Source organism: Borostomias antarcticus (assembly GCF_949987555.1).
Source record: "Borostomias antarcticus genome assembly, chromosome: 22".
In the NCBI taxonomy this organism is placed as follows: domain Eukaryota; kingdom Metazoa; phylum Chordata; class Actinopteri; order Stomiiformes; family Stomiidae; genus Borostomias; species Borostomias antarcticus.
Genome location: NC_140255.1, coordinates 1,615,059 through 1,759,237, shown reverse-complemented (window position 1 = coordinate 1,759,237; position 144,179 = coordinate 1,615,059). Strand labels below are relative to the sequence as shown.

The 144,179-nt window shown below is 44.5% G+C and overlaps 3 protein-coding genes and 1 pseudogene across 4 annotated transcripts; 1 reads left to right on the top strand and 3 right to left on the bottom strand.

Moving 5' to 3' along the window:
• Positions 1–5,297: 5,297 nt before the first annotated feature.
• On the top strand, positions 5,298–16,257 carry ube2d2l (ubiquitin-conjugating enzyme E2D 2, like). The gene is made up of 7 exons (XM_084456388.1): positions 5,298–5,764; positions 10,761–10,824; positions 11,035–11,066; positions 11,290–11,367; positions 11,512–11,617; positions 12,207–12,300; positions 15,266–16,257. Exons 1-7 carry the CDS (start codon positions 5,741–5,743, stop codon positions 15,309–15,311), a joined length of 444 nt encoding a protein of 147 aa, XP_084312514.1. The 5' UTR covers positions 5,298–5,740; the 3' UTR covers positions 15,312–16,257.
• Positions 16,258–38,139: 21,882 nt separating this feature from the next.
• On the bottom strand, positions 38,140–61,725 carry nfkb1 (nuclear factor of kappa light polypeptide gene enhancer in B-cells 1). Its single transcript, XM_084455822.1, has 24 exons — positions 61,595–61,725; positions 60,273–60,298; positions 59,979–60,069; positions 56,577–56,617; positions 56,353–56,451; positions 53,672–53,820; positions 51,580–51,743; positions 51,313–51,471; positions 49,442–49,546; positions 48,290–48,381; positions 48,022–48,160; positions 46,645–46,788; positions 46,374–46,475; positions 46,049–46,228; positions 45,210–45,351; positions 44,892–45,006; positions 42,395–42,596; positions 41,701–41,870; positions 41,340–41,442; positions 41,061–41,194; positions 40,778–40,847; positions 40,500–40,666; positions 39,673–39,808; positions 38,140–39,554 (listed from the first exon to the last, which is right to left on the bottom strand). The coding sequence occupies exons 2-24, from the start codon at positions 60,291–60,293 to the stop codon at positions 39,460–39,462; spliced, it is 2,820 nt and encodes a 939-aa protein (XP_084311948.1). The 5' UTR covers positions 60,294–60,298; positions 61,595–61,725; the 3' UTR covers positions 38,140–39,459.
• A 4,967-nt stretch (positions 61,726–66,692) lies between these two features.
• dgkq (diacylglycerol kinase theta) lies at positions 66,693–119,424 on the bottom strand. The gene is made up of 22 exons (XM_084456715.1): positions 119,345–119,424; positions 119,019–119,118; positions 118,368–118,453; positions 111,241–111,366; positions 110,454–110,607; positions 109,534–109,608; positions 109,298–109,398; positions 108,482–108,723; positions 107,952–108,042; positions 107,740–107,794; positions 107,526–107,587; positions 107,211–107,361; positions 107,010–107,048; positions 106,291–106,406; positions 105,850–106,001; positions 105,031–105,179; positions 104,516–104,694; positions 104,201–104,301; positions 77,513–77,659; positions 67,598–67,709; positions 67,204–67,356; positions 66,693–66,833 (listed from the first exon to the last, which is right to left on the bottom strand). Exons 1-22 carry the CDS (start codon positions 119,411–119,413, stop codon positions 66,732–66,734), a joined length of 2,562 nt encoding a protein of 853 aa, XP_084312841.1. The 5' UTR covers positions 119,414–119,424; the 3' UTR covers positions 66,693–66,731.
• A 22,698-nt stretch (positions 119,425–142,122) lies between these two features.
• On the bottom strand, positions 142,123–143,038 carry LOC311324155 (cholesterol 25-hydroxylase-like protein; annotated as a pseudogene). The gene is made up of 2 exons: positions 143,030–143,038; positions 142,123–142,905 (listed from the first exon to the last, which is right to left on the bottom strand). The product of its transcript is annotated as a cholesterol 25-hydroxylase-like protein (transcript).
• Positions 143,039–144,179: the final 1,141 nt, after the last annotated feature.

Sequence of the window (144,179 nt, the reverse complement as noted above, 5' to 3'; positions counted from 1 at the left end):
AAACATGGGGCACCCCCTCCTGGACGGCGGCCACATAGTCGTGTGCCTCGGCGTCTCCTAGGGTGACTCCTGCTGTGGTGATAGAGTTGCTGAAATAGATGCTGTTAACCCTGCCTGTGCCTAGCTTGGGACCTGCTCCATCTACATCCCTTACCCATTCTTTAACTTCCTCTTTGCTTGCTGTAACCTGCATCGTAACATGTGGTGTTTGTACTGTGCAAATAGGTGGATCTACAGTCATGTCCTCCCTAAAACTATTAACCATATGTGCCAGTAAGTCCCCGTCCTCCTCTGCTAACTCCAGGACAAGGGCAAACCGGTCCTGTTCATCTAGAATGAGCCTGAACTCTGTGTCTGTGTCTGGGTGTGGTATGTGTGCTTTGACTCCGGCATCTGTAACTACTAAATTTAGGTTGAGTTTACACATGATGTCCCTGGCCAGCAAATTCATGGGACACCCTTTGCTAAAGATAAATGAATGCTCAAAATCAATTGATGCTGAATCAGTGTGAAACGTGCATTTTATTGGTAGAGTGAGTGGTTCAGTTGTGGAGGCCCCAGACGCGCTTCTAGTGGTTCTGGTATCTCCCGACAGTGTAGGTCTGAAATTACATTGGTTAGCACATAACACAGAAGTGGTAGCACCGGAGTCAACAAGAAACATTATGTCCTGACCTTCGATTGTCAAAAGAACAGTGGGCAATCGTCTGTGTGCTCCCTCAATCATAATGTATACTTCCTCATTGTGTGTGTCAGTGCTAGATGTACCTTCAGCCTTATCGGAAAAGGGAGGGACGGTCGAGTCGTGCCAATCATCAAAGACTCCCTCCCTGGCCTCCTCGCCCCATCATGCGAGGTCATTGCGGTTGGCTGGTTTCCAGGTGCCTCCTGATCCTCCGGTTCCTTGGTTCTGCTTTGGACGGTCCTGTTTGTACTGTAAAATATCGTTATGAACCTGAAACGGCCCTCTCCCTGCTCTACCTGTGTCTCCTTCGCGGTTCTGGTGCCTCCTCCTCCACTCCCTCTGCTGCTCCGTCTCTGGATATGGACAGTCCCGAATCATGTGGCCCTCCTCCTTACAGTTAAAGCACCTCATTGGTCCGTACGGGCCTCTCGGTGGCCCGCTCCTGGTCCGCTCCTTCCCCTGCACCGTTGGCTGCTGGCGTGGCCCCCTGGGCGGGTCGTGGAGCCTGGCGTGAGCATCAGACATAACCATAGTTAGTGCAGTGTTCAGACTTGCCTTGTTTTTGGCCTCCTTCTTTTTCTCCTGCTCAACAGCCTCGGCATCCTTCGCGTTCTGCTGCTTCTCGGCGTGTCTGGCGTGGATGATGAGGTCGTTGGCGGTGGGGTTGTCATCATAACCAATCCAGGTCTGGGTCACCCGCTGTGAGAGGGCGGGCTTCATCCCCTTTAGGGCCATGCCCATGAGCGTGGATCCATACCCCTCCATTTGGTCGTTCATACGGAAGTGATCAGCGATGCTCTTCTTCAGCCTCTCTAGCCTCTCTATGTAGGTCGTCACCGGCTCCTCGGCTTCCTGTACACAATTTGTTACCTTTGTTGGGTCTCGGCTGACGGGCCAGATGAGAACCAGGCTCTGGCGGAGGTTCCTCAGGAGCAGGTGCATCTGGTGGTTGGCCGCACTGCTTCCTGGGGCTTCGACCCAATTGGTGCCTGGCTGTACGACCCGGAACACCCGGCGGTGCAGCCGGTCCCACAGCTCCCCTGGTCCAGCGGTTTTGTAGATGATGCGCACGAGGTCCTGGATAGTGAGGAGGCAATCACTAGAAAGTCTGGTTAGTTGTCTGGCATATCCTTCAGAATCTATCTTTAGTGGGGGTAGTTGCAGTATCATATCATGAATGTCACTGGGAGACATAGCACGGTGGACCAAACTCATTGTTCCGTTAGCATTTGGTAGCTCGATCATCGGGTACTGGCCCTCCTCTGCCTCCTCCTCCTCCTCCTCCACGGCTGACACGGATGCTCCGAACCCGGTGTCGGAGTCTTCAGGGCCGCCGCAGGCACCCCCTGAGTGGGGTGTGGACGCAGCCTGTGGGGCCCTTGGGGCGGGTGTCTGTGGCGCTCATTGGTGGATATTGAGGGCGGCCCTGATTGTAGCGGTTCCCCGGCCTGGTACGACCCCTGCTGGTAGGCGGGTGGAGATGACTGTTGCGGAGCTGCTGGCTGCAGCGGGGCTGGTGCCTGAACGGAGAGAGAGAGATTGGGGTAGAGAGGGGGCACTGGTGTGCGGTTGGCTGGTGGAGGTGGCTGCAGCGGAGCTGGCTGCAGCGGGGCTGGGGCGGCGAACGGACTATATTCATCGTCTCTGCGAGCCTGATCAGTTTGAAACGACGGAACCGTATCTCCCCCCTGGCTGGAAAAAAGTGTTAACTCACATCCCTTTTGACGGCACTCAGCCTCTTTTTCCCAGAGACCGAGAACCGCACAAACATCGCTCTCTAACTTAAATTTTTTCCTTTCCTCCTCTGTCATCTGTTCCACTTTATCCTTCACTCCTCTTATCACACACATTGCAAATGTGCCGTTAGCGGGCCAGCCTACCTTGTCGAGATTGTGGAGGCCGATCACGCTACGGGCGCCTTTCGTATCCCTCATATATTCATAGCATTTACTCTGGGAGCAGAGATCACCGAGTGTTTTGCCTACATGTGCACCCATATTTCAAGCACCTTAGGTCTCTGCTGCACACAACACAACAGTCACTTCAATCACACTTCTTTAACAAGTACTAAGTAATAGTAGTATAACAGTAGTAGTAAAATAGTAACAGAATGGTACCTTAGTCAGAACAGGAACGTACTTTAAATGTGGAACAGCAACACTGTTTAATATCGGAGTCGTTATGGTTCTATTTCGCACCGCTCCGATACAACACTTCACACAGTCAATGAATTGAAAACCCCAACCAAAAGAATAATTCTTCAACAACTAAAATGTTAAACACAGGCGCAGCACTTCTCTGTGAGCCTATAACCAATGTTTAGGTATGGGAAATCTTGGTCTATGGACGGACTATGTAGTTATAATGTAGCTATTATTACAACCTCACCGTGGCAACCATGTATATGTGTGGACCTCTTTAATCTCTCTATATCCTAGCCTTACGTCAAGCGCAGCCCCAGGTATATACTCTCATCAAATTTTTTTTTTTAACTCTATGAACAATTGGTGTACGTTTGAAACTTACTTAAATGTCAGAAAAGCAAAATCCTCTGGCTGTGGTGGTTTGCGCCGTCCTATCATGGATTGCAGGCGTCTCTGTCCGGTCTGAGCGAACCTGCGTCCGCCCTCCGACCTCGTCCGTCGACGGCTTAAAAGTGGATGCGTGAAAGGGTGATCAATCCAACGGAGGCTCACTCAGACGGGCAGATCAGCTGGAATCCCACTTCTGGACACCAGTGAAATGTGGTGGCTCGATTCGGTTGACCTGTGATGTTTGGACTCACAAAAGACTATCGTCACACTTCAGATTGAAATTCACCAGTAGCCTACCACAGGGTTCTCCACGTAGGAGCCAACACAACCACACAACCTTGTCAAATGAGGACGAGAAATACAACAGAATAGAATAAAAGAACTTACTTTTAATATCTTACAATTGCAGCAAAGGGACGGTTACACAGAGACAAAGGTGTGTCTGAGCAAGCGTAGTGCGCCGAGTGTCGGGATAGCATATATATACTAGGCTAGGCTATGGCTATGCTATTCCACACCGCGTGACTACATGTAGAGTACCTGATTGGTTGAAACCTGGTTGGTCATATGAGCTCAGTACTGTCGTCTTCTCACAGGCCGAGGTTGATAAGGTGTTCTGTTATGTTACGATTTAAACAGGCTTTTCATTGTGATGTGTCCTTGGCATTCAACTTATCTGCTACTAGAACATAGATAATAACAACTGTTCATGCATACTGTATTCTGGAAAAGTACCGACTGCTGACATTCAGTATTGAAGCTTAACTAGGCCTAAAAAAGCAGGCCTTATATTAAACAACTATAATAGCACTTAATCAAAAATACCTTTCACAGGGTATGTTTGTTTCTAGAGTGATTACTATCATTAAAGGTATAATATGTTGTATGTGGATTATTTCCCCCATCTAGTGTCTAAAGATAAGAACTGCAACAACACAACATATTGGTTGCCAAAAATGCAAGAGAATGCACCGTTTCAGTCATACTGTGATAAGATCTTCACTCCGAGAGGAACATAACGTTACACTTATCAGTAATCACAATCAAGTATTTCAGAGTGCCATGTAATAAATTACGTTAGATGCTGTAGTGTGGATACAACGTTAGGTCTGGCTATGCAGATTCCAAGAAAGATAATGATAGCTAGTTAGCTAGCTTACCGGTCTAGTAGAAAAGTAGCCATGTCACCATGCGACTTTATCCCATGAAACTCCATAAACTCCGTCCAACGAGTAAAGACTGGCTCGATATTTATTTGACTTTTGCTCCTTCTTTGGTCACTGAGCTTTGGGGATTCGTATCGCACGGTTCGCCGGGGCTCAGGCGGAGGAGCAGGACGACGAAACTCGGCCATTTTACCAAACGTTTAGCTGAAAAGAGTGAGCGGAAGTGGACGGAAAAGCTGCCGTTCAGTCGCACACACACTAACCAACATCTATAATAATAATTGGCTGGTATGATATCAACAGAGTGTCATTGTCGGGCCGTCAAAATTTCATAATGTAATAATTTCAGACAAAATATCATTTTTTATGGAAAAGCAATAGGCCTAATTTTACTCTGCAGCCTTCGCAAAGCCCTATGGATGTGTTATTTTTGAAAAAATGTTTATTTTAATCCACATATAACATATTATACCTTTAAGCTACTAGATAAGCAGAGTTATCATACCAAAATATAAACTCTACATGTATACGATACATAGCCTTTAGGAAGACAAAAAATATCACAATTGTTTGTTTGATCACCTTGGGTGGTACCAATTTCTGAAAATATCAGTATTGGACCTGGACTAAATGTCTTGAAGCAAATAGGATAGCCTACAGGACATCACAACAAAAGTTGGAGTTTGCATATGTTCTCCTACTGGCTCCTACTTTTGAGGCGTATGACATTGGTTGATAGCTGATTATTTGGAAATGTCACAAAAAAGAGTAGCCTAACAAACATTGCTCAACAGAAATGCAATATGTCCTATTATAACTTCTAACGTCAGTCCAACACGTAGCCTACGCACTCCCATGCAGATCCCGGGTATATAGGGCCCGATGCGCGGGGGTGTGTGGAGCCGAGGGGTAGTTCAGGAGCACAGGGGTAGTTCAGGAGCACTGGGGTAGTTCAGGAGCACAGGGGACATTTTGAGCAGCTCGTTCGCTTGACAGTAACGCTGACAGGACGCAGACACTGCAGTTAGGAAGTGAGGGCCCAGGAAAGTAAACGCATCGTCTAACCAGTCAGCATTTGCTTAAAAAAAACAGACTTAGACTTTAGAAAAGAAATATATAGAGATAGAAATCATTTGATCAAGCGCGACCATCGAAGGTATTCAATTCAGAGACGCTTTCTAGCTAGTGTGAACAAGCTAGCTCCCAGCCTCAGAGCTCACTGCTAGATGGTAGTGAGTTAGCATCGCTAGCGCTAGCGGGCCTCTTCCTCCTCACCGGGCCCTCCTCACCGGGCCGGTACTGGGCCTCTGCTCTCCTCCTCACCCGGGCCCTCCTCACCGGGCCGGACTGGCAGGATGGCTCTGAAACGGATCCACAAGGTAACCGTGTTGATGGACGCTAACCTCCCATTCTCCTGTAGATTAGCTAGCTAACGGTAAGCAGGTGTTTTACTGTGTCCATGTCTGAAAGGCCTGGCTAACATGCTCGCTACCACTGAGGAACTAGTTATACTAGCGTGAGCTTTCCATCACGGGCAGGTCTTATTCCTGGAAGAGCCATCTAACTAGACATGAAGACAAGCATGCTAGCTAGCTAGCCATCTAACTAGACATGAAGCCAAGCATGCTAGCTAGCTAGCCATCTAACTAGACATGAAGACAAGCATGCTAGCTAGCTAGCCATCTAACTAGACATGAACCAAGCATGCTAGCTAGCTAGCCATCTAACCAGACATGAAGACAAGCATGCTAGCTAGCTAGCCATCTAACCAGACATGAAGACAAGCATGCTAGCTAGCTAGCCATCTAACTAGACATGAACCAAGCATGCTAGCTAGCTAGCCATCTAACTAGACATGAACCAAGCATGCTAGCGAGCTAGCCATCTAACTAGACACTAACCAAGCATGCTAGCTAGCTAGCCATCTAACTAGACATGAACCAAGCATGCTAGCTAGCTAGCCATCTAACCAGACATGAAGACAAGCATGCTAGCTAGCTAGCCATCTAACTAGACATGAACCAAGCATGCTAGCTAGCTAGCCATCTAACTAGACATGAACCAAGAATGCTAGCGAGCTAGCCATCTAACTAGACATGAACCAAGCATGCTAGCGAGCTAGCCATCTAACTAGACATGAACCAAGCATGCTAGCTAGCTAGCCATCTAACTAGACATGAAGACAAGCATGCTAGCTAGCTAGCCATCTAACCAGACATGAAGACAAGCATGCTAGCTAGCCATGTAGCTCAGAGGCGGTGGCTAGTTAGCCAGACAGCTAACAGACTTTAATTGTTACTTTTCTGGTGTAACTTAACTGGTGTGTTTACTCTAAATTAACTATCTAGCTAACTATCTGGCCAAGTTACACACAAGTAACGTGATTACAATGATACCTCATTGTTACGAATAGGCGTGTAGTAACTTGCTATGCTTCTGCTAACTAGCTATCAAACAACACCAGATGGTCGTTTCCAGCCGTATAATCGTAGGAGTCAGTGATCATGTTCAGCTAGCTGAGCTGGTCTGCTTCCTAAGATGTGAGCATAGTACGATAACGTTACAACGATAGTGTGTTTGGCAGATTAAGAATATGGTAACGTTAGCTAACATGAGCTAGCTCGCTAGCTGCTAGCCCTGTCCAGAACACGGGTTCATGAGCTAGCTCGCTAGCTGCTAGCCCTGTCCAGAACACGGGTTCATGAGCTAGCTGCTAGCTGCTAGCCCTGTCCAGAACACGGGTTCATGAGCTAGCTGCTAGCTGCTAGCCCTGTCCAGAACATGGCTCACTCCCAGTCTAGTAGGACACGTTTTCACCCTCGTAGTTTCTGTATTGTCAGGCTGGGTCAGTGTCATACAGCTAGCTGGGTATGGCGGGGGAGGTTTCTCTTACAGCAGCTGACATGAGAAATGGACACAGCTAGCTATGTGCACTGTTAAAAACAAAATAAAACACACTTATGCATACAGTTAGCCTGCCAGCTATTATAAGCTTTCAGTCACATACTTGGTAAACTAGATCTTGGTGAGCACTATTGGTCAGCTGGCTAACGTTAGAGCTACAATATACTGATCACGTTTTAGTTAATCGTCCAGAGTTGCCCTTAATTACTTAAATGTCCTCTTGCTTTGCCTCTAACTTGCATTCCACATCAGTAAGATGAGCTTGACTGAAAGGCTGTAGCATGCCAGCGAGTAGCATGCCAGCGAGGGGCAGGTTTTGGTTTGGAGTTCCCTGTTGGAAATGCAAACCCTGTTGTGTAAGCCAAGTGTGTTCTGGTGTGGATGTTTTCTGCCCTCGACCCAATCCAGAAAACTCCAGCATAAAAATAGACAGACTGCTGCTGTGGCTGGTACTGCTCACCTACTATAATGGTCTGGAATCGCTGTTTGTGTCCAAGCTCAGTTTTATAACACCCATTCTAAACTTGCCAATGCATATGATTTTGCTGCCATTATGTAGGCCAACTAGGACATGGGAATTAATGCTTTTTCTTCCATTGGTAACTCTCATGAGAGGTGGCCTGAGTGTGGATCCAGAGGATGGTGAAGGGTTGGGAGGATGGTGAAGGGTTGGGAGGGTGGTGGAGGGTTGGGAGGATGGTGAAGGGTTGGGAGGGTGGTGGAGGGTTGGGAGGATGGTGGAGGGTTGGGAGGAGGGTGAAGGGTTGAAGGGTTGGGAGGAGGGTGAAGGGTTGGGAGGAGGGTGAAGGGTTGAAGGGTTGGGAGGAGGGTGAAGGGTTGGGAGGAGGGTGAAGGGTTGACGGGTTGGGAGGGTGGTGAAGGGTTGGGAGGAGGGTGGAGGGTTGGGAGGAGGGTGAAGGGTTGGGAGGAGGGTGAAGGGTTGAAGGGTTGGGAGGAGGGTGAAGGGTTGGGAGGAGGGTGAAGGGTTGGGAGGAGGGTGAAGGGTTGGGAGGGTGGTGGAGGGTTGGGAGGGTGGTGGAGGGTTGGGAGGAGGGTGAAGGGTTGGGAGGAGGGTGAAGGGTTGGGAGGGTGGTGAAGGGTTGGGAGGAGGGTGGAGGGTTGGGAGGAGGGTGAAGGGTTGGGAGGAGGGTGAAGGGTTGAAGGGTTGGGAGGGTTGGGAGGAGGGTGAAGGGTTGGGAGGGTGGTGAAGGGTTGGGAGGAGGGTGGAGGGTTGGGAGGAGGGTGAAGGGTTGGGAGGAGGGTGAAGGGTTGGGAGGAGGGTGAAGGGTTGGGAGGAGGGTGAAGGGTTGGGAGGGTGGTGGAGGGTTGGGAGGATGGTGAAGGGTTGGGAGGATGGTGAAGGGTTGGGAGGGTGGTGAAGGGTTGGGAGGGTGGTGGAGGGTTGGGAGGGTGGTGGAGGGTTGGGAGGATGGTGAAGGGTTGGGAGGATGGTGAAGGGTTGGGAGGGTGGTGGAGGGTTGGGAGGGTGGTGGAGGGTTGGGAGGATGGTGAAGGGTTGGGAGGATGGTGAAGGGTTGGGAGGGTGGTGGAGGGTTGGGAGGAGGGTGAAGGGTTGGGAGGGTGGTGGAGGGTTGGGAGGAGGGTGAAGGGTTGGGAGGGTGGTGGAGGGTTGGGAGGATGGTGAAGGGTTGGGGATACCTGCTACACAAGGCTAAATTCTTAGGTCCAAGTGTTTTATCTCTAAGAGGAAATCATTGTTGCAAATGCCACACATCTTTCAGATGATAAACTGGATAGGTGACATAGTTAGGAGAGCTCATTAGCCAAGTCTGTTAAGTCTACATTTGTCACAGTAAAGGAGGGTTTAGGTAATGCTAAGGATATCATTGCATTTTTCACACGCCGTAGCCAAGTTGATTGACAGCTGTGTGGGGTCTCTCTCGCTTCACACTTCGCTATATCACCTGGTTCTGTAGGAAATGCAGCTCACACCATGCCCTCGTTTCTCAGGTCTCTTGTTTGGTGCCAGTCATCATCTGGGCCTCATATCCCTCCCACTCAGACCAACACTGTGAAACCTGTTAAAGCAGTTAACAGCTATTCTAGAAATAACTTTGAACTTGGAAGGCTTTTGATTTTACGTCTCGTTAGGTTTAGAGACTAGTTCAGGCAAATCCTGTTTACTGGTGCCCAAGAATACAATTCTATTGTTGCTGTAGTGTTCAGTTAGCCAGGTTATTTATCAGCAGTATCAGTCTCTCTAGAAATGTGCCCAGCTTAATTTGTTTTTCTCTACCGTATGCTTGCCCATCTAAATTCAGGCTACTGCTTTCAGGTCTGCAGTCATGTTTCCATTCACAGCTCTATCATCGTCATTTTTTGACAGAAATCACCAGATGTTTTTGCTGAAATGAATTCCTTGTTTTGATCACCTCCTTGTCAAACTTGTCTAACTAGTCAAACAACTTACTCTATGGCTTGTTTTGACTTTTGCAGCACCTGTTACACAAGTAATAGCGTTTTACATAAGTAGGCCTAATGGTGTTCTTCAGAGTAAAACGTTCTATTGTGGGTTCAGGGTTTCCCCTAGGATCTTTTTCCAGAGGGGGTGGTAGAGAGGTAGGCCCCCCAAACTACTAGTGTGGTCGCAGGACAGTCATGTCACAAATACATGGTATTGACAGTAAGGCGTTTGCTAGCATATATCCATGTTTGTTATGAGTGCATTTTTCTACACTGAGCTGAGATGAAACAAGTGCTTAGGTAAATTAATATTATCAATATTTATTTACAACACATAAAAACATCACTAGAAAAAAAAACATTTCCTACAGAAAATGTGTGTGAATGCTGAACAGAGAAATCGTAAAAGCTTTGCTGAAAATGCATAGTCTAAATGGGGGAAAATGTAAACTAACTTGAATGCATATTTAGTCTACAACAGACTACTTAATGTTAGCATACATAATTACTAACATCAGAAGACATGCACTAAACTGTGGTTACATTACTTATATTACCAGCTACAGCAACAGAACATATTCTATCATCTCTCCCAGTCAGAAAATGTCCGCTAGCCGCCATGCTAACCTTCACTATGTTAAACTCCATTGACGTTTACAAAAAATTTAGCGATCTATAAGTCTGCTATTTTTGACTTTTTGGGTCTTTCAGGAGGGGTGGGAGGTCCTGTTGGGGGGGGGGGGGGGGGGGGGTTAATGGTAGGGGAAACACTGGGGTTCATTTTCACTTTTATTATCCCACCTGCCTCTCTGTGACATTTTGGAACGAGGAACCTTCCTCTCTGCTGTGTGGTCTATTGTGCTCAGATGCAAAATATCAGTCTCATTTCCCCACTCTAGTCTCCCTCAACTGTATCTGCCCCCTTGAATGGTGTGTGGTGATGTGGTGTGCTAATGTGTGTGTGTGTGTGTGTGTGTGTGTGTGTGTGTGTGTGTGTGTGTGTGTGTGTGGTTGGTTGGTTGGTTGGTTCCTGGTTCCTCTCATTAGGAGCTGGTGGACTTTGGAAGGGACCCCCCTGCACAGTGCTCTGCAGGGCCAGTCGGAGATGACAGTAGGTCCACTTTTCATATTGTAAACAAACAGTTGCCAAGCACTCAAGCTCCAATGCTAAATATGTCTTTTATTTAGGCTACACAAGTCCCCTTGTACCTTACTGGCAGTTCTGTTGTTTACAGTGTTGATCCACAATATAGAACTACAGTGTCTGTGCAAGCTCATTCAAAAGGCTAATCCTCCTATTTCTTTTCTTTTTTTTTTGCAGTGTTTCATTGGCAAGCTACTATTATGGGGCCTGTAAGTGTGATGAAAGGCTGGAGTTGAGTCTGACTGTGTCACGAGTGTCATAAACCTCCTCCATGCAAAAAAGTCTAGCTAAAGTTTTCCAGGTTTACCTTGTTTGTCAGGTTCCATAGTGGCAATAGTGCATGTATGCCCTGTCTACTATCATAGTATGATACAATGGAAAAGGTGGCCTGCTCCTATGATAATATCCTTGTGTGTGCTCTCTATCTTCCAGAATGACAGTCCATACCAAGGAGGTGTATTTTTTCTGACCATTCATTTCCCCACAGATTATCCATTCAAGCCTCCTAAGGTAAAGGATTTCATCCATTTTACCCACTGATTCCCCTACTTGATAAATCAATAAGTGAACAGTAGCTAAGGTTATACAGTTTCAAATTGTATTTGTGAAATATTTCCTACAGGTTCCTTGACATTTTTTTCCATTACCTCTCAGGTTGCCTTCACTACAAGAATCTATCACCCAAATATTAACAGTAATGGAAGCATCTGCTTGGATATATTGAGATCACAGTGGTCTCCAGCATTAACTATCTCTAAAGGTAGGGTGCATGTTTGTGTAAGACATGATGGTCTCTAGGTCCAACAAACACTGGTAGGTTGAGCTGTACGGCTTGCTGGCTGAATTTGGTTACTCAAGCAATGTGAATATGCAAATCCTTTGGTAGCTCATTGCCTTTTCTCTTATGTAAATCATGCCCTCATTGGACACTGTAACCTAGCTACATTTTATAAATATTAAAGGAGTCAACTGATTAACTTATTTTTTTTACCTGTTCTTGGGCCAAACTGTAGTTAAGTTCAGCAGTACAGCGTCATATCAATAGAAACATTGTTTACTTGCTCTAGTGTTGTTATTGAATCGCCTCTTACTTGACTATCTTTGACATTACATTCATGGATAAGCCACTCAAACATTTAATTTTAAAAACATCTATCAATACCAGAATAATACAGCGATGCATAGTGTGTAAACTACATTACTGCATGTTCCTCTCAAGAAAATCATGTAAATGTTAGGGATTTAATATATTGGAGACTACATTGTTCATCTTAACACGTCCCACACCACCCCTGATCAAAAGGTTTTCAGGTTTAACTTAACACACTCCTTTTGGGTTTCTTCTGCAGTACTGTTGTCCATTTGTTCACTCTTATGTGATCCCAACCCTGATGACCCGCTAGTGCCAGAGATCGCACGCATCTACAAAACAGATCCGCCTAAGTGAGTATGCTTCCAAAACATTGAGATTAATTTCCTTTCTGAACTCGGGTGTTTTACATGGCGTTTTAGAATTACATACGGCACCTTTCAACACTTAAAGTAGAAGCATTGTATTAACTAGGGCTGACTCGAGTAAATCGAGTATTCCACTATTCATTGGGTAGGTTGGTATTCGGAGCTTTGTTTTTTTGTCCCGATACTGATACTAACGTTGTTAGAACTGTTACACTGAGTGACTCGCGAAAGAGCAACTGAATAGAAGTGGATTTCATGCTTGTGTTTTCTCCCTCAAAACACTCTCTGGTTACTACTGTCAACTTAGGCATTTTCACCTCTGTCTCCTCCACTCCAGTGCTGCCAGACACACACACACACACACGCACGCTTGTGGCAGCACTGGAACGGAGGAGAGACAGAGCCTACAATGCTTCTTAAATTGATAATCCTAACCTAGCTACTATTTAGCTAGCATATATTATTTTTCCTTTGTTAACGCGACACAAGCACATTGATGGGTGAGTTGCAGTGAGCAAAACTAAACTAGGATGACGTAGCCTACGTTTGGTAACTAAACTAGGATGACGTAGCCTACGTTTGGTAACTAAACTAGGATGACGTAGCCTACGTTTGGTAACTAAACTAGGATGACGTCGCCTACGTTTGGTAACTAAACTAGGAGGACGTAGCCTACGTTTGGTAACTAAACTAGGAGGACGTAGCCTACGTTTGGTAACTAAGCTAGGATGACGTCGCCTACGTTTGGTAACTAAGCTAGGATGACGTCGCCTACGTTTGGTAACTAAACTAGGATGACGTCGCCTACGTTTGGTAACTAAGCTAGGATGACGTTGCCTACGTTTGGTAACTAAGCTAGGATGACGTCGCCTACGTTTGGTAACTAAACTAGGATGACGTCGCCTACGTTTGGTAACTAAACTAGGATGACGTCGCCTACGTTTGGTAACTAAGCTAGGATGACGTCGCCTACGTTTGGTAACTAAACTAGGATGACGTCGCCTACGTTTGGTAACTAAACTAGGATGACGTAGCCTACGTTTGGTAACTAAACTAGGATGACGTAGCCTACGTTTGGTAACTAAGCTAGGATGACGTAGCCTACGTTTGGTAACTAAGCTAGGATGACGTAGCCTACGTTTGGTAACTAAGCTAGGATGACGTAGCCTACGTTTGGTAACTAAGCTAGGATGACGTCGCCTACGTTTGGTAACTAAACTAGGATGACGTCGCCTACGTTTGGTAACTAAACTAGGATGACGTAGCCTGCGTTTGGTAACTAAGCTAGGATGACGTAGCCTGCGTTTGGTAACTAAACTAGGAGGACGTAGCCTACGTTTGGTAACTAAACTAGGAGGACGTAGCCTACGTTTGGTAACTAAGCTAGGATGACGTAGCCTGCGTTTGGTAACTAAACTAGGAGGACGTAGCCTACGTTTGGTAACTAAACTAGGATGACGTAGCCTACGTTTGGTAACTAAACTAGGATGACGTAGCCTACGTTTGGTAGCAAACAGCCAAAAAACGAGAGAACAAATAGTATTCGGTATTCGTTTGTTCACCAAAGAGTATTCCAAGCCTGTAAATGGTGTTTGGGACAGCCCTGGGACAGCCCTGGGACAGCCCTGGGACAGCCCTGGGACAGCCCTAGGACAGCCCTGGGACAGCCCTGGGACAGCCCTAGTATTAACGTAGAATTGTCACAGTGCTGGCGTTCTGTGTTTTGGGTATTTAAGCTGTACCACACATTTTTGTCTTTTGTAAAGCTTGGCATCAAAGGAAATTCTGTCAATATAAGATCTGGGTGGAAGTACAGAAATGCAGCTCCTGCGAACCTGATATGATGACAGTTTGAATAATCAACCTTGTCACCTGTGCCAAGATGAGAACAGGAGTACACTATGGACAGGCAATGTAGATGTATTTTGTCATTGACTGCAGCGTTTCCCCCACATTAGGTACAGTAGACTAGCTAGGGAGTGGACAGAGAAGTATGCGATGCTTTAGGGGTAAGAGATAATTGCATCTTGGAGGGAACGATGACCTGTCGCTTTTATTGATACCGCAGGACTTGGACTAACTCAATAAAGCTTGTCAAAGTGTGCTGCATTGAATTGATGAATCTGCTTTCAAACATGCCTTGCCGTATAGCTGGTTTGCACTGTGTTCAGTAGTTCGCTTTTACTTGATTATAAATCATTAGGGTATTGGAAGTAGGGGCACTCGGCGTGTGGATTTCTAAGCTATATTTTGGGTGATGAGGTGAATGCTATTAGGCATGCAAGTTTCACTTTGAGGTACATGTATACAGTTTATGGGCATGTATGCAAGTTTAGGCAGGTACTGGAAACGCAACCGGTCTCTTGCAAAATAATATATGGACAGTGTTGAGTGTTGTGTGAGACCGTCTTCGTGAATCAAAATATTTGTAATGGTTCTGATCTGGATTTGGGGGCTTTGTGTGTGTGAGCAACCTGGACAGCGTAGGACCGTAAGCTACTTGGTGCTAAATATGGCATCCATGGTATCTTTGTTACTTTGCAAATTCAGTTTTGTGTGTGCAAGTTCAAGAGATTTTATTGCCATATTTGTAAATAGTCGGGTACATTGGATTTCTTGGTCCTGCTCTTTAGTTTCCCATCAGTTCCTAACTAAACAATGTAACATAAATGTGAGTAATGCAATATATTAATCTAGACATAAAAGTGAAGTTTATTATGAATATTAATATACTGCAATTGAATCATGTGTTAACCTAGATTTATATAACCTATTAGAACAAATAAAATAGACAGTTGTACATGTGCAAAGTAAAGTGCAGCCAGAGTGAAGTGTTGGGTGCCGGCAGGCTTGGGTGCTGATGGTTGTTGAGCATGCCTGGAGGAAGGAGCTGTTATGGAACATGTCATGTATTTCTGTTTGATTGCTTTCTGTTTATTCATCTCTACAGATACGAGAAAACAGCCAAGGAATGGACTCAGAAGTACGCCATGTGATACCTGGTCCAGGAATCTACCTTCATAATAGCTGGAACTTTCAACCCTTTTTTTTGCCCATTTGGTCACAAGCCCTCATCAGTCAATAACAGTAATATCTCTTCAGGTTTTTTACCCTCTAAATTGATTCACATGCGTTGTTTAACATTGTTTTCTTTCCATGGTTTATTTCCATGGTGGAGAGGCTTCCCTCTCCATGGAGATGCACTTGTGTGAAACCTCCCAGACACTCTGGGTAGAGTTCTAGAGAGACGAGTTCCACAGCAGGACTACCTATGTGGATAATCCTGACAAAAATCACAATAGATCTGGATCTTTCTAAAGTTAAAAATGAAGGCTCAAATATACATTGTTTTCTTTATCAACAAACAAACAGACAAACTTCCAAATGGCTAACTCTTTGATCCTCCTACTTAGTGGAACATCACCCCATAGTATCCTCTCACTGGAAGGTGCCAACTACAAAACTAAATCTGAGTTCTCATGTTACCAGTTCTGTTGAGACTCAACTCGGTGCAATCATGCTTTCCTTAGCTTTTTCCAGTAGCATTAGGGAACTGAGGTCTGGTATTCTACATCTACTCTTAAACTGACTTTGAATGGGAAATTGCTTAAGTTATATCTGCAGGCAAATAAAAAGAAACACATTTTATGCATGTTGATAAAAGTAATAATTGGTTTCTGTGCTGCTGAGATTGAATTGAGGGATAGTCAAGGAGAGCAAATATGTCCACTTTTTAAAGTTTGATCCTTTTTGTTACTCCTTTACCTTTTTTTCAGGGTTGGTTTTAGAACAGGGAGCCATTAGTTAATCCATCATCCACAACACTGTTCTCTCTCTTTTGCACTGAATACATTATTCACAGCTACCAATGGCTGATTGATCAACTAATAGCTCTGCTATTTAATGGTTTCTTTATTTCTTTTTTCTCAATAAAGTTGAACAAATATCCATCTGCTGTCCTCTAGTTTGTTGCACACATGGGGCTGTTGTCGTACTGTAGCTCTGGCAACTCGACAAGTGGCAAATGATATGTCTGAGAATGCAGAGGACCCCTTAACAACTGCGGCTCTATTTATAGACAGCCTCATATTGCGGCCCTCCCAATCAAGTTATAGACCTGGCTGTAGTGTCAATGGTTCAGGGCAGATCTTACTCCTTGAAGAATTTTCGGGTTTTGAACCGTGTAATGGTCCATGATATCCTGTCCCTGGATATTTCCATGATTCTGTGTTTAGCCAGTCAGTTGACTTTGCACACATTTTGGGGAAAACAAAATCCCATAACACCCTTAACATTACACAAAAAGGACAACCATGTAAAGACAGCTTTCTTTATGACATGTTCAAACAAACTGTAGGAGAAGCTGTCTCCAATACAGTATATTGCATATTCAATTAATGTTTGCAAAACACAGCTGGAGGATATTACATTTCTCTGGCTTGTATTAATAAAGCAAATAAAATATTTCCCCCCTGTATAGTTAGGGCATTTTAGAAAAATGTCTAACCGTACGTGAAAAAATTGCTTACCAATAACTTTCTTCACCAATGTGTTCATATAGGTGTTTACCAACACCTCTCAATTTATTCCAACCCAAGTCCACTGAGAAAATTCTGGGGAGCTGGGCCTGCATGGGCACCAAAAAAGTGGCAATATTAGCTTGTGGGATGTCTAACTAGGGGGTTTTGGGGCTGCTGAATCTATTCCAACCATTCGTTTTGAGTAAAATCCCGCCTACTTTTCACGTGTGCAGAATAGTGGTATTTTTTATACGGATGTCAAAGGCGAGCTGTTGTTTCCACTGATACTGCTTGAGATGTTTCTATAACTTAATTGGAGTCCACCTGTGGTAAATTCAATTGATTGGACATTATTGGGAATTGCTAACACCTGCCTATATAAGGTCCCACAGTTGACAGTGCATGTCAGCAAACTCCAAGCCATGGGGTCAAAGGAATTATCTACAGACCTCAGAAACAGGATTGTGTCAAGGCATAAGATCTGGAGAAGAGTATGGAAACATTTCTGCAGCTTTACAGGTCCCAAAGAGCACAATGGCCACCATAATTCGTAAATGGAAGAAGTTTGGACCCAAACTTCTTCCACCTTCTTAGACCTGGGCGTCCGGCCAAACTGAGCAATCGGGGAAGATGGGCCTTGGCCAGGGAGGTGAGCAGAAAGAGCTCCAGTGTATCCTTGTGGAGATGGGAGAACCTTTACTTTCAGAAGATCAACCATCTAGGCAGCACTCCACCAATCAGGCCTTTATGGTAGAGTGGCCAGATGGAAGCCACTCCCTAGTAAAAGGCACATGACAGACCACTTGGAGTTTGCCAAAAGGCACCAAGAAGACTCTCAAACCATGAGAATCAAGATTCTCTAGTCTGATCATGGGCGTCGAAAGGGAAATGAAAGTGGGTGGGACACCAAAAGGGGGGGTCTGGGGGGTCCCAAAAAATCTTGAAGCAAAGAGATGCCAATTCCTGTATTCTAGAGCATTTTTACCGGTGGTTCGATACTTTTATCTGGCTATGACGAGGAGAAATATCAAATAATGTTGTGTGTATATATATATAGATATTTCCTGCACAAATTTAACATACTAAATAGCATTTCCCTTACATGTTTCTGTTCTTCAACTGCTGTCTTTGTTCAGTAAGCTTTCATCCTATATCCTAGTACAGAGAAAGAGAGCTGGCAGGCTTTCATAATGTTGCCAACAAAAGTCTAATTTACCTGTGACTGCCTCCCTGTCTGTTCCTGAACTGGCGGTGTGTCAATTGTCTGCTCTGCTGCCTAATGACATAACATTTCCATATTAGTGTTTCCACATTTCACATAATTTCACATTTCTTGTGAACATTAACCAGTTATTCTTTTAGATAGTATTTTATTGCATAATATTCTTACTTTGCGTTTTGGTGCAAAAAAAAAGTTAGGTCCATTTTTCTTTTTTCTGCCATGATGGCTGGCTGGCTGGCTACGCACACACACACACACACACACACACACAGTTTGCAGGTTAGTTATTCTCCAAGTAATGTGAACATTAGAGCCAGGCATTAGCATTTGTTAGTTTACACAAATATTCTTATACCAGCAACAGCTAGGCTACAAGCTGTGCACAACCTGCATTTGCTTGACTGCAAGCTGTGAGCAGAGCACTGAAACTTTAGGCTATGCTCTGCAGTCATATGATTCTTTGTGCTTTAATTCATAGAAAAACGTCAATAATGACGAGTCGTCTTAGAGATTTACAAATGCAAACCAACAGATGGCGCCAAAGGAGTGAGACATAATAGACTATGGGGCATCATTTGTTGGCACGAGTCGGATGACAAATTCAGCCGGAACACAGAGACCCACTCGGAAAACGTGCTTCCAACCATCTCACTCAGAAAGACCAGCTGAGAATGTAGCTACATCACAGTGCTGCTCAAAGTAAGGGACAGATCCAGCCATGGTTAACTCGGACCATGGCAGAGCTGGGCTACTGGTCCAGTCATGGTTAACTCGGACCATGGCAGAGCTAGGCTACTGGTCCAGTCATGGTTAACTCGGACCATGGCAGAGCTAGGCTACTGGTCCAGTCATGGTTAACTCGGACCATGGCAGAGCTAGGCTACTGGTCCAGTCATGGTTAACTCGGACCATGGCAGAGCTGGGCTACTGGTCCAGTCATGGTTAACTCGGACCATGGCAGAGCTGGGCTACTGGTCCAGTCATGGTTAACTCGGACCATGGCAGAGCTAGGCTACTGGTCCAGTCATGGTTAACTCGGACCATGGCAGAGCTAGGCTACTGGTCCAGTCACGTGATCCCTAGCCTACAGCCATTGGCGATTTTATAGGGGGGGCAAGTGCCCCCCCTGATTGGACAGCCCAACTCTGCTCAGATTCTTAAAAAAAAAACAAAAAAACTTTTTTTTACTTTTTTTTTTTACTAATTAACACAATTATTAAATACATAATTGTGGTTTGTACCAGTTTGTGTTACATCATTAATTTTAAAAGTGTATTTATTACTTAAACTAGGCTACCTTTAAATATATATATATATTCATAATCCACTAATGGCACAACTCGTCCGTCGAAAAAAAATAGATCTGACTGTACTGCTCAGTGCTCAACAAGCTACAACTAGCCAACCTGCTCACAATGGCAAAAAGAGCTATTAAAACAATTTACCACTTCATGAAATAAAATAAAATGTGGCAATGCTAATGAAGAAGCTACCACTGGAAATGACAGCGCAGCAGGTGCAATCAAATGCAGAAGTGCTCCAGAGGCTATCGGAGCTAGCACACTAGCACTAACACCAGCACTAGAACTAACACTAGCACTAACACTAACACTAGCACTAGCACTAGCACTAGCACCAACACTAACACTAGCACCAGCACCAACACTAACACTAGCACTAGCACCAGCACTAGCACTAACACTAACACCAGCACTAGCACTAACACTAGCACTAGCACTAACACCAGCACTAACACTAGCACTAGCACTATCACTAACACTATCACTATCACTAACACTAGCACTAGCACTAGCACTAGCACTAACACTAACACTATCACTAGCACTAGGACTAGCACTAACACTAGCACCAACACTAGCACTAACACTAGCACTAACACTAGCACTAACACTAACACTAGCACTAACACCAACACTAGCACTAGCACTAACACTAACACTAGCACTAGCACCAGCACTAACACTAGCACTAACACTAGCACTAGCACTAACACTAACACTAGCACTAACACTAGCACTAACACTAACACTAACACTAGCACTAACACTAACACTAGCACTAACACTAGCACCAGCACTAACACTAGCACTAACACTAACACTAGCACTAGGACTAGCACTAGCACCAACACTAACACTAGCACCAACACTAACACTAACACTAGCACTAACACTATCACTAACACTAACACTAGCACTAACACTAGCACTAACACTAGCACTAACACTAGCACACACTAGCACTAACACTAGCACTAACACTAACACTAGCACTAACACTAGCACTAACACTAACACTAGCACTAACACTAGCACTAACACTATCACTAACACTAGCACTAACACTAGCACTAACACTAACACTAACACTAACACTAGCACTAACACTAGCACTAGCACTAACACTAACACTAGCACTAACACTAGCACTAGGACTAGCACTAGCACTAACACTAACACTAACACTAGCACTAACACTAGCACTAACACTAGCACTATCACTAGCACTAACACCAGCACTATCACTAACACTAGCACTAGCACTATCACTATCACTAGCACTAACACTAGCACTAACACTAGCACTATCACTAGCACTAACACTAGCACTATCACTAACACTAGCACTAACACTAGCACTATCACTAACACTAGCACTAGCACTAACACTAGGACTATCACTAGCACTAACACTAACACTAGCACTAGGACTAACACTAGCACTAACACTAGCACTAGCACTAACACTAACACTAACACTAGCACTAGCACTAGCACTAACACTAACACTAGCACTAACACTAACACTAGCACTAGCACCAGCACTAGCACCAGCACTAGCACCAGCACTAACACTAGCACTAACACTAACACTAACACTAGCACTAACACTAACACTAGCACTAGGACTATCACTAGGACTATCACTAACACTAGCACCAACACTAACACTAGCACTAACACTAGCACTACACTAACACTAACACTAACACTAGCACTATCACTAACACTAACACTAACACTAGCACTAGGACTATCACTGGGACTATCACTAACACTAACACTAGCACTAACACTAGCACTAGCACTAGCACTAACACTAGCACTAACACTAACACTAGCACTAACACTAGCACTAACACTAGGACTAACACTAGCACTAACACCAGCACTAGCACTAACACTAACACTAACACTAACACTAGCACTAACACTAACACTAACACTAACACTAACACTAGCACTAACACTAACACTAACACTAACACTAACACTAGCACTAACACTAACACTAACACTAACACTAACACTAACACTAACACTAGCACTAACACTAGCACTAACACTAACACTAACACTAACACTAACACTAACACTAACACTAGCACTAACACTAACACTAGCACTAACACTAACACTAGCACTAACACTAACACTAGCACTAACACTAGCACTAACACTAACACTAGCACTAACACTAACACTAGCACTAACACTAACACTAACACTAACACTAGCACTAACACTAGCACTAACACTAGCACTAACACTAGCACTAACACTAACACTAACACTAACACTAACACTAACACTAGCACTAACACTAACACTAACACTAGCACTAACACTAACACTAACACTAGCACTAACACTAGCACTAACACTAACACTAGCACTAACACTAGCACTAACACTAACACTAGCACTAACACTAACACTAGCACTAACACTATCACTAACACTATCACTAGCCACATCACCATCGGAGAGGAAGCTAGCACCAGCAGGCAGTGTCAGTTTGATGTTGTGATGTTGGGTATAATGGCCTAGTGCTCGGTCATAAAGTCATATTGACATGCTCGTGGTGTCTAGATGAAGTTTGATGCGTTGTACATAATGAATTGTCATACAGATTTATTATTAGCATACTGTTCACAACTGGTATTCTTTGTAAATAGATGGGACGAGACGGCAGAACAGTTGTTTTTTTTCTCACGTCAAAATGTTGCCCCCCCCTACTCTCAGAGGGTAAAATCGCCTATGCCTACAGCATTATCTGGCACTAAGGTTAGCTAGCTAACAGGTAGCTATGAAGGTACGCTCCATCAATCATGGAGGTATAATATAACTGGAGACGGCATTGAAAATGGCTGCCTATTCATTTCAATGAAAGTTGCTCACCGGCGCATGAAGCCATTTGACGTAGTGGCCAAAGCCCGGTATTGCAAGTCACGTCACGGCATGCGGCCCAAGAACCTTATTTCCCATGTTAGTGGATGATGATAGATAGGGCTAGAAAAGGAAAACAAAATTTTTCTGGGTATCATTCAGCATCAGAGACCAATCTAATCAATATAAACTTTTAATTCAATGGGGTTTTGTTTGTTTTTGAAGCCACCAATACCTGTATCGAGCCATTTGAAACATGTGCTGTGCACGAGCCTCGGGGACGCTGGTCGCGCGTTCGTGAGTCCTGCGAGCTCGGCGGAAAACACGTCACCATAGGAAGACCCGCCCTACTCTGCCTCTGATTGGATAGGAAGTCATGTAATGACGTCGGCTAACATGCTAAGCTTTTAGCAATGAAGCTGCTACGATGATGCTAATCATAGATATGAACGTATGTCTATGATGCAAATGATCATGACATGTGGTTACTTTAGGACATCGTTGGAAAAGATCTAGAGGGTAAGTGGGTCAATGTTGAATAACTTAGCTAACATTATCTAATGTTACATTTCTTTATATTAACATCAACTATATTGATAGGCTAGCTATGCTAACAGTAGCTAATGCTAACGGCTTAGGGTTAACGTTAGTTAATGCTAACGTTACGTTCGGAGGTCTCATGTATTTCAATTTTAACATAATGTTGAGCATGATCAATGTGACATTGTTCATACATTGATTACAGTCCGTAATCTTGTCTGGCATTATTTAGCTATAGTGGGCTGATGCTACTATAGCATTTGCCACATTATACATCAAATTAATCAAGCATAGTTAGTGTTATTACCTGAAGGCATTATTACCATTGCAAGTAAGCATGCCATATGCCATGCCTGGAAATCAAATTAATAGTGTAATTCTTCCCCATCATAGCTCATTGTACACTGATATAATCATTCTCCTTGCCTTTGCTAATACTCATCTCTTTTATCAAACTTTGTGCTAGGAAAGAAATCTGGCTGTGATTCGGCGCTAGTGCTCATCCAGGCTGTTGTCATCTCCCGCCTGGACTCCTGCAACTCCCTACTTGCTGCCATCCTGCAGCGTTGGCCATCAGACTCCTGGAGAAAGCTGCTGCTGACCTGGTGTTCAACAGCCCCATGCTCTTCCACAAAACTTCCCTACTCCGTTCTCTGCACTGGCTCCCTGCGCTGTCCCATCCAGTTTAGGACTGTGGTGCAAGCCTACAGGGCAAATGAACAGCTCCCTCCGACCTCCAGGCTGTGGTCAAGCTCTGCTGCCTTGAGGTGATTGGTTCCCCAGTTGCTCCAAGCCCCCCTACGGCAGATTGGCGTGGCCATGGCTCTTTTCTGTCCTGGCCTCACAGTGGTGGAATGAACTGTGCACTGATGTCAGAACAGAGCCAATAATACACACTGTTCATAGTGAGCCTAGTTATTATTGATTAACTTGTACTGTTTCCTCTCTCCTTGTCAGTCATTAAAATATGTTCATTGTTTCACAATACTGATGTATAACATTTCATTATTTTGTCTCAGACCATTTCTGAAACAATCAGTGTCAGTATACATTTCCCTCCAATGTTATTGCTTGCCTATTTTTAACCATTTAACTACCAGACTGTACAAACGAATTGCACACCTATAGTATTTTGGATGAGATGCAAAGGCAAGGAGAATGATTATATCAGTGTACAATGAGCTATGATGGGGAAGAATTACACTATTAATTTGATTTCCAGGCATGGCATATACATGGCATGCTTACTTGCAATGGTAATAATGCCTTCAGGTAATAACACTAACTATGCTTGATTAATTTGATGTATAATGTGGCAAATGCTATAGTAGCATCAGCCCACTATAGCTAAATAATGCCAGACAAGATTACGGACTGTAATCAATGTATGAACAATGTCACATTGATCATGCTCAACATTATGTTAAAATTGAAATACATGAGACCTCCGAACGTAACGTTAGCATTAACTAACGTTAACCCTAAGCCGTTAGCATTAGCTACCGTTAGCATAGCTAGCCTATCAATATAGTTGATGTTAATATAAAGAAATGTAACATTAGATAATGTTAGCTAAGTTATTCAACATTGACCCACTTACCCTCTAGATCTTTTCCAACGATGTCCTAAAGTAACCACATGTCATGATCATTTGCATCATAGACATACGTTCATATCTATGATTAGCATCATCGTAGCAGCTTCATTGCTAAAAGCTTAGCATGTTAGCCGACGTCATTACATGACTTCCTATCCAATCAGAGGCAGAGTAGGGCGGGTCTTCCTATGGTGACGTGTTTTCCGCCGAGCTCGCAGGACTCACGAACGCGCGACCAGCGTCCCCGAGGCTCGTGCACAGCACATGTTTCAAATGGCTCGATACAGGTATTGGTGGCTTCAAAAACAAACAAAACCCCATTGAATTAAAAGTTTATATTGATTAGATTGGTCTCTGATGCTGAATGATACTGAGAAAAATTTTGTTTTCCTTTTCTAGCCCTATCTATCATCATCCACTAACATGGGAAATAAGGTTCTTGGGCCGCATGCCGTGACGTGACTTGCAATACCGGGCTTGGCCTGAAAGCCCATGGTGGCTTCAATGCGCCAAGCTGATCCTGGGGGCTTGCCATCAATGCATAATGGTGCAGTAAATGGCAGGGTACCCTACTAACACAGGCTGAATCCCAAATCGCGCACTTAGGCGAAAGTGCAGAGCACTCGCGGCCTTGTGGCCTTACATGCGCGTTCCCGCTAAGTCCACAAGGGCTCAGGGTAGTTCCAAAACGGAATTGCTAGGTCCACAAGTGCGCCACGCCGCCATTTTGCGCACTTTAACCGCACTTACCGAAAGTCCGCAATTTCACGGACTTAGGAGCAGAAAATACCCACAGCCCACCGCGTCTCATGTGACAGTGCTTGAGTGCATCCGAGTCATGATCCGAGTGCATCACACATAAATGATGACATTTGCAGATAACACAACATTTATCTTGAAATCCACATGCTGCAAAACATATCCCACCCAACCTAATTTTTTTATTATTATTAAATTAAAACAGACGTCAATCGGTCAATTTGCAGAGCTGAAGGGAGCGTCAGAGCAGCCTCTGCGTCGGAGGAACGCGGCAGCCAATGAAAACGAAGTGGGAGGGGTATTGAGCGAAACTGGAGTGCTGTCCCATTTAATTCACGGCCCTGCACCCTCTGGCCCTTCCAGCTGACGTCAATTAAGTGCTCAGGCCTCAGGCCACAAGTGCGAGGGGCCGCAAGTGCGGTTTGCGCACTCAGATTGGGATTCAGCTACAGTACGTAAAGCCGACGAGATACATTGGCGACGGCACCAACAGCGGACCTAACGGACACGTGCCTATACAGTCGCAAAATAACCAAAACTAGTGCTGCGAGCAGCAGTGAGCGGGCCCTCGCACCCCACGCGGGGTGTGGCGCCGTTAAAGGGTGTGCTATTTCGGTGTCCAGTACTGACAGAAACTTCCTGTCACCAGTAGGTGGCGCTCTAAGCGTGACTCAATACCGACGCATAGATGTGTTCAGGACAGTACCTTGATAAAGCGTGAGAAATCTTGTGTAAATCGGACAAAGTATGTAGGAGTTATAAGGACTTCCTGTAAGCAGTAGGTGGCGCTGTAGGTATGACGCAATACTGACCTACAGATGTGTTCAAGATGCGACCTTCATCAAGCATGAGCAATTTGGAGTAAATCGGATAATGTATGTAGGAGTTATGAGTACTTCCTGTTTCACCAGTAGGTGGCGCTGTAAGTGTAACTCAATACCGACGCATAGATGTGTTCAGAATGCGACCTTCATGAATCGTCAGCAATTTGGTGCAACTAGGTTAATGTATGTAGGAGTTATGGGGACTTCCTGTTTCACCAATAGGTGGCGCTATAAGTATGATGCAATACTGACACATAGATGTGTTCAGGACAGAACCGTCATGAAGCGTGAGATATATCGGACAAATTGGATAATGTATGTAGGAGTTATGAGGACTTCCTGTTTCACCAATAGGTGGCGCAATAAGTATGATGCAATACTGACACAAAGATGTGTTCAGGACAGAACCGTCATGAAGCGTGAGATATATCGGACAAATTGGATAATGTATGGAGGAGTTATGAGGACTTCCTGTTTCACCAATAGGTGGCGCTATAAGTATGACGCAATACTGACACATAGATGTGTTCAGGACAGAACCGTCATGAAGCGTGAGATATATCGGACAAATTGGATAATGTATGGAGGAGTTATGAGGACTTCCTGTTTCACCAATAGGTGGCGCTATAAGTATGACGCAATACTGACACATAGATGTGTTCAGGACAGAACCGTCATGAAGCGTGAGATAAATCGGACAAATCGGATAATGTATGGAGGAGTTATGAGGACTTCCTGTTTCACCAATAGGTGGCGCTATAAGTATGACGCAATACTGACACATAGATGTGTTCAGGACAGAACCCTCATGAAGCGTGAGATATATCGGACAAATCGGATAATGTATGGAGGAGTTATGAGGACTTCCTGTTTTACCAATAGGTGGCGCTATAAGTATGACGCAATACTGACACATAGATGTGTTCAGGACAGAACCTTCATGAAGCGTGAGATATATCGGACGAATCGGATCATGTATGGAGGAGTTATGAGGACGTACTGTTTCACCAATAGGTGGCGCTATAAGTATGATGCAATACTGACACATAGATGTGTTCACGACAGAACCGTCATGAAGCGTGAGATATATCGGACAAATTGGATAATGTATGGAGAAGTTATGAGGACTTCGTGTTTTATGGCGAAATGTCAAACTTTGGCGGGGCGCCGCGGCAAGGGTGTTTGGTGAAAACTCAATTTTTTTGATAACTTTTGATCACAAAGGTCTTAAGATGAAGCTGACCGGATATGAAGTTGATCGGATGAAATCTGTAGGAGGAGTTCGTTGAAGTACGAGGCATGGAAATGGTCAAAACACGGACAAAATGGCACATTAAGAGCAAAATGGCGGACTTCCTGTTGCATGTTGGGTATAGCTCTAAGAGACATTTTAGTGTGTCTCGATGAACTACATATGCCCACCGAATTTCGTTCGCCTACATCAAACTGGAAGGTGGGGCTCGCCATTTTAAATTTTCCAGGGGGCGCTCTTGAGCCGTTTTGCCACGCCCATTTCCGTCACCCATGAATTATCAAATTTTTCACCGGGACTGACGTATCTGCAAAGTTTCATCCGTTTTCATCGATGTTTAGGCCGCCAAAAAGGCATTTGTTTTGGAAGAAGAAGGAGAAGAAGGAGAAGGAGAATAATCCTTCGAAATACAATAGGGCCTCGCACCGCCAGTGTGCTCGGGCCCTAATAACCGACCTCAGGGAGACTGTAAGGGAACGTAGCCCTCACTGCTGCTGAAATCCGTAACTACGATGTGATTAAATAACGTGACAATGCTGTTACATTACAGTCCCAATCTGACTTTATTGGAAATGTACATTTGTCACAGTGGGTCAGAACATTTGTAAATTACTTAGGTTTTAAAATGAATTTTGAAGTCATAGTTACAGAATTGTAATAATGAGGAGAAATCCTGCATGTCTGTTTTGTGTGTAATTTCTAATTGACAGTTAATATTAACACTAAAGATTTGCAGTGTAGGCCTAATAAAAATAATGACAAAAATATGCCTACGAATAAAGTCCTAATTTTGCAACCTAAATGTATATTGGAACATTTTGACAGAATTAGATTATTGAATAGAGAATAGAGAATATTATTTTATAAAGAAAAGGGCAGGAGTTCTGGGGAGCCTAGACCTGCATTACATCTCAAATGGTGTTGAGAGACTCGCTTTGAGGTATCTGATTAGCGGGAGAACATTTACGCTGAATTATTAACTATGGCAAATGTTTAAAGTTAAAACAAGTAAATAAAACAAGTAAATAATGTAATGTAATGCATCATCCCCAACATGGGCGGCAGCAGTGAGTAGGCTAAACAAAGCAGAGAGCGCCGAATCGCCGGTAGAAGAAGACAGTCAATGCACTGTGGATATTAGCCATTGAAGTGTACAAATGTGCCTTTTATTTGAAAGGTGGGGGACTACAAACTGTAGCGCTTTAGGAGAAAAGGCTTTCATCTTCCCAACGATGTGTTTACTTTGGTGATTAACGAAACGGTTTTGTCTGTAGACTCGGACGAGCGGGGAAGCGCATTCACGGGTAAATTGCATTGAGAGTAACGCGTTATCTGTAGGATATCGCCTGGACCAGGTCTATGGGGAGCCTACCTACGCCCTAGCAGCACATCTCAATAAAGACTTTTTAACTTTTGGCAGTTGCTTTATTTTAAACGAGAGAATATTATTATAATATCAACGCCAAATCCAGGATACTCGTGAAGGCGCCTGCGTTGTTATGAAGGGAACGCTGCTAGGCTGCTAGAATCGGCTGCTAGAATAAGACAGCTAATTTATGGAAAGCCTTTGAGATATGCCGCTATAGCGTGGGTGGGCTCCCCAGCTCAGTCTTGTTGTTCCGACCACGGTTTAATTTGCAATAGCACCTTCATCACACCTGTCTGAAAGTGCCAATCAAGTGATTTACAGTGATTTTAGAACTCTATGACGCACACAAAGTGGTTTTGTCAAAAGAGCCTTGCAAACCGTGACGTCACAGAGCGCCCTTGTGACGTGGGCCAGGAGGAGTATAAAAGCCAGAGAGCGACAGAGGAAGAGCAGCCAGAGAGAGAGAGAGGGGGGCGTCTCCCTCTCCCTCCCTGGATCTCTCTCGTGGGCTAGAGAGAGAGAGAGAGAGGAGGAGATATCATCTTGACATCTCCTCCTCCTCCCCCCCCCTTTCAGGTTCTGAGCCAGAGAGGGGGGGGGTGGAGATGTCTAGATGGTATCTCCTTCTCCTCTCTCTCTCTCTCTGGACCACTGAGAGAGAGTCAGAGAGAGAGATGTCCTCTTCTCTCTCTCTCCTCTTCCATGGCTCGGAGGAGAGAGAGATTAATATTATTAATAATAAAAACTGATTCTGATTCTAATTGTAAGCTATAGTGATAAGATAAGATATCCATGTTAGCATATAGGAGTACTGTTACTATAGTTACTGTTAGCACTTCAGACTTCCACTGTCATCAGCTGCTGGCCCCTCTTCGCAGAGCAACCGACGCATTTTCAACCGGAGGTTTCGCGTCGCCCTGATTCAACCAGGTGTTACGCGGAATTCTGTGACCATCAGATCCAGATCAGATCCGGTGGTCACTGATTTCCGTATGTTAATACACCGACATCTGTGATCACATTCACACATCTGTGGTCTCACATTCCGGTGCGTTAATACACAGAATACAAAGTGTTAATACAGAGAACTTCAAGAACCAGCCAACTTTTAGTGGGCGGATTCGAACGTCTGGACCAGCAATTAATATTTTTTTGTCCAAAAAAAGTGGAATCATACTATACTAGCCTTCCTAAAAGCCCCAGTGATAGCCTACAATGCGTTTTAATGCTATTTTTACCGTTTTATGGCAAAACTAGCTATGATGTAGCTGTATTGTTGAATGTACCTTTTCTCAGGTCTCCCCTCTGCTCTGCTCTGCTCGGGTATACCATGGAGGTATAAGGGGTAGACGTGTCTAGATGAAAACGCCCGCGCAGTATTGCAGGTGGAGCAAACCAAGTGTAGGCTACTACCAGGGGGTCCACGTGAAATAGTGACAAAAAAAATGGTCACTCAATATTTCAGTACATAAAATCTATGTAGTGAATTTGAGTAGATAAGTGCAGAAAACAATGGTAAAAGTGGGTGGGTCTAATATCATTCGACCTAAAAAGTGAGTGGGACTTGTCCCACTCACTTATAATGGTTCCGACGCCCATGAGTCTGATGAAACCAAAACTGAACTTTTTGAACTGAATCCCAAGCGTCTGGGGGTGGCATATAGAGCGGCTGGCTGGGGATCACAAGGTCCCTGGTTCGATCCCAGCTTCCGGAGTGTGCCGAAGTGTCCTTGAGCAAGACACTGAGCCCCCAAAATCGCTCACATGCAGCACGGTGGCGTAGTACCTAGTACTCTAGTACCTAGTACTCTCTCCTAGGTACTAGTACCTAGTAGAGAGTAGATACTAGTAGCATACCTAGTACTCTCGCCTCACAGCAATACGTTTGCATGTTCTCAAGGTGTTCGCAAGGGTTTCCTAAAAACTCAATGTGAAATGCAGAGGAACTGACCGCTAACGCTGCTGTCCGTCCCTGACGGAAGACTGACAGGAGCACTTGGCTGGTCTGGTCCCTGTTGCACGTACCCTGCACGCTGCCTACTGTCTGCTGCCGGGACAGGTTAAGGAGAGGAGAATTTTGTGTGTGTGTGTGTGTGTGCGCTCATTGATGCCCATTACTATGTGCTGTGTGCAACCACTATAACAATAAAATGTGTTTGTTTTATTGTTGGAGGAAACCAGGCACTGCTCATCACCGGCTAATACCATCTCTACAGTGAAGCATGGCGGTGGCAGCATCAGGATGTGGGGATGTTTTTCAGCAGCGGGAACAGGGCGACTAGTCCTGATAGACGGAAAGATGAATGCAGCCAAGTACACCGAGATCCTTGAAGAAAACCTGCTCTAGAGTGTTTTGGACCTCAGACTGGGGCGAAGGTTCACCTTCCAAAAGGACCAAAATGACCGTAAGTACACAGCCAAGATAACAATGGAGTGGCTTCGGGAGTGACCCAGCCAGAGCCCAGACTTGAACCCGGATGAACATCTCTGGATAGACCTGAAAAGGGCTGTACACCGACGCTCCCCATCCACCTTGATGGAGCTTGAGAGGATCTGTAGAGAAGAATGGGAGAAACTGTCCAAAAATGGGTGTGCCAAGCTTGTAGCGTCATACCCAAGAAGACTTGTGGCTGTAATTGCTGCCAAAGGTGCTTCAAAAAGTACTGAGTAAATTGTGTGAATACATATGTACATGTGATATTTCAGTGTTTTATTTTTAATACATAAAAATTCTAAAAGATCTTTCCCACATTGTCATTATGGGATGTTGTGTGTAGATTGAAAAAGGATTTAATCAATTTTGGAATAAGGCTATAACATCAAAATGTGGAAAAAGTGAAGGGCTGTGCAGACTTTTCAGCTTGACTGTATGCTTTTCTACTTGGCCTACATGTATGGTGTTATGAGTGTTATAAGTTAACATGCTCTGATGACCTGATGCTGGCGAAGTGCAGTTTTTTGTTTTGCTTGAGAACTACCATTTGTTCCCCCCTATCAGCTGATTATTAGGCAGATTATTAGGTGGGCTAGCTTGCAGAAGCTAGCCCAACTTGTGATATTCCCACTATTTCTTTCTTTCTTTCTTTCTTATTATTATTCTCCCCGCTTTTTTGAACCTTAACTAGTTCTTCATACTTTGTGCTAGAAACTTCATTCAAACTTTTAAATGTTCATGACGTTCAGCTCTTGAATGGATCCATTCAGATTTTTGATATTTTTTATAGTTTTTAAGAAATTTAACTTTTAAAACATTTTTTTGTCCTATTGAAACTGCTTGAAATGCTTTTGGAATGTTCAGAAATTTTATGTTTTTAGAGTGGTGGCAGCAGTTGCTTTGAAAATATTCACACATTTTGTAAACTGCTGGCACTCCTACAGTTTTGAAAGCTCACACACATATTATACATCAAAATGTTCACACAACTGTGCTGATTCGTACAATGTAAGTATCTAAGCCGTATGACTTATAGTTTTCGCTGTATGACGATTTGTTCGGCAACTGCGCTCCTCATTGAAACGTATGGCAACACACTCTAGCTTTTGAGCTGCTAATTTTGCATTTTTACTCTTTTTCTAACTTGTCGCAATGCCTACAGTTTTTAAGCTACACGGACATATAATAGCCTAAAATGTTCAGCATCTTCTCAGGATTCATACGGTGTCAAAATCTAGGCTGTGACCTTTATACTTTTTGAGAGAGAGCTGTCTGAAGCCAACATGCCTTTCCATTGAAGTGAATGAGAGGATGCTCAGTGTCAGTTGGGATTTGAATTTGGGGACACGTGCAGGCTCTCTGTACAGGCACCCTTTTATGACTACTGTGGTAGCATTCATATTCATTCCTTCCTTCCTTCCTTCCTTCTTTCCTTCCTTCCATCCTTCCTTCCATCCTTCCTTCCCTTCCTTCTTTCTTTCCTTCCTTCCATCCTTCCTTCCTTCCTTCCTTCCATCCTTCCTTCCTTCCTTCCATCCTTCCCTTCCTTCCATCCTTCCTTCTTTCCTTCCTTCCTTCCATCCTTCCTTCCTTCCTTCCATCCTTCCTTCCTTCCTTCCTTCCATCCTTCCCTTCCTTCCATCCTTCCTTCTTTCTTTCCTTCCTTCCTTCCATCCATCCATCCATCCATCCTTCCTTCCTTCCTTCCTTCCATCCATCCTTCCTTCCTTCCTTCCTTCCTTCCTTCCTTCCTTCCCTTCCTTCCATCCTTCTTTCTTTCCTTCCTTCCATCCTTCCTTCCTCCTTTCTTTCCTTCCTTCCTCCTTTCTTTCCTTCCTTCCTTCCATCCATCCTTCCATCCATCCTTCCTTCCTTCCCTTACTTCCTTCCTTCTTTCTTTCTTTCTTTCTTTCCTTCCTTCCTTCCATCCTTCCTTTCTTTCCTTCCTTCCATCCTTCCTTCCTTCCTTCCATCCTTCCCTTCCTTCCTTCTTTCTTTCTTTCCTTCCTTCCTTCCTTCCATCCTTCCTTCCTTCCCTTCCTTCTTTCCTTCCTTCCTTCCTTCCTTCCTTCCATCCTTCCTTCCTTCCTTCCATCCTTCCCTTCCTTCCATCCTTCCTTCTTTCCTTCCTTCCTTCCTTCCTTCCATCCTTTCTTCCATCCTTCCTTCCATCCTTCCCTTCCTTCCATCCTTCCTTCCTTCCTTCCTTCCTTCCTTCCTTCCATCCTTCCATCCTTCCTTCCTTCCATCCATCCTTCCCTTCCTTCCATCCTTCTTTCTTTCCTTCCTTCCATCCTTCCTTCCTCCTTTCTTTCCTTCCTTCCTCCTTTCTTTCCTTCCTTCCATCCATCCATCCATCCTTCCTTCCTTCCTTCCCTTCCTTCTTTCTTCCTTTCCTTCGATCCTTCCTTCCTTTCCTTTCCTTCCTTCCATCCTTCCTTCCATCCTTTCTTCCCTTCCTTCCATCCTTCCTTCTTTCTTTCCTTCCTTCCTTCCTTCCATCCTTCCTTCCTTTCCTTCCTTTCCTTCCTTCCTTCCTTCCTTCCATCCTTCCTTCCTTCCTTCCTTCCTTCCATCCTTCCTTCCTTCCTTCCTTCCATCCCTTCCTTCCTTCCTTCCTTCCTTCCTTCCTTCCTTCTTTCTTTCTTTCTTTCCATCCTTCCTTCTTTCCTTCCTTCCATCTTTCCTTCCTTTCCTTCCTTCCTTCCTTCCTTCTTTCCTTCTTTCCTTCCTTCCATCCTTCCATCCTTCCTTCCTTCCATCCTTCCATCCTTCCTTCCATTCCTTCCTTCCTTCTTGCTTTCTTTCTTTCTTTACTTGCTTTCCTTCCTTCCATCCTTCCCTTCCTTCTTTCTTTCTTTCTTTCCTTCCTTCCTTCCCTTCCCTTCCCTTCCCTTCCCTTCCATCGTTCCTTCCTTCCATCCCTTCCTTCCATCCTTCTTTCCTTCCATCCTTCCTTCTTTCTTTCCTTCCTTCCATCCTTCCTTCCATCCATCCTTCCTTCCCTTCCTTCCATCCTTCCATCCTTCCATCCTTCTTTCTTTCCTTCCTTCCTTCCATCCTTCCTTCCTCCTTTCTTTCCTTCCTTCAATCCTTCCTTCCTCCTTTCTTTCCTTCCTTCCATCCTTCCTTCCTTCCTTCCATCCTTCCTTCCCTTCCTTCTTTCTTTCTTTCCTTCGATCCTTCATTCATTTCCTTTTCTTCCTTCCTTCCATCCTTCCTTCCTTCCATCCTTCCTTCCTTCCTTCCTTCTTTCTTTCCTTCCTTTCATCCTTCCTTCCTTCCTTTCCTTCCTTTCTTCCTTCCTTCCATCCTTCCTTTACTTTCTTCCTTCCATCCTTCCTTCCTTCCTTCCATCCTCCCTTCCATCCTTCCTTCCCTCCCGTCCTTCCATCCTTCCTTCTTTCTTTCCTTCCATCTTTCCTTCCTTTCCTTTCTTCCTTCCATCCTTCCTTCCATCCTTCCTTCCCTCCCGTCCTTCCATCCTTCCTTCTTTCTTTCCTTCCATCCTTCCTTTCCTTCCTTCCTTCCATCTTTCCATCTTTCCTTCCTTTCCTTCCTTCCTTCCCTTACTTCCATCCTTCCTTCTTTCTTTCTTTCTTTCTTTCTTTCCTTCCTTCCTTCCTTCCTTCCTTCCTTCTTCTTTCTTTCTTTCTTTCTTTCTTTCTTTCTTTCTTTCTTTCTTTCTTTCTTTCCTTCCTTCCTTCCTTCCTTCCTTCCTTCCTTCCTTCCTTCCTTCCTTCCTTCCTTCCTTCCTTCCTTCCTTCCTTTCCTTCCTTTCCTCCTTCCTTCCATTCCTTCCTTCCTTTCTTGCTTTCTTTCCTTGCTTTCCTTCCATCCTTCCCTTCCTTCTTTCTTTCTTTCCTTCCTTCCCTCCTTCCATCGTTCCTTCCTTTATCCCTTCCTTCTTTCCTTCCTTCCTTCCATCCTTCCTTCCACCCATCCTTCCTTCCATCCTTCTTTCTTTCCTTCCTTCCTTCCTTCCTTCCATCCTTCCTTCCTCCTTTCTTTCCTTTTCTTCCATCCATCCTTCCTTCCCTTCCTTCTTTCTTTCTTTCCTTCGATCCTTCATTCATTTCCTTTCCTTCCTTCCTTCCTTCTTTCCTTCCTTCCTTCCTTCCTTCCTTCCTTCCTTCCATCCTTCCTTCTTTCTTTCTTTCTTTCTTTCCTTCCTTCTGCCCGGAGGTCTTCATGGTGGAGTCAGGTAGGTGGCCCGGAGAGGGGTACACTGTCCCTGACTGGCTCTGACCTGAGGGGGCGGAGTCTCACCCCCACGCCACTATCCACGCCATGGCCCCACAACTCAGCCCCTGAGTGGGCTAGAGACACATGGTCTTCACCGGTGCGGGCGGGTAGGTGGCCCGGAGAGGGGTGCACTGTCCTCGACCAGCTCTGACCTGAGGGGGCGGAGTCTCACCACCATGCCACTGTCCACGCCACAGACCCCACAACTCAGCCCCTGAGTGGGCTAGAGACGCACGGTCTTCGCTGGTGGGTGCATGGAGATTGCCTGGTCCATAGTAGTTTTAGCAGTAGCTGTTACATACAGCTGCAGCAGCTAGCCCACCTCACATTTTCTCCAGGAAATGTACTTTCTAGTTACTTGTGATATTCCCACTCTTTCTTTCTTTCTTTCTTTCCTTCCTTCCTTCCTTCCTTCCTTCCTTTTCTCTTCCTTCCTTCCTTATAATACTTATATTATATATAAGTATTCAGAATGACACTCTTTTTCAGGCTGCAAACTCAATATCTTTTCTCCTCTTTCAGATATTGAACTCAATAAAACTATGAGTTATGATGATCGCCCTGGTAATCAGAGGGCCCTATACTGTAGTAGGAGCCCTGGTAGTCAGAGGGCCCTATACTGTAGTAGGAGCCCTGGTAGTCAGAGGGCCCTATAGTAGGAGTGCTGGTAGTCAGAGGGCCCTATAGTAGGAGCGCTGGTAGTCAGAGGGCCCTATAGTAGGAGCCCTGGTAGTCAAAGGGCCAAATCAGAATCTTTACAGTGTCTGTAAAGATTCTGATGTCCAAATGTATGCCGACGACACAGTAGTCTATCTCAATGCAAAAAACAAAGAACAAGCTGCTGCTAAACTTACATCAGTGATGACCCATGTCACACAATGGCTCAACACCTCCTGTCTCCTGAATGTAAAGAAAACAGTTTGTATGTTCTTTACAATGACCCAGACAGACAATACAATCCCTGCAGTCTTTATTTCTGGAGAAAAGTTGACTGTGGTGACTGATTTTAAATATCTTGGTGTCACAATTGACTCTCATCTCTCCTTCAAAAAACAAGTCCAGACAGTAACAAATATAGTCAAGTCTAATCGTTCTAATTTCCGTCACATCAGAGACTGCCTAACCATTAAGGCAGCAACACTGTATTTCAATGCCATGATCATGTCACACTTATCTTACTGTCAAACTACCTGGACTCAAGCCTCCTCCACAACTCTCAAACTGATACAGTCAGTGTACCACCAGGCCCTTAAGGTCTTAGACAGAAAGCTAAACAGTTACCACCATTGCCACTGCCTAAAAAACCAAGGCAGACTAAACTGGGATAATCACACCAAATTCTCAGATGTCTGTCTGGTCTATAAGATCCTACATGGCCTGGTCCCTCCCCCTCTCAGTGCGTTTATAAAGCAGAAAACAGCAGTAAACAGAGTCAGACACACTAGATCTGTAGAGAGAGGGGACTGTCTAATATCTTTTCGGAGGTCCACCTTTGGACAGTCAGCTTTTTTAGTGAGGGCAGCACACACGTGGAATAGTCCACCTTTATCAATCCGAGACAGTGAAACATATCGCTCTTTTAAAATAAGCATTAAATCATGGCTAAGAGATAATCAGTCATGCGACCATATCCACTGATATCCTGATCCTCTGAGCAACTTTTAGGTTCTTATTGACGATTGTTGTATTGTTTGTCTTGTACTGTCTACTATGTATGGTCCTGCTGTCTAGAATGTCGTATTGTTGTATGGGACTGTCCACTAGGGCTGCACAATTAATCGTGAATTAATCGAAATCGCGATTATGACCTCCGCGATTAACTTAATCGCAAAAGGCCGCAATTAATGTGATTAATAATTTTGCTTTGAATTGAGTGTGCTAGGACTACACGGACGAATCACAGGCGCTTATGCTGTCTGACCAATCACATGCGTTCCCGCTGAGTGCGCAGCAATTTCACTGAGAAGACAGAAAGCAGTGGGTCAAGACAAGTGACACAAGACAAGAGAACCTGCAGCCGTGAGTAGTGAGAAAATGAGCGAAAACGAGGTCAGTGAGTTAGTAGCAAGAAAGGGATCAACTTCCGTGATTTGGGAGCATTTTGGTTACAAAAAAGATGATGTTGCTCAAGCCCAGCAGGTCATATGCAAAATGTGCAGAGCTAAAGCTATTACTTTGACATTTTAATCGCAATTACCAATTTCGAAGCAAATAATCGCAATTATCTTTTGTCATAATCGTGCAGCTCTACTGTCCACCATGTATTGTATTGTACACTGAATGTTTGTTGTATTTTTTTTCATATGCCTCATTCCTTTTCAGAGTTGCAAGAATATCTGCCCAGGGACTGTAGTTGAAAACTAACCACACTCGCTAACACTGGCACATTTACAGAAATGTCAATTAATGTGCACTGTCCCTGTAATTTTAAACCAAATAAAGTAAAGTAAAGTAAAAGTAAACTATAGTAGGACCGCAGGTAGTCAGAGGGCCCCATATTAGGAGCACTGGTAGTTGAAGCATCAAGGGCCTTTGTAGTCAGAGGGTCCTATAACCATGCATAGGCTTAGGGGCCCAAATATTCAAGCATTATCTGTCTATATACATTTTGTTTTCACAGTAGATTGCTTCACGAACTGCCCTGGGCCTCGGGCCCTGCTCCCCAGCCATGGCCATACTAGAATAGAAGAAAAAAAAAAGTCAAAACACACGATTAACCGTTTTATTAAAAAAAGGTATTACAATAAAATCAATGGAAGCAAACTTACTCACTGTACAAACCTGTTTCACAGGGTACACATATAAATATTTCGGCGTTAGCCCCACACAGTGATGCAGTGCCTATCAAACCTTTAGTTTGGGGTAGAATATGTCTGACAAGAAAGCATCAACAATTTTGAACCCAAGTCGTGTTTTCATGCCCCACACTTCCCCTGCAATGGAGCACACTTTCACTGATGTATGAGGTACTCTATGAGCACTTACTGATGTATGAGGTACTCTATGAGCACTTAACCCTAACCCTAAAGCTAAGAGAGATGAGATGGGATTAAAAGCACCTTTTGTTGAATCTCTTAACCTTAGTTTTATAGGACTATGCCAGTTTGTCTTGATGCACGATAACCTGAATGTGATATGAAGAAATGATTGACAAAAACACACACACAATACCAATTCATTTTCAGTATACAGATACATGTTAATAAATGCAAATAAAAAAGAAAGAATAGGCCTCCAAAATGAGGTTTGCCCCTTAAACCCAATAAAGAACCCAAATGGATAACCTCACACCAATAATGAAGAGCAGAACATATGCCACTATCTGAACCTGGTTGCTGTGCATGTCAGAGGCTGGACACTAAGCCCTTTCAACTGCTTTAGTTTCCCACACGCTTGAATAGTGGAGACAGGTTTGCTCATCACTGTTACCTCCACTACTCATCTCCGTCATTTACACATTTCTAACACCACTTTCATCTCAGGAATACTTTGATGTTGCGCATTTCATTTTACATGGTAACTGTATCTTGTACAAATAAACATCCTTGGATCCTTGATGTTGGTAAATGTTTCAGGGAGAGGTGAATTCCATGACATTTAAAATGTTAACCACAAGTAAGATTTCCAATGCTAACAATCACTTCAATAGCATGTTAGATTGTATTATCTATCTGATGGACAACAGTTTCTTCAGTTTGTAATAGATTAGCAAATAATTATCCACATTCTGAAATGGACTGTAGTGTGGAGAGGAAATGGTTATGGTAAATCTAAATTCAACAACCTACATACACTTACTGTAAGGTTCTGTTTTTCACAGAATACAAATTAATTGTATTAATGTCTTCCTTGTTGTCCACGTCTCCTCTGAATAGCACTCCTACACGATGTTTTTATTAACATCTAATTCATTCACTCACTTTCATCAAATTTCCAGCAGTCTCATTGAATGCAACCATTACAAACATTCAGCATGTTCTTTACTAATCATTAAAAAATGTAACAATGTGTACATAAAAAACATCCTAAAAAACATCCTAAAAACATTTGTACATGATATATGAGGAGTGCTTGTGTGGATAGTCTCTTTCAATCAGTTCTGACGGTGTTCAGCTTGCTGGTAAGAGACACACAAAGCTGGAGGAATCCTGAGAAGGGTGGTGCCATGGTGTGAAGTGAGTCAGTCCGCTGGTCACGCTGTGGAAAGTTCCACCCCACTGTCACACACGTCTCCCCCGATCACTCCTTCCAGCTTCACATCCTGTATCTGCACAGGGAGGCGTCCATCTACAGAGACGGAGAGTTAGAACTAGACAGTGCACAGGAGACCTGCTTTTTACACTATCATGTTTTTTGGGGTTAAATTAAGTTAAGTACGCAAATAAACAAATTGGAAAACTCTTACCAAAGAGCTCTGTGGTACCAAGGGGAGCTCGGACCTCCTCCGGTTCACACACTGCCCTCTCTAGGACTGACAGAGCATGGCAATTTCCCACAGTCCTCAAGCCTTCCAGCAAGTCCTTGACGGTTCCCCCAGACACCTGCAGATGTTAACACCGTCAATCAGAGCTCACGCATCTGAGAAGACCCTAACCCTAACCCTAACCCTGTCCCAGACATCATCCAGACCTACTTGTACAGTACACTAAAACAATGGGATTGCAATGTGCACAGTTCTTCTTTTTCAACACCAACCATCGTTAATACACGGTGATAGGGGTTAATTATATCAATATACCAATATATGAAATAATCTTTCTGAATTTACTCAATTAAAAAACCCTGACATATGATGACCAGGTGAGGAACCCCTGACAAAGAAATGACAAAGTGTGAAAGTGAAATCTCTCTTTGCTTCGGCGCCTTCTGTTTTTGTGTGAATCATGACACTTAAATTCCCCCCTTGAATATGGAACTTATAATTGAAACCCAGGGGAAATCACAGGGGAGATCCTAGAGAAACTCTAGCTTTTCGAAGAAATATGTGTCTGCGTGTCATACAGTGTGGTTGTCAAGGAGTCAGAATGTGTGTGGGCGCATGCGTACCTCATAGCTGTCCAAATGTAGCTGTCCAGCAGTGTGTGTGTGTGTGTGTGTGTGTGTGTACCTCATAGCTGTCCAGCAGTGTGTGTGTGTGTACCTCATAGCTGTCCAGCAGTGTGTGTGTGTGTGTGTGTACCTCATAGCTGTCCAGCAGTGTGTGTGTGTGTGTGTGTGTGTGTGTGTGTGTACCTCATAGCTGTCCAGCAGTGTGCTGGCAGGTGAGGGGCTGAGTCTGAAGGCGCTGTTGAGGATGCCCAGGCCCAGGGTGTGTGACAGGCTCTCCCACCCGCCCTCCGGGCCCTCGAGGGCCTGGCATAGTGCCTGCTTGGTGTCTGACCCCAAGGTCACCATGTCCCCTGAACAACAAACATGAGTTAGCCACACACCACAGATGAACAGATGACCATGAATTGCAGAAGCCCAGGACTTGTGAAAGTCTGAAACAAACAAAACAAACAACAACCAACCTTGAGAGGGAAGGAAGATGGGGCCGGGGCTTTCTGGTTCGTATTCTTTGCCATTCAGAATTTCCAATATCTGACAGTATGAGTTACAGAGGATATTACAACTGATCAGCATTCAACCCCATATCACTTATGAATTCATATTTAAAGTTATCAGATGTGAAAATGGGGGGGGGGGGGGTTCCAACTGGCAAAGGAGAGAGGTAATATTACCCAGTGCGCAGGGAAAGACGTTATTGATAAGATGAGGTATAAAATGTCTACCAGTGGTACCCATGTGACCCACCTCGGGTGTGGCGGCCATGTTGAGTGGCGTTGTCCCTGGAATGTAGCCTTCGTCGTCCTCTTCGTCCTCATCCCCCAAACAATCCTCCTCTCTGAAGTAGAGTGGCTCAAAGTTCTCCTGGTGAGGATCAGCGCCTGTTCACAGATACTTGGGTTATTTTTGAATGAGATACGGAAATATGTAATATATATTTGGAAACATTACAGAACGTAAATAGAGCCAAACTGTGAGGAAAGGGCGGTGATTTTTATGCATGTAGGAGGTGAAGTGGATGCTAACCAGCAGCCATGAGGAGGGCAGTGAGTTTGACAGAGCCCCTCCCTGCCGCTATGTGGAGCGGGGTAGAGCCGTTGTAGGTACGGCTGTCCACCATGGCGTTACCCTGTAGATCGGGAGAGTTAACAGCAGTTGTTTTTTGTTTTTTTCCCATTGCTGTGTTTGTTTTCTATTCTTTTCTCTTTTTGTGTATTTAGTTGTTTCATAACTTTGTTTATTTCATGTCATTCTTGAGGGCATAAAAAAAAAAAAAAAGAAACGGAGGTCTTAAGTTCCCGTGTGTAAATACAGGATGAATATAAATTGTATCTTCCTTTACAGACTGAGACTGGGTCAGTGGGTCAGGGCCTGCCTGCAGACGTACCTCCAGGAGCAGACACCCAGCCAGGGAGACGTTGTCCATCTCTGTGGCCAGATGGAGGGCTGTGCGACCACAGCTCCGCTCCTTTACCTCCGCGCTGCCGCGGCTGTCCAGGAGCTCCCTGAGGGAGCGAAGGCTGTTGGCCTGCACTGCCAGGTGGACAGCACACAGTCCTGGGGGGCAGAGGAGGCTGTGTGTCCAGACCGTTCTGTCTATGCTTAAAGATTCAGTATGGAACTTCTGCCACGTGAGCCTGCTATGAGCTATCTACCAGGGAAAGATTCAATGCTTCAATCTCACGGTTTTGTGGGTTTGGGTACCCAGGAGACCATATTGTAGGATTTTTTTAATGTTCTGTTTTCGACTGGACACCAAATTAGCAGAGCCAAACAGCAGTCTACAAAAACACAGTTTTCACAGAGAGCTCAATCACTTTTCCCTCTCGATTTATCATAGCAATATAGCAATGCTTACATTTTTATATTAAAAAAATATATAAAATTGTATAAAATAGCACATACTGCAGCTTTAAAACCTTGTGTCTAGAAATTCTTGTCCAAACTTGGTGTCTACAACTTTGTGTACAACTATATTGAGGTATGAACTGTGGTAAAATGGTAGCTTGTTTATAAGGTCATAGAGAATTCAGTCATGTATATATCCATAACCTGTCTTGTTTGTTTGTTTGTGTGTGTACCTGCTGCGTTGGGGAGGTCCACTAACTCAGTCACTTCTTTGTGTTGCAGCAGAAAGCCCACCATTCCTCCCTCCTTCTGCTGGGCAGCCAGGTGAAGAGCTGTGTTTCCATGACGATCTGTCAGGGTGACATCGGCCCCGGCCAATAGCAGGGCCTCGGTGGCTTCCTTCTGCTGGGTGATCACAGCCAGGTGCAAAGGAGTCTGGGATAGGTACAGTATGCACAAAAATGACATAATGGTGTAATTTGCTAGTCTTTTCTGGACTATTGCAACAGGTGGACACAAACACGTATTTGACTCGAGTTTGCCTATTTATGTGCAATTTTGCGAAAAGTGTGAGTCAGACCTGGGTTGAAATACTATTCGAAATACTTTTCTGTGCACAATGGCTCATATCTGGCACAATGAAACCAATGGGCTTTTCCCAAATATGTAAATTCCAGTCACTTGACACTCCAGGGAGACTCTAGCAAACACAAAAGTGAATGAAAGTATTCAGAATAGTAGGATCCAGGTGTGAAATTAGTGAATTAATTACGAGTGTGTGTATTGATTGAAACCTTTATTTATACTCAGGTGAGCTCTGAGGTGAGGCCACCTCATTTGCAGAGCTGCTGAGTGTACAACAACATAAAACAACAAAACAATGTACAGTGCACTTAGTTAAAAACTGTTACAGCATGAATCATAAAGAAATGAAATCTGGCATTTAAATTCCGTAAGGGGAGGAAGAACTTCCAACTTTAACTTGGACTGAATGTCATTCCAGGACTTTGGGGCTGCATAAGTAAATGCTGTCCTGCCAAGTCCTGTACTAGTCCTGTACTAGTCCTGTACTAGTCCTGTACTAGTCCATGGAACGTTAAGTGTGATCCAGTCACTAGAACGTGTTTGATGGGCTGGAGCATTCCTGTCCAACAGGGCAGCTATATACGGTGGCTGTTTGCCGGTCAACGCCTTGAAAATGAACAAGAGCCAATGATAGTCTCGCCGAGCTGCCAGGGATGGCCAGCCAACCTTACTGTAAAGGAGACAATGGTGTGTGTCATACCCATCCCCAGTAATGAATCTAAGTGCAGAGTGGTACACAGAGTCCAAGGGTTTCAGGGTGGAAGCTGAAGCGTGACGGTAAATGACATCTCCATAATCAAGAACAGATAAAAATATTGACTCAACAACTTTTTTCTGACAGAATTGAGGGAATCTTGAGCGATTTCTGTACAGAAAGCCAACCTTTTGGCGCAGCTTTAAGCAAGTTTCTCAATATGAGATTTAAAGATTAACTTTTCATCTATCCACAAGCCCAGATATTTATATTCAGTGACTCTGCTAATTTGTGTACCATTTAGTGATGCTATCTGTAAACTATTGTAATCCACATTTTTTGCCCTGGAAAATATCATGAATTTTGTTTTACAGTAGGACCCCACTCATCCGAACTTCAGAGGTCCGAACCTCCCGGTCTACTGGACAGGCTTAAAATTTTTTTTTTTTTTTTTTTTGCCTGCTATCTGGTTACTGGTGGGATTTTCATTACAGTACTGTATCCTACTGTGAATAACAACAGAACTGTATGTAGACCTACATGTTGCCTGTAGGCTGTAGCCTACTGTCACATTTAATTTCTTTGTTAATGTCGAGCGCAAAACGCAAACGAGTCTGCTGCGTGAGCTGCATTCCTTGGTAGCCAGAAAGCGCGTCAGCAACCTGAAGCAGAGGAGCAACGAGTCATTTTTCATTCCCAATTAATGGACTTCAGGAACACAGATGTGTTGTGAGCATGTAGATTAGCCTACAGTATACTAGACCTACTGTATTTGTTAAATAATAGCCTACAGCCTAGGCCACGTTAGCCTACATCGGTTGTTTTAGAGACTTTCTTTTAGGCTACAATAGCCTAAGACACGACAACTTGTCTGTCATTTCATTTATTTATTTATTGATTATCATTTGCTCTAATTGTTCTAATGTTGGGTTGTTTTTAGGCTATACCATTTTGTTCTGCGAATAGAGTAGCCTATCGATGCAGCGTACGCCTCATTTGAGAATAAAGTAATGTATTTAATCAAAGCACGCACTCAAGTGGAAATTCGGTTATTTTATTATAGGCTACTGTAGGTCTATTATAGGCTAGGCTATATGAGTTTAGTTGGCTATTTGATTGCAATTTTGATGCATTTTCACAAGTAATTAAGGGTATTTATTGGTCTATTATGAGTCTATATGAAACAAGTATACCACTTATTGAATTTGGTGCATTTTAACATATGTTTCAGTCATTCTGACATTTCAGAGATACGAACGACCTTCGGTCGCGTTGGGTTCAGATAAGTGGGGTCCTACTGTATTAGAATTGAGAAAAAGCTTAAGTTGATGTAGGGCATCTTGCAGAGCAATAAAAGAGAGCTGCAAGTTTTCAGTAGCTAACTGCACAGAATCCATGAACATATGTGCATGTATGTAAATAATAAGTCTCTCTTGTGTGAACTAGAGTACCTGGTAGAGGTCATTCCTCATGTTGAGCACCTCCTCTCCAGGGAGCACAGAGATGACCTGGGCCAGACTTCTGAGAGCCTCTGGCTGGCTGTGGATCACACCGAGATGGAGAGTCCTGGAGATGCAGCACAGGAAAAACCTTACTGCTAACGTCAATAATACTGAAGCAACAAGTCACAAGACTGGACGGTATATCATGAATGACCAATGGATGTAACCAATAGCACACATTGAAGGTTGGACAAAGAGTGGTGAAATATTCCCAGGAGTTCCGACTGTGTGTGTGTGTGTGTGTGTGTGTGTAGAAAAAGGACCTACGTGTCTCCATTCTCATCCTGAGTGGTCATGAGGTGGCGCTGTGGAGCTATTAGATAGCGTGCGTCTCCACTGACAGCGTACTGGAAGAGGGCTGCTGCCTGCCTCTCTGCCACCTCCACCAATCTGCCTTCCAACACGCACACTAGAGAAATACACACCGTCACGATACACACACTAGAGAAATACACACACCGTCACGATACACACACTAGAGAAATACACACACTGTCACGATACACACACTAGAGAAATACACACACCGTCACGATACACACACTAGAGAAATACACACACCGTCACGATACACACACTAGAGAAATACACACACTGTCACGATACACACACTAGAGAAATACACACTGTCACGATACACACACTAGAGAAATACACACTGTCACGATACACACACTAGAGAAATACACACTGTCACGATACACACACTAGAGAAATACACACTGTCACGATACACACACTAGAGAAATACACACTGTCACGATACACACACTAGAGAAATACACACTGTCACGATACACACACTAGAGAAATACACACAATGTCACGACGCATACGCTAGAGAAATACACACACTGTCACGATACATGCTAGAGAAATACACACAATGTTATCACACGCACACTAGAGAAATACACACACTGTCAAAACACACAGAGTCATGTAACTCAGTATGGAACACACAAGCCCCAGGCCCACAACAGAGAGACAGAGAGAGAGAGAGAGAAAGAGAGAGAGAGAAAGAGAGAGACACACACTTACACCCACAATCTCTGAAAACTGATTCTGGAGATATTAATTTCCATCTCATGCCCTGGCAAGCTCACCTCTGTCAGACTCCCCGGCACTACACTCTGATTCTGGCCCCATGTCAGGCCCTCTCTCTTCCCTGGTCTCCCCAGCGGCGGTGCACCCTGCCTGGGCTCTGACTCGCAGCACGGCTCCAGAGGCTGCGTCATCGTCCTTGTCACTGTCGTCACCGCTGTCCGCCGCTCCACTCTGGGTGGCTGTGGCATCAAAAAAAAAAGAGATGGGGTTTGATTTACCCCCGGCGGAGTCCATTTCTCTTACCATGACATGTTATCAGTTGCGGTGAGAACATGACGAGTGCCGAAACAAAAACGCCAAGTAGTAGCACACGTTCAGGCTCACTTTGGCCATGCTTGATGCCTGCCCCACCCCCACTCATTCCAGGCGAGAATCCGGTGCCATAGCCAGCTCCGTAGTTATTGTAGGTATAGCCCTGGTAGTAACCTAAAAGATAAACACAAGACTTGATTAGGTTACAGTCTATCAACATGAATGTCATCAATGAACATGGTCCCATTTCTTTTTGCGCCAATAAACATACATGTGATGTGTTATATTATTAGTGTAAGAATATTAATTTTCCAGGATTATTAATGAGAAGCAGGTGCTGTACCTCCCCCTCCGGAACCGGGACCTCCCCCTGTGGCCGACCCGCCCCCCCCTCCTCCGTACATGCCCCCTCCTCCTCCCCCATGGCCGCTGAAGTCCTGGAAGTTGGGTAGCGTCTTCTGCCTCTTCCTCTGCACTTCCTCCTTGTCTGGTGACAGGCAGGGTTTGAATGAGTGGACGGGCAAAGATACAACTGACTTGACTGAACAGCATTTCTCAGTGTTGGTCCTAAGCGGAACTGAGGAGCCCTACTTTCTAAGTAAGTAAGTAAGTACATGTTTATTTATATAGCACCCTTCATAGCTCAAGTGCACAGAGTGCTTTACAGTAGAAACATTAAAAACATCAGAGTCAAATCAGTTACATATGTGCATGTGTATCTGAATACATTAAAGAAAAAATACACAAACACAGTGACATACAGTAAGAGGCCTAGCACTCGAAGGCTTGTCTGTAGAGGTGCGTCTTTAGCACTCTTCTTCCACAAGTCTGATAAAAAGATGAGGCAGTCTCTCTCTCTTTCGTGTCTTTGAAGCTGGTTGGTTATATGACAGTTTCCCATGTCTTTACACAGTCCTTTGCATTTTTATTGAACACTGCGAGGTCCTTTGAGCTGCACTGGTTGGGTAGTAGAGGGCAGACGAGGCAGTGCTGCATTGTCTGCTCCTCTTGTCCACATTCACAGATGGTTTGGCCAGTTTCATAGCCCCATCTGGCCATGGCAGCTTTGGATCGCCCTGTTCCTGTTCTCAGGCGGTTTAGCGTCTTCCACTGGACCCATGGTGCTTCTGAGCCTGGAGGGAGGGCTTCAGATGGAGGGATACCCATTTCAATGGGAGGGGGGTTGTCCTCAAGCCTTTTAGTCCATAGTTGGAGTCTGGTTTCTTCCCGTGATGTTGTTAGGGGCTGGACATGGCTGAGAAAGCTTCTCCTGGACTTCAGCCGTTGGGCCGGGGGTACGCGTCCGTAGAGGACACTTTGAAGCCGAGCTAAGATGAGGCAGTTACAATTGACAACAGTGTGTGTGTGTGTGTGTGAACAACAGTGTGTGTGATCCAAGGCGAGATCCCAACCAGTCAGGTTTTCAAGTCCCCTGCAGGATTATAGTCGTTGCATAGTCACCGAACCATCTCTGTGGCTTGTGCTTCAGGTATTCCATCAAGGAATTAGACTAACATATTAAGAAAACAAACCAGTTGGAATACAAACAAGGGTAGTCAATGGGCTTCCAGGACCAGGTTTGACATACCTATGATCTGTGGGTGGTATGTGAAGGACATACCTATGATCTGTGGGTGGTATGTGAAGGACATACCTATGATCTGTGGGTGGTATGTGAAGGACATACCTATGATCTGTGGGTGGTATGTGAAGGACATACCTATGATCTGTGGGTGGTATGTGAAGGGCTTGGGCTCGCTGGTCTCGTTGTCCGACTTGCGCTTCAGCTGCACAAACACCGAGGTGGGCTTCTGAAGACTCAGGTCCCTGTACTTGGGGGTCTTGAAGACTATGGCGAACTGGTTGGAAATGAAATAAGAGTTAAAATGTTACTCATGTTGATGACCAGAACACTGTATCTGATATCACAGCCCAATGAAAAGCCCTTTCCACTGGGTGTCGGGGTGTGTGTTGGCGTGCTCACCCACCTGTCGGTGGACATCCGTGGGGGAGAAGTCTCCTAGGGCCTCCCACGTCACCCCCGAATCGTCCTCCTCGTAGAAACGCACCTGGATGTCATCTGTCACATGTAATTGAAAAGTAAATTAGTGACCGAAATACATACGGTCACTGTCTTGTGGGTACTTTGATGACTTACTCGTTCACAATAAAGGTTAGGCACATCCTTTGAGTGCTGGTGCAGGACAAAAAATTAAGTTCAAGAATAGGAAAGTCCGCACAACAGCTGACGAAGACCAACTCTGACCGAAACGTTCTGTTTTTAGCACAATAAAACTTGGTGGAGCAGTAGCTGTTGTGCGGACCTTCCTATACTTGTACTTTGATGACTTAATATCTAATTTTCCCCCTACTCAACAACCTAAGAAACAAAGCACATAGTGCAACTGAAAATCCCCTTACTACTGATCAAAACCTTGTGAGGGAACTGTCATGTCCAGGGCTGTTTACAGTCTCCTGACTGACCGACAGAACAAACACAGAGACAGGGCAATACAATTCACTCACAACTCTCTTCCTCCTTAGGAATATTTGCATAACAGACAGGGAATTCCCTGAGGTTGGGAAAGCAGGCCGGAGGAGTACCCACTGTGATGATGTCACATGAACCAGTGTACTGATTGTGAGAAGCACGTCGGTCATGAATTGGTGACGCATTTAAAATGCTTGAAATCCGAACTTATCCTAGCAGGTTTTCACATGACCATTGACTTTACAAAGCTACTCAAGACACTTGCCATGTTGAAGACAAAAACACTACAGTACATCCTCCAATTTGAGATAAGACGTTGTGATAAGGATGATTAACGAGGGTATGTACAGACAACTATTGGACTATATCCTGCCATTTACTACAGTGGAAAAGAGAACAACAATATCGCCAGTTGCACTTCTGGTTCATGTTGTAATTACAAAGTTTCACCTCAATCGGACACTAGTGTCTGGACACCCGAGCCCATCTCGGCTTACATTGTGAAATAAGAATAAAAGGAGGAATAATTGAAAGTGAGTGAAAATGTAAACACAAAACCAACATGAATATAAAGTCAAAGCATTTGAGCATTCAGAGCTATGGAAGCCAGCAGGACAAAGTGGGGTATTGCTGGATTCACTTGGCCTACCTTTCTGGACCTTATCACACAAGAGATAGACCTCCTCTCCTCCAGTCACACATCCGGCTGTTCTGTCCATCCTCACTATCTTCAGGTTGGAGGCATTAGGGGCCTCTATAGATTAGACAGAAGGATGAGAAAGACAGTCAGAAGTAAATGGGCCGCTCTGAACCACTGTTTTAATGGTGCCACAGCAAAACAAAACCACCAATCAGCATTGCCCATATATCTACACCAGAATCCAATAAATGAAACAGGCAGAGGTTTCGTATTACATTTTCATGTGACAGTCAAATCTAGCTCATAAGTTAGCTTATTTTCTGTGAAGTTGTATTCACTTCACAATCAATTTGGGATTTCTAAGCTAACTAACTACCTTGTTGCAAACAAGTTGTTGCACTTCAGTTCACTTCAAAACTCGCCTGTTCAATTATTTCCTTCTCCAGTGTTGACTCCTCATAAGTCAACTGTCAAACTGGATGCATTGACACAGGGGTTGGTGGAGGGAGGGGTCTTGGTGGAGAGGAAGTGGAGCGAGCACTGTGAGGTGGCGGAAGCTACAGACACAGAGCTAGGGAAATGAAACCGGGCCAGGCTTCTGTGGTCTCATTTGAATACAGGACCCATTTTCACACACTGCATTATACAGTCAGCTCAGCAATGTGATGCTGGTCATGAAAGCAACCCAGTTTTGCTATAATGTAACCTTCTAGTGTGGTCTCCTTGGGTCTGTTGCAACAAGTGAGGTGGAGACATTTCTCATACTGTATACTGTGCATGTATATGCTCGGTGACCAAACATCTTTCACTGGCAGGGTATCATAAACACAATGATGGTCTGACTTAAAGGAGTAGTAAAGGGAAAATGCACGTTTAGCCCTGTTTTAAGGTTAATTATGATCATATACAATGGTTCAGATCAAAACATTGACAAAACTAGCACTTTTGAGAAAGTCTGATAATTGTTCTACCACCGTTTAGGTCATACAATGGATGTGGGTGGGCACCTTGAAAAATCTTTCAAAAACATGTTAAACTCTCGATTTCAAAGACAAGAAGCTCACCGAGGGGGTAATTGGTGTCCGTTGGTGTTCTGACATAAAATTCGTGTAACAATTTAAAAGTATGAATCCTGTAGGGTTTTATTGATCATTTTATGAAATCCATTGACTTGTATTGAATTGACCGTTGTAGATGTGTAGATCAATCCGCAGAGGGGATTCAGGAAGCGGAACTACTTACGGTAGCTATTGTTATTGTTTATGTTGCTAGGCTAGTTCCTAGTTTGCGGAAGTTTATACACGTATGTGCTGCGACTAAATAGTTCTATGCTAAATATTTTAAAAAGCCTTTCCAGATGAACTAGAATCTTACTTTATGGCGAATTGTATGTCAGAACGCCAACTAACACCTCGGTGAGTTTCTTGTCTTTGAAATTGAGAGTTTAACATGTTTTTTGAATGATTTTTCACGGTGCCCACCCACATCCATTGTATGACCAAGACAGTGGTAGAGCAATTATCAGACTTTCTCAAAGGTGCTAGTTTTGTCAACGTTTTGATCTGAACCATTGTATATGATCATAAGTAACCTTAAAACAGGGCTAAACATGCATTTTCCCTTTACTACTCCTTTAAATAAAGACGGTCAATGGCTAGAGTAGTATACTTTCAAAGCCCAAGTCCCTCTTGAAAACTGCTCAGATACATTCTTGAAATGGTGAAATGAAGGTAAAATAAATAAGTGGTAGTAGTACATGTAGCTTCCGCTTCCACATATTTCTCATTCTCCTTCTCCTTCATCTAGACCCCTCCCTCCATGAACATATGCGTGAATGCATCCAGTTTGAGAGCGGCTTTCCACGTCTAGTGTTGACTCACTGCTGTCGAAGATGGGGTCTGATATAACAGGGTCCAGCCTCCGAGAGAAACCCCCGTCACTGTCGGGCAGGAAGGCTGTGAACATGAGGCGCACCACGCTCAGGTCCATCTCCTTACACTGGTGACGCGCAGCACTGAGGAGCAGGTTCTTCTGGGGTTCTGGGAGATACATGCAGCATACATGCACTTTACATACATAATTGTGTGTGTGTGTGTTTGTGAGCGCGAGCATATCTGTGTGAGAGTGTGTGTGTGTGATTGGCTGACCTGTGAGCTCCCTGGGAATGCGGACCTCTCCTTGAAAGGTGTCAATATCGGGGTGGATGACAACACCACAGTTGTAGCCCATCCTGTAGGCCTCCGTCATCCGCTCCTCCAGGGTGTTGCACACATTCTTCTTGGTCACATGGAGGATGCCTAGATTGGGGAAACTGGTGGAGACAGCAGTGGAATTGCCATTGAGAGATGGATGCAAGAGTGTTCCAATACTACCGGAGCAAATTTTGTTTGTGACTTGAAGACAAACTATATATCTCAAATTAGAGCTAATAAGACTGTGAATTTCATCCAGTGCTGTATGTGGTTTTTAGCTGCGACCAGCACCTCTGAACATGGCTCGCTCTGCCAATTGGTATGGTTGGTCGCCAAAAGTGCAATGTGGGCCACAGGTGATTAATCCACTAGGACGAGAAGATTCAGTCAGATTGAAAATGCTTGTAGCCTACTCTATAGCTCATAACTCTATAGCTCATAACTCTATAGCTCATAACTCTATAGCTCATAATTCTATAGCTCATAACTCTATAGCTCATAACGTAATGGAAAACCAACGAGCGCAATGGAAAACCAAAAAAAAGCGAGTAAAGTCGAGTCCAGTTGCTACTTTGTCATGCGGTGGAAAACCTACATTAGAGTTGCAGGTCAGATTTTCAGAGAGCAGGATCTACTAAACACTGGGAGTTATACCTGTAGATGAGACCGATGTATGTGTGTGTGTCTGTTTTAAGCACCGGATCAGCTAAAGGAAAATAGGAGAATGTTGAAATTATTTTCCAGGACAACACACGATTTTCCAGGACATTTTACTTTTTGTGCGTGGCGACGCACCAAAGATAGCAAATGTCCGGTTGTCACTCTCTCCCTCGCTCCCTTCCTCTGTTGGGTTGTTGACCTGCAGTTCTATGTTGCTACCGCAAGAGGCAGTTTTTTTTGTGCATGGCTGTAAGCCAGCGCACCTAGACAAGAGGCAGTGTTTTTTTGTGCATGGCTGTAAGCCAGCGCACCTAGAATAGCGTTTGTCCGGTTATCACTCCCTCTCTCCTCCCTCCGGTCAATGTTGACCTGCATTTCTCTGTTGGCACCACAAGAGGCAGTAGTCCCAGCACACCAAAATAAAGGAAACCAAAATCAACCTGCCGATCTCCACTGCACAAGTAGAGTAGTGGTGAGAGCATAGGACTCCCACCCGAGAGACGGGGGTTCAAGGCCCCAGTGGGGATGACTTTATGGGACTATACCCCAAACCTCCACACGTTCATCCTTTCACTCCAACCTTTACCCCTTGCCTTATAGATCAGATCCTGTCCCAACCCCAACCCTTATTCTAACCCCAACCCACTCTAGGGACTGGAAGAAGGACACCAAAACCAACCCGCCGATCTCCGCTGCACAAGTAGAGTAGTGGTGAGAGCATAGGACTCCCACCTGGGAGACGGGGGTTCAAGGCCCCGGTGGTGATGACTTTATGGGACTATACCCCAAACCTCCACACATTCATCCTTTCACTCCAATCTTTTTATCCCTTACCTTTGTCCAGAAACAGAAGTTGAACCAATTGCAGCAAAATAGCTAACATTACAGGAATCATCAGTGTAACTGCTTTAGCCACTGACTGCTACCATTATTGTTATGGAAGCTGCTGCTAGTTGTTGTGAGCTCATGAGCTAACTGTCTATCCCGCTCTTATTGTGCAGGATTAGCATTGGAAGCATTGGAACTGATGTGTCCAGGTGACAAGACCCATCTTAATTTATCAGACATTATTTCATGTCATTTCAATTCACAGCTATTTCAGTGGTGTGACTAGCTTCCGTTCGACCAGACCTGAACATAAACAAGCCAGCCACGCACATAAGCCAGGCTGGACCTGGCCTGGTTCTCTCATTTTCCATGTGTTTTCATGACTGGAAATTGGTCACCCGTTTTCCAGGACGCGTGGGAACCCTGTACTAATCTCCGGAGTTACAAATGTGACCGGTATGTGTGTGTGTGTGTGTGTGTGTGTGAGTGACCGGTATGTGTATGTGTATGTGTGTGTGTGTGTGTGTGTTTGTGTGTCTGTTTGAAGCGGGAGTCACACCTGATGCTGGAGTCTTTGGGAGACAGGTCAGAGATGCAGATGCCCTTGTCACACTGCTTACCCACCAGGCTGTGGGCGTGAAGGTGTGGGTGGTTGGAGTTGGTGACCAGCTGGACCACCACACGCGCCATGCCCTGGTAGTTACAGATCTGGCCACACAAAACAAATGGGTTTATTAGGGAATTCAATTATATATCATATTTGCCGTTATCAAAACTTAAATCCCTGAGGAAGCAGATAGTCACAGCCTTATGTTCCTCAAGGAACGAAGAGGAAGTAAGTACTGTAAGTAATGCCATATTGTTGCAGAATTCTGTATTGGGTGAAAACCTGAGGGTTAGTGACTACTGAGTTGAGTCAAAAAGTTTTTGAGTTTTCCTGTCATTTTGTCGTGCATATATTCTGTGGTTAGTCAAACACTTTCTCTGGGGATAAATGAGTCACTAGCACCCACAGTGTCGCATACCCACACAAACACACGTTTGCACGAAGACACATACTATATGGGCCGATGAAAGTCGCAGGTTATAGAGCATGAAGAGGAAGATGAAAGTGCTGAAATTGGCCTACTGGGCTGCTCCTTAGGAAGAACGTCCAGTGCATTTACCCAGCAACATTGACATATCCCATTAGAACGTTCTGTTGTCTATTGGAGGACCAACTTGCACCCTGCCTACTTTTCCATAAGCGGAGCCATTTCTCAAAGGTCATCTTTTTCCACATCATCAGTCACAGGTCTTGTTTGTGTCCTCAAATCGTATCATGGGAAACCCCCAGTTTACCTGGCAGACAACTCTTCACAGAAACGAGCAGGGCACCGTTTATTGCTGCCCAGTGATCTGATTTGAAACATTACAAACATGAGTCACTTTCTGGGTGACGCTCAGTGTCTGTTTTTACACCTCAGTCTACATGTCTGAGGACGACAGAAACTTAGCAAACAGAAGTGAGAAAACTGCTTCAATGATGCTTCACCAAAATCCTATCACAATCATAGGCCTTTAACACTTCAATCCAGCAACACTACATTCTATTGACAACTACTCCTGGCATTCACTTTGGCCATCACCGTGACTAATACTATGAGCACATCACATCAACCATGAGAACTATAACGGTGAGGGCATGGTGTACAAACAGGCCTATGGCTCTGTAAAGCTGCTATAGAGCACTGACACTATGGACCCCAGCCAGCCTGGAGGGTGCCGAGACTCTTTCCTCTTTGGAGGGTGAAAATACATTTTACTTTTAATTTATTTATCAACATGGACATATACACTTACTTGACTGATGCATATCCTAGTTATCTACAAGTAGTAGACTGTTACACTTATTGTTAATTGTATTGCTCTCTTGTATATTTGGATTTTGTATACCTTGTACATGCATGTTGTCCTTACCACTGTAACATGACAAATTTCCACCTGGGACATTGGGAATCAATATAGTATCTATCTCTCTGATCCTCTTCCTGGTTCACAGGACAAACGGTAACCTGTATGTATACAAGCATGTGTTCCTGGAGAAGCCATGTGTTGTTCCATAGGTTTTGCAGGTGAAGACTTCAGCTGTCATACTTAGGGCAAATTCCATGTCACAATACATGTAGGCCTATATTATGTAGCATTTAGGCGTAATCTTTTATCTTTTATACATTGTGCGTGACTCACTCCGCCCACCATCCCCCACCCTTCCACACACAGACACATACAGTATCAACACAACACAACAAAACAAAAAGCCAGTCGGTGAAATAGTTGCTGTAACAACGCATGACTTCTGAGAAACCTCGTTTCAGGCTGCACATGTCTGGGTCTGTCTGAGACCCTGTGGCTAGGCTGACAACACCACATTTCCTGTTCTAGAGAGCATTTGACACTTCCTTGTAATTATGTGTGGATGAAACATGAGGAAATTCCCGACCAATCTGAAACAAAGGCAAAGGTGATTTTGATGATAAACTTGGATGTAACCTTAGGGTGGCACTACATGGCTATGCAACCTACTATATGAACTTATATTAGGACCACTATACATAATAAGTAGACAGCTGTACACAGATGTCAATAGAAGGCTCTGGCCAAGGCCTAATATTTCTCTATCATGACTACAGAATTTCACTAAACCTTCTAGGCATAAACCTCTAAAAGTTTAAAGCCTAAAATATCTTCAATGTGATCACTTGTAGATGATGAGACATTGGAGAGAGTGGCTCAATATCACATCCCTCCCTACAACTTAAGCAACAAATGTTTGACTTGTTGACAGGGATTTCCCAGAGTTCAGTCTGAACATAGTTCAAATTGTCAAGGATATATGAGTATTTGTGGAGTGTGTGCATGCTGTGTGTACTGTATACATGGGAGAGAGACAGATTAGAGAGAAAGAGAGACAGAGAACGAAAAAAAGAAAACACAATGGCTTCATTATCAAAATACTTTTGTGACTTTTGTACAAACACCGGTCAGCATTCCAGGCCGAAGCCTAATTTTCCTTCATTCATTTACGACTATGCAGAACAAATATTCCTAGAAGCTTCCAGTGAATGTTGAGGGGAATTCCCACTCCTACTTGTTCAGTCAGGACACACCCACAGTTCACCAATTAAAGACACGTGGAGAATACCATGTAAGATACCACAATGATCTGCATGCAGGTCCACCAGAGAACATGTATGTTACCTTGACTTGGGGATAGGACTTCCTGTTCTTCTCACTGGAGGCTCCTGGGAGTCCGCCATGAGATGGGCCCTCGCAGCCGTAACGGAACCTAAAGCCTCGCTGGTAAAGACATGCGGCCACCTTTAAACCCGCCAGTCACCCAAACACCTCGAGACAATGTTTTACAACTCAACAGCAGATTGGGGAAATTGTGGGGGAGCAGAGTGGGGGAAGATAAGATGTACCTGTTTGGGCTGCTCAGTGATTTGGAGGTACGGTCCATCTGCTGAAATAAAACAACACAAAAAAACATATTGAGTATCTTCGCATTCAAATGAGAAGAAATGTGTATGAGCACAGGACACCTTGCATTTCAATAGGTTTTAATGATGACTGTTTTAATGATGACTGTTTTAATGATGACTGTTTTAATGATGACTGTTTCTTGGGGGTGATACGCCCACTGAAATAAGCAAGGTCAATAATAAGCCCTTGAGCTGGAAGACCAAGCTGCAGGTCAACCATGATATTCACATCTTTCTGCCTGAAGTATGCTGCAAATTCCTCACATTTTGAGGTAGAAAACAGATTGCCAGGTGTTTTGGGGGATTTATAAGGCTGTCAACCCCTCCCACCCCGGTCACAATCTCTTTGAACCATTCCCCTCCAGAAGCAGGCTGCGGTCCATCAGCACCAAAACCTCACGCCACAAAAACAGCTTCTTCCCCACTGCCACCAGCCTCATCAGGCTTGTGTCCCCCTCTGACTCTGCCCCCTCTGACGCTGCCCCCTCTGACGCTGCCCCCTCTGACGCTGCCCCCTCTGACGCTGCCCCCTCTGACGCTGCCCCCTCTGACGCTGCCCCCTCTGACTCTGTCCCCTCTGTCGCTGCCCCCTCTGTCGCTGCCCCCTCTGACTCTGTCCCCTCTGACTCTGTCCCCTCTGACTCTGTCCCCTCTGACTCTACTTCCACATGACCACTGACTGTACTGTACGTAGGCTCACACTTCACACACATATCGCAACGGCACACAGACTGTACAGTATATATACAAAATATTGCACACACATTTACACTCATCGCACAGCATTTTGGATATTGTATTTTGTACTCCTCATTTGCACTGTCATGTCTTGTCCTTGCACCTTGTCTAAGGTTGTCTCATCAGTGTTATGCCCCAATTGACCAAAACAAATTCCCAGTATGTGTAAAAACTACCTGGCTAATAAAACTGATTCTGATTCTGATCTGGATGCCACAGAACTTCCGCCATCTCAATCAGGGTAAAAGAGAGGTACTAGTCATTGGTGAAAAAGCCAACATTTTAAAATCCATATCAAGAATATGACTAAAACCTCTTTTTAAAAATCACTTAAAGAACATCGCTAATGCCGGGCTCACACTACAGGACTTTTAAAATCCTAACCAATTTTGAAATCGGTTGGCATCCCACACATAAGGAGAATCTTAATAGATGTTTGTCTCGTGAATCTCAAACAAGCACACACTACAAGATTTGGAAATAACGGTTCATCACACGCTACAGGATATTATTGTGCTTGAGGAAGCAACGAACCACTGCTCTCGCCGTATTGCTTGTAAAGTAGTGATGTAAATATCAAACATGTTTGATATTATCGAGGCCGCCCCGATGGGTCTGTGAGCCAATCAAGAGGTATAAGATTGGATCTGTAAACCCCTCACATTACAAGATAATCTGGGCCAAACATCGGTACCGACCAGCGTTCCAGACCAGATTTCACCCCGATTGTGGGGAGGGGTGAATCAGGGATGAATCTATTGTGAGCCTGGCTTTAGGGTCAACCTGTTCTCTCTCAGGCTGACTGATAGACTAATGCATGCTTTACCACTAGCAGGCTGGATTACTGGGACACTTTCTTGTCTGGTCTACCAAAGAAGGCCTCTAATTAGTTAAACATTTTCCAGGACCTTACTGTTTAACTTTTTATGTATTATGTGTCTTATAATGTAGTATTTATGTGTATGTGGGTTTTACAATGTGTTATTATGATCAATCTAACATTACTACCATTCTGGTAAAGTATATACTACTAGGTACTAGCTACTGTGGTTCACAGTATCACATTTTAAATGTTTTATAATGTGTTGTGTCTTATAATGTAGTATTTGTGCTGTGTAGCCCTATGTGCTTTGTAATATATTACTATAATATAACATAAGTCACCATTTTCCAGGAGCTTGCTCGACTGTCTCGTTGAGAGGTCAAGGAAGATTTCTATTTATTTTCCTATATTGGCTCAAATGGGTGAAATGGTTTCTTGCCTCCTTCTGGAAATTTAGTGTCAGGGTTAGTACAGTATATACGTACAGCTTTTATTTCCCCTTTTCTGTGAGTCACATTGTGTTGTATCTGTGTATGAAATAAGCTGTAACTGTAAATATAAAGTTGATCTGGAACAGAAGTGTGCACTCTTATCTCTCCAGAAATCATGGGTTTACCCAGCATATATGTATAACAGTATTTATACAGTAGGCTACATTAATTAATGGATTTAATTTCAGAAATGGAACATGTAGCTTCGTAGTTCCATGTAAGTGAATGTTTTGTTTTGTTTTTTTAACCAAAAGTGATGTAGACGCCTCCTGTCTTAGCAGCAGGTATTTGACAGCATCCTCCTAGCAGCTAACTGAGAAGACTTCCTGTCTAATGCACATCACAGTCACAGCCACATCCTCCCACTAATGCTCGCTTGCCACCTCAATCAAACAAACCAGCTGCTGCAACAAGCCATGCAACAAGCCATGCAACAAGCCATGCAACAAGCCATGCAACAAGCCATGCAACAAGCCATGCAACAAGCCATGCAACAAGCCAAGCAACAAGCCAAGCAACAAGCCATGCAACAAGCCATGCAACAAGCCATGCAACAAGCCATGCAACAAGCCATGCAACAAGCCATGCAACAAGCCATGCAACAAGCCAAGTGAGACTATGCTTCAGCAGCCACTGAGATACTGAATCCATCAGTTGAAATGGAAAACCTGTTGCTCATTGGACGTTGACTTTGTCCCTCAGCTCCTGTAGCCTATGCCCTATCACATTGCCCATTTGCAAAAACACTTGGGCTTGTCTGCCCACATGAGGACAGGTATCCCCCAAGAGTACTGGTTTCTCTACAGTATGTATGATACTTGCTGTCACTAGTCTCATTTAAACATTGGTTTCTATCTAGATGTTTGAAAAAGCGTGGTTTTCAACAGCCCTCTGGAGATACAGAAGAGAGAAGTGAGAGTGTCCTGAGTGAGAAGGAGAAGTGGGCTTGTAACTACGTTAAGTTACAACTCCCAAAGATATCATGACATCATGGAATATGTAGAGAGTGGGTCGTATGCCCACCTCCCTTGTTCTCTGTAAAGCGCATTGTGTTGTGTGAAATGCGCTATACAAATGAAGCTTTGATTGATTGATTGATTGATTGATTGATTGATTGATTGATCATGAAACAAACTTTTTCAGTTTGCCTCAAAGAGGAGAGGGACTTTTTTATTTATTTAAACCATTAATTATCGTAATAATTATGTTATCAGCAGACAACTAATGACCATAGCATGACCCCAGACTGAGAGGGGATAATGCTGTGACTATGGAGTTATGAATTCTTACCTGTTCGCAGCGCTGTGGCTTGTTGTATGGGATTGAATTGTCCAATGTCCCATATTGTTGGATCTTGGAGATTGTTTATGTCATGATAGAACTACAACATAAACAGAGGATTAAATTAAAAGCTCAGAATAAATGATCCCACATTAAAGCAGCAATATAACATCATCATAACAATAAGAGACACTGCTAAGAGAAACAACAGAATAGCAACAGGTAAATGATTTCAGTGGCTTGTGAAAAATACTCATATGAAGACGACAAACAGGCCTAGGTGTAAGGGGACACGGGGTATACCTGGTAGTCCTCTGCAGCCATGGTGTCTAGGAGGACACAAAGAACAAAACATCATAAGGAACACAGGAGCACGACAGGTAGCCTACAAAAGCATGGTGATTATACTTATACTTACACTATATGGCATCTAAAGGATCGAAAGTATCCTAGACACAAATTGTGACGCCTAACTTAACTTATTTAAGTTGTTAAATTCTGTATACAGAAGTCGAAGTAGAAGAACTAGCCTATTGAATGTGTCCCGATCTGGGGCTGGAAGATATCACGAAACATAATACAGCGAATTAATTCTTACAACATGAAGATCAAAGAAAGTCTTTGACAGTGAAGTGAAGACCTTCGTTTCCTCACCTAGTCTATTCTACCAGTGCCTGTCAAACATGGCAAGAGTACAAGTTGACAATGACTCCACTGATGCCATCCTCATCAGATATGGGCAGCTCACATGTTACTGGATGGCATCAACTTCAGTTGGCAAGTCACTCCTGTCCTTTAGAAGTGTCCCGTTCACACAGGTGTGTGCTACAGGTAGCTAGCACTGTGCTCTCAAGCTGCTACAGGTAGCTAGCTAGCACTGGGCTCTGCTATAGGGAGCTAGCACTGGGCTCTGCTATAGGGAGCTAGCACTGGGGCTCTGCTATAGGGAGCTAGCACTGGGCTCTGCTATAGGGAGCTAGCACTGGGCTCTGCTATAGGGAGCTAGCACTGGGCTCTGCTATAGGGAGCTAGCACTGGGGCTCTGCTATAGGGAGCTAGCACTGGGCTCTGCTATAGGGAGCTAGCACTGGGCTCTGCTATAGGGAGCTAGCACTGGGCTCTGCTATAGGGAGCTAGCACTGGGGCTCTGCTATAGGGAGCTAGCACTGGGCTCTGCTATAGGGAGCTAGCACTGGGGCTCTGCTATAGGGAGCTAGCACTGGGGCTCTGCTATAGGGAGCTAGCACTGGGCTCTGCTATAGGGAGCTAGCACTGGGCTCTGCTATAGGGAGCTAGCACTGGGGCTCTCAAGCTGCCTAGCTAACGTTAGCTAACTAACACACACTACGTTGTGGGGAGGTGTTGTGTTGTTCTCACTGCTAGTAGGCACCTGGTCATCTACAACATCACTATTGTTTGCCAAGTAGGTACTTGGTAGTTAGCTAGCACAACAAGTCTCTGAGCTAATGAGGAAGTGGAGTGGACCACACAAAAGGCAGTATACAAACAGTTGTTGTAACTTATCTAGCTATCTAATTAGCACTAGCAAACATCTACCTATGCTAACGGTAAGATTCATTCATTCTTGGCAATTAGCCGTGTCACAAAGAACAGCCGACGTTTACCTTGACGAGGTCACTAACTGTTAGTCCGACTCCACCATGTAGTCGCCGTGGTCCCAGTCCTCTCTCTGCTAGCCTGCTAGCCTGCTAGCTCAACCAGTCCTCTGCTGCTAGCCTGCTAGCTCAACCAGTCCTCTCTCTGCTAGCCTGCTAGCTCAACCAGTCCTCTGCTGCTAGCCTGCTAGCTCAACCAGTCCTCTCTCTGCTGCTAGCCTGCCTGCTCAACTGGGCTGTGATCTATTGCGCCATGCTGCTGTTTGGGTGAGCTGATTAACGCTTCTAGCTAGATCAAATCAAACAGCGTCATATGGTATGGCACCAGTCTTTTCCGCTCAAACTGGACAGTTTGTGTTTAAGTTAAGTATAGATTAAATTTCTCAAAGTGCTAAGCACAAAAAGACAGCTACCAACTTGGACAGTTGTAAAATTTACTTCCCCACTGGAAATTCCCAGTGACGTAGTAGCAGCTACAAAAGTTGGTGAGACTCGCTGACCTTTTTGCGTCATATGCCTCCTGGTGGTCGTTAAATAGTGTTACATATACGCGAAAAGGAAATCCCGTTTACTTACTGACTTCTGAATAACCCAAAGGGAATATCGTCCCCATGACCCTAGGCATTCCAATACCTCTGAAAGGATTGGTGTCAGTAATGAGATTGCTTTACTTTTCTTGGCTGCTCTCCATTTTTCAACATCTTGGCTTCTCTCAGAAGTGTGTTTGTCTTGTTTACCTCAGTAGAACCAATTGCTATACAGCACTAATAACATTCATATTTTCATTATTCAAAGGGACGATACATCTGTGGCAATAATGTAGCCTAAATCAGACCTGTAACATTTAGATTTTCTTGTGTGAACACGAAGAATGACTCCAGCATTGATGTCACCAAAACCAAAAGTAGATTGTGAATGTTGCAGTTACAGAACTATCCATTCCACATTCCAGCTACTTACTTACTATAATCCTTTAAAAAACAGCATAAGGTGTCACAATAGTTTATTATGATTAGACACATATTTGTTACACTTCATATCTTTTCATATATCTTTAGTTATTCCAACATATATCTTTACATTTTGTTATTTAACATTCAAGGTAACCGAACATAACACCTAAAAGCATTTTTAAAATAACACAATTAGTGCAATTTACAGTTAGAACTTTACATTTCAAACTAAAAACAGCTTTTGTCTGCAAAAATATACATATCTATTCATACATTAGACTTCAGTTAAGACTTAAGTAGAACGTAAAATACTTTAATTTACGGAAAATTAAAAAAAAAATTGACAAAAAAGTCATCTAGAGGCACATTAGCTCAAATAATCTAGAAATGCTTACATGTATGATATTCAAATCACTGCACCAACAGGAGTGGAACACACACGCAAGTTAAACATATTTTGACACACAGGAAATACCACTGAGGTTCTAGAAGCATTTCAACGAGGCACTACATGGGGTTTAGGGCTAAATGACTCCACAGAACAACACTGGCCTGAGGGCTCGTCTCACAGCTACAGGCACAACTGACGCAGAAAGCAGTCGACTTACTACTGGTACGTACATAAGCGACATTCAACACAAAACAGTACCTTGGGCATTGACGCAATGCTGTCGTGGGTCTCAGTGCTGCAATATTGAGGATAAATGTAAAAAAAAAAAACGGAGAAAAAAAGAAGATGATGGCACTTGTTAGGAATCAGATAAATGTATGGATTAACTTGTGGTTTGAAACTCATCCCTGTCCTGCTTGCAACTAAGCTGTTCTCTGAACTTCTCCCATGTCTTTTCAATGCAACCCTTGGTGGGAACAATCTCCAGTCTTATGAACGTAGGCAGAGGTGTAAAACTATTGGATTATCATCTTTGGGGTGGATAGCATATCAGCTGTACAATACATGCTGCTGGAACAACTGCTCTCAAAAATGTTTCTGTGCTTTTGGAGTAATCAAAAGTCTACAGTATCACAGCAATCATTATACAATGAGCACTGTGGGACAGAGTGGATCATTGACATTAAAGACAGGTACCAAAGATGCATGTTGTAAATACACAATACTTATCTCTACGCATATTCTGAAATACAGTACTTCATGCCACTCTAGATGGAATAAACATTTAGACATATCTCATGTTATGTACATGCATAACACAATGACTGGGCCCCAAGCATCTCTATTTGGTGCCTACCGTCTTCTCCTTCCCTTCGACCAGACATGGGTCCAAATACTTTTTAAACAATTTCAATTACATCATCTGAGCTTGTTTGTTTTTGTCTGGCATGATGGAAACAATTGGCTACTGACTCCGGACAGACTCAAGCAAACGATAAAGGAAGCGAAAGGATTTCAGATAGTATTTGGACCCGGTCTGCTTCCGACCTCTCATCTTGGGACATGTGTGACAAAAGTAATATCAAACCTTCTCAGTCATTAGAAGAGGTCAGAAGGCAACAAAGTCGAGTGGAACACAGCCCAAGAGTAACCACAGATCAAGAGTAACCACAGATCAAGAGTAACCACAGATCAAGAGTAACCACAGATCAAGAGTAACCACAGATCAAGAGTAACCACAGATCGATCTATCCACCTCGGCCATGGTCACTTAACAGCTCGATTCAATCAAAGCCAGAAACCATCAGAGCATCGTCATGTCTGGAAGAATTCTCTAGCAAAAAAATACTAATAAAACACAGAAGTGAAACCAGCGTGATACGATGACTTCATGCTGCACAGTAACACACTGGTTCTGACCTCCTCTCTTAACCTGGTTGGTGGCTTTGATTGCAGTTTGTCAAGTGGAGTAAATGATTAAAATGTTACATGCTAGCACCTAAATCAGCTTACAGTAAAACATTGATTTAAAAAACTACCCAATATCAAACAAATACTGGCAAGGCTACATCAGATGAGCCAAGATCTCAAAAAGATCCGTCTTCATATTCGAGTGTGACATGTAACGTGATTGCATTTTTTTGTATGTTCTGCATTACTAGGAATGTGTACGAAGAGCCTCCATAGCGAGGTTGACACAAGTACTCTGTCAAATGGAGAACGAGTACTCAAAAGCACCGCCTCTCCCACAGACAAAACAATCTTGGCATTATGTGCGCAGGACTAACATTACTGGAGGTCTAATACAGGGTGAAAAAGTTACTGTGATATAATAATGCCTTGTTAGAACATGCGTATAGAGTGGTCTTTATCAACTTTTCATATCACGTTCTAGTGAGTAGCAGCACAGGTGGATAAGAGAAAGTATTGAGTTAAATTTTTCAAGTGATGATTCCATTAGAGATGACATAAAACTAGTGATGATTCCATTAGAGATGGGACATAAAACTAGTGATGATTCCATTAGAGATGGGACATAAAACTAGTGATGATTCCATTAGAGATGGGACATAAGACTAGTGATGATTCCATTAGAGATGGGACATAAGACTAGTGATGATTCCATTAGAGATGGGACATAAGACTAGTGATGATTCCATTAGAGCTTCAGTTGCCGTTCCTGCAACAGTTTTATGTCCAATCTCTGATGATACTTGCCCTGACTGTTCCGATATACATTTTCGGCATTAAGTGTTTCCTTTAACGAGGGAGATTTTTCATAGGAAAAATATATATATTATGAGGTACTTAACTACAGAGTAGAATGTGCATTAAGCTGTGAATTCTTGTGAGTGTGCAGATTTTAAGACTAGTCTGAGATTTCTACTTTGAATATTATTTTGAAACAGCACTCCTCAGTCTCTGTTTCTGCCAATGGTGAGGCCGGTGCAAAGGTTACCACAGAGTTCAAAGAACTTATGGCAGTTACATTTGCGTAGAAGACCCATCTTGAATGTAACTTTTTTTTTTTTTTTCTCTCTCTCTCACACTGTGTGGACAGAAACCCAAATTGAAGAATGCAATTTGGAGTGTTTACATACTGTTGGATAAATGTAGGAATTATAGTTTCATACATTAGCTATTGAATGGCAACTTAGTTTTTTTAGGCAAGTAGTTTAAAGCTACATGAGATATCTCGTCACTTTGGCGGCCTCTCTGGTCTGGTCGTGATAAAAATCGGCACTGCGTTTTAAGAGGCACACTTCCCACAATCCCCCACTCACTTGCTGTAATGATGGGAAAAAAATATGATATGATGGGGAAAAAAATATGATAAACATGCGTGGAGCAGACTGGATTGGAAGATACTTCAATGGACTTTCTGGAAGGATGGCTTCAATGCAGGTAAATATCGGTCTTCTTTCTTTTATGTGCATGTCGATAAATTCGCGGGGCGAAGTGTTTGTTGTCTTCCTGATATTGTGACACGCAAAATGCGTCACTTCCGTTTCCACCACAAGATTTCCCGCCAGTGTACTAGCCAGTACACCGAAATTCTAAAATAATAAATTCACAGAGTCTCATGTCACGAAAACAATTTTTGGGGTCTTGCTAAGGACAATTCATAAAATAATAGCAAGTAAAGGTGAATATTGAACTTTAAAAAAAGTTCTCATTGAGCTTTAAGAACATTAACTCAAGCAGGGTTTCTTAGCACTTGTATACTAAGCGTATAGTAGAGTATTCGACACTAGTTGACTGGTAAGATGCTCAATGATCTCTGTAATATTAACTACTGGTTATGCTTTATTATTACTGGTTTTCAGGGAAATTTACTTGATTATGTGCAAATACAATTTTAACAACGAATACTTATCAGTTTCTTCATGATTCATTAAAATGTGTAATAATATTAATTAATTTTATTTATAAAGCACTTTTCATTGAGAAAAATTAGTGCAAAGTGCTGAAATGTAGGCTAATGCAAGGTATGAATAAGTACTTAATATGTATTTTTACCTGCGATAATTAGATGGTAGTACTACCAGTGAAATGCCAGTAAATGACTAGATTGAATAGTATTCAGGGAAGAGTGTTTGAGGCTGAAAAAAAAAAGAAAAATGGCAGTGAAAACTCCTCCTTTGTCAATGGATCAGTCTAGGTGCTGTCAGTGCTAGCTACGCAAACCATCTGAGACACATGAGGCCTTCTGGCCCCTGCCACAGCTCTGTGTAGGAGCCAAAATGGCGTTGGCGGTGACACCGGCAGGAAGCAGGTTTGAACGGATGACAGCCAGGGAAGGTCAGTGGCCTCCATCGCTGGAAGAAGGGCTTTCGGAGCGCCCCTCCTTCAGGCTGGCAGACTGCTTCTTCTGCTTGTGCTTAGACTTCTTCAGCATGCGGACCTGGGTAGAGAAACAAGGACAGGGTACGCACATTAAATCTTCATTCAAGCACTTCCTTGTCTGGTCAATTCCCACATCAGAGGCACCTTATCTCAACAATCAGGTTATACTGTAATCTGGCAGTATCAGAGGTTACAAGAAAGCTTAGGGCAACAACACAATGTGAAACCCTGGTGTGCACTCCAAAAAAAGGGTGCTTTATAGAACCGTCTCTAATAGAAGGACCATCTGAATAAAGCAGAACCCTTTAGGGTTCCAAACAAGATTGTATTTGGAACTCTAGGGTTCTATATATAAACTTTTTTCTTCTTCTTGTAACTTTCTATTCTTAATGGTCCTATAGTATGCTCAACTTGGGCAGTGATCTGACCTTGGGTCCAGCGGCGGAGATGATGATGTGTCCCGGGTTCTGGATCCAGGGCTCCCCGTCCACCTGCATGGGGATGGGCTTGGTCACCGTGATGCGCACGTAGTTGCCCTGGGCGATACGGATCCCGGAGCGCAGCCCGCTCTGCACCTGACCCTGCACCGCAGGCACACATGGCAAATAATAAACCACCTTGAGACTAATACCCACAATGCCTGTGCACACACCCTGGATTATCGGTGTTCTGTGTTGATCTGTTCATGCATTGTATTAATTACGTGATATGCATTTTTACACATTCAGTATGACGTTATGTGAAGTATGCCAACACATCTTGTTTATGCCGTAGCTATATTTTATCTGCATAGCATACATAAAAACAGCGGGTAGTGCTCACCATGTGTACCACTCCCGTCACCCCCACCACCTCCAGCATGCCGTCGTCAATGCGGGGTTTTCCATAGCGCGAGTCCCCCTCCGACCCCCACAGGTCTGCCCCAGATCCCCAACTAAACACACACACACATGCACACAGGCACGCACGCGCACGCACACGCACACACAGAGTGTCAAGGTTAGCACCTGGAGGCCATTTTTGGGGCGGCTGTGGTTCAGGAGGTAGAGCGATGATGGTAGGGTATGGTGGTTCGAATCTTGCCTCCTCCTGACGACATGTCGAGGTGTCCTTGGGTAAGGAACACTGAACCCCACATTGCTCCCAATGAGCAGGTTAGCACCTTGCCTGGCAGCTCCTGCCATTGGCGTGTGAATGTGAAAGTGTGTGTGAATGGGTGAATGAGAGGCCATTGTAAAGTGCTTTAGATAAAAGCGCCATGTAAGTGCAGTCCATTTATCATACATGTGGAACCCATACGTATCGGCACGCCCAGGGTGGGATTAGAACCCGGGTCTCCTGCTTGGGAGGCGGACATGCTGACAGTTGCACCAATAGGCCGCCCTCTTGGAGGGACTGTCAGCGCACCTTTGAGGAGTGAGTTTTACCAGCTACTCCAGGTTTCACTTGGTTACACTCACCCCTTCAAACTCACTCCTCACCACTGGACATCCGGGTCACGGCACCAATGTAACCCATACGTTTCGGCATGCCCAGGGTGGGATTAGAACCCGGGTCTGCCGCTTGGGAGGCAGACATGCTGACAGTTGCGTCTAGAGGTGGGGGAAATAATCGATTTTTAGATGCATCGCGATTCTGTCTTGAACGATTCAAGCATCGATGCGAAAAACTCAATCGATTATTTTTTATTTTTTTTATTTTTTTTTAAGTTCTGCGCTATACGCGTACATTCATTGTGGCTTAGTAGCAAAACGTTTAAAAAAACGTTGGCGAATCACAAGGCGATGTAAAGTACATAAAATAAGCATGTGCATTATGTTGTTGTGTAGAGCGTGCAGGTTGTGAAATAAGAAAACATGGCTGAAGCTGATCAATGAGACATCCGACCGGCACCCGGTTCTCTAAAAGCATGTGTGTGGAGGCATTTTGGCTTCTATGAAATCGAGGTAAAAAGAGAGCTGGAGAAGAGCCTTGGTGTGCAAGCTGTGTCGAGCTCAACTTAAGTATTTTGGAAACACAACGAACATGAGGCAGCATATTTTGGGTTGCCACCCGGGACTCAAGCTAGATGAAAGGCAGCCGGCTGAAGCTGTAACGGCTCAGAGAATAGCCAAGCTTCCGTCGAACACTTTCATAGCCAAAGATTTGCGCCCCTACTCAGTGGTGGAGAACGTAGGCTTCCGAGCCATGCTACACACTCTGGAGCCAAGATACTCCGTTCTGTCGCGACGTTTTTTTTTTACTGACACAGCGATCCCCAAGCTCTACATGGAAACCAAAACTGAGGTAATGGAATCACTGAAGGAAGCACCGAGGGTGGCTGTAACGTGAGATGCGTGGACATCCATTTCTAGTGCAGAGAGATAATTGCATATTTCAAGAGAATCGTTCAAATGGTGATGCAAGCATGAAATTTGGCACAGATACTCTCTAAGGGTCACTCTTTTGGAAAAGGGCGTTAGCCACTAAAAAATTAAAAATGGCCGCCATTTCTGTCGAATGTTCATTATGTCAATCGTTCAAATGGTGATGCAAGTATACAATTTGGCACAAATGCTCTCTAAGGGCCACTCTTCTGGATAAAGGCACCAAGAATAAAGTTCCATCAAATTGGCGCAATTTCCTCAGACATAATGACAACAACATAGACCACCTCTTCCACTTTCTGGCTGATAAGATCGCTCACATGACTGTGCCAAACATAGTTGTTGTAACCCGATGTCTTGAGTACCTATGAAACCTATCTGGATAGTCTGGATAAATGTTTCCATGAGGAAGCTGGATCTTTGTACATGCCAAACATGCCACAGAGGAGGGTAGCAAAACCATCATGATCAAAGCCAATGACACTGATATTCTTGTCATAGCACTAAGCATCTTCCCATCCCTTCAGGAACTTGGTCTCCAGCAGCTGTGGGTTGCATTTGGGCATGGTGTGAACCTAAGGTGGATTGGTGTTCATGACCTGTACCGTGTTATTGGACCTGTTAAGACCAAAGGCATACTGTTCTTTCAAGCCTTCACAGGTTGTGATACTCTATCAGCCTTTCGCAACTAAGGCAAAAAGACTGCCTGGCAAACCTGGGACATTTGCCCTGAGGCCTCTCCCATCTTCAGCAAACTAAGTCAATACCCTCCTGTACTGACTGATGGTGACCTGGAGATCCTGAAGAAGTTTGTGGTCCTGATGCACGATAGATCGAGCACAGCTGTTGGATGAGTGTGGATGAGGCTAGACTTGTTTGCCTTGTTTACATGTTTGCCCGAAAGCAGAGGCCGTATGAAGCCATTCCTCCAACAAGAGCAGCTCTGCTTCAACACACTAAACGTGCTGCATATCAGGCAGGCTGCATATGGGGTCAGGCAACCCAGCGTCAGCCAGAAGCAGAGAGTCCTGCTGACTGGGGATGGAAAAAGCTTGGTGAACAATGGTGGGTCTTCTGGACAGCAAATACACCAGTTGCACAAAGTTATCAACAACTGGCCAAGTGTGGCTGCAAATAAGAGTGCTGTGGAAGGTGTAAATGTTTCAGATTGGGTTTCACCTACACAGCACTGTGCAGTTGCAAATGTGAATAGAAAAGTAAGCAAGTAGCCTTTGAGAACCTTGCGGTCCATGAATCTCCTGATGCTGTACAGTGAGGCAGCTTGATGTAGAAGTACACCTCCCTGGACATGACGCCACCAATACAACCCTTGATGCTCAGTGCCAAGCAGGGAGGCACTGGGTACCATTTTTAACAGTCTTTGGTATGACTCAGCCGGGGATCGAACTCAGAACCTCTCAATCTCAGGCCTAATGTCTTTTTTTAAATCCTTCCCTTGAACTCAGTCCCCAACAGAATACACTATTAAAGTAACATCCCTAATATATTGTTTGACCACAAAAATCTGGATTCTGACAAACATTGACTTGAAATTTACAGACAAAATGAACATTCGACAAAAACGACGGCCATCTTGGAAAGGGTCCCCCTCTTGAATTTTTACTGGCCATCCACTATTTCCAAAAGAGTGGCCCTTAGAGAGTATTTCTGGCACATTTTATACTTGCATTACCATTTGAATACAGTAACAGAACATACGACAGGAATGGCAGCCAACTTGAAAAATGGTCGCCATCTTGAATTTTTACTGGCCATTGCCTTTTTCCAAAAGAGTGGCCCTTATGCTGTGTTCACACCGGGTGCGGCGAGAAATTTTGCGGCATCCAGTTCGCCCAATCTCGCCACGGGATCAATGGGTCGCCGCGTGAATCCGCCGCAGAAAGTTAAAAAAATTGAACTTTTGCGAATGTCCTGGCCGCCGCGACGCCGAGATCTGCGATTCGCGCTGCCCGTGCCGCCCGTGCCGCCCGCCGCCCAGTTCGCGCGAATTGTATTGACTTTCTCTGTTGTCCGCTGCACTATTCTGTCTTATTTTTATATGAGAGCTGATACAGAGATGTATATCATTTATATGAAAGCTATTTTTGATTTTGGTATACACAGCAAAATGTTTTGTTGTCAGTGTTGTTACAAAAGATAATTAGACCTACATTAACAGCGGACATAACTGCACAGCGGAGCGCACTTAAACCAGAGCATGTAGACCAGCTCATGTTCTTAAGCCCCCCGCAGACCGCATCCGCCACCGCCACGACACGACACAAAACGACGTTCCAAATAAATAGCTCCCATTGTTTCCTATGGAAGCCCGCACACCGGCGGCGTGCCGACAGCTGGCGACAGCTGCCGACAATGTCGCCCCGGGTTGATTTCGACTCGGCTCTATTTTTTGGAATGCGGCTGCCGACACATGTGGCAATCCAACTTGGATTAATGCATGTGATTTCCTGCAATGCCTGTCTATTAAATATATGTAAAAGTAAGCTAATCATTAAAAGTTAAACATTTTTATTCCCATCTCTTCCATGTCCTTGTTGTGTCGTTTAGGCCTATTGTTTTGCTAAAATGTAGGCTAGCCTACATCTATTTTATTAACGGTTATTTTAGTCTACCCAGCTGTATTACAATAGAGGAGAAAATAATTGCCGAGGTGCAGAAATATCCAATGCTATATGACCCCATGTCCAAACATTACAAAAGACAACATAAGAGACCGGTGCTGGCGAGAGATTGGTGAAATCGTGGGATTATCAGGTAAAGTACTCACTATGCTGGGTAGTCTTGAGTCTTGACCATGATAACTTGATAGAGTAAAATTAGCTAGTGTTAGCTAGTTGAACTGGTGATAACTGGTGACAAGTTTGAAAAGTATCTTTAGCCACGATCATCTTCGCATACATTCATCGTATGGAGATAGTGCTTGTAGAAACAGCACCAGTCACCAGGTCTGCGTTCAGCCCCGACAAAATGTAGCTAACGTTAGCAAAACGTTTATTGAAACAGATCAGGTGGTGGATTGAATCACTCTGCTGATTGGGTTAAAGTGGGAACCGTAACAAAACGGTGCACACAGGTTTATAGATTAAATATGGCCCAGGTGCAGGCTGTGTCTATATGGTAGGCTATACCAGACTGCCCTCTAGTAGTGCCTACTGTACAGAATAAAATAACGTTATAACTATTATAATATTTGCTATGTGTAAAATAAGTATGAGTAGCCTACAGGTACATTGGAATTCTTGTAATCGCTTGTCCTTACAGTGTCAGTACAAACCAGTTCCTCAGTCCAGTCCTAGGTACTCCACTAGACGTAAAAGTTCCCAAACGGACAATTTACATTACTATCTGTAATCTATCAGTATCATCCTCATCTACTTATCCCATCCCTTCCCTACTTATCCCATCCCATGACTGTTTGTGTCCATGACATAGTCAGTGCAATTAAATAACATGGGTGTGTTATGTTCATAGCTATAATAAATAATCCTGGGGTTGAACTATGACCAAAAAACTAAACTGCTAAATCAATACTCCTTCCATAGTAGCATAACTGTAGTCATGTTCATTTTGAATAAAAAATGGCATGAGTGCATGGATTTATATAATGAATTTATTGTTTAATAATACTACTACTGCTGGTTGTGTTGGTGGTGGTGTGTGTGTGTGAGAGAGAGAGAGAGAGAGAGAGAGAGAGAGAGACAGAGAGAGAGTGTGTGTGTGTGTGTGTCTGTAGTGGTGAGGGAGGGGTGAGGGGGGATTGGTTTGGTTACACCCTTCCATCCCCCAGTACAGACTGCCCTCTGGGGAGCTGAAGAAAGCAGTCAGCTTGTCACAGAGGTGCCAGGTGGTATAGGCTGGTGAGGACTGCATTACATTTACATTACATTACAATCATTTAGCAGACACTTTTATCCAAAGCAACTAACAATAATTGCATTTAACGAAAAGCCAATGTACTACTACTTGCCAGAACTCACAAGTGCATCTTCTCTCTAAAACAAGTGACAAAGAGCATAATCTAGTGCTGAAGGCAAAGTTCAAGAATAGCAATCTAAAGTACAGTGCAATACAATACAATACAATAAAATACAATAAGTGCTTAGGAGGGAAGATTGTTGTAGTACTTCTTGAAGAGATGAGTTTTGAGCCTGCGACGAAAGATGGGCAGCGACTCTTCTGTCCTGACATCAGTGGGCAGTTCATTCCACCACTGCGGGGCCAGGACAGAGAAGAGCCATGACCGTGTCGATCGACCGCAGGGGCCTCGGAGTGACCGGGCAACCAGTCGCCCCGAGGTAGCAGAGCGTAGCGGTCGGGAGGGGGTGTAGGGTTTGACCATGGCCTGGAGGTAGGAGGGGGCTGTTCCTTTCATTGCCCTGTAGGTTAGCGCCAGAGTTTTAAACTGGATGTGAGCCGCTACAGGGAGCCAGTGTAGGGAATGGAGGAGGGAAGTTGTGTGGGAGAACTTGGGGTGGTTGAACACCAGGCGAGCAGCAGCTTTCTGGACAAGTTCCAGAGGTTTAATGGCTGACGCCGGGGCCCCAGCGAGGAGGGAGTTGCAGTAGTCAAGGCGGGAGATGACCAGGGCCTGGATGAGTACCTGCACCGTTTCATCAGTGAGGAAAGGGCAAATCCTCCTGATGTTGTAGAGCATGAATCTGCAGGAGCGTGTGACACGTGCGGAAGACGACAGTTGGTTATCTAGGGTCACACCCAGATTCCTCGCAGTCCGAGTCGGGGTCACCACTGTGTCTTCAATGGTGATGGCCAGGTCCCGGTGCGGGCAGCCCTTCCCCGGGAGGAACAGCAGCTCAGTCTTGTCCAGATTGAGCTTGAGGTGATGTGTCGTCATCCACTCAGAGATGTCAGCCAAACACCCAGCTATGCGTGTCTCCACTGCCTGGTGGTTTAGGCTGGTGAGAGGGACTGCCAGGTGGTATAGGCTGGTGAGGAGGACTGCCAGGTGGTATAGGCTGGTGAGGAGGACTGCCTGATGGTATAGGCTGGTGAGGAGAGCCAGATAGTATTAATGGGTTTCAAATGTAGTCCTAGACCTGCCATGTTGGGGACCCAACACAGGTGTTTCAAATGAATTAATTAGTTCTACTCCATAGGATTCTATGCAGTAGAGCCAATCAGATAAATTGAAACACCTGTGTTGGTCCCCAATATGGCAGGTCTAGGACTACATTTGAAACCCATGAATAGGCTGGCGAGGGGGACTGCCAGGTGGTATAGGCTGGTGAGGAGAGCCAGGTGGTATAGACTGAAGGAGGAATGCCAGGTGGTATAGGCTGGTGAGGAGGACTGCCAGGTGGTATAGGCTAGTGAGGGAGCTGCCAGGTGGTATAGACTGGTGAGGAGGACTGCCAGGTGGTATAGACTGGTGAGGAGGACTGCCAGGTGGTATAGACTGGTGAGGGGGACTGCCAGGTGGTATAGACTGGTGAGGAGGACTGCCAGTTGGTGTAGGCTGGAGAGGAGGGCTTGGTTTGCCTACACCCATCCTGCCAGGCCAAACTGCCTTCTGGGGAGCTGAAGTATGCAGCCAGCTTGTCACGGAGAGGCATCCCTGGGTCCTCTGTTACACAAGTATCTGTTTTGCTCAAGGAAAAGGGACAAAACAATATCAATAGTAAATATTTAGCTTGTGTGGGAGAAAGGTTGTATGTGTCTTAATAAAATCAAGAATAATATTACCTGCATATAGGCTACACTGCTAAAATGTTGTAGGTATATTTGTGGCATGTTCATTATACTTGGATATCTTATACATAGCCTAATTTGCCTACTAACATTTGTTAACTATGTTCTTACTGTTGCCAACTTGAAAACAAACACAGCAACTGCGGTTGGTGCATATTACTAATGTCTACACCAGATGTTCTTGTTAGCTACAATGTTTTTCTTACTTGAAAACAGACACTCAAACACTGCGGTTGATGCATAGCCAAACGTTAGGCTACATATTAGCCTACTAACGTCTGTTAACTATGTAGCACTAGCTACGTTATGAGTGCCAGATACAATGTTTTGCCATAAAATGTTGCCTGCTTGAAAACACACTCAAACACTGCGGTTGGTGCATAACACAACATACCTGTACTAACGTCTGTTAACTACGTTATGTTACATAACATACATACATAAGGTCCGTTAACTATGTTATCTAGGCTAACGTTAGCACAATATTGCGAGTGCCAGATAGGCTAGCTACAATGTTTTGCCACAATGTTGCCTACTGAAACAGACACAAAAACGGTTATGTGACTGATACAGCATCAAAGTAATTGTTTCTAAAAGATACAAAATCACTTAGTGATTTTACAATCACAATAGCTTAGCTACTATCACCATTATTTTATTTTAGAAATTATAAGATTAACTTACCCATTGCGAGGTTGTTGGACATTTGTCATTGTCTGATCAACTGGGATTTTTTTTTTTTTTATTTTTTTTTTTTTTAAGTGCACTAGAATGTGTCGAATGTCGCAGCCTGTGTGCGGGGCTAGCTGGACACAGCGCCGTGCGCCGTCGTACGACGTCGTACGACATCGTGGCGGATGCGGTCTGCGGGGGGCTTTACACAAGAACTTGCACATTCCAGCTCTCACCAGCTAAGCATATTTGCTAGTGCTACAGTTTGTTACACGTCCATGTAGGGCTGTAACGATTATGAATTTTGCTTAACGATTAATTGTCAAAAAAATTATTGTGAGGGGGGGGGGGGGGGGGCTCGCATCACACCACTAGGGCACCTTGCGGATCTCGCACCCTAGGCGGCCACCTACTTCGCCTATGCCACGGGCCGGCCCTGGCACTGATGCTCATGTCCGCATGATTTGAGTGAGAGTGTGTGTGTTTGAGAGAGAGTAAACCTGTGGTTTAAAACCACGCCTCTTTAATATCATGAATGTTAACATTTACAAAAACATATATCCTCCTCAATAAAAAAAAGCATTGAAAAATTAAAATTAAGAAAATTTGGAGTATACAAATAGCACATGAAATGGACAATGCATCAGTGCTTCTTTACTTCTTTAATACAGTGTCTCGTCATTATTTGCTATGAACGTATAGGACATGCCAACAAGTTGAAGAATTCCATTGAACTAGGGTTGCTACCATATTAACTCTGCAACATATTTTTATTTTATTAAAAAAAAAATATATATATATATATATATAAATATATATATATTTTTTTAAATTTTGTTCATAACCGCGGTTACAAAAAACAATCGCAGTCAGAAACAATAATCGAGGTTTGACGATTATGTAATAATTGTTACAGCCCTACGTCCATGCATACTCATTGTTTTCATTGTGGCCTGTTTATTACTGGTATCTCCCATTATCTTACAGAGATGTATATCATTTATATGAAAGCTATTTTTGATTTTTGTATACACAGCAAAATGTTTTGTTGTCAGTGTTGTTACAAAAGATAAGTAGACCTACATTTTGGTTTAACAGAAGAACTCATGAGAGCTGGTACAGAAATGTATAGCATTTCTATGAATGCTGTTTTTGACTATTTTATACACAGCAGCATGTTTTTTGCTGTAACTAATTTGCTACAACGATGCTGTTTGGGCTATTAGGTTAATAAAATAAAAACGGAAAATGAATCTGTTTATTTTGATTATGGATCATTACAAATACACTTTTTTAAAGTAGCAAGTGCAGAAGTGAAAGATAATCAATAATCGTTTTAGAATTACATGAGATTGATGCACCGATAATCGTTTTATAATCGAGAATCGTTTTGTAATCGAATCGTTGCCCTCTGAATCGTGAGGTGCCCAGAGATTCCCACCCCTAGTTGCGCCTCCTGGAGGGACTATCAGCGCTCCTTTGAGGAGTGAGTTTCACCAACTACTCCATGATTTACTCGGTTACACATGGTACCCGTATCACGTACACATGACAAATATACTACAGTGAACCTTGTTTTTATTAGCACACATCCATGCTTGAGTATGCACGTATTAAATGTATTGTGCACTGGTGTGCTAATAAAAACAAGGTAAAGTTGCCTGATCTGAGCGGTTGAAACGTTGCTTGTAGCCAATAAAAGAGTACTGGGAGCATTAATCCAGTGTGCGGATCTTTCCAACCTTCAAGTTATTCTACATATTGATCCAGCACTTGTGTGTGTGTGTGTGAACATGTGAGAGTGAGTGAGTGTATGTGTAGAGAGAGTGTATGTATATGTGTGTGAGGGGAGAGAGTGAGAGTGTGTGTGAGGGAAGAGAGTGAGAGTGTGTGTGAGAGAGGAGAGAGAGAGAGAGAGAGAGAGAGAGAGAGAGACAGAGAGAGAGTGTATATGCATGCATGTGGTTTCTACCTGGGGATGTTGAGGAAGATGAGGCCCTCTATATTGGGCAGTTCCACGTCTTGTTTGTCCACCTGCAGTTTGATGTCCTTGTGCAAGTTCCGTGTGTGACTCAGCTTCTGAAGCCCCACCTTCACATATACACCTTTGTTGTGGAACCTATACAGTACATAGACAAAGACAAACATATCAATATTAGAAAAAGAAGACTTCCAGTTGAACAATGTAGTGGAAAGACGTGTGGTGTTTGTTATCTTTTAAGTCTATTGTCAAGGCTACGGTTGCTTTAGTTAACGACATGTGAAATTTGCACGGGAATGAGCAAACAACTTGGTAAACGGTCAACTCAAACCCTTCTCCTCTCACATTAGAAACGTTGATAATTGAGCTGGAAAAATCCAGGAAAAGCGTGACTTCGGAACTCATCGCCACTCTGAAAACGCCACTCGCCCAGATTCACTCATCTCTTGACTCCGTTACTACCACTGTGGCCAAACATACCTCCACGGTCTTGGGGATGGAAACGGCCCTCTCGAATCAGTCGGACAGTATTACGGGCCTGGAGCAAGAAGTCGTGGAGTTGCGGTCCAAGATGACCTCGTTGGCGGAGCAGAATGCTACACTTCAGGATGCTGTCCTGGTCTCTCGTTCAAAGCGCCAGAACCTAAGTGATTGGTCTGTCCGAGGGTGTTGAAGGCAAGGACTCGAGGCAATACATGGCAGGTTTGTTCAAGGAGGTAGTTGGTGAAGCACTCCCTGACGATGGCCCTGAACTTGACCGACCCCATCGTAGCCTCAGACCCAAGCCACGGCAAGGTTCTTGCCCTGTGATAGTGCGCTTTCATCATTACATCGACAAAGAGAGTGCTGCGCTGGGCAAAGGAACACCGCGATATGGCCTACCAGGGTCACAGCGTCAAGTTCTACAAGGACTTTAGTGCTGCTGTGGCAAAAAGGAGGGACGCTTTTAATGCGGTGAAGTCCTCGCTCTACCAGAAGGGTATCCGGTTCGGCATGATGTACCCTGCCCACCTGCGCGTTACTCTCAATGACGTGGATCATTTCTTTGACTCCCCGGAGCAAGCTGAGCGGTTTTACCAGGAGCACATACATAACTTGTGAAAGACTGGACTGAGCAGGCGGTATGGCCACTGATTATCTGACTATATAATTTATTTTATTTCTCAAAGCCAAGCTTGCTTCAGGTAAGACACGATCAGACTGTTTAGATGGACTAAGATCTTGTTTCTCATCCCTTTATTTCACCTTTGGTTGGATGTAAACAGTAAGTTGAGTCGTGCGGGTTGGATCACGGTATGAATGATCCTCGCTTTATCATTTTCCTCTCATATTGAGCCTTGGGTGGAGGTTGTAGGCTATTATTTAATGTAGCCTATGTTCTTTTGTTGTTTGTTTTTTAACCATTTTGATTCATTCATCATTCTTTTTATAATATTATCAGACCTCAGTTGGTCTACTGTTACTCTACCAGTGTTTTTATTCCTGACGCGCGGTGTCCTGTTGTTGCATATGGTACAACATCCTTGTCTTATCTAATAGCGCTCAGGTGGTCACTTTGCGCAGCAGCAGGACACGGCAAGCGTTCTCTATTAACTGTGTTCATATGGCGTACGTATTGGACCACCAGGGGGCGATATCCACTGCATAGGAAATCGGTTGCCTATTATCTGGTTCTGTTATGACGAGCTTAGGAAACAACCTATTGATTTGTCTTATGTCAGTTTTTTGTCGGATTTTATGTTTGTGTTTTAGGGGAAATGTGTTGATTACAACTACACACTGGGAGGGTTTTCTTGTTTTTTTCTCAAATGTTATTTTCCTCTGGTCTGGATGCTACTGGGTTGCTCATTTCCTTTCTACTTTTATCATTAATATTTTCTTTGCTTTGGATGTGATTAATGGTTAATCCAAATATGTCCCAGAGAGGAATGGATGGGTCCTCTATTAGGCTGGTGAGCTGGGACGTCCATGGACTGGGGGGCCCAGTAAAGCGGTCCAGAGTGTTTTCACATCTTAAGGATCTTAACACAGATGTCTTTTCTTCAAGAGACCCACTTGCGTATGAGTGATCATAACAGACTACGTAAACCTTGGGTTGGGCAAATATTCCATTCAGCTTTTAATAGCAGGTCCAGGGGTGCTGCTATTTTGATTAACAAACGTACTGTATTCAGTTCTCCCCTGCCCAAATTATATCTGACCCTGGAGGGCGTTATGTCATAGTGAGTGGTTTTTTGTTTCAGACACCAGTTGTTTTGGTTAGTGCCTATGCCCCTAATTGGGATATGACCTCCCTTTTCTCCAATATCCCAAATTTGGACACCCACCATCTTATCCTAAGGGGGGACCTGAATTTAGTGATAGACCCCAAGATTGATCGTTCACACCCTCGTTCACACCCTAAAACACTAACGCCCTCTGCCATGTCGAAGACCCTGTCATCCCTCACGACTCAGTTAGGCTGCATAGATCCCTGGCGTTTTCTCAATCCGGTCACAAAATAATTGTCCTACTTTTCTAAGGTGCACCAGGCTTATTCTCGTATTGATTATTTTTTTTATAGATAGGGCTCTATTATCTGCTGTGAAATCTACTGAATACTCTGCTATTATTATTTCTGATCATGCCCCTCACATTTTAGATTTAGTACTTTCACCTTGCACTAAGAGGCAATGGACGTTCAATACAGGCCTATTAGCTAATGAGGAATTCTGTAATTTTATCTCAGAAAGGATTAGTGTCTTCCTTGACACAAACAAGACTGAGTCAATTTCGCCCTCTTTGTTGTGGGAAACTTTTAAAGCTGTAATACGGGGAGAGATTATCTCATACAGTACACATTTGCCTAGGAATAATAAACGAAAACAGCAAGAGCTGGTTGATGCCATTCTCAATATAGATAGAGAACATTCCCACTCTCTCAGTCCAGACCTGTGTGCCAAAAGAGTTCAACTACAATCTGAGTTTGATTTGCTCTCTACGGACAAAGCAGAATACCTTTTAAGGCGGACTAAGGGGACGTACTTTTAATACGGCGATCTTAGCTCTTCAACTGAAACGCCAATCAGCCTCTCGTTACATACCCCAAATCTATGACTCTTCCCACTCCTTAACCACCGATTCAGTTGAAATTAACTCTATCTTCACTTCTCTGCCCCCTGTCAATAAGACTGCAATGGATGAGTTTTTAGATAGTTTAGATATCCCCACTATAGATGTTGATACCAAGAATAACTTAGACAAACCTATACAATTAGAGGAATTGGCTACTTGTCTCAAATCTATGCAAAATAAAGCTCCAGGCCCAGATGGATTCCCAGTTGATTTTTATAAGAAATCTTCCCATTTACTTGTCCCTCTACTGCTAGATATGTTTAATGACTCATTGACAAAAGGATTCCTCACCCCAACCTTAAATCAGGCCTCAATTTCACTTATATTAAAGACAGACAAGAACCCTGAGGAATGTGCCAGCTGGAGGCCAATAAGTCTGCTAAATTCTGATGTTAAACCTTTAGCCAAGATCTTGGCATGTCGTTTAGATCCTTGCCTGCCGGACATCATTTCCGAGGATCAAACAGGCTTTGTCAGGGGATGACAATTGTCATCCAATATTCAAAGACTTTTAAATATTGTGCTTTCTCCTAACACCTCTCAAGTTGCTGAAATGGTTATATCGCTGGATGCGGAGAAGGCCTTTGACCGGGTTGAGTGGGATTATTTATTTTCTTGTTTTGGGGAAATTTGGCTTTGGGTCTGAATTTATTTCATGGTTACGACTGCTATATTCTGCCCCTACCGGCTGTGTAACAACCAATTCTCAAAGGTCTGTCTACTTCCCTATATTCTGCCCCCACCGCCTGTGTAACAACCAATTCTCAAAGGTCTGACGACTTCCCTCTAACAAGAGTAACCCGGCAAGGTTGTCCGGCTTCCCCCCTGCTCTTTGCCCTAGCGATGGAGCCTCTCTCCATTGCCCTCTCTTTACGGGTATTTACAGAGCTGGACGGGAGCATCGTGTATCTTGTTATGCTGACGACCTCTTGCTGTATGTTTCTGATCCAGGTAATTGTGTAGATAATGTTTTACAAATCTTGACAGCTTTTGGGTCATTGTCGGGCTACAAGTTGAACATCGGCAAAAGCGAGTATTTCCCTGTTAATGAGGCAGCTAAGCGAATCTCACCGAGTATGTTGCCTTTCAGACTGGCCCACTCTGGCTTCCGCTATTTAGGTGTCAGCATTGCCCATTCCCTCCCTTCTCTTCATAAAAATAATTTTAAGAAGTTGGTTTCATGTATATGTATCAAATCTGCTATGGAACGCTGGGACTCTCTCCCTCTCTCTCTGGTTATTGTTGAGTCTGTTGAGACTGAGTCTTTTGTCATTATTACTATCCTTTTTGGATTAAATTATTCAACGCATCCGTTTTTTTCCTGCCTCCTTTGTACCCCCGGTTTAGTTTGTTCTGTGTTACTCCCCCCTTTCATACCCCTAGACGCCTTTCATTTTGGGGGGACGTAACATATTTGGGGGCTCATCCAGGATTGTTGCGGCGTTGGACCTCGCTCTTTTTTTTAAATTGGTGCGCGTTGTTGCTTATTGCTCTCTCTGGCCTGTTTGTGAGGGCGGCTTCCTCGGCTTAGTAAGGGGGGTGTCCCGCTGGGTTTCATAGCCCTTCCATCGGGCACCCATTTGTTATTTTTCCTTTCTTATTTTAGGGGTGAACCCTGGGTGGGGGTATTAAAGACCTCTGTCGGGGGTAGGCTTCAGGGCTTCGGCCACTGAGTTCAGCCTTTAATGTCGCCTCGTGCCCGGAAAACCCCAGAAGATACTCAGGATTAGAGTCTGGTTAGGTAGGTGCCGAGGGAGTTATCCCAGCTGGGCTGGCTGTGAGTAACCTAAACTAGTGGCTTGTGGTAGCGCATTTTTTTTGCTTGACGATGGCGTTTTGTTTAGATGTGTTTTTGGCTAGTCCGACTGCTGGGCAGTTGGAAATGTGTACTGTGGCTGATTTACGATTAATTTGTGATCATTATGGTATTTCTGCTCCGCGATCCCTGGTGAAGAGGGAAGTCAAAGCGCTTTTGTTGGCCGGATTGGTGGAGCGCGGCGTTCTACCTCCACAGGTGTTGGGGGAGGCTCCCGATGTCGCACCCTTGGAAGGGGGTTGCGATGAGGAGGAGAAGAGTTCTGCAAAAGGCTCCGACACTCAGAGATTTGGAGATCCCACACCGCCTCCGGTGGGTGATATGGCTTACGTTACTCCCGGTGCAGTAGGTGCAGTAGGAGGGGTGAAGGTTAACACGATACAAATGCCCCGTATTGAACCATCCCCAGAGGACGTGTCCGGTTCTGCCCGCTGGAGGGTGCGTCTAGCTCGTCTTCAGATGGAGATGCAGGATAAGGAGAGGGAGTTTCAGTTCCATCGAGAACTGGAACTTAAGAGAATAGAGGCAGACACTGCTATCAGGATGCGTGAACTGGAGTTGAAGCAGGGTGCCCTGGCCTATAGCCCCGGTGTGCGTACACCGTCAGGAGCCTCTGTTCCTTTTAATGTGGGCAAACACATCTCCTTGGTGCCTGCCTTCAGAGAGTCTGAGGTTGAGTCGTATTTTGGCGCATTTGAGCGAATAGCAGTGGCTCTGAACTGGCCAAAAGATGCGTGGGCCATTCTCCTGCAATGTAAGCTGGTGGGTAAGGCACAGGAGGTCTGTTCTACTCTTCCTCTAGCGGACAGTCTTGTATACGAAAAAGTAAAGAGCGCTATTTACAGAGTATATGAGCTAGTACCAGAGGCGTATAGACAGCGTTTCAGAGACCTGAGGAAAAGAACTGGCCAAACCTACGGTGATTTTGCAAGAGAGAAGGGCGTGCTTTTTGACAGGTGGTGCGCCTCTTGTAAGGCAGACGATCTGACTACATTGCGTGAGTTGATGTTGTTAGAAGAATTTAAGAACTGTGTGCCAGAGCGCACTGCTGTTTATTTGAATGAACAGAAAGTCACTACGCTACAGCATGCTGCCACCTTAGCTGATGAGTACGAACTCACGCACAAAGGGTTTTTTAGTAAATCAATCCCTCCCTCCTTTCAGCGTGGTTCGACACAGAAAGCTGGTGACACGCGTGTCCCCCACTCCAGTGTGCCACGGCATAACGAAAAAAACTCATCTGGGGAGAGGCTGTGTTTCTTTTGCCATAAGCCCGGCCATTTGGTGGCAGAATGTCACGACACGCCTGGGCGCGGAAACAGCCTGTAGCCTCAGCCCCCGGGAATGTTGGGTCTAAAGCAAAGGGTGTGGGTCTGATTAAGACATTGGCCTGCAGCAGCCAGTTGGGTACTGACAAGGTACCTGATGAGTGTTTTAAGCCTTTCATTTCAACTGGTTTTGTCTCTCTAACAGGAAGATCTGAGGACCAGTGCCCGGTCAGAGTGTTGCGGGACACAGGCGGTTCACAGTCCTTTATCTTGTCCAATGTCCTGCCATTGGATGTCATGTCTGCCTGTGGCGTAAGTGCCATCGTGAGGGGGATTGGTATGGCCTTTGTGCCCGCACCCCTTCACCGCATTCATGTGAGTTCAGAGCTATGCTCAGGGTTTTACCCTATCGCTGTTCGATCTGATTTTCCCATAGAGGGTGTTGACTTTATTATGGGAAACGACATAGCTGGCGGGAAAGTGTATTGTGTACCAGAAGTAGTTGATGTTCCCTTTGCTGGACATGACGATCTGGCTGAGCACCATCCAGAAGTGTTCACAGCTAGTGTGTTGACGACAAGAGCCCGAGCCAAACTGCAGACCCAAGATGTTGACCTAGCTGACAGCCTGTTTTCGTCAATGTTGTCTGGTGAAACGGCGGCCCCTACAGGCGGATCATGGAATAGTGCTCCCCAAGGGTCTGAAGTGGAGGAGCCTGTAACTGCTTCTACAGTGGCTTTGCCGCTGACCCGTGAGGCTCTTATTCAGGCTCAGAAAAATGATCCATCTCTTTCCCATTGTTTTGCAGCGATCAGTGAGGACCCTGACAAATGTAGTGGGAAACAGTGTTATCTGTTGTATAAAGGGGTACTGATGCGTAGGTGGATTCCTCAGGAGGGAAGGGCCCCAGAGGATGGTGGGGATTGGGGCACAGTCCAGCAGATAGTGGTACCTGCTGGTTATCGGCAACACGTGTTGGAACTGGCACATGAGCATGTGTGGTCTGGCCATCTCGGTATAACAAAAACCTATAACCGAATTCTGAGTCATTTCGTTTGGCCAGGACTGAAAGCTGCTGTGGTCCGTTTCTGTAAGACATGCCGTACCTGCCAGATTGTGGGTAAACCAAACCAGGGAGTGCCTCCAGCCCCACTGCGTCCAATTCCTGCTATGGGTGAGCCATTTTCACACGTTATAGTTGACTGTGTGGGTCCGTTGCCCAAAACAAAATCTGGCAACCAGTTTCTTTTAACTATGATGTGTGTTGACACTCGCTTTCCAGAAGCCATTCCCTTGCGAAAGATCACAGCCCCAGCCATCACCAAGGCTCTGACAAAGTTCTTTACTACTTTTGGGTTGCCCAAGGTTGTGCAGACGGATCAGGGATCCAATTTCCTGTCCAGAACCTTTGAGCAAACGCTACAAGCACTAGGTGTGTCCCATTCAGTGGCCAGTGCATATCACCCTGAATCACAAGGGGCACTAGAGCGCTGGCATCAGACGCTAAAGTCGATGCTTAGGAAATACTGTTATGAAACAGGGGGAAGTTGGGATGAGGGTGTTCCTTTTGTGCTGTTCGCCATACGCGACGCCAAGCAGGAGTCGCTGGGTTTTAGCCCAGCTGAACTCGTGTTTGGTCATAATGTGCGTGGCCCACTGAAGGTGTTAAAAGAGCGGCTGACATCCAGTTCACCTCCCAAAACTAACATATTAGATTTTATCTCCCAGTGTCGGGAGCGGTTACATCGTGCCTCTGAAGTGGCTAAGGAGGCGCTGGCCTCCTCGCAGCAGAGCATGAAACGCTGGTATGACAGGCGAGCAGTGGAGCGGACATTCCAACCGGGAGAGCAGGTTTTGGTTTTGCTTCCACTGCCTGGCTCTGCCCTTACTGCCCGGTTCTCAGGACCCTACATAATAGAGCGAAAAGTATCTGACACAGATTACATCATTAACACTCCTGAGCGGAGACGGAAGACTCGTCTGTGCCATATTAACATGCTTAAAGCCTATCATCACAGAGAAGCTGCCCAGGGAAAGCAGGAAAATACTCCGGAGACTGCTGAACCCCAGAAGATCTCTGCTTCTCTGTTGGGTGTGGGAGCCCTGGCTGATGATGGTCTGGTGATGTTCTCTGATGGTCCACAGGGTGGTAGGCTGTCTAACTCTGCATACCTGTCAGATCTGGAGACACAGTTATCCTGTCTACCTTTAAATCAGCGTGAGGATGTGGTACAGCTAATTAGATCTTATCCTGCTCTGTTCCATGATGTGCCCTCCCGTACTAGCGTCGTGGAACACGATATTGATGTTGCTGGTGCCATGCCTGTTAAGGGGAGACACGGTAGGTGAAAACATCGTTTTTCAACGCCCTGGTCAAATTTGAGATTTTGTGCTAGTTTGCTTCCATAACATGTCTTCTTTCATACTAGTGGAAATAAAACATCAAAAATACGCATTTAGATGTTTATTTTACTTCATTTAGTCTGTTTGCGTCTGTAGATTCTTCCTAAAATCACCAAAAGTTAGCATTTTTTCGCAACGAACCAGAGCGCGGCCGTCTTTTGGATCCGCTCATGTGATATATCGATAGAGAGATCTCTCTCTCAAGCCTGCTGTTATCGCAACCAAACCTGATAGTTTCATTTGTATCAGCAACCAATCGTGGAAATACAAAGGCGGGTTTGATGCTAAACGTGAAATCTCATTGGCTGTTGTTGATTTCTGAGAACGTGATTGGTTCAGCGCGTCATGTGACACGTTTCCATTTCCTGATATCTAATCCAAACAATGCCATCTGTAAAGCGTTCTAAACGTAATAAGCAACAACGACAACAGTGTTTGCCCGCAAGGTTGAACAGAAAACAAGAGAAACTAAATGGAAAGGTTTACATTTATGAGATATAAAGTGCCTATTCGCGCAAGTTGTCATTAGCCGGTGCTAGCATGTCCAGTGAGCAGCAGGGAGATGAGGCTAGCGTTAGCATGTCCAGTGAGCAGCAGAGAGATGCGGCGCGTTTGAATGAGCTGATAACTGGGTTGATTTGTCCTAATTGTGCAGGAACTGGTCTTAAAATTAACATAGATCCTCAGAATAGTGGGTTATGTAGTACCTTGCTCTTAGAGTGCAGTCTTTGTGAGAAATGGCTATCGCAAAAGTGTCAACAACTAGGAATGATGTTGCATTTGATGTCAATGTGAGGATGGTCCTCTTAGCGCACGAGTTAGGGTTGGGGTATGCAGCTCTCCAAAAGATTAGTAAAGTGTTAGGGATCCCAGGGCTTCATCTGAAAACGTATCAGAAACATGACAGAGAGGGTGACAGGTAGGCTATTGAAACGTGTTCCCTCTTTCTCTTTCTCTCTCTCTCTCTCTCTCTCTCTCTCTCTCTCTCTAGCCAATATCAGAAGCCTATACATATGCACAGTAGTCTCCCTCTCTCTACCTGTGGCATTTCTACATGCATCCATAAACTGACCAAATAAACTTTTAATTTCAGTTGCTGAAATAGAGAGAGGTCTGGAGTCCTTGCACAGAAGCAGAGAGCAGATTAGGCAGGCATATGCAGATGTGGACCCAGAGGTAGCTGACTGCCAATAAATGCAAAATGTTACAAAATTATTACAGTTATTGAGAATTATTACAATAATTCTCAATAACCAGCGTTCAGTGGACAACATGAAGGCGGCAATATGGGGTAGTCCGCTTCACTGATGACAACCCCATGCGCACCAGGAACATATTGTGGTTTTAGGACAGTTTTATGGACTGCAGCTGAGTGGGATCTACAAACTAGCTGCTTAGAATAGTTTTGTAGACTGCAGCTGAGTGGGATCTACAAACCAGCTGCCTAGAACAGTTTTGTAGATAGCTAGTGTGGTGCCATCTGAGGAGTGACTCTGTAGACCTATGACGGCGTAGCCTGATGTCTCCTATGGTGTTGCTTTTGACGATGGTTATATCACTTGTTTGTTTGGCAATCTATATTTAGCTTCTATTGGTGTTTACCCTGCATTGTTTACCACATCTTGTCCTGTGTATTTATGAATCAGCTTACTCTTCATGTTCATTCATTCATTCATGTTTTCTCCATGTAAAACGCTTAAAAAAACACAAAAAGCTAGATAATCTGTTTTCTCATGCATGTCCTCGTCAAATGTGTCTATCTTTGTCCATGATCTGTTTAACAAAATAATACAAGCTTTCTAAAAGGGAATGTTCTCTTCCCTACTAACATTGTCTCGTCTGTAGTCTCGTCTTACTAACATCCCACTCGTGGGCTGTACCTTGACGTGGTGAGTGGGCTTCCAACTAAACAGGTCTTACTTCTCTATACAAAATGTCTACTCCTGGACTATTCTGAATCCACAACATGCTGTGTTATTCAGTTTTCTGTTTCTATGTGTTTTCAGATGTTGTGTAATGTTGTTACTAATGATCTGATTGGATATTGTGTTTGTAAATATTGGTTTACAATGCAAATGTATGGTTTTTTACAATACAAATTTTCAAAGCCCGTTTTCTCAAAATGAGTTATTTCTCATCTTAGGGACATCAAAACCACCACTTGAGTAGCACCTACATACACCTAACTTTCCAGTTTTGTTCCAATCCATATTCTGAGAGTTTGTCCAAGGGGGATTTTTAAAATTTCATTCATAGCCTGATTTATATAACAGTTTATCCCTCAAACATGGCGAAAATTGGTCTTTTAATGACTGTTGACAGTATTTTCCGATTTCTGAAGTGAAGAAAAGAGATATCAAAAATCCCCCTTGGAAAAAGTTTGAATAGGGATATGTGAACAAAATGAAACAAGAATTTTGAATCTGGCTTGAACCAGTAAAAAAAAATGATTTCCTGAAATTATGCAAATTAGCGCATATTTAGCGCATATAATGCCTAATTTGCATATTTATCCATAAGATTTCAGAAAAATTGTAATACAAAAAAGATGCTCCTTAATGTACCTAACAAACTTGGGGAGTTTAATGGTGATACCTATTAAGGATTTTTTTTTTCCTATTCACCTGGGGTGTCTCCCCTTAAGCAACATGCATATCGTTGCCAAATGGCAAAAAGGGAGGTAATGAAAGAGGAGGCTGCTTACCTTTTGGATAATGGCTTGGCGAAGCCCAGTCAGAGCCCATGGAGTTCTCCATGTCTGCTAGTCAGTAAACCTGATGGCACCTCCAGGTTCTGTACAGACTACCGAAAGGTTAATGCAGTGACTGTGCCAGATTCCTACCCCTTGCCTCGAATGGACGATTGCATAGACAGTGTTGGTCCTGCTGTGCACATTACCAAGCTAGATCTTCTGAAGGGGTATTGGCAAGTGCCTCTAACTTCCCGTGCCTCTAACATATCTGCCTTTGTGACCCCTGACCATTTTCTAGAGTATACTGTGATGGCGTTCGGCATGAGGAATGCGCCCGCCACCTTCCAACGCTTGATGCACCTGGTGCTCGGTGACATCCCCCAGTGTACTGTGTACTTGGACGACGTGGTAGTGTACTCTGACAGCTGGGAGAATCACATGACCAGTTTACATCTGGTATTCCAGCGCCTGGTAGAAGCGTCCTTGACTCTCAACCTTGCGAAGTGCGAGTTTGGTAAGGCCATGGTAACTTACCTGGGGAAGCAAGTGGGGCATGGCTGTGTGAGGCCGGTGGATGCCAAGGTCACAGCCATCCTCTCATATCCTACTCCTACAACCAGACGGGAGCTTCGGCGTTTCCTGGGCATGACTGGATTCTACAGATGTTTTTGTCAAAATTTCTCAGTGGTGGTTGCTCCGCTCACTAGGCTGTGTAGCCCAAAGGTACCATTCACGTGGAGTGATGATTGCCAACATGCCTTTGTAACTGCCAAGTCTCTCCTCTGCAGTGCTCCTGTCCTGGCGGCACCCAACTTCTCTGCTCCATTTCAGTTGGAGGTTGACGCCAGTGCTACTGGGGCCGGGGCTGTGTTAGTTCAAGATGGTGAAGCAGGTGTACCCCACCCTGTCAGTTATTTTTCGGTGAAGTTTAAGAAACATCAACTGAACTACTCAACCATCGAAAAAGAAACACTTGCCTTACTCCTTGCTCTTCAACATTTTGAGGTTTATGTCGGGTCTAGTGTTGACCCTGTTCTTGTGTATACTGACCATAACCCCATTGTTTTTCTAGCCCAGATGTATAACCACAATCAGAGACTGATGCGGTGGGCCCTGTTGGTGCAAGGCTACAACCTGGTGATAAAACATAAGAGGGGCGTGGACAATGTGGTGGCTGATGCCCTGTCCCGAGGGTGAGAGGGTCATGGGGCCTGCAGCCTGTGTGTCTATTTATTTGGTGTTTACTTTTCTATCTTTTGCCATTAGATAGGTGTGTGCTCCGCTTGCCTGTTGTGAACGGTGAGGTGGGGTGATGCTCCAGCCTTTGATGTCATTAATTGAGTAACCTATCGATTACTATCAAACTACCTGTTTGATCTTAAGGGGGAGGGTGTTACGGCTGGAGTGTGGTGTATGTGGTGTCTCTCTGGTATTCTTCCCCCCAGGTACTTGCCCTTCCCCCCCCTGGTACCTGGCGGAGAGGTGTGTGCGCGCGCGGCTGGTTCCAATCTGCTGATTGTGGCCGGAGACATAAAAGAGAGAGAGAGGCACCAGTCGACGCCCGTTGCCATTGCATAATGTTGTGCTGTTTTTGTGTTGGGGCCAAGGCCTGTGTGGCCTTCCTTTTTTCTGGTTATTGTTGAGTCTGTTGAGACTGAGTCTTTTGTCATTATTACTATCCTTTTTGGATTAAATTATTCAACGCATCCGGTTTTTTCCTGCCTCCTTTGTACCCCCGGTTTAGTTTGTTCTGTGTTACTCCCCCCTTTCATACCCCTAGACGCCTTTCATTTTGGGGGGACGTAACAGGTGGGCAGAATCAATTCTGTTAAGATGAACGTTTTTCCCAGACTTTTATTTATTTTCCAGTGTCTCCCAATATTTTTACCAAAATAATTTTTTCGAACGTTAGACAAAATAACTTCAAAGTTTATTTGGGCTGGCAGGAACCCAAGAGCTCTAGAGTAGTACTGCAGAAGAGGAAACAGGACGGGGGTATTGCCCTGCCTAACTTTTTATTTTATTACTGCGCGGCCAATCTTCAAAAAATTCATGCCTGGTGTAACTCCCCCAACCTTGATTAGTGTAAGATGGAGGACTACTCTTTCCGCCCTTCATCCCTGGCAGCTTTGGTCTTCTCTCATGGCCCGTTGATGTATTTTGTTACAGTGGAAAAACCCGAATCCACCCTCTACGATGTCCTGGCTTAATGATCTAATGTCTTTTCTGTCACTGGAAAAGATTAAATATTCCTTAACGGCTCAACTGCTATTTTTTTTCTCATGTTAACAGCCTTACCTCTCTGGACTGATCAATGTGCATCCAATCTCTGTTGTAGACTCCTGAGCATCTTTATCTCTGTATTTCCCTTCCTACTTTGTTTCATTTTATTAGGGCCCGAGCACTGGCGGTGCGAGGCCCTATTGAAACTCTAAGGATTATTATTAGGGCCCGAGCACTGGCGGTGCGAGGCCCTATTGAAACTCGAAGGATTATTATTATTATTAGGTGGGCTAGCTTGTAAAAGCTAGCCCAACTTGTGATATTCCCACTATTTCTTTATTAGGTGGGCTAGCTTGTAAAAGCTAGCCCAACTTGTGATATTCCCACTATTTCTTTCTTTATTAGGTGGGCTAGCTTGCAGAAGCTAGCCCAACTTGTGATATTCCCACTATTTCTTTCTTTCTTTATTATTATTATTATTCTCCCCGTTTTTTGTCTCCTTTATAACTTCTTCATACTTTGTGCTAGAAACTTCATTCAAACTTTAAAATGTTCACGATGTTTAGCTCTTTAACGGATGTATTCAGATTTTTGATATTTTTTATAGTTTTTTAGTAATTTAACTTTTAATAGTCATTGAAACTGCTGGTGGAATGTTCAGTATCATTATGTTTTTAGAGTGGTGGCAGCTGTTGCTTTTAAAATATTTACACATTTTGTAAACTGCTGGCACTCCTACAGTTTTGAAAGCTCACACACATATTATACATCAAAACTTTCACACAACTGTGCTGATTCGTACAATGTAAGTATCTTAGCCGTGTGACTTATAATTTTCGCTGTATGACGATTTGTTTGGCAACTGCGCTCTCCATTGAAACGTATGGGCCCACACTCTACCTTTTGAGCTGCTAATTTTGCATTTTTACCCTTTTTCTAACTCGTCGCCATGCCTACAGTTTTTAAGCTACACGGACATATCATAGCCTAAAATGTTCAGCATTTTCTCAGGATTCCTACGGTGTCAATATCTAGGCTGGCACCTTTATACTTTTTGAGAGAGAGCTGTCTGAAGCCGGCATGCCTTTCCATTGAAGTGAATGAGAGGATGCTCACAGTGTCAGTTGGGATTTGAATTTGGGGACACGTGCAGGCTCTCTGTAGAGGCACCCTTTTATGACTAATTCATATTCATTTCTTCCTTCCTTCCTTCCTTCCTTCCTTCCCTTCCTTCCTTCTGTCCTTCCTTCTTTCCTTCCATCCTTCCATCCTTCCTTCCATCCTTCCTTCCATCCTTCCTTCCCTTACTTCCATCCTTCCTTCCTTCTTTCTTTCTTTCTTTCTTTCTTTCTTTCTTTCTTTCTTTCTCTTTCTTTCTTTCTTTCTTTCTTTCTTTCTTTCTTTCTTTCCTTCCTTCCTTCCTTCCTTCCTTCCTTCCTTCCTTCCTTCCTTCCTTCCTTCCATCCATCCATCCATCCATCCATCCTTCCTTCCTTCCTTTCCTTCCTTCCTTCCTTCCTTCCTTCCTTCCTTCCTTCCTTCCTTCCTTCCATCCTTCATTCCTTTCCTTCCTTCCTTCCATCCTTCCTTTCTTTCCTTCCTTCCATCCTTTCCTTCCTTCCTTTCCTTCCTTCCATCCGTCCTTCCATCCTTCCTTCCATCCTTCCTTCCATCCTTCCTTCCCTTACTTCCATCCTTCCTTCTTTCTTTCTTTCCTTCCTTCCATCCTTCCTTCCTTTCCTTTCTTCCTTCCATCCTTCATTCCTTTCCTTCCTTCCTTTCCTTCCATCCTTCCTTCCATCCTTCCTTCCCTTACTTCCATCCTTCCTTCCGTCTTTCTTTCCTTCCTTCCATCCTTCCTTTCCTTCCTTCCTTTCTTCCTTCCTTTCCTTCCTTCCTTCCATCCTTCCTTCCTTCCTTCCTTCCTTCCTTTCTTTCCTTCCATCCTTCCTTCCTTTCCTTCCTTCTTTCCTTCCTTCCTTCCATCCATCCTTCCTTCCTTCCTTCCTTTCCTTCCTTCCTTTCCTTCCTTCCATCCGTCCTTCCATCCTTCCTTCCATCCTTCCTTCTTTCTTTCTTTCCTTCCTTCCATCCTTCCTTCCTTCCTTCCTTTCCTTCCTTCCTTTCTCCCTTCCATCCTTCATTCCTTTCCTTCCTTCCATCCTTCCTTTCCTTCCATCCTTCCTTCCATCCTTCCTTCCCTAACTTCCATCCTTCCTTCCGTCTTTCTTTCCTTCCATCCTTCCTTTCCTTCCTTTCTTCCTTCCATCCTTCATTCCTTTCCTTCCTTCCTTCCTTTCCTTCCTTCTTTCCTTCCATCCTTCCTTCCATCCTTCTTTCTTTCTTTCTTTCTTTCTTTCCTTCCTTCCTTCCTTCCTTCCTTTCCTTTCCTTCCCTTCCCTTCCCTTCCTTCCTTCCTTCCATCCTTCCTTCCTTCCTTTCCTTCCTTCCTTCCTTCCATCCTTCCATCCTTCCATCCTTCCTTCCCTTCCTTCTTTCTTTCCTTCCATCCTTCCTTCCTTTCCTTTCCTTTCTTCCATCCTTCCTTTCTTTCCTTCCTTCCTTCTTTCCTTCCTTCCTTCCATCCGTCCTTCCTTCCTTCCCTTACTTCCATCCTTCCTTATTTCCTTCCTTCCTTCCTGCTTTCTTTCCTTCCTTCCTTCCATCCTTCCCTTCCTTCTTTCTTTCTTTCTTTCTTTCTTTTTCTTTCCTTCCTTCCATCCTTCATTCCTTTCCTTCCTTCCATCCTTCCTTTCCTTCCATCCTTCCTTCCTTCCTTCCTTCCTTTCCTTTCCTTCCATCCCTTACTTCCATCTTTCCTTTCTTTCTTTCTTTCTTTCTTTCTTTCTTTCTTTCTTTCTTTCTTTCTTTCTTTCTTCCTTCCTTCCATCCTTCCTTCCATCCATCCATCCATCCTTCCATCCTTCCCTTCCTTCCTTCCTTCCTTCCTTCCTTTCTTTCTTTCTTTCTTTCTTTCTTTCTTTCTTCCTCAAAGAAATATTCAGAATGACACTCTTTTTCAGGCTGCAAACTCATATTAATATATTTTCTCCTCTTTCAGCTATTGAACTCAATAAAACTATGAGTTATGATGAGTGGTCTAATCTATTTTTGAGTGTAGTACTAGCAGTACTTATAACAAACACCTACTGCAACACCTCCACAGCTACTGGTCCGCCCGGGGTGGGCTATAGACACATGGTCTCCAATGAGGGGTGCATTGGGATGGCCTGGCAATCACTGACCTGCCCCCCACAACCTCTGACCTGAGGGGGCGGAGTCTCGCCACCACGCCACTATCCACACCACCGTCCCCACATCTCAGACCCTGAGTTGGCTAAAGATGCAGTTTTCACGGTTGGGTGCATGTGGGTGGTCCGGGGAGCAGTACGCTGTCCTAGACTGGCTCTGACCCGAGGAGGCGGAGTCTCGTCACAACGCCACTATCCACGCCACTGTCCCCACATCTCAGCCCCTGAGTGAGCTACAGACACACGGTCTTCACTGGTGGGTGGATGGAGATTGCCCGGATGTCAGTGCACTGCCCCCGACCTGCTCTGACCGGAGGGGGCGGAGTCTTGCCATCACGCCACTATCCATGCCACGGACCTCACAACACAGCCTCTGAGGTGGCTAGAGACACACAGTCTTCACTGGTTAAGGCGGGTAGGTGGCGTGGAGAGGGGTACACTGTTCTCGACCAGCTCTGACCTGAGGGGGCGGAGTCTCACCACCATGCCACTGTCCACGCCACAGACCCCACAACTCAGCCCCTGAGTGGGCTAGAGACGCACGGTCTTCACTGGTTGGTGCATGGAGATTGCCCGGATGTCAGTACACTGCCCCCGACCTGCTCTGACCGGAGGGGGCGGAGTCTCGCCATCACGCCACTATCCACGCCACGGACCTCACAACACAGCCTCTGAGGTGGCTAGAGACACACAGTCTTCACTGGTGAAGGCAGGTGGGTAGCCCGGCATGGCCTTCACTATCCACGACCAGCTCTGACCCAAGGGGGCGGAGTCTCGCCACCACGCCACTGAACATGCTACGGACACCACAACTCAGCCCTTGAGTGGGCTGGAGACACACGGTCTTCACTGGTGAAGGCAGGTGGATAGCCCGGTGCGGCCTACACTGTTCACGCCTGGCTCTTAACCAAGCGGGCGGAGTCTCGCCACCACGCCACAGACCCCACAACTCAGCCCCTGATTGAGCTAGAGACACAGTCTTCACCAGTGGGTGCAAGGAGACTGCCCAGAGGTCTTCATGGTGGAGTCAGGTAGGTGGCCCGGAGAGGGGTACACTGTCCCCGACTGGCTCTGACCTGAGGTGGTGGAGTCTCACCACCACGCCACTATCCACGCCACAGACCCCACAACTCAGTCCCTGATTGGGCTAGAGACGCACGGTCTTCGCCGGTGGGTGCATGGAGATTGCCTGGTCCATAGTAGTTCTAGCAGTAGCTGTTACATGCAGCTGCAGCAGCTAGCCCACCTCACATTTTCTCCAGGAAATGTACTTTCTAGTTATTATTATTATTCTCCCCGTTTTTTGTCTCCTTTATAACTTCTTCATACTTTGTGCTAGAAACTTCATTCAAACTTTAAAATGTTCACGATGTTTAGCTCTTTAACGGATGTATTCAGATTTTTGATATTTTTTATAGTTTTTTAGTAATTTAACTTTTAATAGTCATTTTTGTGCCATTGAAACTGCTGGTGGAATGTTCAGTATCATTATGCTTTTAGAGTGGTGGCAGCTGTTGCTTTGAAAATATTTACACATTTTGTAATCTGCTGGCACTCCTACAGTTTTGAAAGCTCACACACATATTATACATCAAAACTTTCACACAACTGTGCTGATTCGTACAATGTAAGTCTCTAAGCCTTGTGACTTATAGTTTTCGCTCTATGACGATTCGTTCGGCAACTGCGCTCTTCATTGAAACGTATTGGCCCACACTGACTTTTGAGCTGCTCATTTTGCATTTTTACACGTTTTCTAACTCGTCGCCATGCCTACAGTTTTTAAGCTACACGGACAGTTATACATACAAATGTTCAGCAAGTTCTCAGGATTCCTACGATGTCAATAGCTAAGCTGTAGCCTTTATACTTTTTGAGAGAGAGCTGTCTGAATCCGGCATGCCTTTCCATTGAAGTGAATGAGAGGATGCTCAGTGTCAGTTGAGATTTGAATTTGGGGACACGCGCAGGCTCTCTGTACAGGCACCCTTTTATGACTACTGTGGTAGCATTCATATTCATTCCTTCCATCCTTCCTTCCTTCCTTCCATCCTTCCTTTCTTCCATCCATCCTTCCTTCCTTCCTTCCTTCCATCCTTCCTTTCTTCCATCCATCCTTCCTTCCTTATTTCCTTCCTTCCTTCTTTCCTTCCTTCTTTCCTTCCTGCCTTCCTTCCTTCCTTCCTTCCTTCCCTTCCTTCCTTCCTTCCTTCCTTCCTTCCTTCCTTCCTTCCTTATATTCAAAGAAATATTTAGAATGACACTCTTTTTCAGGCTGCAAACTCATATTAATATCTTTTCTCCTCTTTCAGCTATTGAACTCAATAAAACTATGAGTTATGATGAGTGGTCTAATCTATTTTTGAGTGTAGTACTAGCAGTACTTATAACAAACACCTATTGCTTTTCACTGCTACTTCTTCTAACCTCGACTTCCATACAACACCTCTACAGCTACTGCTCCGCCCCGGAGTGGGCTATAGACACATGGTCTCCAATGAGGGGTGCATGGGGATGGCCTGGCAATCACTGACCTGCCTCCCACAACCTCTGACCTGAGGGGGCGGAGTCTCGCCACCACGCCACTATCCACGCCACCGTCCCCACATCTCAGCCCCTGAGTTGGCTAAAGACGCAGTTTTCACGGTTGGGTGCATGTGGGTGGTCCGGGGAGCAGTACACTGTCCTAGACCGGCTGTGACCCGAGTTGGCGGAGTCTCGTCACAACGCCATTATCCACTCCACTGTCCCCACATCTCAGCCCCTGAGTGAGCTACAGACACACGGTCTTCACTGTGGGTGCATGGAGATTGCCCGGATGTCAGTGCACTGCTCCCGACCTGCTCTGACTGGAGGGGGCGGAGTCTCGTCATCACGCCACTATCCACGCCACGGACCTCACAACACAGCCTCTGAGGTGGCTAGAGACACACAGTCTTCACTGGTGAAGGCAGGTGGGTAGCCCGGCATGGCCTACACTGTCCACGACCGGCTCTGACCCAAGGGGGTGGAGTCTCACCCCCACGCCACTATCCACGCCACGGCCCCACAACTCAGCCCCTGAGTGGGCTAGAGACACATGGTCTTCACCGGTGCGGGTGGATAGGTGGCCCGGAGAGGGGTACACTGTCCTCGACCAGCTCTGACCTGAGGGGGCGGAGTCTACCACTATCTACGCCACGGGCCCCACAACTCAACCCCCGAGTGGGTTAGAGACACAGTCTTCATTGGTGGATGCATGGAAATTGCCCAGAGGTCACTGTACTGTCCCCGACTAGCTGTGACCCAAGGGGGCGGGGCCTAACCAGCACGCCACTATCCACGCCACGGGCCCCACAACTCAGCCCCTGAGTGGGCAAGAGACACACGATCTTCACCGGATGAGTCAGGTAGGTGGCCCGGAGAGGGGTACACTGTCCCTGACTGGCTCTGACCTGAGGGGGCGGAGTCTCACCCCCACGCCACTATCCACGCCACGGCCCCACAACTCAGCCCCTGAGTGGGCTAGAGACACATGGTCTTCACCGGTGCGAGCGGGTAGGTGGCCCAGATAGGGGTACACTGTCCTCGACCAGCTCTGACCTGAGGGGGCGGAGTCTCACCACCACGCCACAATCTACACCACGGGCCCCACAACTCAGCCCCTGAGTGGGCTAGAGACACATGGTCTTCACCGGTGCGGGCGGGTAGGTGGCCCGGAGAGGGGTACACTGTCCTCGACCAGCTCTGACCTGGGGGGGCGGAGTCTCACCACCACGCCACTATCTACGCCACGGGCCCCACAACTCAGCCCCTGATTGGGCTAGAGACACATGGTCTTCACCGGTGCGGGCGGGTAGGTGGTCCGGAGAGGGGTACACTGTCCTCGACCAGCTCTGACCTGAGGGGGCGGAGTCTCACCACCATGCCACTGTCCACACCACAGACCCCACAACTCAGCCCCTGATTGGGCTAGAGACGCACGGTCTTCGCCGGTGGGTGCATGGAGATTGCCTGATCCGTAGTAGTTCTAGCAGTAGCTGTTACATACAGCTGCAGCAGCTAGCCCACCTCACATTTTCTCCAGGAAATGTACTTTCTAGTTATTCTTCTTCTTATTCTCCCCCTTTTTTGTCTCCTTTATAACTTCTTCATACTTTGTGCTAGAAACTTCATTCAAACTTTAAAATGTTCACGATGTTTAGCTCTTTAACGGATGTATTCAGATTTTTGATATTTTTTATAGTTTTTTAGTAATTTAACTTTTAATAGTCATTTTTGTTCCATTGAAACTGCTGGTGGAATGTTCAGTATCATTATGTTTTTAGAGTGGTGGCAGCTGTTGCTTTTAAAATATTTACACATTTTGTAAACTGCTGGCACTCCTACAGTTTTGAAAGCTCACACACTTATTATACATCAAAACTTTCACACAACTGTGCTGATTCGTACAATGTAAGTATCTTAGCCGTGTGACTTATAATTTTCGCTGTATGACGATTTGTTTGGCAACTGCGCTCTCCATTGAAACGTATGGGCCCACACTCTACCTTTTGAGCTGCTAATTTTGCATTTTTACCCTTTTTCTAACTCGTCGCCATGCCTACAGTTTTTAAGCTACACAGACATATCATAGCCTAAAATGTTCAGCATTTTCTCAGGATTCCTACGGTGTCAATATCTAGGCTGGCACCTTTATACTTTTTGAGAGAGAGCTGTCTGAAGCCGGCATGCCTTTCCATTGAAGTGAATGAGAGGATGCTCACAGTGTCAGTTGGGATTTGAATTTGGGGACACGTGCAGGCTCTCTGTAGAGGCACCCTTTTATGACTAATTCATATTCATTTCTTCCTTCCTTCCTTCCTTCCTTCCTTCCTTCCTTCCTTCCTTCCTTCCTTCCCTTCCTTCCTTCTGTCCTTCCTTCTTTCCTTCCTTCCTTTCTTCCTTCCATCCTTCATTCCTTTCCTTCCTTCCATCCTTCCTTCCTTTCCTTCCATCCTTCCTTCCATCCTTCCTTCCCTTACTTCCATCCTTCCTTCCTTCCTTCTTTCTTTCTTTCCTTCCTTCCATCCATCCTTCCCTTCCTTCCTTCCTTTCTTCCTTCCATCCTTCATTCCTTTCCTTCCTTCCATCCTTCCTTTCTTTCCTTCCATCCTTCCTTTCCTTCCTTCCTTTCCTTCCTTCCATCCGTCCTTCCATCCTTCCTTCCATCCTTCCTTCCATCCATCCTTCCTTCCCTTACTTCCATCCTTCCTTCTTTCTTTCCTTCCTTCCATCCTTCCTTCCTTTCCTTCCTTCCTTCCTTCCATCCTTCATTCCTTTCCTTCCTTTCCTTCCATCCTTCCTTCCATCCTTCCTTCCCTTACTTCCATCCTTCCTTCCGTCTTTCTTTCTTTCCTTCCTTCCATCCTTCATTCCTTTCCTTCCTTCCTTTCTTCCTTCCATCCTTCATTCCTTTCCTTCCTTCCTTCCATCCTTCCTTCCTTCCTTTCCTTCCTTCTTTCCTTCCATCCTTCCTTCCTTCCTTCCTTTCCTTCCTTCTTGCCTTCCTTCCTTCCATCCTTCCTTCCTTTCCTTCCTTCCATCCGTCCTTCCATCCTTCCTTCCATCCTTCCTTCCCTTACTTCCATCCTTCCTTCTTTCTTTCTTTCCTTCCTTCCATCCTTCCTTCCTTCCTTCCTTCCTTCCTTTCCTTCCTTCCTTCCTTCCTTTCTTCCTTCCATCCTTCATTCCTTTCCTTCCTTCCATCCTTCCTTTCCTTCCATCCTTCCTTCCCTTACTTCCATCCTTCCTTCCGTCTTTCTTTCCTTCCATCCTTCCTTTCCTTCCTTCCATCCTTCATTCCTTTCCTTCCTTCCTTCCTTCTTTCCTTCCATCCTTCCTTCTTTCTTTCTTTCTTTCTTTCTTTCTTTCTTTCTTTCTTTCTTTCCTTCCTTCCTTCCTTCCTTCCTTCATTCCTTTCCTTCCTTCCATCCTTCCTTTCCTTCCATCCTTCCTTCCCTTACTTCCATCCTTCCTTCCGTCTTTCTTTCTTTCCTTCCTTCCTTTCCTTTCCTTCCCTTCCCTTCCCTTCCTTCTTTCCTTCCTTCCTTCCTTCCTTCCATCCTTCCTTCCTTCCTTCCTTCCTTCCTTCCATCCTTCCTTCCTCCTTTCTTTCCTTCCTTCCTTCCATCAATCCTTCCTTCCTTTCCTTCTTTCCTTCCTTCCATCCATCCTTCCTTCCTTTCCTTCCTTCCATCCGTCCTTCTATCCTTCCATCCTTCCTTCCCTTACTTCCATCCTTCCTTATTTCCTTCCTTCCTTCCTGCTTTCTTTCCTTCCTTCCTTCCATCCTTCCCTTCCTTCTTTCTTTCTTTCCTTCCATCCTTCATTCCTTTCCTTCCTTCCTTTCCTTCCTTCCTTCCTTTCCTTCCATCCTTTCTTCCATCCTTCCTTCCCTTACTTCCATCCTTCCTTCCTTCCTTCCTTCCTTCCTTCCATCCTTCCTTCCATCCTTCCTTCCTTCCATTCCTTCTTTCTTTCTTTCTTTCTCCTTCCTTCCTTCCTTTCTCCTTCCTTCCTTCCTTCCTTCCTTCCATCCTTCCTTCCATCCTTCCATTCCTTCTTTCTTTCTTTCTCCTTCCTTCCTTCCTTCCTTCCTTCCTTCCTTCCTTCCTTCCCTTCCTTCTTTCTTTCTCTTTCCTTCTTTCTTTCTCTTTCCTTCCTTCCATCCTTCCTTCCTTCCTTCCATCCTTCCTTCCATCCTTCTTTCCTTCCTTCCTTCCTTCCTTCCTTCCTTCCTTCCTTCCTTCCTTCCTTTCTTTCTTTCTTCCATCCTTCCATCCTTCCTTCCTTCCTTCCTTCCTTCCCTTCCTTCTTTCTTTCTCTTTCCTTCCTTCCTTCCTTCCTTCCTTCCTTTCTTTCTTTCTTTCTTTCTTACTCAAAGAAATATTCAGAATGACACTCGTTTTCAGGCTGCAAACTCATATTAATATATTTTCTCCTCTTTCAGCTATTGAACTCAATAAAACTATGAGTTATGATGAGTGGTCTAATCTATTTTTGAGTGTAGTACTAGCAGTACTTATAACAAACACCTACTGCAACACCTCCACAGCTACTGGTCCGCCCGGGGTGGGCTATAGACACATGGTCTCCAATGAGGGGTGCATTGGGATGGCCTGGCAATCACTGACCTGCCCCCCACAACCTCTGACCTGAGGGGGCGGAGTCTCGCCACCACGCCACTATCCACACCATCGTCCCCACATCTCAGACCCTGAGTTGGCTAAAGATGCAGTTTTCACGGTTGGGTGCATGTGGGTGGTCCGGGGAGCAGTACGCTGTCCTAGACCGGCTCTGACCCGAGGAGGCGGAGTCTCGTCACAACGCCACTATCCACGCCACTGTCCCCACATCTCAGCCCCTGAGTGAGCTACAGACACACGGTCTTCACTGGTGGGTGGATGGAGATTGCCCGGATGTCAGTGCACTGCCCCCGACCTGCTCTGACCGGAGGGGGCGGAGTCTTGCCATCACGCCACTATCCATGCCACGGACCTCACAACACAGCCTCTGAGGTGGCTAGAGACACAGTCTTCACTGGTTAAGGCGGGTAGGTGGCGCGGAGAGGGGTACACTGTTCTCGACCAGCTCTGACCTGAGGGGGCGGAGTCTCACCACCATGCCACTGTCCACGCCACAGACCCCACAACTCAGCCCCTGAGTGGGCTAGAGACGCACGGTCTTCACTGGTGGGTGCATGGAGATTGCCCGGATGTCAGTACACTGCCCCCGACCTGCTCTGACCGGAGGGGGCGGAGTCTCGCCATCACGCCACTATCCACGCCACGGACCTCACAACACAGCCTCTGAGGTGACTAGAGACACACAGTCTTCACTGGTGAAGGCAGGTGGGTAGCCCGGCATGGCCTTCACTATCCACGACCGGCTCTGACCCAAGGGGGCGGAGTCTTGCCACCACGCCACTGAACATGCTACGGACACCACAACTCAGCCCTTGAGTGGGCTGGAGAGACACGGTCTTCACTGGTGAAGGCAGGTGGATAGCCCGGTGCGGCCTACACTGTTCACGCCTGGCTCTGAACCAAGCGGGCGGAGTCTCACCACGCCGCCACAGACCCCACAACTCAGCCCCTGATTGAGCTAGAGACACACAGTCTTCACCAGTGGGTGCAAGGAGACTGCCCGGAGTTCTTCATGGTGGAGTCAGGTAGGTGGCCCGGAGAGGGGTTCACTGTCCCCGACTGGCTCTGACCTGAGGGGTAGGAGTCTCACCACCACGCCACTATCCACGCCACAGACCCCACAACTCAGTCCCTGATTGGGCTAGAGACGCACGGTCTTCGCCGGTGGGTGCATGGAGATTGCCTGGTCCGTAGTAGTTCTAGCAGTAGCTGTTACATACAGCTGCAGCAGCTAGCCCACCTCACATTTTCTCCAGGAAATGTACTTTCTAGTTCTCCTTCTTCTCCCCAAACAAATGCCTTTTTGGCGGCCTAAACATCGATGAAAACGGATGAAACTTTGCACATACGTCAGTCCCGGTGAAAGATTTGATAATTCATGGGTGACGTAAATGGGCGTGGCAAAACGCCTCAAGAGCGCCCCCTGGAAAATTAAAAATGGCGAGCCCCACCTTTCAGTTTGATGTAGGCAAACGAAAAAAAACCGGTGGGCATATGTAGTTCATCGAGACACACTAAAATGTCTCTTGGACCTATACCCAACATGCAACAGGAAGTCCGCCATTTTGCTCTTAATGTGCCATTTTCCCCTTGTTTTTACCATTTCCATGCCTCGTATTTCAACGAACTCCTCCTACAGATTTAATCCGATCAACTTTCTATTCGGTCAGCTTCATCTTAAGACCTTTGTGATAAAAAAAAAATTGAGTTTTCACCAAACACCCTTGCCGTGGCGCCCCACCAAAGTTTGACATCTCGCCATAAAACACGAAGTCCTCATAACTCCTCCATACATTATCCGATTTGTCCGATATATCTCACGCTTCATCACGTTTCCGTCCTGAACACATCTATGTGTCAGTATTGCGTCATACTTATAGCGCCACCTATTGGTGAAACAGGAAGTCCTCATAACTCCTACATACATTATCCGATTTGCACCAAATTGCTCACGATTCATAAAGGTCACATTCTGAGAACATCTATGCGTCGGTAAATTGCTCATGCTTGATGAAGGTCGCATCCTGAACACATCTGTGCGTCAGCATTAAGTCATAATTATAGCGCCACCTACTGCTTACAGGAAGTCCTCATAACTCCTACATACTTTCTCCGATTTACACAACATTTCTCATGCTTCATCAATGTACCGTCCTGTACTCATCTACGCGTCGGTATTGAGTCACGCTTAGAGCGCCACCTACTGGTGACAGGAAGTTTCTCTCAGTACTGGACACCGAAATAGCACAGCCTTTAACGGCGCCACACCCCGACACGCGTGGGGTGCGAGGGCCCGCTCAATGCTGCTCGCAGCCCTAGTTTATTCTTAATGTTTTATTTTGTCTTAGTGTGTGTGCTTTTTCCTTTTGAATCTTTCTGTAAATTTGGGATGAGTGGGGGGGTGGGGAAAGGTGTTGTTCTAGTTCTGTTTGAACGCACCGGGATTTGGGAGAAAATTGAAAAAATTATAATGGAACTCAGAATTGTTTTGTATTAACATATATGATGTCGATCTCCATTAAAACATATTATATATATAAAAATTAGATAAAGAAACACAACATAGCAATATTAGAAGACCATGTTAAAGCAAAGGCACCTAGGGATAAGCCTGATTCAGATTTTGCCATCATTGCGCTGTCATGGAATGAGGAAAATACTTATTTCCCCTCCACTATATTCCATTATACTGTATATACAGTAACTGCTATCAAAAGTGAATTAGCCTCTCTGTTATCAGCCATACCTGCTGTTGAATTTCCCAGGCTCCTCTTCCCTGGCGTGGTGGAAGTCCAGACTGAGCTCAGCATCGATGCCCAGCCCAAAGTAGTTGTTCATCTGCACTATCTACAATACAACCAGAGAGAGAGCAGCGGTTTGTCCTGTTAAACACCAGAGAGCAGCGGTTTGTCCTGTTAAACACCGCATCAGTCAATCTCATTCAGTAGCAGACAGGAAAGAAACTGAAACTAACTTTGAATGCTTTCTCTGTGGTGACTCTTTCTGTTAATGAGTGAGGCTATCGCGTTCTAGCTCAACATTGCCATATTGTTGGCCAGACCTTTGGCGGTTCAAGGAAGCCGTTCTCCTTCCCGTCCTCTGTCACTTCCTGTGCGTCCAGCAGGATGGTCCAGCGGTCCATCTGTACTTCCTCCGCCTCGTCCACCGACACCAGGATGTGGTGGGGGTCTTCGCCGCTGTAGCCCGCCCCCCAGCGCAGGATACGGGCCAGGTCGTTACCTGGGGAACGAGAGGAGAGGGAGATATTTCTGAAACTGAGCATCAAAACAGAAGCCATGATCGTCTATTATTTGGGTTCAGGTTCAGAATATTTGTGGCGCACACTATGAGAGGATGTTCTCATTGTTCACTTACAACAGCCAGGACAGTTTTAAGCAGTTTAGAATGTTTATAGTTCTGGAATGTGTCTCCGTTCTAAAACCGTCTTGAAGAATCATCATGTCAAAATCTTTAGAACTACAGTTTTGAACTGGGAAGGCAGTTAAAAAAAAACACATTCTATTCTAAAACTATCTTGCTGTTGGACGTGAACCCAGCTTTAGAAGTCATTCTCACCTGTGCCCAGTGGGACAATACCAAGAGGGGGTTCGGGACAGACCAGCTTGTGTCTGACAGCCTCCAGAACCCCCAGGACCCAGCCCACTGTCCCGTCACCCCCACACACCAGGATCCGGAAGTGGGGAACCTCCCTGAACGTGTGGAGTCTGGCGGACAAGAGGCAAAAAAAGACTATCATACTATTGTCAATCTTATATTTAACTGGTTTTGTTCCGTTTATGAGAAAATACGCCTACTTGCACAACAAGTGATAGCTGTGTTATGTTGAGACCACAAAACAGCGAAAGGAAGCAAAAAAAAAATTTTTTTTCATGTCATCATATCAAGTCATGACTCTTTATTGTCACATCACATGACATCATATACGGTGACTATTAATGCTGCGTTCCATTTGGCTAGGAAGTGGTGAAGTGGGAGAATGACGTCACAAACAAAGATGGCGAACAAAGATGGACGTTAGCTAGCTTCGTTTGCCAAACCAGTAGATAACAACGCACTTAGTGGTATTTTGCGCATACTAAAGAGGTTGCAAACATGTCCTCAGATAACATTTTGGGAATACTGTGTGCATGACTGATTTAATGAGACACAAATAAGACAGGAATGCTAATAAAACAGTATTGCTGAAGCTTCACTTAGTTACACAGGGAGCTGCCATCTTGTTCACGACTTCCAGAGCGAACTGGGGGTAGGGCCGAGTGTTCACGAGTGGAGAACACAAGTCGAGAGAGGCAGTTAAAACTGTGAGTAGTATCTCGCAAATCATGACTTCACAAGCCAAATAGAACGCAGCGCGAAATGTAGCTGACCACTCACCCTGCCAGCGGTCCTCCGTTAGTTATGTCAAACACTTGGTGAGGGTTGAGAAGCTTCCGGAAACTGTAGAGGAGCTCCCGGCCCTTGAGACCGCCGCTCTTCGGGTTCACAAACACTAACAGAGGGGAGCAGCCTCTCGCCAGCTTGTGATGCTGTGCAGGTCACAAAAGCAGAGTTGTCAGTGTTGCTGGAGACAGCTTGGAATTATCACTGTTCAATGGAAAGCAACTGATGAATGTTCAAAAGGACAGGCCTAAATGATTATGCTATTGCATTGAAAACTATGTTGTAAATGTCCATTAGGCATTTCATTTCTAATTTAAAGGAGCCCTTTATCACATGAAGACATTTCTGACGGGGCCTTTTTTCTTTCACTGACCAGTTTAACTTTTAACTACAGACACAACTACAGCCGTCTGTTGACACTGAGGCTAGTGTTACCATTAGCTCTGGTATCACCAGGGAGGTTAGCTGCTTGTTGCTGACAGCCGTGTCTTTGGCCAGCATGTAGATCCTCTCCGCCTCTGAGAAACAGGAGATTTGCAACACCACTGCCCCTGTGAAAGACAGGACCGATGGTATCACTGCGTCAACGGAACGGATGTGTTTTTATGTAGCTCTACATCATCTGGACAACCCGTTATCTCGTAGGCGCGGCTGTGACTGGCACATGTTCAGCACTAGTCTGGCGCGCTACCAGCATCATCGTGTCTTCAGTCCATAACCATCCCGCAGCCCAATGCCACACACATACTTTGTGTTATACCAACGTACCAAAGAAGGACGGGTTTGCCCAGGCTGGAACGTTGCCCAGTATTACAAATGGGGGAGGGGGGGGGGGGGGGGAGACGACTCTTATTTCATTTCTCGGGACAGTGGCAGCTGCTCCGAGGCATTGGCTGTCAGGAGAGTAAGATGCTTGTGTTACATTCAGTGGGGCATGAGGGACGCTCCTCGCAGCCAAAACGCCTGAGGCGATGAAGCGGCTACTTGAGCGATGGCTCAGTGGCGCTCCGCAGAGACGGACGGCCGCGTCCGGGTGTAGGCTGTGTGACTGGAATGGGGCCGACAAGGAACCAGGGGCACAGAGAGGGGGACTGCGGGATGGGACAGTGGGACAGGGAGTGGAGGGGGGCGGTTTCATGGCTAACCTAACCCACCTTGGCTCCCGTAAATGTGCGCGATAGTGACCAGGTGACCTGCGGAGAGGGAAAGGACAGAGAGACGGTAGAGAGGAAGAGAGAGGGAAAGAGCAGAACAAAAGGGATAATGTCAGAGAGATGGTGAAGGCATCGATCTCTCTGGTACACCACTTTGAATCGATGCAAGAGCACCAAACGGATAACAACGTGTAAACTCACTCTTCACAGCTAGATGCTCCCGCAGCTGGTCAGTGTACTCCTCTTTGCCCATCTGTAGTGGCAGCCCTCCTATTAGGAGGTTAACCTGCACCACCCTGTTCCGACACTCCGCTAAGTAGAAACGCGTCTGATTCATCTGCCTCAGTGAAATCTAGGAGCAGAAAAACACTCTAAATACCTCATCAAGGACGACACGCGTACTAGTAAATACGCAGAGATGAACGAGCATTTGAAACCGTGTATGAACCCACACGCAGTCATCCGCTGATACTAAATCAAAACAGGTTTTAGTGTAAAGCTGAACGTTCCTCTTACCTTCCTTATCTCCTGCAGTTTGTCCAGCAAAAGCTCCTGACCTGTCAGCACTTGTCTCTGAACTATGTGGAAGAGAGGAGGACACCTTGTTAGTTCACTCAAATGCTTTTGATGAACCTATCTTATGTCCTCTGTTTCAAAGGACGCTTGGTTTACCATTAAAATAACTTAAATGATTTAACTGGATAAATATGGACTTAGTCCAAGTCCTTACCTTGCTTGCTGCCCATGTAAACCTCCACAAGGTTAAAGTGTGAGGGATCTTCCTCCTAAGCCAGAGAGCAAGAATAACTTCAAGATTGCAAAGAGCAGAGGAAAAGCGTGGTCATTTCTTCAACGTCTGACTTACAAACTTATGCTTGGTACTCGTGCACTGTGCAAAGATGATGACTAAGGTGCACCTGTGGTGTCAGGTAGTAGAGGTACCTGTCTGCCCAGCTGAGTAAGGACCTCCTTGATGACTGAATCTACTGTGCTGCTATTAGATATGGAGATGGAGATGTAGGCCACACCAACCCTGTACACACAGGAGATACAAACGGCAAATCTCAGACAGGCAGGTGTCTCGAAGGAAAGAGTGACAGCCGACACTACTGTTGTAACTAGAGAAGTGCCAGCTCAGGGGTTTGAGTGACAACAGAAAAAGTACTCATCTAAATTTTGGCATTTTTCACATCGTTCACAAACAAAACATTAATTTGAGACATCGCCCAGTCGTAAGGTAATGTAAGACTTCTGTGTAAGACTTGGATAATCCTACACCAACACAGTGAAAGCAAGTAAAAACAGTGAAAGCAAGTAAAAAAAGTGTCTGGCAGCATGTAGCTTCTTTGAAAATGGTAATAAAAAGTATTAGGCTAGATAGGCCTTCGTTTACCATGAAGATACATGCCATCAAGAAGTACAAGTTCAGTCAGTTTCATTTAATAACAACTCCACTTCCCAGGGGAACTCACTTCGCCCAGCCGGGGTATATCCTGAGCAGCTCTGTGTGCTGAGGTTTGGCCCTGAGGACCCAGGCCTCGGGGACACAGTCCTTAAAGATGCTCTTGTTGTCTGGAGAGCCGTTCCTGTTCAGGAGGTCTGGAGAGCCGTTCCTGTTCAGGAGGTCCTCACTGTGCAGAGACTGCTGGCCGTGCTCATGCAGCTCGTAGTCCTGCGGCTCGTCTGGTATGTAGAAGGCCCTCAGCGCCGACTCCTGTAGGTCATAGTTGTTATTGCTTGAATGTTTATTGCTAGCATTGTAACCGATGGTAATAGTATTATAGAGTATTCCACAATAGCGTTGCAGATTGAAGTAGTGTATATATCTGTGCAGGCTACATGTATCAATCAATCAATCAAATCCTTTATTTAACCAGACAGGTATCATTGAGATTAAAATCTCTTTGTCAAGAGTGATCTGGCCAAGAAGGCAGCAGAAACAATGTTACAGCAATAAATGAAACATAACAACAGACAATAGAGAGAGACATACTTTCACAGCAAGAATCAGTTGCAGGGCAAGTTATCAAACACAGTTGCACTGATCAAGAGAACTGGTTTCATAATCCCATAAAATGGATTTAAATTCACCCAGTGTAATCAATCCTGGCAATTTCAGGTCCTTTTGCAACTCATTCCACATCGATGGAGCGGCATATTTTCTATGTATGAGTTGCTGATGGAGTTTGTAGTAGTGGTGGTAACTGACATTTACAAACAACTTCAATGTAAACAATGGAGGAATTGTGTTATTCCCGACAGCGTGAATCCAGAACAAGGAAACTCACCACCATTTCTTCCTTCTTGGTTATACGAGGAATGGAGACTAAGCGGAAATGGCCACGCTTGACAGCGTCATCCCCGTCAAATAATTTGAGAACCTGCTTTCCTGGGGATAGCAGAAAAAACAACAACCAGAGTCTTCAGAGAAATGCGGGTTTAGAGGGATGTGAGCTGCTGAGTTATAGGCAGGTATACAGAGAACAAGCTCTCACAAACAATATATTAATATACATGTGAACACCTGAATCTGGAGTGGTTGCAGACTGACTCTCCTTTGCTGGCGCTGGGATCTGAGTGTCGACCTCGTCTGAGTTATCTGGAGAGGTAATGCATGGGAAGGTTTATGGATAGGGTAGTTTAGGGATACATCTGAGTGAAAATGAGGATTCACTCAATACCACATTTTACCAATAGAAGATTTTGTTATTGAACTTCTAATTCAAGGCATTTCCAGTATATGTCTGTTTCAATTAAAGATGCCACAGAAATGTAATTAATACCGGGCTCAGACTACAGGATTTTTGGGCCGATTTATCCCCGATTCACCCCTCCCGACAATCGGAGGAGAAATCTGGTCTGGAACGTTGGTCGGGGCCGATGATCAGCCCAGATTATCTTGTAATGTGAGGGGTTTACAGATCCAATCTTATACATCCCGATCGGCTCGCAGACCCATCGGGGCGGCCCCAATAATATCAAACATGTTTATTACGTCCCGACTTTACAAGTGAGACGGTGAGACCAGTGGTTCGTTGCTCCCTCGGGCACGATAAGATCCTGAAGTGTGTGCTGAGCCGTTATTTTCGAATTTTGCTGTGTGTGCTTGTTTGAGATGCGCAAGAAGAATATCTGTGAAGATTCTCCTTATGTGATTTAACCCGATTTCGAAATTGGTTAGGATTTTAAATATCCTGTAGTGTGAGCCCAGCATAAGCTTGATGTATCTAGTACGTCAAAGTAGGAGAATACATTTCTACATTTGTGTGACAGTTTTACTTCTGCTAAAAAATGAGTGTCTGTAAATGTGTGAACAGTTTGAGAGAGGATGTGGCTTTGGAGTGTTATGTTTAGTTAGTGTGTGTGTGTGTGTGTGTGTGTGTGTGTGTGTGTGTGTGTCTGCGTATGAGAGTGTGTGGGGGTGGATTACGACCACAAGCATACCCAGTTCATTCTGGCAGTTCTCCGAGATGCGAAAGCAGTGCATCTTGCTGAAGTTCCTGGAGCAGATCCGTACACAGCTGGGGTGGAGGAGCATGTTATGCAGCCTTCCCATGCTGCACTCTGGGGGCACGATGACATAACAGGCGGCATGTGTCTGTACAGCCGTGGAAAAGAATGACATCAATTACATCAAGCACTGACAAGTGCAGTACATGGTTAGTCGTGAGTCCTGGTAGAGGCCTCTGGCGAGCAAGAACAACCACCATGAAAAAAACACTGTTGGATCACAGTGTTCCAGGTCAGGTCACCCTAGGCCCTTCAGACCTCAATGAAATATAACACATTGTGTTGCGAGGCTACAGTTCAAGCAACCTACGACGCCTTGTCAATGTTCTAGATGAAGCCAAGCCTACAATTTACAAAGACAATAACAATGAAAAGAGTAGCAGTAGTGCAAAAGGAAACATTCCATATGAACCGAGCAATCATCCCCATTATAGAAGCAAAACTATAGCTCCGTTTCCTCCAGACCTGCATCCAAATACTATTCGGAATCATTTTTATTACTTAACGGTGCTTGATTGCTCTTGTCTGCCAAAGTAATTGAAGGGATTTCAAATAGTATTTGTACCCAGGTCTGGTTTCCTCAACGTCTGGCCTACTGGTCGTGGTTCTCAACGTCTGGCCTACTGGTCGTGGTTCTCAATGTCTGGCCTACTGGTCGTGGTTCTCAATGTCTGGCCTACTGGTCGTGGTTCTCAACGTCTATTTGGGTTGTGGTCCTTACCGTGATTCCACACCACTCGCATCGCATCCCTGCCAGGACGTCTGTGGATCCACAGGTGCGGCGGCACACCTCGCATCGCGCCGCTGATGGAATGTTCCCCTCCCGCCAGTGATGATGGAACGTATCCTGGAGACGAAAGATACGAGTTAGTCAGAGAGAAAAAGCTTTTTAGGCAAGGCAACAGGGGCCGGAGGAGTCAGAGACAGTGCCCTTTTCCAATATGCGTACTTGCGTCCTTGTGAACTTGTGAAACGTCATCAGTCGGAGCCCAAGTACTGTTCCAATTCCAAAGTACACAAGTCCCAAGTCTGCATCAAATGCCAGGATGTGTTCTTGCTCCGCCCATTTTATCGAGGATGCATCAGAGCAGACTTGAGACAGCCAGATCCCAGAAATCATTTCGCATCAAGAGAGCGTTTTTTTCTTGTAACGACCTAACAACGACGAACACATGCAGACAGACAAAACACCTCTGACACGGGCTATTATTATTTTTATTCATATTTTTATTCACATACATGCTCATATTTTTTGAAGTGACAACGAAAAGAGTCAGGGTCTGTTTTATAGATTTTGTTTTATTATTAGTGGTGAATTATTTTAGGCTATAATGGGAGGTCTAGCCTAGTACGGAGGATTCCCTGCGATGTCATCGTTGCCTGAGGTTAGCCCCGTTGTTAGGGCAACACCATTTAAAATGCCTATCTAAAAAATCTATCTAAACTAGTAGAAACAGATGTTATTTGGATAAAATGGCCAAATAATTGGTTTCAATTCTGGTAATTATCCGCATGAAAAGCAATGAAAACGTAAAGATAGTTAACAGTTAACAGTTTAAAATGCTTTTCAAAATCCTAGAAACGGTGGCTGCCGGTGTCCACCCAAAACAAGCCGAGAAGGTGACGTCAACAAGGACGCTGCTGTTCCAATTGCTGAATGACTGAACTTGCGTCCTCCCGTCCTTGGAAGTTCATACTCTGATGCAAACTTCCCATGTCCGAACTAGCAAGGACGCAAGTCCGAACTTGGGCGTACTTGGTATTGAAAAAGGCCCAGTGTAAATGTCTAAAGCATGATAGCTCAGAGTGTTTTTAGACAAGCATGGATACGGTGAAGCCCATGGTGTTAGCCAGCGTTAGCTAGCTAGCAGTATTCTGTTCTGTTCATAGCTAGCGTGCTGCCTTGTACAGGCCCCGTTGCCATTCGTCCCATATTTCATCCATAAGTGTCCTGAATTTCGCGGCCGGCGCCATGGGAAAAATGCATGTGTGTCTTTCTCATTAATCAAAATGGGGGCAGTGCGTTTTTACGCCCGCCTGAGCGTGATTTAGCACAGCGGTCATGGGATGTCCGACCTTGCTTTGAGTGGAAAAGGGCTCTTAGGCTGGAATAGTGTCAGAGCCAGCAAAGATCACCCTCTCAACCAGCCAAGGCCACAGACAAAGGTTGTCCATGCTATCGAATTACATTCAACAGTTATATTGTGCCCTTCCAATCAGTATGTGTAAATGTCTAAACCATAATGGCTCTATAGTACTAGTTTATAGTTTAATGTAATCGATTGTAATGTAAGCCTGTGACAGATCTATTTCCCCAAGGGGATCAATAAAGCCCAGTCCTACACACACATACACACACACACGCGCGCCCTCACACAGTGAAACAGAGAGAGAAATGCAGCTGGTGTAACTTGTAAATTGTAATTTGTAAATTAGAAATTTGGAATTGACATTATGTTTAATTTCACGTTTTCTTCGGATTATTTATGAGTTCTGTTGAGTATTCTGTAGTTTATTTGACGATTGAGTCTGACTACTAGCAAGCTATATCACGCAAGTTCTCCGTGTGTTCTACATTAGCTAAGACGAACAAGGTCAAGAAGGCGTGAAATGGCGGTCTCATGGCTGCATTATATTTGCTTTGATGTTATGAAGGGCAGGAGCTGCGTTGTTTGTGAGAGGATTGTGAGCCAACCGCATGTTTGCGTTGTTTTGCCTCAGGTATGTTCGTAATGTAATGTAGCTAGCTTTGTATACTATAGCAATCTTTTGCTTGTATGTATATAGAAGGTTCATTAACACTTGGCTGCGTGTATATGTCTGTGTGCAGTGCATAGGATAACAGTATGTCTGTCTAAATAAAGAGAAAAGTATAGGATCACACAAAAGAAAGAACCTTCTGATTATGACAGTGACAGGTAATGGGCTGGAGCTGCGTTGTCTGTGAGAGGATTGTGAGCCAACCGCACGTTTGCATTGCCTCAGGTAAAATAAAGACAGCGGCCTGTGAACCTGGAGCTCATTGTCTGCGTGGTCACTACCGAATTTGAGGGGTTACATCTAGAGTTTATCTATAGCATCTTGAAGCCGGCAGCATTTCACTGTGACTGTACACCGTACATTTCATGTGACAAATAAAATCATTTTGATCTCTTGATCTTGATCAGTAGGCTAATTAAATAGATAAAGCACTGATCCTCAACTTCATCTTTTGGCTCTGATTTTATGTGGATTCTAATTGACTGACTCTAATTTACTTGCCATTGCTCAATAGCTAGCTACCTCTCCTGCTGGTTTCAGAATGATAGATGGGATTACAACCTTGAAGTGCCTCTCTGTACAGGACTGTGTGATTAAGAGCATTTGTCTTCCCAGGCTGACGGATGCTAAGTACTAAAGCTTCACAGTGTACAGTAGCTGCAATTTATTCTCCCCAACGCACGCACGCACGCACACACGCACGCAGACACGCACGCACACACACACAATCTTTTCCAAGGGAGGCAAATCATTTGTTTGTTTTTTGCTTCTTGATTATAGCCTATGTTTGCATACGGCTACCACAAGTTGCCACAGGGTGTGTCAAAATGAATGTTAGGCCTACCAAATACCAACAATGTAGACTATATGGACAATAGTATTGGGACAGCTACACATTACACCTACAGGAGCTTTTATGACATCCTGTTCTAAATTCTAACCCTTTGCAGCTACAGATGTGGGAAGTTAGAAATGTCACATGCTGCAGCATTTCACGTCGCGGTATTTGGCAGGGAAATCCCGTTGGAAATCTCGTGGGATTTCAGACGGGTGTTAATTCGTTTTAGTGATGCACCACCGCCAGGTGGCGTCTTTGAGTAGATTTAGCAGGCTGGGCTCAGTGTTTTTCTCCTATAGTCTACGAATGAAGCATCATTAAATTTCACATTCTTTAATTTAAATGCTCTGTTGTAAAGCACTTTGAGCTGAATTTATCTGTATGAAAGGGGCTATACAAATAACGTTTAATTGTTATTATTACCTTGTTCTCAAACCCATGTTTTCTCCATCTCGATGTAATTTAATTATTACGAACACCTATAATATATCTAGGCCTACAGTAGCCTATCTATCTCGGTAACTGACGTCGGGTCAAGACGTGGTGTCTGTTAAGTCAAATGCGCAAAATAACAGTATTGTAAATATATTTGTTAGTAAAGATGTGGTGAACGTGGGGGTTTTGCGTTTTGTTTCTGGAACGCATTCAACTGGTAGGCTACTCGTAAACCCCGGAAGTAAATTTGAAGACAGGGCACCAGCTAATGTAGCCAAGTCTGAGCGCAGTAGGCTGTATGGCTTCAGCACGATACAAAGAAAAAATAAGCTTGATCGGAGGTGTGGATCCATACAAAATTGAAATAGTCGCCATGAGTAAAGATCACTCATTCCCAATCATATCCGGACATTAACTATCTTGTAGCGGCAGGTTTGACAGTGAGACATCAACCGATAATTGTAATAATGCGATTATTGAAATGGTCTTGTGAACGCCTTTATCTGATTTCCAAAATCGGGGTAAGGTTCATAGGACGATTGTGGGTTTTCATTTGCACATAACTATATTTTAATAAAACATTGAAGTCCGCCTGTCAATGACTTTCCCTAAAATTGTGTTCTGTTGCACCCCCTATTGTTAAATTATAAATGAAAAAAACATACACAATATTTTGTTATTTGAATGATCTTGAATATATATATATTCAAGATCATTCAAATAACAAAATATCTTGTATGTCTTTATTTATTCATACCGGCCGCCAGCTGTTCCATGAACGGCTATAGGGAATGCGCAGTTTTGCGCTGGCTACAGCCTATTATATGCACAGTTTCGCGCTATGTAGGCTATTATAAATAAGTATTATTCAGCTTGGACTCGCTGGGGACTGGTGGAGAGACACAGAGCCTCCCCAGACGCGACATCCTCAAGTTGGCTGAAGAGCTGCGCGCTCCTGCGGCGCCCCTCGCAGTGTCCACAGAAGAATACCCCCAAAAAAATACTTGCATGGTGAACACAAGCTGCAGCAAGAACAGAACTGTCTACCAATGCATGAAGTGCACCTATAGTCTGTGAGAGGCTATAGCAGAGGATATGTGCGAAGTGTATTTGAGCTGCCGCCTCAACCGTGCGTAAGAGCAGAGCGCATCAACTCGTGTATAGCTACAACTAGTAGCCCATAGCCATTAAAACGGCTTATTGTTTTATTCATATATCAACTAGATAATTCGATAATAATGAGTAGCCTAGTAGGCTATAAAATGAATTCAATAGGGCAAGCCTTAAGTTGTAGCCTAGGCTACAGTACAATCACAAGACGCATAGGCCTAGCCTATCGTAAAAAGCTTTCTCATAGGCCTATATTAACTTAGATAATTATTAATTATGCTCAGGTCATAATGTCCGTTGAAAATAATTCCCTCTAAGCAGAATTTGAATTGTATTAAAATAGGCTAAAATTAAATTTCCACATATTCTGATTCCTTCTAGGTCTATATAAAAAAAACATTTTTCTAATGTGTAGCCTATAGGCTATAGGCTTCTGCGATGAACAAAACAGCCACAATGTAGCCTGCTTAGCGAGCGAGAGGGCAGTCTACCATAAAGTGTATAACCATAATGTAATATATCTAGACTACATGCATTGTGGTATTTCTTTATATAGCCAATTGTTTCTCAATAAACAGTTATGTCATCCTCTGAGTCCGAATGTAGGCTAATAGACCGGCAGCTCTAAATGCCTTCCCAATCAATGAGACATGGTTGTAAAAATGATGTTTTATTGATGAAAAGGGTAAAACTGAGAGTCATTGCATTGATCGATGCAGTCCGCTACCAGCAAACACTGAAAATACAGGTCCTCCAGCGAACCTGGACTAGACTATTGTAACCCCCCCCCCCCCCCCCAAATTCTTTTATATTCAAATAAACTGGATGAACCGGTTTCCTAGCCCTGGATCGTGGGAGGGGGGTAGCCTGCGTTAGCGGGTGCTTTGCCATGACCGGCCATTGAATTCGCTAGTTTGATTGATAGATGGATGGATTAACGTCCAAAGTAGATTGTGCAAGTATTGTATAGGCCCATGTGTAAGAGATGAATGGCTGTAACCATGAACTCAGCCAGAGGAAGGCCCTACTGTAGATTATCAGCATTATCACCAGTCTCAATTTATGTCTCAATTTATGTGTTGCCATTCATTTAAACCACCATCTCATCTAGACTACTTCTGTTGCTGCATTTTTACATTTATGCTTTCATGATTTTAGAGCGCAATAAACATTTTCCAGGATTCCAAAAAGTCCATCCATTCATCCAACTTTGTTCTGAGCGCAGCGCAGGCTGGTAGCCTACTGTCAAGGCTCACGACTGATGCACTCCCTTAACACATCTCGCATCCACAGACCATCAAGAGAATTTGAATATGAAAGACCTTGGGATTCCAGGAGTCAAGGCCGTTTCAGACGGGGAGCGACATTCCGCCTGCGTTCTCGCTCGGATCAGCGGGGGACGCACGCGTCCTGCGCGCAGCGGGGAAAGCTGACTACAATTCAGCTCTTGTCGCGGGCGGGCGCGCAGCCTAGTTCCATATGAGAACACTCCTCGGTCCAATTCCGTATAGTAGATCAGCCTGTGTACTTTCAACGAATGTATTATTAGACATAATATCATAATAACCAACATAATGACCTCCTGAGCTGCCTGCCTGATGGTCTCAGGGCTAAAGAGACCGCGCGTCGTTTTCCTCACCCTATTGGCATGCTATCAATGAAAGAAAATACATTGTAAATAAACATGGTTTTAGGCTATTGTTTTTATGTAGGCCTATAGGTTAAGCTATTTGTGTTCATAAGGTAACGTCATTGTAAACGAAAGTAGCCTATAGCCTATAATCCAATTGACTGGAACCAGGGCGTTTGACAAAAGTTATGAGGCAAAATAATTTGTCTTGAATGCATTCAAGATGTATCTTTCACATTAAAACTACATACAAAGCTGGGAATGCTAAGAAAATTGCATATGTTTGCAAACTAAAACAAGTGAACACAATTTTACAATCGAAAATGCTTATGAGACCATTATTTTACTTATATGGGGCAAAAGTGGTTTCTCTTCCTGCTTCTGCCTAAGCCCTCCACAATACCACAACACAACGGTGTCATGTTTTACCGAAGGAGAAGTGAAGAAGTCGGTAGCAGTAGCTAAAGCAGTTAGCTAATGTTAAGATCATTCCTCTAGCTGCTTTGCTGCTAATGCGAGATTTCAAACACATCTCTGGTCATCTCCGTTAGCCATCTTACTCGTCCTGATGCCATGTTCCATATGAGAACACTCAGCCTAATGTATTAAACTTCTACTTGTCCCGACAGTTAACAGATATAGACCCGGCGACAGTTACAGAGATAGATACTATAAATAGATAGGCTTTGTTCGTAATAATTAAATTACAACCAGACAGAGAACAAGGAGTTTGAGAACGGTAGGCTCATCTAATGTGCGAGATGAGCTACAGCAATGGGTCAATGCGTGGTATTACTGCGCCCCTATGGGCAGGCGAGCGGTGGTGCGGAATGACGTAAAGCGCCTGTTAGAATACCGCGGGTCAAGTTACATTCTTATGTTCCCACATCTGTATAACAGCTTCCACTTTTCTGGAAAGGCTTTCAACAATATTTTGCAGTGTGTTTGTGGGGATTTTTGCCCATTCATCCAGAAGAACATTAGTGAGGTCAGACAATGATGTTTCTGACATCCGTGTTAGGTACATTATATGGACTGGCGTCTATATAGTGTACCTGTGACATTTAATACTTACAAATTCCTGACTTCCATCCTGGTGGCAGAGGCGGCAGTCACCACAGCTGAATACAGCACAGTCGGAGTGGACATGCAGCTCGCAAACTGACAAGACATGGGAGAACGTCACCATTTCGGGTCACCATTTTGGTAACCAAGATACCACTAGTACTTTGAGACTCTAGCCCCATGAGGACCCTAAAGGGGGTAAAATAGCTGTTTGTAAAGAGGATTAATGAATTTCCTGAACAAATAGCCTACTATGGTTGACTGTGTAAACTTGTTCTGTGTATTTAGCCATGCCTACATGCTGAGAGGTTTTAGATTTGGTTTGTGGGATTTCACACATTTAACACTGCACCTTACTGTGCTACGTGCTGAGTTAGCTGAACACATACTGTAGCCTACTTTCGCTACTTTACTTAGTTTAATTTGCTAAATGTGGGCCTAATTCTGTCGTGTTGGGCATTTGTCTCCAAAACTGAACCATACTTACTGTAAGTATCAAGATTCTACAGTATCTATGAATGTCAGGACAATAGCAACATAATTATTGAGCTAGAACTCAGTGCAGTCGCCAGAATAGCCAATTCCTGCAGGGTGTTCAGCGGTGCATTGGTCAAAGTTCGGATACACACATAAGAGCTATGGGAGCTGATGAAATACGAACCTTCACAGCGCAAGGTCAGGTTTCCCTCCAGGTGCTTTCTGCACACACAGCAGAATCTTTTTTTCTGTCCAGCTGGACCAAAACAATGGGCCACTGGGAGCTGGAAGGGAACATAAACATGACAAATAGGCCTGACAATGGCCATTACAGCCAAAGGGCTGCCTAATGTTGATGTGCAGGTCCATCAAAGCACACAGGGCATGTTGAAAACATGCATACTATGGATATATCTCAGGTCATGTATCTTCTTAAATGCGATGAAAGACCAGCAGACTTTCACCAGAACTTTCACCAGTTAGCCGCAGGGCTACGTTGATGTCACTCACCCGCACCAGCGTCGGGGCCATACATGAGCACACAGTCCTCACGGTCTTCAGGCACTTCTCATGGCACATGAAGTTACACACTTTGGGAGGGAAAAGGAGCGACGAGATGAAACAAAGCGTCAATTATCAGCCAATCTGCACTAGAGCAGGTCAATATTATACCTCTGTGTAGCCTAAACTAAGACCCTCCTAACAAGGTGCCTTCAAACAGCTTTACTAGGCTTTACTCTGCTCCTGAGCAGCAGCACAGCCTTCTAGAATGCATGATTCAGAATCCAAGTTTAGAGAAATAACAGCCAGGCCATATAGCCTATACAGTAGAGTTAGCTCTCAGCCTTCAGAACAGCGCAAAGCTACAAGCCGTTTTAAAAACAGGCCCGTATGCATTTTTATAATGATGGTTTGTGTAGCAAAGTTAACTTATTTGATCTTATTCATGGCACAGTAAGCGCAAAAATGCAGCCCAGGTCATTAACATAATGAAGTTGGGAGTTAAACACCTTCAAACAGCATTGGAATGAACAATGATTGAGTCGGTCAATATCAGTCAGAAGATGCACAATATTCCTGCATTGAATTCAAGATTCTTTGAAGTCTTTGAACAAACATCAAAGGGCCTGTGATATATTGATGGGTCTCTCTCTGTACTCCACACAGAGGCACAAGAGTAGCACAGGACAAGAGTAAAGAGCATTCGCTTCACACATGAGGCAGTCACAGTCACGTCATGTCACGATTTGCATGTCAAGATTTGCATCCTCCCAACAACATAGCACCAAGTATTGTAATTCTGCTTTAACTGGTTTAAGTCTAATGCAGCAGTGTATCTCCAATACCGATGTCAATGTGTCCCCCCTCTCTCCCATACCATAGCCCAGAGACGCTCTTCTCCACTCTACAGCAAGCATCCCAGTCTCCTGTTGCCATGCCAACCAGGAAAAATAAATCACGACTTGACTGCAGTTGATTGCGCAACAGAAGCTTTGCACCCCCCCCCCCAACCCACCCACCTACCCACTCTGCCCAGTAACACTGGTGCTGTCCATCATCTTCTGCAAGACACTGCTGTCCCTTCCCTTCAGTGTTCAGAGGTTATCATGATGGATTTTGTAGCGCTCCCTTCATAGGGAACTGGACAGAGCTCACCACTTCATTTGAGAGCATCCAGTCAAAAGGTGATATGCGAGGACAGTCACAGACGTCTATGTTAGAAGCAAATTGGCTACAGTCAGTGACACCTTGTTAAGCTTACAAACATAGCTATGTCGAGCTTTGCTCTATTGAATGGCAAGCTTGCCCATGCCATCGTTCTGGGAAATCTTACTAACCATTAACTTTGAAGTCTGCTTAAAAGTTCAAGAAATGTACGCAAATAGAGTAGGATCAATTGCAGTGAATGCATTGAACTGGAGTAGTGTTGCTAGCTAGTAACTTAGCTAGCCTGCTACAAAGATCAACACGAGCAAACATCTGGCTAGCCGTCCATCTAGTCTGGTGGTTTTACAGATAACGTAGGTAGCCAGAGCCAGCTATGGAACAAAAACAACTGCTAGGTGCCGGTGTAAATCTTACCTTCACAAACGAATCCGATAAGACCCCATATGAAATCGCTGCAATTGTGGCAGAAGGTGGGCTTGGTGAGAGTGACCCTCCTGAAGCAGTGCCCCCCGGAGGATGATCCCGGGGACTGGGGGGTCGAGCCCGGGCTCTCCATGCTGGCATGCCCATGCTTCACACGACCGCTTTCTGCCATCGTCTCCACGCAGGACACAAGTTGAGGACAATGGCCAATTGGCGATTTTGGCAAGCTAGCCGGCTGGTTTGATAGTGTTTGTGGGAAACGACTGTTTCCGCTGTCAGCAGCTGCAAAGGCTAGCTAGCCCTCGCTAGTGAGACCCAGCCGAGTCACTCCGGTCCCTCGCTAGTGAGACCCAGCCGAGTCATCCGGTCCGGAGCGGCGGGGCTGTGCTGGTGGTCGGCTAGACAAGTAGCCAGCGCAGCCAGGAAACTACTGATATATGGCAAATATGGCTTGTTATCTAGAACGAAATGAAACAGAACGGCGTTTTCAATGCGGCTTTTCGATTATCAGCAAACTGCTATAAACTTGTCCAGAACATCTTGAGGCTGGTCTCTTGAAAACACGTTGACAAAAATAAGCTTGCCAGTGGGGGCACAGTCTGTGCACGTAGCCTACTAAGCGAGACGGCAAGTAACCATGGACAATCTGCGAAAAATCTAAATAAACGCAGCAACAAGTGTTCCTGAAAACCATTCAGTTTTGATTCACAAATCAACTGTTCTCCCCCTGCGCCCTTTCCTTGGCAACTCCACGAATTAAAAACGTCCTACTTCCGCCCCTAGTTTTCCTGCGCCCTGGGTATGCTTCCTTGCCTCGACGCGATCGTGACATGACTAGCATAGGTTACGCTCACAGCATATGAATGCAATGTAGATTTCAAGTGGCCAGATAGGTCTGACTGTCCCAACATCACAGTGGAAGAGGACCTGTAGCCTGTATCTTTGCTTGTATCCCGCTGCTTTGAGATGGACAGTGAGGTTTACTAGGCTACTTTCATCTGAATACATTTGGAGTTATGTATACTGCATAGGCTCTGCCACACAGATGTGTGTAGCCAGCCGCACGCCTGTTGGCAATATCCCACATAGGCTACCAGAATGAAGGCGGTCAAGACAATGCTGTAGGCTAATTTTTGTGTGTAATTATTATTTTTTAGCTGCGACCAGCGGCTCTATGGCGCGCTCTGTCGGTTGGTTGGTTGGTCGGTGTTTTTGTGCGTGGTTGGCCAGCCATACCTTCACACAAAAGCTGAATCCCAATCTGAGTGCGCAAACCGCACTTGCGGCCCCTCGCACTTGTTTTTTTTTTTTTTTTTTTTTTTTTAATTCAAAGATGCAGAAATATACAAAGCAATGTATACAAAATATAACAATATATATATATATACATACACATACATATACATACATACATACACATGAACAAAACACAATACACCAGGGGAAAAGCTCATTACATAAAGACCTCAAAAGCATTACGGAGATACCAGGACTTGGAAGCCTTTTTGTTCATGGAGAATTCAATCGAATCAAAGTACAAGGACACTTCTTTTATAAACACAAGAAAAAGTGGAGTTCTTCCAGTGAACTTACATTTGTGAATATGAAATTTAGCAAGGAGAAGAATAAGATTAATAATATAGAATTCACTTTTATAGTTAAAATCTATGACCATGAAGCCAAACAAAACATTTTCAAATAAGAGTGAAAAGTTGCTATAGATATGATCAATTATGTATCTAGAGAGGTCCTTCCACAGCATGTTTGTATGGGGACAATACCAAAACAAATGGAGAACATTTTCTGGTTGATCTTTACAAAACGAACAGTTAACATCAATGTCAGGAACAAATTTACTCAGATAGCAGTTAGTCGGATAATATTTATGAATAATACGGTAAGATACTTCTCTAACCTTATTGGTTAGTAGAAATCTATGCGGGAGAGACCAAACTTCAGACCAGCAAATATCAGAGATTAAATTATTCCAGTAAGAGCAAACAGATGGAATCGAAACAGTATCTCTCTGAAATAAGGAGCGAACTGCTCTATTATTCTTAGGAAGCAGTGAAAAACAAATCTTCCCCATGGAAGATAGAGCAGGATTCATAGAAGGAACCTGTACCACAGGAGAGGCTCCTTTTAATAACATTAAAGCACCTGACGGAATAGCATCAAAAACCATCGCATACTCTCTAGGAGTGACAGGGAACTTAAATTTAATAAGAAATTCTTTATAAGAGAGAAGGAAGCCGTCCGAATTCAAAAGTTGGGAAACAAGTAGGATGTTGTTGTCAAACCAATGTTGAAGGAATAAAGACTTATTCTTAAAAAGGATATCTCTGTTGTTCCAGATACTATACTTATGGGGTGAGAAATTATGTTTGAAGATCATGGACCAAGCTAATAGAACTTGCCTATGAAAGGCAGATAGTTTTGCTGGAATCTTATCAATATTATAGTTACAGCTCAAAAGAAAATCAATTTCACCGAAACGAGAGAAGATAGAGTGAGGGATGAAGTTCCACAAAGAAGTTGGGTTTTTTCTAAAGTGTTTCAGCCAATTAATTTTGAAAGTGTTGTTTAGGGTGCTGAAGTCTAAGAAGTTGAGACCACCGTGGTCATAAGTATTCATAACTACAGATTTTCTGATATAGTGGATTCTGTTCTTCCAAAGGAAATTAAAAAGCAACTGATCAATCGATTTACAGGTTTTGACGTCTACATGCAGTGACAATGCAGCATAGGTAAGTCTCGAGATGCCTTCAGCCTTTGTCAACAGAGTTCTTCCTTTAAGAGACAGGTCCCTTTGAAGCCAAGAGTTTAGTTTTTTTCTAGTTTTTTCTATAATAGGATAAAAAATTGTAGAGCACCTAGAATGTTGAAGCTTATTTACAGTGATACCTAAATATACAACAGATTCTCTTACAGGTACATTACAAATGTCAGGTAAATTACAGTCCTTTAGAGCCATTAATTCACATTTGTTCAAATTAAGAGAAAGGCCAGAAGCCATTGAAAATACACTAATAATATCAAGAGCATGGGAAACCTGAGAAGCATTCCTTAAAAAGAGAGTTGTATCGTCAGCCAGTTGGCTAATTACAATCTCTCTATCAGCGATTGTAAGGCCTTCTAAACTGCTTTTTTTAATATGATGGAACAAGAGTTGAGTGACCAAAAGGAAGAGATAGCAGGAAATTGGGCAGCCTTGCCTGACACCACGGTTTACATTAAATCTGGGGGAAGTTCCAGCTGACAATTTAATGGAACAATTACTGTTTGTGTACAGGGTTCTGATAGATCTACAGAAGAAATCGCCAAATCCAAATGTTTTTAAAGAAAGAAAAATGAAATCATGCTCAATGGTATCAAAGGCTTTATAAAAGTCAAGGAAAAGAATAAAGCCTTCATCAGTAACTAAGTCTGAGTAGTCAAGCACGTCAAGAACTAAACGCACATTATCAGAAATATGTCTATCTTTTAAAAAACCAGACTGAGCTTCATCAATAATATAGGATAGAGTAGTTTTCAGGCGACACGCAAGAAGTAAAGCAAGTAATTTATAGTCGTTATTCAGCAGACATATTGGACGCCAATTATCAAGTAATAAAATATCTTTTCTAGGTTTAGGTATGAGGGTTATCAGGCCTTGAGTCAGAGAAGGGGGGAGAGTCTCATTATTAATACTTTCACTAAACATTTTTAGAAGAAAGGGGGCCAGCTGCTCACTGAACATCTTATAAAATTCAGCACTTAAGCCGTCTACACCAGGGGACTTATTATTCTTAAGAGAGTTGATCGAGATCACGACTTCTTCTAAAGATAGCGGCGTATCACAAAAAACACGATCTTCAGGCTTAACAGCATTAACAGAAGAACAAATAGAATCTAGGAAGGAACAAGCGCTTTCCTTGCAAAATTTACTGCTATATAAAGCCTTATAGAAGTCCGCACAGTGAGAGGCAATGTCCTTCTGATCATCTGAGACTACATTGTTAATTTTTAGTTGAGAGATTGAGTTTGAGCTGGCGTGAGTTTTTTCTAGTCTAAAGAAGTAGGCCGAGTTCTGTTCCCCCTCCTCTAGCCATTTTTGCCTCGATCTAACAAAGGCACCCTCTGCTTTATTCTTGTAGATTAAATCAAGTTTATACTGTAGTTCTAAGAGCTGAGAGCTCTCTTCCATTGATAAATCATCAGGGGATTTCTGCGTGAGGGAAGCGATCAGAGAAATAACCTCCAACTCGTCAGCTCTTTTAGATCTGGTAAGATCACTACTAAACTTCCTCAAAAATTTACCAATTTCAAATTTCATCAACTCCCAATTAATACAAAATGTATCTTCTATTACAGCTTTTAACCAGAAACGATTAATTAAATTCTTGACTTCTGCTTGTACCATCGCATGATGAAGGAGAGAATTGTTAAGCTTCCAGTAAGATGAATGGGATCGATCAGGGGAAGAAAGAAGAGAGATTTTAAGATAGATTGCCTTATGGTCAGTCAAAGGCGTTGGACTAATATCAACGGATATATTGTCTTTCAGGCAGCTCGAGACTAACCAGAAATCAATTCTAGATTGACAGGATCTTGACTTATTGCTCCACGTATATGTTTTTTCAAGAGGGAACTTCTCACGCCACACATCTATCAGGCTATATTTCTCCATAAATGTTTTTAGAGTAAGGTTTGGAGAAGAAACTGATTTGGGTGGCCATCTATCAATAAGATTGTTCATAGCAATATTAAAATCACCGCCCAATACAATGCATGAAGAAGGATATTTGTTCATTAACAAAAGGATATGTTCATCTAAAGTGTCAAAGAGGTGGTCATTGTCCGACTTTAAATTGTAACCATAAATATTGACAATAATAAAGAATGCATTGTAAACTTGAATAACCTGACAGAGAAAATGGCCATTTGGGTCAACAATTGAATTAATAATTTTTCCTGAGAACATGTTTTTTAGAATGCAGACACCTGCTGAGCGCTCTGTGCCATGAGAAAACCAGAGGTCATTGCCCCATTGCGACCTCCAGAGCTTAGAATCATTTGCAACTGAATGGGACTCCTGAACAAAACAAAAATCAGTTTTGAACTGCTTGGCAAAAAGGAACAAGGCCTTATGTTTAGTGATATCACGCAATCCCCTGGTGTTAATAGAAACTAACGAAATAGACAAGGTTTAACCTTGAAAAATAAAGCTTATGAGTAGGCTACAAGAGTAGGTTAGGAAAGATGAAAGAAAGGGACCAAACACGTCACCTAAGTCAACAATTTGTGAGAATAGAGGTGAGATTGAAATAATATAGGCTATATAGCCTACCATAGTATATAAGATATTGTACACCAAATAAGCCAACGGAGAACAAAGCGGATGAAATAGATGGTCAATTGACTTCAAAAAACAGGGCGCCAAGGTCTATATAGAAAGGGATGTCTAAGCCATGCTTATGACTCTCAAACGAGAGAGAATAGGACATTTACATCTGCAATTATCAAAAAGAAATAGACATAAGTAGGCAGACATAAATAACACAACTGTGGCTCAAGAAAGAGGGAGTTCTTTTCCCTCGATAAAGCCTCGCCCTCCCACAAAGTAAGCTACCTTCCCCGCTTTCCTTGCCTTTTCAACCAGCGGCCACAGCTTCTGTCTGTTCTCGCGGTCAGTCTTACTGAGGTCTTCAGCAAAACGTAGATTCTTGTCGCGCAGGAAAGCAGAGTTCTTGGCAGCAGCCCACACACCACCACGGGCGACACGAGAAGAGAACTGAATAATGATGCTCCGGGAGTGGTTGGGTTTCTTTGGGCCAAGCCGATGCACTGTGTCGATGACGAGCGGCAGCCTGTCCTTCTCCGCGGGCAGAAGAGTCTGGCAGATCCGGATCACTTCTTCGCGCACCTGTTGATTTTCAACATTCTCGGGAACGCCATGCAGCTTGAGATTCCAGCGCCTTGAGTAGCTTTCTAGCTCTGCAACCCGCGACTGAAGCTGGCTGGTTCGTTGTTTCTCTGACTCAACAGTGTCGTCGAGGCAGGTGACTTTAATTTGCACAGCAGCAATCTCTGAGCGCGTGATGGCGATGGCATCCTGAAGATTTGTAATGCGCGCCGCGTTATCACTGACCATCTTCTCTAAAGCGTCTGCTCTCGAGTTGATCAGATTTGAGAGAGAACTCACAATGTCCACAGAGTCTGAACCCATCTTACTTTTCTTGCCAGCAGGTGGCTTGCTGGGAGTGATGGGCAGAGGAGGAAATTCCTTTTCATCCATTGCTGCTAGCTCAACGGATTTAACGACGTAATCGTGGCAGCTGTCTACAAGGAGGTTGGTGGAGCTAGCTACATCTACCTCAGGAAAGTCAGCCGTTTTTTTTTTTACCTCAACTTCTTTTCTCTTTGGCATGTCAGAGGACATCAAAAAGTGCATGAAAAGAAGTCAGGAGCAAACAAAGAGTGTAAAACAAGTACACACGTATGATTAAAACGATTCTCACACAAATATAAAAAGTTCGGTGGCAGAGCTCGGTAAAAGCAGGTGTTCACGGCGCCATCTTGGTCGGAACCCCGCCCCTCGCACTTGTGGCCTGAGGCCTGAGCACTTAATTGACGTCAGCTGGAAGGGCCAGAGGGTGCAGGGCCGTGAATTAAATGGGACAGCACTCCCAGTTTCGCTCAATGCCCCTCCCACTTCGTTTTCATTGGCTGCCGCGTTCCTCCGACGCAGAGGCTGCTCTGACGCTCCCTTCAGCTCTGCAAATTGACCGATTGACGTCTGTTTTAATTTAATAATAATTAAAAAATTAGGTTGGGTGGGATATGTTTGCAGCATGTGGATTTCAAGATAAATGTTGTGTTATCTGCAAATGTCATCATTTATGTGTGATGCACTCGGATCATGACTCGGATGCACTCAAGCACTGTGTCACATGAGACGCGGTGGGCTGTGGGTATTTTCTGCTCCTAAGTCCGTGAAATTGCGGACTTTCGGTAAGTGCGGTTACAGTGCGCAAAATGGCGGCGTGGCGCACTTGTGGACGTAGCAATTCCGTTTTGGAACTACCCTGAGCCCTTGTGGACTTAGCGGGAACGCGCATGTAAGGCCACAAGGCTGCGAGTGCTCTGCACTTTCGCCTAAGTGCGCGATTTGGGATTCAGCTATAGACAAAGAACTAGACTGGCCATTGTGCTGTAGAATTCCAATGGACTCACGTCCGACGTGGCAGCCATCTTGTGCAGGGCATCCCACTATGTGATGTCAATGATCCCACAGATTCACTGTGTATATAAATGGTAGATGTTAGATCATCTACCATGGGAGAAAGTCTCTGTAATTGTGCATAAGTGGCATTTCCTATCACTGGGATTAGCTGGAATGCTTGTTTATTTATATTGTGACAAAAAATGTTTTTTATTGTGACTTGCCAAGAGATTATAGATGCAGCCCCCCCCCTGCCAGTATACTGTTAAGTTCTACTCTGTGTGTATTCTCCAGGGTTCCCACTAATTTTTACCAATAAAAATTACAACTTTTCCATGATTGAACGTCTTGATGACCATGGGAACCCTGATTCTCACTAGCATCAGTATCAACTAGAAAAACCACGTAGCGGCTAAATGCCTCCGCCCAACAATGCAAGTTGCAGTTAACATTCAGTTGGTCTTGAGAGAGGGCCCCTGTGTTGATGTGGATGGTGCTTGTGTATGCTAGCTTGCTGGTATTCTAGCTGTAATGCTAGCTAACACTAATGCTAGCTAGCATTACAGCTAGAATAGCTAATGCTAATGCTAACGCTAATGCTAACGCTATTGTGTTAGAATTAGCATTAGCTAGCTAGCATTAGAATTAGCTAGCTAGCGCTAGCTTTATTGTTAGCGTAAGCTAGCTAGTGTTAGCGTTCAAAAGTGCCATTTGTTTGACCTTGACCTTTGACATTTGAAAACCAAAATCTAATCCAAATAATCTAATTAAATCCAACTGGACATTTAGGCCAAATATGTACAAATTCTGTAATACCGTTCTTGAGATATCATGTTCAGCAGGCCAAAAACACCTTTTGTGATGTCAGTGACCCTTGACCCCCACAATGTAATCAGTTAATCCTTGAGTCCAACTTGACATTTTACCTAAATATGAACAAATTCCGTTAAGCCGCAAAATACAAGTTTGACAATTAGCTATATGAGGGACTATCTGTATATACCCGCAAAAAACAAGATACTACATTATATAAAACTGTGTTAATAGTCGATGTGAGTGGAATAAATTACGTTATCCGTGTAATGTTAGCTTAGGGCAGCTAGACTAGTCTGTTATCCTAACCAGTTAGCTATGCAATTTAATTGTGAGATAAGTAAATAATTACCATTACAATACCCATATTAGGCTACCATTCTCTTCCCGCAAACGCCAGAGTATTCATAAAACCTTAAAAGGCTAGTCTAACTGTATTTAGGCTGACACTAAAATATAAAAAGAGTCACTAGTCACTTACCGAACAAAACGCCGAGCAGCTCTGAAGCCCAACAGTAACATGTTCCAAATGATGCCCTGCATAACATGGCGGTCTCATCGGACGAGTCTAAATCAATCAATCAAAGCTTTATTTGTATAGCGCATTTCATACCCAGAGGCAACACAATGCGCTTTACAGAGAACAAGGGAGGTGGGCATACGACCCACTCTCTACATATTCCAGAGGGAAGCAAAAAAACAGTAATCACCCGGGGGCCAGATAAGTGAGCTGTAAAAATTCTTCCCTGACCCCTCTCAACAAGGCGATCGAGCAAGCTCCAGGAGTATGTTTGTCTACCGGCTAAGAACATTTATGAAGCAATACATTGCATTGAATGACATTTCAGAGTGAGAGAAGCATCATAGGAGAAAGAATATTCTACGGACATGCTACATCATCCACAGTAGACACAGGGGTATCTATCGGACTTCGGGAGGTCTGCTGGTGACAGTGGGGCATCCACTGGACCTGGCTAGTCTAAAGGGGGCGTGGCCAGTCTAGTTCTTTATAATGTCTATGCCTTCAAAGGTATCAATTTAAAGTCGCACTGAAACGGACGTTTGAGATCATCTTACGTCCGTAGTTTGACGTATTTCCGACGCAAACAAGCTATGAGGGTGGGACATATGTGACCGCCGCTGGTAATTTGGTCCTCAACTAGGCATTTTCATTTTTCAGTTTTTTACAGATTATGAAAGTGCAGATTGTAAGCTTTCAAATGAGGTCTCATACATTGAAATCTGAACATATTTGAAGAAGATATGCTTATTTGAATGCTAGTACTGCCAAATCAACTTAGCTGAGAAATCTCCCTCCAAAGTTCTCCAACATTTTCACACCTCTGACTGCCAGGTAATGGGCGTGAACAATGGCCTGGTAACCCCTCCCCCAGCCACTCCCCCACTGGACGATCTGTCATTATCTGTCAGAGTGGCTGTCAACTTGGGGTATTAACTGAGAGTGGCTGCCAAGTGAGGTGCTCTCTCACTGATGACCCCACACTCTGAGTCAGTATTAATCTTGTGTTGTGAATGCAGTTAAGAACAATATAAGATGAAGTTAAAATTTAACGTTCTTTATTGTCACATACATGATATAAAGTACAAGCATAAGTAGTTAAGTGTACAAAAAAAGGCAACTGTCTAAGTGTTAAAGTGTACAGTCAGTTGTCTGTTTTATAGACAAGGTGCATAGTGTTCATTGTGATCAAGTGTACAACAAAGTAATAACAGTCCCCAGCTCAATACTCAAGGTAATAACAACAGTACTCAGCTCAGTATTCAATATTCTAACAATGCAGTCTGTGCAAGTGTGGGCAAGTCTGTGCAAGAGAACAAGCAACGCTTCAGTATACAAACAGGAAAACAGGAAAGGCTGTGGCCTTTCTCCTGCAGTGCTGTGCGTCCTGATGATCTGCAGTGAATCTACAAGCGGACAGTCTTGTTCTGAGCTGCTGTGGAGTTTGGCGGGGGACATGTGACGTCTCGTCCCTCATCAGAACAGAACTCTCTGATCTTGTCAAAGAGATACGTCTGTCTGGCCATGTCCAGTCCGGGTGGGGCTTGCACAAGAAGACCTTCTCTGGGGGGCAGGACATCAGGCTTGCGCAGCAGCTGAAACTCGACTGCCGGTGCATCACGGTGTTCTCTGGCCACAACCATGCCAGGTCTCTCAGTATCAAAACTGCAATAGAATAGAAGGAAGAAAGTACATTAAACTATTGCCCACAGTACTGGCACTCCATATAGATAAAATAGTACCAGAATGTGTTGATTAAATAGACTAGCTAATGCATGATAGGATGAACGTATTCTCACCTGTTGTGCAAAATCAAAGCTGTAGTGCATAGTGATCTTCTTGCTGGCTGGTATGGAGGGGCCCAGGGAGAGCTGCAAATCCTCACCTTTTTGCTCATCCTGTAACCAAAACAAAAAACAAAGGTGTCAGACTACCATAGCTCTCATGCTCTCTCATTCTGTTTCTCTCTATAATATAGCTACCTAGCTCGATATTAGCTGCCACGCTGGCTAGTTTAGGAACAAAGGGCTAGCTCAGCTAACTAGCATGTTAGCTAACGTTAGCTAGCTAGCCTTTGTTAGTTTGTTATGCTAGCTAGACTTAGTCACTTGTTTAGAAAGGAGCTACTGCTAAACGACTAACGTTAATGTAATGTAAACAGCACAGATAGTATAAAGATCAGCTTACCCCAAAGCAAAGCAGAATGCTTGGCGGTGGTGTGAATCTGCTACGTCGTTCGCGTTCGCTTGGTAGCAACTGGCTTTGCTGATACAGTCATCTCTGTATCACAGGACATCAAGAATAAACTCCGTGTACGAACGAGTCCTGCTCTGCTGGAGTTTTAGCTGCTCTTAAAACTCTTTCCATGTCCTGGATGCCATCCCCGTCTTCTCTTTAGCAAAAGCTGTAGCATCCTTGGTAAACTTGGAACTGAATGTAAACAAAGCTGGCGTGTTGGCGAAGGGTGGGGGGCGGAGAACCCGGAAGCAATAGCCAATGAAACCAAATCATGCTAATCGATCTGCCCGCCCCCAAGCCCGGCTCGAAATCAGCTAAAAACGAGCTTAGTTTGCAGACTAATTAAACGTATTTCGTGAACCTAAAACTGTTGTCTGTTATAGTAAGTGGGTTCTTCACAACTTCAACTTTGGTAATACAAAATAAAACAAAAAACGAAAAAAAACGTTTTTTTATGTATTTTGCCCTCTAGCGCATTTCGGGGTTTGCCGAGTTGCGGACCAAATCACCAGCCGCTGTCACATATGTTTAGAGGAATTTGATTGGAACATTGACAAGTGGACGGGTTTTAAGAACTTTAGACAGATTCGATAGAAGGATAGCGTTGATTGACGGGTGGATGTCGTGAGATTATTGGCCTAAAATCTAAGGTACCTGTTGTCGTCATTGCATGTGACCTACCGTTTTCCAGGAAGTAAGAAATTATATACTTTGATATAAGATTACAACAAAATTAGAATTTTGTAAATTTTTTGGCATACATCGTTGAATAGGTGAACACTATGACCAATTATGTGAACCAAAATGGGACAGAATGCTTTTTTCATTTCAGTGCGTCTTTAAGCAATAAACCACGAGAGGCCGTGTGTTATTGTGATTTTATAACAGCTAGGGGGCGTTGTTAGGCATGACGGGAAGCGGAAATTTCTTCTTAAATGCATTTTTTTTCTTAACTTGGGACTTAAGAAGAAAGTTAAGAACATATTGAATTCGCAAAAAAAGATCTTTAGAATATTCTTAACTTTCTTCTTATGCTCTTTCTTAAGTATAAAGTTAAGAAGAAATGGGATTCTTGAAATAAATATTTTATGTATTACAATACTATTAAATAGTATAGAAATAACAATTCTGATTTAAAACATGGATAAACATCCAACATCTATCATGATGATAGTGTTACATACACATACAGTCTTTTAAAATAAGAAATAACAATTCTGATGAAAAACATGGATAAACATCCAACATCTATCATGATTATAGTGTTACATACTGTCATAGAAATTATAGTTTCATCACCACCTTTTGTAATTCACCACCTCCCTCAACCTTTCACATAGCTGTGCTAACCTAATTCATGACAGGATGACCTCCAGGAGGTCAACACACCTATAAATCTGTCTACTCCAGAATAACCATCCCTTATCCCTTTGTCCCTTTGTCTCTTCAAGAAATTACCGCCTTTTCTCATGTCACGTGTCTGTATTCTCGACCACTGTTGATGACGCCTGCCATTTAATATGACATACAATGGGTTAGCCAATCACATCCAGGAGCACCATACCTGTGTTTTGCTTGAATATAAGGCAGCGCAAGATCAGGCTGCAGCACTTCTTTGGATCAACCACTCGTGTGTGTTGTCTGGAAGTCCTTGCGCTCGTATGTTTTCTCAATAAACCATACTTAACCTGTTTGAGTGAATCTTGGTAAATCCTTTTTGACTAGATCAGTTAAAATCCATCACAGTTGGCGAAAAGGGAGGACTGCCTGTGTGTTGCTTCGGGATTCCAGTGGATGAACTGGTCGGTAGACGTGTCGGATCCATAGTGGATATTTTGAAAATCAATTTTCTCTCTTGTGCCAGAGCGCACACTGAGATTATTTCCCCAGTTCTTTCACTGGCTTCCTGAACTCCCAGGTACGTTTTGAACGAACCCTCTTATGGTTTTGAGTTGTATTTTCCTTGTTTTCGTTTCGGATTGTGTTGTTGGTCTGGCGTATTGTTGAAAACAAACTCCCCGGGGGGGGGAGTAGGTGGTGGCAATCTAAGGCGTTGTTTTTAACAGTGGCAGTTTAGGATTGGTGATATTGCATTGTTCTCTGACTTCGTCCTTGTTTAGTTTAGGCTACCGGGGTTCTCTTCAGAAGAGGTGTAATTTTGGTCTTGGGACTCGCTCCCTTACAGTTGATGTACAGTCGGCTGTAGTTAAGAAGTGAGAGTGCATTTCTAGGATAACGTTTGGGTTGTTTTAGTTCGATGTTCCAGAATTAGCACAGAAGGGAACCTGTTGAAGTTCGCAGTGAGTGCGATTTCCAAAATAGCTGAAGTTCGCAGATAGTGCGATTCCCACAGGGTTGAAGTTCGCAGGGAGTGCGATTTCCAAATAGGCCTAATTGAAGTTTGCAGATAGTGCGATTCCCAAAGGGTTGAAGTTCGCAGTGAGTGCGATTACCAGCTAATCTCCGGAGTGTCTGTTTTTGTCCCCGAACGGGGTTGTGTTGTCTTTGTGTTTGTCTAGCGCTATTTTGCCGGCTCAGTGGGATTTTTGATTGCATTTTTGAGTTCGGCTCTGTTGTATGTTTTGTTAAACGCGCCTATTATCCAGGTAGGTATTGTTTACATTTTGTACACTGTTTCGACTGTTAAATCGTAACTGCTAGATTTCCAGTAGCTGGTCGTCTGAGAGACGAAGAAAACTCTGCTCTCCCATGATCCGCCATTGAGCCAGAGGGAGAACAAAGGACCAGTTGCTGGGTGAGTTACGTAGCGGTTTAATGTGTCTTTGTTTCTTTCGAAATTATATTCTTTCCCGCCGTGAGTTAACAATAAGGTTTCCTTTCATTGCTGTTGGGTTTTAGGCTGCGTCGTGTTCATTATCACTGCTAGCTCACCGCTTGATATTCTCAAATTGTCTGGTCCAGCTAAAATTGTTGCCCTAAAGCATTCTGCTAGTGCCTGTTGGCAGATTCCGCTATGGAATAAGTATAGCAGTTTTCCGTCTCCATCTGGTACGCTTAGCGTTAAAGCCTTGGCCAACATTAGGGCTCAACTAGAAGCGTTTGAGAAAACTAAGTTGGGGAGAAAAAGTGGTAATGCCATCGATTGGGCTGCGTTTAAAATTTGGGACTCAGTAGCGCGGGAAGGTTTTTTGAGGTCAGAGAAAAAAGACAAAGAAACTGTACAGCCAACGGCGTCTCCGCCGCTTCCCCCATCGAGTCACTCTGACATAGATTTTTCCCCCTCGACTCGTTGCCCCGTGTTCACACCATCCAACCAGGCTGTTGTTCTTCCCCCTTTCAATGCTCCCGCCATTATTAGCCATGTCCCTTCTCTCTCTGCCGTATCCCCTCCCAGTATTGCCTCTGCGCCAACCGATCCTTCTTCCCCGCCCATGCAGGCGCCTCCGCAATACAAATTAAGCGCGCCCCTTTCTACGAGATATTACACTAAACAAGAACAGATCAGGAAGTAAGAATTGGCTAGAGCCATATCTGAGGCTAAGTTCAATTTGGAACAACTACAACTGGCTAGCGATAGTCTGGAGGGACCGCAAATTCAAGCACCAATGGTACGTTGCCCAAATCCTATTCCTCGCCCTTCTCAAATAAATTATGCAGCTGGCTACGTGGCCTGGACTCCAGAGATTAGGGTTTATAGACCGTGGCGTTCTGATGAACTGCGTGATGTAGCTAAAACCTTGCCTGATCCAACCAAAGACATTACCAAGTTTGAGAATCTTTTTAACAGTTTAGTTCGAATGTATGAGCCTCACGCGGAGGAAATCGCCATGATCATGCGACAAGTACTTGGGTTAAAATGAGTGGATGTAAAAGATCCGTTTGATATTACGTTGCCTTTTTCTCATGCCGATTTTACTGGCCAAAACGCTGCGCTGTTGAACAGAATCAAGACTCGATTCCCTAAGAAAATGGATTGGGACCGTATCACATATTGCAAACAAAATTCCGATGAACAGTTCGAGAAATTTTGGGAACGGCAAATCAGAATCAGAATCAGTCTTCGCCGCACACAGTGGCATGGACAAAGCGAACGCCGATTATAAAAAGATTTTGAAACAACAGTTAATGAATAACTCTCTCTCCTCTTTGTCCGACCAAGTTAGGTTGACGTGCCACACCTGGGAGTCGACTTCTCTCAAGGAAGTTGTTGACCATTTCCGCTATGCGGAGCGTCTTCGTGATCACATTGAAAAGAGGGAGTTGAAAGAAATGAAGCTAGGTGCAGCCAGATTACAAGATGCTCAGTTGAGACAGCTGGAAGACAGAAATGATGATGCATGTTTTCATTGTGGTGAACCGGATCACTGGATTATCACAGTAATCACAGTTACCGCAGGCAAAATGAGAGGGAGAATCCTGCAACCTGGGGTTCGGCGCCACCTGCTGGAGTGAACAACCCACAACAACAGTCATGACTAGGCCAGGAACAGGCAGAGTCTAGCTGAGGGACCGTCAGATAGAACAGCTGTGCAGGATGGAGAGAAGGTTGTTCATATTTGTCAAATACCTTAATCTGCATAGAGCACTGCCTAACAACCCAATTATATATATTTTTTATGTTTATGTTAAATATCTCATGACTATAGTTTTCAGGTGCACATTCATCAGTTTGGAGTGCTTTCTGAGTGTTTTTACAGACAACTGTCGTTCCGGGAGTGATGGGTGAATGCCGAACCAGGAGACTGGCACGGGACCGGAGGTGGAGATGGAGGTTACCGGCCTGCTTCCCTACAGATGAGCGACACCTGTGGTTCGTGGGATGCAGGGCCAACGCCATGTCACCGACTCACCGTGAACGACAGATAAGCATGACATAGGGAAGAGACCATTTTGTCCGAAGCGTGCCCAATACTCTGTCCTCAAATGCAGAAGAGGGAAGTTTTAGATAATTAATATTTTGTTAATGTAAATTAAGCGATTTCATTTTAGTGTTATTTTATTTGAGTAATGCATTTTTCCCCCATCCCTGTTTCACGGGAATTTTTCGGTTTTTTACCCTTAGGGGGCGTTGTTTTGTTGAGACAAGAATGTTTTTTTTATTTTTTTTATTTCATGAAATGGCCACAGAAATTCTAAGAGCAAAATCCAATTGCCTTGATCACGACTGGGGACTGGGCGTGTTAAAGTAATTCTTACACTGCCCCTGATGTCACTGCTTGGGACTGTAGGCTACTGCAGAGCCTAGATCCCTGCTACTGTCCGATTCGGTAAATGGACAAAAGCTAGGTCCCCTTGACAAAATTACATGGACTGACGAGCCCGACTGGCTCTAACAACGCTTAAACAGAAACGCACCCTGCTTAAGTATTTCTGACTCCAAAAAGACTTGACTCTGTTAAGAGGACTTGTGTCCTACTTGAAATCAGTAGCAGCTACCACTGGCTATGTTTAAGACCTAGTAGCACTGCGCACGCTGTTTTGTCCATGTCCTGCATGCTGTGTCTATTCTTCTTTTACAGGGAGAGACATGATGCACTGTTCTTAACTCTGCTTCCTCCTCCAGAAGCCGGAGAGACATGATGCACTGTTCTTAACTCTGCTTCCTCCTCCAGAAGCCGGAGAGACATGATGCACTGTTCTTAACTCTGCTTCCTCCTCCAGAAGCCGGAGAGACATGACTGTGTCAACGTAGTGGAGGAAATCAATAAGCCACGGTCAAACCTCTCAGATATTCTCCTCTCTCACCCTGATTTTGAATGAATGCTCATTTCATAATTAGCATAACCTATACTGCATCTTCCATGCTTTCATTATGTTTTCAAATTAGCACACTGACCAGATCATGTTTAAAAAAAAAAAAACAGGGGTAGTGAAGGATGTTAATAGATATTGCTTTACACCAGAGTTCACTGTTTTATGCAGAACAGGGAGACAACACCAGACCAGAGGACTCTCCTCTTGCTCTCCTGTTTTGTCTATGCTGTATCTCTCATCTGTGGATTCACAGGTCTCTCCTCCCATGTCTATCAAAGACATTGCCGACCTGCAAGACTCTGCTGACCATTCCAGACGCCAGAGAGGGCTTCCTGCATCATCTCCAACCAGGCCATTGGGTCCTGATCCGCGACCTGGTGCCGTACCAGATTCAACTCACCACGCAGACAGCTGCCAGAGTAGCTGAGAGAACTTCGTGGGTCCAGAGAGCCGTTGCGTCCCAGACTAGGGAGCAGACGAGCAGCCTGAGAAGAAGAGGCCAGAAGACATGGAAGAGAAGTAGAAGTAGCGGGGTGAACCTACCCGTAAAAGATGGAACAATCAGGACCATGGCATTCAGGCCTGTGTGGAATAGCTGTCAAAGTAGCTGAGAGGACGGTCCATGCAGCCGAAGCAGAGATCTCAAGGGCAAAGCAGTGGGCCGCCACACTGTCCTCTCCTCTGATGAGCAATCGGAGAGTGACCTTGCCGGTCACCTCCTTCTCGTGGTCGATGTTATGACAACGTGAACAAGCTCAACAGCAATGACTGCACCACATACACACGCACACACTGGAACCTACATTGAACATTCAGAGATGCAAACATGGAAGCTGCGATCCAGAAGAGGAAATGACATTCGATTGTTCACAACAGAAGTGAATGAACTTTGAAATTATCTTGAAGAAACATCATATTTGTTTTAGAAGAGTTCCAATGGTTGAAACATGAGCTGATAAATGAGTTTGATGGGTTATTTCTTTGGGTTTTTCCACTAAATTGATCAAGAGTTTTTTTGCCCTTTTACACTGGTAACCATGTAATCTTTTTACCTTGTTTCTGTCAAACTTTAAATCAAGGTTTTTTGGTGAATGGTTGTCCCCTTTTTAGACTAGTAATCATGTCATCTTCAAAATCCATCACAATACACATACAGTCTTTTAATGTAAAAGATATTAATATAATATTCATACTTTTCAGCCGTGAATGAGTTCAGTCACACTTATTTTGCAGGCTACCAGACAGACCCTGTACATGTAGGTCCCAGTTAGAATCAGTTAGAAGGATTGGTCATCTTTAGGCAGCTGTACTTGAGTTCCATCGTGATATACTTCAGTCAGGATGGTTCAGTCAAATTACTCAGTCAGGATTCTTCTGGAATAGAGTTCCTTCAGGCAAGCTTGTCCATTATGTTCTCTCCTTCGCGTATCAGTTCATCCAGAAAGCTTGTTCCTCAATCCCCCCTCTCTCTTTCCCCTCAGAGTGCTTATGCAGCGTCCCAAACAGCTGATTCATAACCATAATGTGATGATACATAAAATTAATGATTTAATTTACTGTACTGTTACTGTTGTTTGCAGAGGCGAAAGGACCTATGGTGATTACAGGACGTCTTCAGAGCTTGGTAAGCATAAACCATGTAATTCCTGAACTTGAAATCCACGTATATCATACTTTTTTGAGTTTTTCGAGTGTGCCCATAGCTAGCAACGAGCCAGGGTGAGCGCGCCAATGTTATTGACATAGAACTCTGTACTGCACAAAACAGAAATATTTTAACCTGTACTAGTCAGATACATGCCAGGGAAGCCAGAAATAGGGCTAAACATGAAATTCAGTGTACATAAGGAGCTCGTCTACTATGCTGAACTTGTGAGTTCAAATCCCACAAAACTCGTGGGTTCAAAACTTGTGGTGTGGATAGTTTTTTGTCACTGGATGTTATAGAAGCTATGTAAAAATGTGGTTACCTGTTGGTTCTGTCAGTTATTGAATTCATGTGCAGTAATTGAACAGTTGAATTGAATAATTGAAATACTCCTGTTTTGAAATTATACCTACAATATATGTCTCAGTAATTACCCATTATATATAGACCCTTTTACTGTTGATAAACAATTAAGTGTGTGGGCGCATTTTGGCAACTGGTGGGGGCAGGTGGGTAGCCCAGAGAGGGGTCCACTGCCACCGACCCAATATGATGCAAGGGGGCGGAGTCTCGCCACCACACCATGGACCCCACAACTCAGCCCTCGAGTGGGCTAGAGACACAGGGTCTTAACTAGTGGGGGCAGGTGGGTGGCCCGGAGAGAGGTACACTGTCCACGACCAGCTCTGACCCGAGGGGGCGGAGTCTCGCCATCACGCCACTATCCACGCCAAGGATCCCACAACTCAGCCCCTGAGTGGGCTAGAGACCCACGGTTTTCACCAGTGTGTGTATGGAGATTGCCTGGAAGTAACTGCACTATACCCAAACTGCTCTGACTCAAGGGGGCGGAGTCTCGCCACCACGCCATAGACCCCACGGCCAAGGGGTGCAAGGAGATTGCCCAGAGGTCACTGTACTGCACTAAATCAGCTCTGACCCAAGCGGGCGGAGTCTCACCACCACGCCACTATCCATGCCATGAACTCCACAACTCAGCCCGTGAGCGGGCTAGAGACACGGTTTTCACCAGTGGATGTATGGAGATTGCCTGGAAGTAACTGCACTACACCCAAACTGCTCTGACTCAAGGGGGCGGAGTCTTGCCACCACGCCACAGACCCCACGGCCAATGGGCCTAGGATATAGACAATTAACTACTGGTGAAATGATGGTGATGCATCCATCGGGGACCCGCTGTAGGTCCGCTAGCCTTGTGTTATCTGGGTTTATCCCTTACCTTTGTCCAGAAACAGAAGTTGAACCAATTGCAGCAAAATAGCTAACGTTACAGGAATCATCAGTGTAACTGCTTTAGCCACTGACCGCTACCATTAATGTTATGGAAGCTGCTGCTAGTTGTTGTGAGCTCATGAGCTAACTGGCTATCCCGCTCTTATTGTGCTGGATTAGCACTGGAAGCATTGGAACTGATGTGTCCAGGCGACAAGACCTATCTTAATTTATCAGACATTATTTCATGTCATTTCAATTCACAGCTATTTCAGTGGCATCTTCCGTCCTACCAGTCCTGAACAGAAACAAGCCAGCCACGCACATAAGCCAGGCTGGACCTGGCCTGGTTTATAGTGGGCTTTCTCATCACAAATGAAACACTGATTGCGGATGTCAAATTCGGTGCCTCTGCTCAGTCTTGGTTTTTTGATTAGGGACTGATCCTTGTCTGGGTCTTGCACAGTCACGGTGGAAGTAGCCTAGTGCAATAGGCCAGGTTGGTTGTGCTGGAGTAATTTGCTCTGCATGACTTGTGGTATGATATTTTCACTTTGAAGGAGAGTAGGTCACTTGAGTGGGGAGAGAGTCTCTTGTGAACCTCGTCATTTCGTTCCTGGGCAACTTTCAATATTGTTTTTAGTCCTTCCAATTTGGGATTCTTGATATATGGATTTTTTTAATCATCTTGCAGAGCTTTACCACATATCAGGCATAGCTTTTAATTTAGTGCTAGTGTCTGGCTTGTTGACTGTGCTGGCTCTGTTGGTTCCATAAGTGCACAGCTGGTGAATACAGAAAACACAGTTAAAGGATTAACATGGTAATTCAATATAACACTTTCCAGATATCTTTAGGCAACAACAAAACAAATGTGTTTAACTATTTCAGAATTCATCCATAAAAATTATTTTAAAATGTTTTTATAGGTCTGAATCTGCCACTCAAAAAGTTCACTCACTCAAAACTGGGCGTGATTCATAACAACTGATTGACAGTTCTCTGAGCAAATGACGGTCCATGCAGCCGAAGCAGAGATCTCAAGGGCAAAGCAGTGGGCCGCCACACTGTCCTCTCCTCTGATGAGCAATCGGAGAGTGACCTTGCCGGTCACCTCCTTCTCGTGGTCGATGTTATGACAACGTGAACAAGCTCAACAGCAATGACTGCACCACATACACACGCACACACTGGAACCTACATTGAACATTCAGAGACGCAAACATGGAAGCTGCGATCCAGAAGAGGAAATGACATTCGATTGTTCACAACAGAAGTGAATGAACTTTGAAATTATCTTGAAGAAACATCATATTTGTTTTAGAAGAGTTCCAATGGTTGAAACATGAGCTGATAAATGAGTTTGATGGGTTATTTCTTTGGGTTTTTCCACTAAATTGATCAAGAGTTTTTTTGCCCTTTTACACTGGTAACCATGTAATCTTTTTACCTTGTTTCTGTCAAACTTTAAATCAAGGTTTTTTGGTGAATGGTTGTCCCCTTTTTAGACTAGTAATCATGTCATCTTCAAAATCCATCACAATACACATACAGTCTTTTAATGTAAAAGATATTAATATAATATTCATACTTTTCAGCCGTGAATGAGTTCAGTCACACTTATTTTGCAGGCTACCAGACAGACCCTGTACATGTAGGTCCCAGTTAGAATCAGTTAGAAGGATTGGTCATCTTTAGGCAGCTGTACTTGAGTTCCATCGTGATATACTTCAGTCAGGATGGTTCAGTCAAATTACTCAGTCAGGATTCTTCTGGAATAGAGTTCCTTCAGGCAAGCTTGTCCATTATGTTCTCTCCTTCGCGTATCAGTTCATCCAGAAAGCTTGTTCCTCAATCCCCCCTCTCTCTTTCCCCTCAGAGTGCTTATGCAGCGTCCCAAACAGGAGGTCCCAGTGCGTGAAGTAGGGCGCGTAGTTGGACCTGAACTTGAGGTGGTGCAGGTCGTGGTGAGGAGCTCCGCCGTAGAATCCGTAAGGCACCAGCCTGTGCGTGGCCCAGGGCAGGTCGTAGCCACAATGGTCCATAGAGCATCTCCGTCAGCGGGTGGCAGCCCAGCAGCAGGGGTTGAGGAGGCAAAGAAGCCCAGAGAGAGGGTCTCCCAGGCCCCGGAGTACTGGGTGGTGACGGCCGACGTGGAGGTGTGCGTGTGGTGCACCTTGTGGAAGGTGCGGTAGAGCCAGGGCACGCGATGGTGCAGCAGGTGTCAGAGGAAGTACTGCAGGTCGAAGAGCAGCAGGCAGGCAAGGAGGTCCCAGACCAGACGCAGGGTCCCTTTGAGCCTGGGCGGGCAGGCTGGTGGTGCTCCAGTACCAGGGGAGCACCGTCAGGGGGAAGATGTAGACCAAGTGATTGTAGAGGGAGAGGCCCAGGCATTGACCCATGGTAGTCCAGGAGACGTGGCTGCTAGCCTGGATCTTGTATCGCCGTACCCAGGCCAGGTGAGGGGACAGCAGGTCCAGCAGGATGAAGGGCAGGCTGAAGCAGAGGTAGACGCAGAGGGAGAAGAGGACGGGGAAGAAGGCTGAGCTGAGCAGAGCTGAGTGCTCCCGAACGAGGTCCCATAGGCTCTGTAGAACATGGTATTCTGTCTTGTGTGTGTGGGCGCGTCCGAGTGTGAGAGTGAGAGAGCGTGTGTGAGCGCAACACTGGTATGAGCCATCTCATGCACATTGCACTGTCTCCCCACTTGTGCAGGAAAAAAAACTCTGGTACCTGCCCCATGCCCTTATTAAAGGACAATGCTCGTTTTTGACAACCTGGACCTTATTTACGACATATTATAAGACATTTGACTCACCGAGATCACTTTGGTGTAGTTCGGAGGCATGTGCTAGTTGTGCTTACATAGAGCATAGGCCTGTTGTGGTTTTTCACATGCCTCTGTAATATGATCTTTAGAAACGTCTTTAGACACGAAATAGCTTCCTCACTTGCTCCAGCACGCATGCGCACAGCGTGCTGGAGCAACGATTGCGCGCTGTGCGCATACGTGCTGGAGCAAGTGAGGAAGCTATTTCGTTTCGAAAGCCGTTTCTAAAGATCATGGCATGTGAAAACCACAACAGGCCTATGCTCTATGTAAGCACAACTAGCGATTCATCAAGACAGATTGATGAAAACAACCGTTTCGCGGCAGAAAATAGATTTTTAGAAACTGCATTCTAAGTGCCCCGACCACCGCCATTACATGGATATACTGGCTCGCACTGGATTTTAAATTTCTTCTACATGCCTCCGAACTACACCAAAGTGATCTCGGTGAGTCAAACGTCTTATAATATGTCGTAAATAAGGTCCAGGTTGTCAAAAACAAGCATTGTCCTTTAAGGCTTCCGTTTCCTGCCACTGGGAGCAGCAGATCCCTGTTAACACTGATATACTTTTTCCTCAATATACCCACGTGCAACCATTCATAACCAGACATGCAGTTTCCATTTATCTATGCTATTCTATATATATATATATATATATATATATATCTTATAGTGAAGAGGGAAACTATTGGATAATCCTACTGATTGAAGTTGCCGGTTGAAGTTGCTGATTCATAACCATAATGTGATGATACATAAAATTAATGATTTAATTTACTGTACTGTTACTGTTGTTTGCAGAGGCGAAAGGACCTATGGTGATTACAGGACGTCTTCAGAGCTTGGTAAGCATAAACCATGTAATTCCTGAACTTGAAATCCACGTATATCATACTTTTTTGAGTTTTTCGAGTGTGCCCATAGCTAGCAACGAGCCAGGGTGAGCGCGCCAATGTTATTGACATAGAACTCTGTACTGCACAAAACAGAAATATTTTAACCTGTACTAGTCAGATACATGCCAGGGAAGCCAGAAATAGGGCTAAACA

Excerpts from the sequence above, each read along its gene's own strand:
- nfkb1 (XM_084455822.1), bottom strand. The coding sequence starts at position 60,293 with ATGGCTGCAGAGGACTACCAG. Across the intron at positions 48,382-49,441 it reads GTGTGATAAGGTCCAGAAAG|ATGACATCCAGGTGCGTTTC; the intron begins GTAGGCCAAGTG and ends TACATGTGACAG. Across the intron at positions 46,229-46,373 it reads AGGCATCAAGCATGGCCAAA|CCACCCAGAGTGGAGCGGCG; the intron begins GTGAGCCTGAAC and ends TTGATGCCACAG.
- dgkq (XM_084456715.1), bottom strand. The coding sequence starts at position 119,413 with ATGTGCCATGAGAAGTGCCTGAAGACCGTGAGGACTGTGTGCTCATGT. Across the intron at positions 105,180-105,849 it reads AACGGAGGACCGCTGGCAGG|ACTCCACACGTTCAGGGAGG; the intron begins GTGAGTGGTCAG and ends CTTGTCCGCCAG. Across the intron at positions 67,710-77,512 it reads ATCTTCCTCAACATCCCCAG|TTGGGGATCTGGGGCAGACC; the intron begins GTAGAAACCACA and ends GTGTGTGTTTAG.
- ube2d2l (XM_084456388.1), top strand. The coding sequence starts at position 5,741 with ATGGCTCTGAAACGGATCCACAAG. Across the intron at positions 11,067-11,289 it reads AAGCTACTATTATGGGGCCT|AATGACAGTCCATACCAAGG; the intron begins GTAAGTGTGATG and ends TCTATCTTCCAG. Across the intron at positions 12,301-15,265 it reads TACAAAACAGATCCGCCTAA|ATACGAGAAAACAGCCAAGG; the intron begins GTGAGTATGCTT and ends TCATCTCTACAG.